This window comes from Nannobrachium achirus (assembly GCF_963921795.1).
Source record: "Nannobrachium achirus genome assembly, chromosome: 15".
NCBI lineage: Eukaryota > Metazoa > Chordata > Actinopteri > Myctophiformes > Myctophidae > Nannobrachium > Nannobrachium achirus.
Window position 1 is genome coordinate 18,955,985 of NC_137822.1, and position 134,204 is coordinate 19,090,188.

Sequence of the window (134,204 nt, forward strand, 5' to 3'; positions counted from 1 at the left end):
ACGCATGTATTTTGCTCTGCTTTGTCTTTTATCTTTGTGTTGCAACAATATTTGTGATATACCCTGATCCTTGTGTAATTATCTCAAGTGCATATCGTCCTTGTCGGGTGAAAACCTTGTATGTCCAGAACCGTTGGTTTTGCATTTATCATTTAAAAAATGATTTGAACTAGTGAAAACAGCCGATCTACAAGCACACAACGCCTCGCACCGCGAGGCGTTGTGTGCTTGTAGATCTGCTGTTTTCACTACTTTTGTGTGACGGTCTTGTATGATGAAGCAGGGCTTTACTTTGTGAAAGAACGTATACATTTGAAACTTGGAGATACGAGGTTTACACCCGACAACGACGATATGTAATGAGCAGAGAGAATGGTGAGTGTGTGCAGTGAATGAGCATGCTCTTCAGACCAGAGAGGAGGCAAAGGGAAAGGGGGGGGCTGGGGGATGTCTTAGTAGGGGGGGCGGGGGGGCTGGGGGATGTCCTAGAAGGGCACGTAGTGCTGCATGGGTATATAAAGGCCAGGCCGCTCTCAGATGTAGCAACAGATTTCAGAGTGCTGACAGGACAACTTCTCCTCGGACTATTTCTATCACAAATATTTGTGTCTTCATTTCATTGGACATTGTTGCTGGCCCGGATTCATTTGAAAACTACAGAGACAAAATCCTATCAGATTTCAAATACAAGAACGGATCGTCTTGCGAGGAACAAAAGGAGATGGAGGGGCCAAATGAAAGTCTCTATGATGAGTACTATGACTATGAAGAGAACGAGAATTCCACCAACTGTGACTACTCCGAGTGGGAGCCTTCATACTCTGTCATCCCAGTGCTCTACATGCTGATCTTCATCCTCGGCCTGTCTGGAAACGGAGTGGTCATCTTCACCGTGTGGAGAGCACAGGGCAAGCGGCGGGCTGCTGATGTTTACATAGGCAACCTGGCTTTAGCCGACCTTACCTTTGTGGTCACTCTGCCTCTCTGGGCAGTGTACACTGCCATGGGCTACCACTGGCCCTTTGGAGTGGCCCTCTGCAAGATCAGCAGCTACGTGGTCCTGCTAAACATGTATGCCAGCGTTTTCTGCCTCACCTGCATGAGCTTTGATCGCTACCTGGCCATCGTCCACTCCTTGTCCAGCTCACAGCTCCGCACCCGGGGCCACATGAGGGTTTCCCTGACAGTCATTTGGCTTCTGTCTGGTCTACTGGCTGCCCCCACTCTAATCTTCCGCACCACCAAACACGACGACACATTCAACCGGACCTCCTGCGCCATGGACTTCAGCCTGGTGGTCACAGATAAGACAGACAAGGGCAAGGAAATAGTGGACCTGTGGATCGCTGGTCTTAGCCTCTCCTCTTCGGCCCTGGGATTTCTTCTACCTTTCCTGGCCATGATGGTGTGCTACTGCTTCATCGGATGCACCGTCACCCGCCACTTCAACAGCCTGCGCAAGGAAGACCAGCGCAAGCGGAGACTCCTGAAGATCATCACCACACTGGTGGTGGTTTTTGCTGCCTGCTGGACACCCTTCCACGTGGTGAAGAGCGCCGATGCCCTCTCCTACCTGAACCTGGCTCCGGACACATGCGCCTTCCTACGCTTCCTCCTGCTGGCTCACCCGTATGCCACCTGCCTGGCATACGTCAACAGCTGCCTCAACCCCTTCCTTTATGCCTTCTTTGACCTGCGCTTTCGCTCCCAGTGCCTGTGCCTGCTCAACCTAAAGAAGGCATTGCATGCCAGCCCTGCCATCTCGCTATCCTCCCAAAAGACTGAGGCTCAGTCCTTGGCCACTAAGGTGTGACATCACCTCAAGAAACAGGTGACTGATGACTATGTCCTGCCTCCACTTAAACAATGCAGGTGAATCAAAGTGTTTCAGCTGACCATGATTTGGTCAGTTGTCAGGGTGACATCTTTCAGAGTGACAAAACGTCCCTATGGTTTTGTGGACCGGGAGCTAAACAGAGCTAAACGTCTGACTGGATAAAGAAGTGAGGAACGTGGTGTATTAGCTCTGACCACAGACATTTTCCTCACTGACTTTCAGTGGAAGGGGTGTTTGATGCAAAACCAAACCTCTTAAAACAAGGGAACGAGATGCAGGACAATGCAAACATTTTGGACACGGTGGAATTTGTTTCAAATGGACCAATGGACCCGACCTGTGTTTCTTTTGGTTGATGCAAAGTGTAGAACCGTGGAACTCTGATGTCTTCTAGCTCTTGTGAATTGTATTATTTGTGATTTTGACCACATGCTGTTGTTGTTTTCATTTGTAAGCACTTGAGGCGCCATTCCCTCCCTCTTACGTGATCTTTATACACCAGCCGACAGTATTTTGTGTGTATGTGTGAATGGGTTTGCCAGTCAGCAAGAGGTGACTGAGAGTCTGATAAGTGTTGTAAGGAGAGACAAGGGCATGGTGGGTGGGGTGGGGTGGGGGTGGGGGGGAGTCCCAGACAGACAGACAGACAGATGGCAGCTGACAAATGTTTGGAGGAGGGTGGGGGGCCCAATTAAAAGTTGACTGGCTGATCTGACAGACAAATGTGTGTGTGTGTGTGTGTGTGTGTGTGTGTGTGTGTGTGTGTGTGTGTGTGTGTGTGTGTGTGTGTGTGTGTGTGTGTGTGTGTGTGTGTGTGCGTGCGTGCGTGCGTGCGTGTGTGTGTGTGTGCGTGTGTGTGCGTGTGTGAGAGAGATTTGTCTTGTTACTGTAATTGAATGTACGTGTGACAGTGAACTCTTTGGAATGATACAGAAACATTGACCGTTGATGAGTACATTATGTGAATATACTTTGTGAATATGCATTATATTGACTTAATCTTTATGATTTGTAATAATAAAAAAAGGTGGATTAACCAAAAATAATTCTCCCTGGTCTGTCTGTTACTTGTTATTACTTGTTAAGACTGGTTGGAATGAATTAAGTCATTTTCAATGAATGTGCCTCTTCCTGTTAGTGCATTGCTAAGGGGAGACATTCTCCCTCCCATTGTGTTCTGTGAGGCTAAAATCAAAGCAAGTGACTACAGGAAATGCACATTGGAGTTCTGTTTCCTTCTTCCAGCATGCTTGCTTCATGGCTCCTCGCAGTTCTCTCACATGGTCAGCATTATGTCCAATGCATTTGTTTTATTTATATGTTTATTTGACAGGGACAATACAAAAAACTGTGTATCAAGTTATAAAAACGTCAAACCGTTGCATTGTATATGGGGTTTATAGCCACGGCTAATTTGCGACCCCAGTCATTTTCAATACAAATATCTACAGAGTAAAATAAATTATCAATTACAAATAGGACATACATGAAGCTCTAATCTAAACAAGAGCAACAAAAGCAATAACATTCCAAAAGTACATGAAAATTAGTGACGTTAACGATTGGCATGAGTTTCTGGTGACACGTTTGCTTTGTCGCTCTCATTCGTCTGCCATAAAGACAATGAGCTGCTTTGCCTCAAATTAGCATGTCAGCAGTTTTAAGATGGCCTCTAATTATATTTAGTTAGAGGAAGCAAAAATTCCAACCAATTGAACAATCTAAAACATTTCTCTCTTTTTATTTTCATTCTCATATAGTATATTCTTTTCTTCATTATCTATGCTCCCACTAAACCACACGGGACAGTTTACTTTACTTTTTTTTCAAATAGCCAAAGTATAAAATAGGGCTTAAGTGGATAAGTTGACATCAGTGACTTTAGTGTAATGAGCTTTTTGAGGACATAGCCTAATGACCGTCAGCAAGAGGACAGAAGATTGGCTCCTAATCCTTTTAGTGGTGAACAATTGTCCCCGTTAGCACCAAGTAATGAACAAACACTGGGATGGGACCCATTTGTGGGTCAAATGTCCAATTTCTCTTTTGGGTCACAAGCTAAAAGGTTTGGGAACCAATGATGTAATGAACAGCTGAGGAAGTCTAAATCCATCCCATAGCACTGAGTTCAGCCTGTGTTGCTCCTGTATTCAGAGAATGCTAACAAAATGAAACACATCATCTCTGTTTTCTTAGTGAATATAGTCTTTTTACTATACTCAAGCTTGATTTGCACTTGGTGTCGCGTGCCAAAAATAGACAAGCTCACAATGGGTCGCATCGCGTAGATCCCCTTTCTCTTCACATTAAGCCATCGGCATATCTACCATAATCAAAGAATAGAATAGACCTTTATTGAGCCTGCAAGGGAAATTTAGGAGCCAGAGCCAGCACAGCATGAAGTTGCAGATACAGAGAGATGTGCTGTGAGGTAGTGTAATTAACAAAAAGGCAAAGTGTGTTCAATTAAAACATACAAAACAATACGTCATGATAATTATGAAAAATTGGAAATATTGTGCTACTTCTTATTGGTTCAACAATACATGTTGTGCAAGTTGCCATGGTGTGAACCATAGTGAGACCTGCAATATGTATACTAGACAACATGGAAGTATGTGGTGGTATCCCTTAAGTAGCTATTAATTAGATCATCAATGGAAACAGCTCTCAAATATGCCCTCAGATTTCAAGTATAAGAAAGCGTTCTCTGAATTTGAGCTCAATATAGAATATATCAGTTTATGTATTGATTGAATTTCAACCTATTATTTCATGGTTTTGATTAAAGAGGTATTTCACTTTAAAACACTTCTGTGGTAATTTTCACTTCTTACACATCTTATGTGTGCACTTTATTAATTGCTTGTTTCAATATTTCATATTAATTTGATCAGAAAGTTTCATCAGCAAAGTTTGTGGTACACCTACTATTGTAGTACAAAGGAAAAAAGTAAACCAGCCAATCTCACAAAGATGAATTTTACACTAACTTTCACATTATCCCCCACCTGCTGTCGGCATCAAAGTCAAAGACTGCTGTGAAACATAACCTGAATAGATTAGATTCATGGGTTTTCAAGTTTTATGGAGGTAAAGTGATCATGTTACAAAGATTTCATGGTATGATCATTGCTCCCGAGTCCCGCCACAACAGATTTCTCATTTAGCTAGAAAGTGTTTGTGCCATGCAGAAGAATATGAAATATATATATTTTTCCATTTATCAATGTCTATGTTTCTGAGGAGGCACAGAAGGAATCCAATACAAGTAAGATGACAGTTCAGTAATTATTACACAATGTTTTCGGATCAACATTCCTCTCTAATAACAGTGTCAAGTGTGTCTAACTGTCTATACACAGGAGCACTGCAGCAGTCTTGCCATGGGGAATCCCGAGGGCTATAGCTCTCCGCACTGAGAAAATGACAAACAACAAAACCACTATCCAGACAGATAACCGACTGGTGTAATGTAACATTTAATGAAGCGTTTTGTGCAGCCAGACTGTAAAATAAAACTGTAAATGTTTGCTAGTTGAACAAGAGGTGCATGTTTTCACTGTTACGGTTGATCTTTAAAGAGGACAACTTCAAATTTCAGTATATTTGTTTCAGATATAGATACATACAAATAGACTTGAGTTTTATTATTATTATTATTATTTTAATAAAACAACGCATGAAAGAAATAACCTCACACATGCCATCACCTGAGAAACCTGTCTCATGCCAGTTAAGAAACAGAAACTTGACAGAATCTGGACAGAAACTGATACCACACCCTAAAACGTCTGTGGCTAAGAGTCACCAAATGGATTGCTCACGAGATCAAAAGGGATCATAGTTGTGGGTGAAAAAGGTTTGTGTGGAACACACCTTGACTCAATTGGCATATCAATGGGTGTCAAGCTGTTGCAGTTGCCCTGTTTTAAGAGACAGACATGTGGCCAGCCCTGTGCCAGCAGAAGCACATCTCCAGCTGTCATAAATCAGAGCCAAATAAACCGGGTCATGCAGAAAATAGACACGAAGGAAGTGCGCGCACGTTTTCTCCTCAGTCTGAACAATGGGACAGGGTCGTTCAGCCAGCCACCGGACCTCAAGCCTGCCTGACCATAATGTGGCGGGCTGGAGAGATGACCCCTGGAACGTCTTGGTGGACCCTTGGCTTCCTGCTGCCGGCCCTCCAACACGCCACCCCCTCCCAGGGGTGTCGCACCAAATTCTGGGCCCTGAGTACAAGGATTCACTAGCTGCGGGCCCCCCATGAATGTTCTTCATAGGAGGGGGTTTAACCCATTTAGACTGGGAACGTGTTATGTTGTGCTTTAACTATTGAAAAATAGCAGATATACAAGCTCACAAAAGTAGCAGATCTACAAGCTTGTGCTTGAAGATCTGCTATTTTTGAAAATCGTGAAAGTCTTTGAATATTTCATTTCCTTCTAAGTAAAAAAAAAAAAACTATGTTTCTATGTCAGTGGTGCTCAAACTGTTTCATGTGAAGGACCCCCAAAATTATATGTATTTGGCCACGGACCCCCATCTCAAAATATTTTGTTCCAGGGACCCCCCCCCCCCCCCCCCCCCCAGAAGCTACATTTGAGTTGAAAATGTTCGCTTAAAAAATACACATAGGCCTATTCAATGATTTGCACACATTTTCATTACTTTTCAAAAGTAGCAGATCTACAAGCTCGCTGCTATTTTTCAATAGCTAAAGTATAAAATAATGAAGGCCCCTCCACCTTGGGCCCTAGTAATTCAGTCCCACTACCCCAATTGTGACGCCCCTGCCCCCACCTCCAAGAGAGGGACGAAAGGGACATCATGGACAGGATAGAGTCAGCAGGCCAGGCAGGAAAGTCAGGAGGCGGGTGGGCAAGTTACGGGTTCCTGTCCGGGGATATCCTGTCTTTCAGCAGCATCTCTCTGCTTGGTCCCCGGTGCAAGAAAGATGCATGCCCCACCTGACCCCAAGGGAGCCCGGGGTACTTACTTCAGTAGCAAAGCCAACACAGAGCACACTCTAGACAGGTCTGATGAATGCCAAATTATTGTAGTAGGATATAAGGAAAGCCCCGTCAATTTGAAAAAAGAAAAAAGGAGAGCAAAAAAAGGGGGAGTCCCACTGATACAACAAAGGTTTAATGCAGATACAACATTTCGGTTGCTTGGACCTTCATCAGCCATGCCTTCATCAGCCATGCCTGATGAAGGTCTGAGTGACCAAAACGTATAGCTGTATTAAACATTTTTTGTTGTTGTAAGTGAATACAGCATGCAGGACTTTTTGCTCTTCTTATTACTTAGTTCATTAGACAAACGCACCTGTCCACTTCAGTAGGTGTGCAAAAAGGACTTTTTCTAAAAATTAAAAAGAAATACAGATAAAACAATTTCTTAAGGACTGCCAAACAGCACTGCAGTGTTACCATTGGGCATGTGACACCTGAGGTGACGAAATAGGCCTCTCTCTTTTGAAATGCCAGACATTTAAAAGACATTCACACAAGAGCACCATCGTTAGTGAAGACACGTCGTTTCCGACAGCAAAGGGGGTGGAAGTGGCCATGCTTTGGGATGCTCCGGATCTTAAGGTTATGTGGAACTGAGTCTCCGAGCGGATCATCCTCTTCACAGGGTACAAAGTGCCCCTTCATTCCCTCCTCTATCCTCTCCTTTGTGAGGAAGGCTGCAGTCTCCAAAGGGCCCCACTCCCTCCCTCAGACTCATCACAGGCCTTAAATGGACCCCCTGTCTTAAGCCCTAGGTCCAAGCCAGCTCAGAAGCTCAGCTGCACTTACTTAAACATCACAGGTACAAATAGACATACAAGCAAGTCCCAGATCTAGTGGTAAATTAGATGTCGCATCAGTGACACTGAAGAACAGGATTGAATTATCCTACGGTGGGTGATAGGGGTTTAGTAAACGTATACATTTTTAATGTGACAGACAATTTTTTTTCCAAGTGTGCATTTATTGGCACTATTTATTGAATCACAGCTAAGTCTGCTGTCACACACACACACACACACACACACACACACACACACACACACACACACACACACACACACACACACACACACACACTCTCTCTCTCTCTTCGATCTTTCTCTCTCTCTCTCTCTCTCTCTCTCTCTCTCTCTCTCTCTCTCTCTCTCTCTCCCTTCGATCTCTCTTTTCAAATGAATTTAATTCAAAGGCATGAGAAAACATACCAATTTATGCCAAAGCAAAAGTGGAACTAAACAGGGTGCATAATATTAATATAAATGGGAATAAATAAATGTGTAAACAGAGCTGTTACACTGCAACTATCTTACGAATATAGGCTATACAAATTGTGCATTCTCTCTCTCGCATCCATGCCCCATGGTCTGGAGACTCTGGACACACACACACACACACACACACACACACACACACACACACACACACACACACACACACACATACACACACACACACACACACACACACACACACACACACACACACACACACACACACACACACACACAGACTGTTCTGCATAGCCCTTTCCTGGCAGGTGCAGTATTTTGAAAAGCCCATCATGACAAAGAACAGACTGACAATTCTATGATTGAAAATAAAAAGAGCGCAGAAAGTGCGGAACAAATTAACACCACTACTTTAATTGCAAAATAGTTTAGGCCCTATTGTTCCAAATCTGGCAACACTTGTTGTAGTCTATTGTCTATTGCTTGCAATGTGGGATTTTTCCTGACATTATTTCAGCAGTAAAAAATGTAATACAAAATATTTATTCATCTCTCCCAGACTCATTTTGAGCCTGTGTTTGCCCTGTTTAACCCTTTCAGTGGTGGAAAAGTACTCACATTTATTACTTAATTTAAGTAAAAGTATCAATACTGCAGTATAGAAATACTCTGTAGTAAAAGTCCGGAATTCAAAATGTACTTGAGTAAAAGTATGAACGTGTTGGCATCAAAATGTAATTTAAAGTACCAAAAGTAAAAGTAGCCTACAAAATGTCTGAAAATAGCAGATCTACAAGTTTGTCACAACGTGTTGCGAACTTGCGATGCGACACCTTGTGAGCTTGTAGATTGTCTATTTTCAAATAGCTTAGTATAAAATAGGGTTAAAGTGGCTAATGTATGTTTTCGAATAGAATAATTTATATCTGCAATGTTCTAATAACGAAGGTTTTCAAATAAATGTAGTGGAGTAAAAGTACAATAGGCCTATTTGGATCCAAGATGTAGTGGAGACTCCACTGTGGAGTAGAAGTAAAAGTATTGGAAATTGGAAACACTGGAGTAAAGTACAAATACCTCAAACTTTTACTTTAGTAAATTTACTTACTTTACTCTTCCACTGCCTGTTTTGTATCATTGAAACGATTTTACCGAGGCATGTTTGAGCTGGGAAACACTGCCCCCTAGTGACACTGCTGGCAACAACGTCTTGTGCGGAACCTTCATTGTTCGTTAGGCTTTTCTGGCGGACTTCTAAATGAGCAGGACCGTCACCGGACGGATGTTCCGATGTTAATGTTTTGTTGTTGTTTTTTTTGTATTTTGTTCTCCTTTATTTGCCAGTAGGTTGTCGTGTGGTTCTATTAGCTAAACACTGGACTGCACTTAACGTTGGCTATAATTCAGTTGGGTTATATTTTGTGCTAGTGGTGGTTATTATTGTGTCAAGGAAGGTCGCTGCCCATTAAACAGTTGTTCGGTCGTCAGCCTGGTTTGCTTCTAGTAGTTGCGTTTAACGATGGCTTCTCGAAAACAGAAGCGAGTTTTGAGGTACGTGGAGGAGGGTAGTCTGTTGAAGTTGAAGTCGTACCTGCGTAAACATTCAGAGTTGGACGTCAACTTCTCCCTAAGCAAAAAGCAGAGAAGCCCATTGCACCAGGCCTGTAAACTGGGCGACGACGCGATCCTTCGACTTTTATTGAAACACGGAGCTGACGTTCTTCAGAAGGACCGTCATGGAGATACACCTTTACACCTCGCAGCCAACAGAGCACTTAAACATGGGAAAAGAGGTGAACGGACTACTACACTTACACATTGTAAAGGCCAGAGTGTTAAAGCTGCAATCTGGAACTTATTGAATGAATACAACGTTATTTTAACCAAACTATAATGGTGGGTAGTCTACCCACCTATAATGGTGGGTAGAGTTTGTTAATTTCTTTCAATGTTATATGAGATACTTAAAGTGTGGGAAATAAGCCTCGGCTTTCTAGGATTTCCTTTTAGTTGACCTTCTACCAGAGATTTGAAACTGTACTTTTTTCTATTACAAACTTCTAATAAATTCTTCAATCAATCAATCAATCAATCAATCAATCAATCAATAAAGCATATCTAGCTATCTGCGGTGTGGTGATCCTTTTTAGACCATTGTGTCGGATAGGACTCTGTGACAATTAATACTGCTGCCTGAAGCTCAACTATTGGAATATCTCCCCTGACCAAGGGGAAAAAGCAGTAGCAGTAATGTGGTCTCTTATGACCAAAGTTGTTGATTGCAGATTCAACTCTGGGGGTTAAAAAAAATGACAAATGAACATGTTAACTGACTCTTAACTACCTCATAACATTCCATTGCCGCGTATAATTCTTAATCTGATTTTGTTTTGCTTTTACTTTCTTAAGCGTATGATGAGCTGGTTGTTCCTTTACGAAATAGCTGCCCAGAAGCCATGGATATGTGTAATAATGCTGGAATAACCCCAAAAGACCTCTTACTGTGGATGAGAGATGAAAAGGTAACCCTGTTTCGAATTCATTTGGATTAAGGAAAATAATTAAACTGATAGGACTAGTCTCTGCCTGGACTTAACGCGGTTGACAGACAAAAATATACAGCTTTTAAATAATTGCGACCGTAAGGTCGCAGTTTAGTATGAAAACCTCCAAACCTCCAAACCTCCAAACCTAGCAACCCAAGGGTTGCTAGGTTTGACATCACAAACTCTATGGGCCATCTGACCTAGAAATCTATATTTGGGCATAGATGACTCATCGTGACCTCATCACACGTCGACCGCACGTGTGACGTGCGGTCGACCGCACGTGTGACCGACGGACGGCCGGTGGAGGTTTTCATACTAAACTGCGACCTTACGGTCGCAATAAACAAACCTGATGTCAGACCTGAAGTATCCTTTTATACCCATATATGGAGATACAGAGATCTCCATATATGGGCATATTAGAAAGCCCATATATGGGCATATACGGATGACATCAGGGATATCCATATATGGGCATAAAAGGGACAAGGGCTTACAGTTAAGAGATCTCCATATATGGGCATATCAGAAAGCCCATATATGTTCATATACTGATGACATCAGGAATATCCATATATGGGCATAAAAGGGACAAGGACTAAAGCCCTTTGCACACAGGCGCGTTTAACCGCACGGATAAAACGGACAATATAATTTTTTGAAAAGAAAACAATGATTCTCTATGACCTCATGCACACCGGCTCCGAATTAGCCGTGCGACGAGTGGCTGCCGCCGTGCGTTTTTTTCTCGATCGAAACCAGTTCGATTCGTGCGTCTTGTCGCATGCGGTAAAAAACTCATCACTCCTTTTATGACTCCTTTTTGGATCCGCAGCGCCGATTCCGCACAGCCTTGCACACCAAATCCAATGCGTTTTATTCATGCCGCAAACGAAAAAAACGCAACTGTCCTGTGTGCAAAGGGCTTTACAGTTAAGAGATCTCCATATATGGGCATAAAGGGACAAGGACTGTTACAGTAGATATAGAGATGTCCATATATGGGCATAAATGAACAAGGACTGACAAACACTGAGATCTCCATATAACCTATGGGAATATAAGGGACGAGGACTGTCAGCTTGTAGACCTATTTTCTAAATATTGTTGTACATTAAAAACTTGAAATGGGTCGTTCTGCATAGTACTTGGGATTTGTTGATGTAAATGTTCACATAGAGTGTAATAATTGGTAAAACAAACTTTTGGCCTATTTGTGGAGATAAGCGACCAACGGTCGCTTATCTCCCGATTAGGGAGTCTTACTGGTTATCTATTGTTCATGTAGGGCTGTCACAATTATTACATAATCGTCTAATCGCAATTATTTGACATAATCGCGATTATTTTTCATAATCGTCAATCGTTTCCATGTTGAAAAATGTAAAAAAAAATTCAAGTAAAAAAAAATAGTGGAAATAGCAGATCGCGTTGTGAGCTTGTAGATCGGCTATTTCCACTATCAATGTTATTTTTTTAAGTATAAAGTTGTCAAATATGTCAATAAATTCTTTGTATATTTAGGTTATGTGTCATATCTGCCATTATGCAACTTCAAAGCCTACAAGCCAAACAGAAATGTAATTGTCAACGACAAAAACACAATTAAATCGTTAATCGCAATTATTTGAGAGAAAATCAATCGTCATGTAAAATGTCATAATCGTGACAGCCCTATGTATTGTTCATGTAATTCTAGCCTGCTGCAACTAGTATGAATGGTGCACGATCTGCCTCAGACCCTGAGAAGGAATGGAGGGAGAAGCTGTTTGGGGAGTGTGAAGATGAGTTCTTTGAAACCTTTGGGGTGTATGATGGTAAGTTTTACAAATGATATACATAAATACTATTTTTCTAATCAGTGATGTTTCGATCCAGATCCTGAATTATGTTTTAATGTTGCCGTCTTTGTTTTGCAGCTGATGATTTCCTTCCAGTTGATGAAGATGAGGAGGACTTCGGGGACTGGGCTGATAAAATCAGAAGAGAGTATTTTGCTGAAAAGCATGCTGAAGCTCAAAGACTGGCAGCATCATCTTCAGGGTGGAAAAGGTCTAAAAGTAGGAAGGATGAAGAGGAGGAGGAGAGAAGCCGGAAGGAGTTTACAGAGAAGCTGCAGAGGGAGCATGAAGAGTACCTGGCTCGCGCAGCACATAAAGAGGAAGAGACACGACGGGGAAAGAAGCAACGTTATGAAGAGAGATGCGCCGCTACCTTCCAAAACAGTGCTTCGGCAGCAAACACAAAACTGAGCTATAGTGACATCCCATGGCCAGCCCCACGAGGCACAGTGCAAGAAATGGTGGATGTGATGTTGCACGGTGCCAACCGGAAGGATGTGCCCGTATTCCGGAAACTGCTCAAGCGGCAACAGACGCTGTGGCACCCAGATAAGTTTGCCCAGCGCTGTGGAGCCAGACTGGCGGAGAAGGACAAGCAGAAGATTCTAGACACAGTCACCGCTCTTTCACAGGAGCTGAACAGGCTGTCTCAGAGTCTGAAGTAAAACCAGACCGATATCTGGCTTCATCCATTATTTGGCTTTTTGGACGGCATCCTTATATGCAGTTATTTCCGCTGATGTGTGGTTAATGTTCAGATTTAACTGTAAAGATATTTATATACAGTATATTAAATCCTTGTTATCTTGATATAATTATCACTGGTTTGTGCTTTGTGGGGGGAGGGGGAGGCGTTATATTTGTTTGAAGTTGCAAATGATATAGGCTTGGTGGTGGGTTGATTGCTTGAATACTTTATTAGAAGTTTGCATAGGAAAAGGTACAGGACAGTACAATTCACTGATACAAGGTCAGCTGCAACTGGAAGGATGAAGACTGCAAGAAAGCTTTTGGGCTTGTTTAAATTGGGGCCCCTTTTTACAACTCGTACTCATCCAACATTAAATGACAGACAAATAAAACACAGTACTACACAATTTTCTGAAATCGTATTCTTTGCTTAAATGGTATTATAAAGCCCAGGTTCTTTACAAAAATCCTTCACCTTTGTTCCAATGGCTGTAATGGCACTAAGTGAAGATAACTCTGAGCATCAATTTAAAGTCACCAATCAATGCGTGAGGCTTGTCAAATTAATATTTGAAAGTTAAAACTGCTATAGTATATCAAATGCATACCATTTTAAAATCACGACAGATTGACTCTTTCACACAAAGGAAAGGCAGATGGTCGGCCTGGTTTCAGCGATGGAACGGAATATATAAGTGGATGGAGCGGTTGCCATGTTTGATATTACCACCCTATCTAGATTCTTTTTTAATAATTATATAAATTCAGAACTCTATTGAAAACGTATAACATGATGTTCAACTGAATGGTAGGTAGGATACTCCATATTATAAATCTTGTGTGATGGATGTCAATATTTTGCAGGTTGGTGATCTGATTAAATATTATAGGCTAGTTATTAGATCTAGAGTAGACATTGCATTCGTTTATATGTCCCAGAGGGTTATATAAGAACATAGTCACTCATAGGAATATTTGAGTAGCCAATCTAGTTCTTATTTGTACAAGTTTGAATACGTTGACACCAAGACATGGGTGGGTGTAAATAATAGGTTATGTATGCAGGTGTAGCCTAATAATAAATAGAGCTTATATGGGCTTCAGAGAACCTAGTCATCCTGCTAGTGTGATTTCCCCGCTGATGAATATAGTCTATATATTATTTGAAGATCTGGGTCAGGGGGTTCTTCATTGCTACACATTTAAAGGAAAACTGGAACATTTCTCCTACTGCAAAAGGTCTACGAGTCGGGCGCACTCATTTGCGTATAGAGCAATATCTGGCAACCCAAAGACGCAATCTGTGTCAATTGCCGGGGCGACGTACTGTAGCAGCCCAGTGCGAATCTAGGGCCGTAGCCTATTTCTGATTATCGCCTTTAAACGTGCTTTAGATGAATTTGCCGTATCGCCTAAACCACTCAGCAATTATATAACATTTAGCCGTTTCTTTTGTAGTTTTGACCGACCAGTAGTATCGCGTTATTACAGTCTTTTTGCAACACGGTGACAGGTGTTCAAGGTAGCCTGCAGCAAGGATGACGGCGTTCGCGGAGCCCTGTCGATGGAATAGGTGCAATAAGGAGGTTTTGGCCTTTGTTTCCACGTTATTTATGCCGTAGAGATTAAACGTCTTCTTGGAAGGAACGCGAGCTAAGCATAAGCTTACAGTGCGATGTCTCTAGACTGACAATGTCACTATACTGATCCCTTGAAAAATATATCTTTATTTACCGACATTAGTCCATCATCGGGGTCGTTAATTGGTTAAGAGGTTGGTGTGATGCGATGGCATATTCTTATTAGTGTTAAATCGCTCGATGTCTAACGGATAGTTGACAAATTAAGGCCGGGAGGTGGATTGCCTACAGATAAAAGATGGTGTTCCGAAGTGAGGAGATGTGCTTGGCGCAATTGTTCCTGCAGTCCGGCTCGGAATATGACTGCATAAGTGAGCTTGGAGAAATGGGACTGGTCGAGTTTCGAGATGTAAGTATAGGTTTACTAATGAACCGAAGTGCTCATTTAACTCTGATAGTGTGACGTACAAGTGGACGCTTGTGGGACGTGGGTCCATTTGGTTACACTTGGGAGACAATGGGAGTTTACTGATGGATAAATGAACACTGGGGATTTTTGTTTTACTGTCTAGCCTAATAAACTGTCTGTATGAAAAATCTGTTTATTTTTAAAGCTGCAAAATAAATGGTCAGTCTTTGTTTCTGTGTGCGTGCATGCAGGCAATTTATAGAGCCGCCATAAATATGCCTGAATGTCCCAATATAGGCCGCCTACTCCATTTAGATATCACTAGGGTAAAAGTAGAACACTACCAAAACTGTAGCTATTTGCACATGCCAACCATGATGATCCCTAATGTTAACCCTATCCCTAACTCAGTTCGAACCCTGACATGGGATTGTTTGATTGAAGACTTTATTAGAAGGTTGCGTAGGAAAAGGTACAGTTTGCATAGGAAAGGGTACATTTTCATGACAGTACTGTTCACTGGTACAAGGTCAACTAAAAGGAGATCCTATACGCTTTATACAGCTTATTTACACAGCCCCCTCCCCCCTTTATGTATCTCATATAACACTGAACGTCAGGGAACATAGGACCATAGAACATAAGACCCTGGGAATATAGGGATGACCCTGTGGTAATAATAATCATCAGCATCATTATTATAACAGGTATTCTGTTAGTGTGACATCACAGTGAAGCCAGAGCGTGATGTCAGAGCGGCAAACCCATTCTGTTAAAGAGTGGTTCTCCTGACATCACACTGACATCAGAGCATGATGTCAGAGGGCAAACCCATAGACCGTAAAAATGTGTACACGTCCAGACAGACGAACACGGACAAGTTGTGATGTTTCTCATAGTAATCTACGTAGGTAAAATCTCATTGAGGTCTGAGGTCTCATTCTAAAGACAGAGCTGCAGCCATGCGATGCACAAGCGATTTGATCAATAAAGAACTCAATAAACATTAAGGAATGAAGTATGTCAGCGGCATTAACTTTCCAACAGTTGACTTAGTGCCTGCTGTCAAAAGTGCTAAAGAATGCAGCCACCTTTCATAACCTCGGTCAGGTATTATTGGCAAATGCTCTTATTTGCACATTGACTATAATGCTTCTCTGGTTGCAGCTCAACCCAAGTGTCAGCTCATTCCAGCGCCGCTTTGTCAGCGAGATCAAAAGGTGCGAGGAGATGGAGAGAATTCTGGGTAAGACAGCAATTTGACTGGACCACTGTATATCTGAATGAAAGGTCATCTGGACGCTGAACGGTCTAGTTTTGCTTGTGCCAACAGACTGACCAGACTGACATCTTTATGATGTAGTGAAACTAACCTTTTCGCCTAATAGTTCTAACTTGTTCTGATATTATATTGAGCTTTCTTAATGAGATGATCTTTTGATTATTTCTTTCTATGACCAAGGCTACCTCTTCAGAGAGATACGCAAGGCTAATATAGCTTTTCCAGAAGATGATGAAAGTCCTGTTGCTCCACCACCCAAACAAGTCCTTGAGATCATGGTAAATTGCCTTTGTTTACCTTTGTTTGATTACATATGACATATATAATATGGTTTAAATGTGGCCAAACCAACCATAACCAACAACATGCAGTGTTGAATTATTGTCTAAAGCTGCAATCCATAACTTTCATGTCCGACCAAGGATTCAATCTCAGTTACCCTGTGAAACCTTTAATGTTGAGCTATAATAGAGCACATTTGGGAAGGTGATTCATGCAATACATTTGTCAACCAGTAGTAGTCATACCCTAGCACATGATCTCTAGACTAGGGTATGTCTCAATAAGAGCAGAAAGACCACCTCTCCTACCACAGCAGTTTTGTTAGTTATATTGTAGTAAATAAATAAGTAGCCTTGAGAACCAATAGTTCCTGAGCCATGTGGCCCATAGGGCAGAAGCCTATTTCCTGTTTTTGTAGTGTTGTACAAGTATTCATGATGCCAGTAATTTGCTGTGGTTTTCAGGAGCAGCTTCAGAGGCTTGAGATGGAGCTTAGTGAGGTGACTAGGAACAAGGAGAAGCTGCAGAGGAACCTGTTGGAGCTCACAGAGTACACGCACATGTTGAAGATCACACGGACCTTCGTACACAGCCGCTCAAGGGTGAGTCTGTTTATACAGCTACAGTTTAGGATCGTTCGTCTAATTGACACCGACCGTCTGTCACGCGCAATCCATACTCCGGTCTCTGATTGATCTGTTTTCATGTCAGGTGAGACTCAGCAACATCTTTCTCTTGTGAGATGATATTTCTTTTACTAGACGAGGTTGTACTGGAAAGCATCCTATATTATCCTATATTAATAGCACAGTCACAGTGTAGGACAGGTATTACGCCTAATTTATGCTATTACATTCGTATAGGACACTCAAAAAAAGACAGATAGCCATATGCTATCTAGTCTAGAGAAGCTAAAGCCAATATACAGTTTTAGGCTTGGGTATGTTAGATTCTTGTCATAAAGACGTGATGGAAATCTGATTATTCAAATGTGTTTCGTTGTATATATGTAGCATGAGGCTCTTGGTCCACAGTATGAAGAATTTCCCACAATGGAGACAGACTCTGTGACTGGATGCACCGGCATGCAAAGACTAGGAGCCAAGCTGGGGTGAGTTACAGTATGCTTGATTTATATTTGTTACGGCGTCGTGTCGCACAGCGAAAATGGGCAATCTACAGACTCAGACTCAGACTCAAGCGCCACGGTGAGATGTGTTTTGAGCTTGTAGAGCGAGCGTGAGTGTGTGACAGTGCAGCGCAACTAAGTATAAATTTGTCTTTATAGTATCAGAATTCCACCATATAAGATGACTGATTTAACTGAAATAACCAGGGGCGTCACAAGGGGGGGAAAGTAGGACTGAGTTACTAGGGCCCAATGTGGAGGGGCCTTAATTATTTCATACTTTAGCTATTGAAAAACAGCAGAAATACAAGCTCACAGCGAGGCACCGAGTGCCACACTGTGAGCTTGTATATCTGCTATTTTTCAATTTGTTAAAGCACAAAATAACACGTTATAATGCGTTCCCAGTCTAAATGGGTTAAACCCCCTCCCCCTATGAAGAACATTCCTCGGTGGCTCGCAGTGAATCCTTGTACCCAGGGCCCAGAATTTAGTGCGACACCCCTGGACATAACCATGATATGAATCTGGACTCACGTTGAACTCTCTTGACCACAGATTTGTGTCAGGACTTATCCTGAGAGTAAAGATGGAGGCCTTTGAGCGCATGCTGTGGAGAGTCTGTAAAGGCTACACCATCCTCAGCTACGCCGAAATGGACGAGAACCTCACTGATTTGGACACTGTGAGTTGAATAACACAACTGTTTTGGATGCGACGAGGGACATGCTATATACACAGAAATGTTATATATATATTTAAATATCAGTAATAACATATCTATTATTACAGGGTGAGATCAACAAAAGCGTTGTGTTTCTCATCTCATTCTGGGGTGATCAGATTGGCCAAAAGGTTCAAAAAATCTGTGACTGGTAAGTTTGTTAGTTATTGTTAGCATACACTAACTTAATCTGAGAATACATTATTGTTATCAGATGCCTCATCTACTTCACTAGGGATGGGACGATGTGATTTGCGATATTATCACGATAATCAAAATATCCCCCAACCTCCATTGCCAAAAAATAGCAGATCTAGATCATCAATTTTTTGGAAAGAGATTTGGTAGAGTGAAACAAAAAAGACTGAATCAAGTTAGTTCCAGTTTCGTTTTACCAATTATAGAGCGTTTAAGTGGTACCAGATATGCAGCTTAGCAAATAAAAGGTGAATTGATCCCAGTGCATGACGGAGGATAATCTCCACAATACGATTATTGTGAGTGTTTTTTTATCACAATAAACGACAACGATTATCGTCCCTTCCCTATACTTCACCCTTCTCGAAAACCATAGTTTCATAATATGTCACATCATTGTGTGCTTGGTTATCCCTCAGTTACCACTGTCATCTTTACCCTCACCCCGAGAATGACGAGGAGAGAGCGGATGTGATGGATAGCCTAAGAACACGCATGCAAGACCTTAACAATGTAGGACTTTGCTAAACCTTCTGCCACGGCTAAAACCGCCATACTAAAAGTGTATTACAGAAAACTCTTAACATGCAATCAATACGTCGTCCATACAGACATGTATAAACATGGTTGTATAATGAATGCTCCCTTCCTCCAGGTGCTGCACCGTACAGAGGACTACTTGAAGCAGGTGCTGCAGAAGGCTTCTGAGTCAGCCTTTACATGGGTTGTGCAGGTGAAAAAGATGAAGGCCATTTATCACATCCTCAACCTCTGCAGTTTCGACGTCACCAACAAGTGTCTAATAGCAGAAGTATGGTGTCCTGTTAATGACCTGGCGAACCTGCGCGGGGCACTAGAGGAGGGTTCGGTGAGTGTGTCGCCAAAACATTCATTAACCACTGCAAGAGGTTAAATGGTCTATAGGGGCTGTGTGCGTGCTTGCGTGTACACGCCTGTCTGTCTTTCTGTCTGTCTGTCTGCTTGTATGTGTGTCCCGAGCTAATCTAAACTGCCTTGAGGTTTGTGCAGGCGGGTTTAGTACATTGTTTCAGTATGTGAAAAATGGAGATAACATGCCAGTGCAGGAATTTCATGGCCACTGTGCCCCCGCAGTTTGACGTATTTATTTGTGTGAAATAAACAGCTCTTTGTATGTATGATGTACAGTATGTACTGTATGTGTATACTCAAAGACTTATTACAACTTTTGAGATTTTGTATCTGTATTCTGTAACATAATATGAATTATTGATAAAATGATATGATGTATTCATCCTTATCGTTTTCGTTCCTACTTTTCCAGAGAAAAGGTGAGGCAACTGTACCATCCTTTGTGAACCGGATCCCAAGCAATGACACTCCGCCCACCTTGTTGAGAACCAACAAATTCACATCTGGCTTCCAGAGCATTGTGGAGGCATATGGGGTTGGAGACTACAGGGAGGCCAGTCCAGGTAAGAACTGATGCATGTCCCTGCATGTACAATGTGATGGTCTTACTGTATGTACCTGTAGTCCCCACCACAGTTAGTACAGCCATGAACCAGCCCACAACAGCCCTGCCAATTGGGCTCAGCCCTATTGTCCCGACGGTTTGTGCGTTGGTCTGGCTAGTGGGAGCCCCGGGTTCAATCCCTGCTTCTGCGCATCACTACATACCCAGTGGGTCCTATTTTGAAAAACATTTTTAAATAGTTCAAATAGCTGATCTACAAGCTCACAACGTGTCAATGTAGATAGGCTATTTGAAGTATTTTAAAAGGTTTTTCAAAATAGTAAAAAAAAAGTCAAAGAAGTTTAGGGGTTTATGGTTTAGCATGGTTGAAAATAGGGCCCTAGTCTTCTCAAGGGGCCCTGATGTGTTTTTTATTTTACTGCAGGTTTGCGATAGCTTAGAGTAGGGATGGGACAATATGAAAATGTCGTGTCACGATTATTGTGACCAAAAAGATTGCGATTCACGATATTATCAAAATATCCCAACATCCAATATCCTGGGGCAGAACATTTGCCAAAAAATTGCAGATCTTCAAGCTCACAATGCGTCGTGTTGGTAGAGAGCGAAAAAAAGACTGTATCGAGTACCTTATTTCCAGGTCTGTTTTTCCAATTATAGAGGCTTTAAATGGTATCGCATATGCAGCTCGGCAAATAAAAGGTGAATTGATCCCAGTGCATGACAGAGGACGATAAATTAAATCTCCACGATAAACGATAATAACGATTATCGTCCCATCCCTAGCTTAGCTACAAGTGTAATTTAATCCTTTTTCTTTTATTGGCAGCTCCCTACACCATCATCACATTCCCTTTCCTGTTTGCTGTTATGTTTGGGGATCTGGGGCATGGGCTTGTCATGGCTCTCTTTGGCCTGTGGATGGTGCTGACAGAGAAGGGACACAGAAGAAAAAGATCCAGTAATGAGGTAGAAAATATTCCTTGGGTCATTTGTATGATTTTGTTTTTTTATTTATTATTCCCTGGAATGACAACATTCTACTTTATCTGGGTTAAGATTTGGATCATGTTCTTCGAGGGACGTTATATCATCCTGATGATGGGGCTCTTCTCTGTGTACACCGGGCTGATCTACAACGACTGTTTTTCAAAGTCCTTCAACATATTTGGCTCTAGTTGGAGTGTCAGAGCTATGTTCATAAACCAGCAATGGACGTGAGTCATCAATAGAAACATGCTCATACATGTAAAGCAATTATGCATGTTATAGGACAGTAATAGCTTATCCCATTGAGTCACAGTATGCTTTATATTTCTGCTGACCATTTTCCAAAGCATACTGTAGTTTTTGTTATTGTTGTAAATTTTGATTCACTTTACAATTCTCAGTTCCTCTGGCTGATATTTATATCCATGTGAATGTCATGAACGTTTGCATTTTGTTTGTAAAACAATCTTTTCTTGAGAAATCTGCACTTTAAGCTGCATTAAATGTTGACAAAACATTGACATTTGATCAAATAAAGGCAACCAAAATGAATGTTGTTGGATTACCCGTCTCAAGCGAGTACTATGCAAAGTTTATTTTAATTTCATACTGAAATTTATTGAACCATTGGCTTCCTCAAAATCTCCAGCTAAGATAGGCCTTGAAAATGTAATGTAATGTGTATACCATGAGTCACAGTTAATACTTTGCTTGAAGTTGTCAGGTCCTATAAGTTGCATCCTGTATTAATATGTGTTATAATCTTTGGCTAAGTAAAGTAATACTTTCATGTTATATTGCAGAAATGAAACCCTCCAAACAAATGCATTGCTCACTCTTGACCCCAATGTCAGTGGCGTGTTCAATGGACCCTACCCATTTGGCATTGATCCCGTGAGTATACCCAGATATTAACAATAGAATTAGTGCCTGGTGCAGTAGTTTGTGAATTGTTATTTTTATGTTTCCAATTCTCTGACAGATATGGAACATGGCAGTGAATCGCTTGTCCTTCCTCAACTCTTACAAGATGAAGATGTCTGTCATAATTGGTGTCATACACATGAGCTTCGGAGTGGTGCTAAGTGTCTTCAATCATCTGTGAGTTAATTAACTAATTATAAGGCATACCAGTGTATGTGGTTTACGGGTGCCACTAAAAAAAATCATTAATTCATTTTACCTATAGAGATTGGAAAAAAAATATTTATTTCAATTTGTTTAAGTCTAAAATAAAGCCATCCAGGATCCTGGTGAATCGTGACTATAAAACCTTTGATTGAGAAAACATGTAAAACCGCTAAACAAAGGGTATTTATTAAATCTAAATGTTATGTATCATATAATTATAATTTTTTCCCCCACAGAATCAAAGGTTTTATGGTCATGATTAAGGCTGCACAATTAATCGTTTTTAAACAGAAATCGCGATTTGGAACCACGCAATTAGCAAATCGCAAAGGTGATTTCTGTGCGACGGTGGCTCCCCTCCTCCGTCCCCTGCACACGTGAAAATAGTCTTAGGGTGCATTGTTTTGCCTTGATGAAAGCAAGGGAATCTTTTGAAAATACAACCGAACTGAATCAAACCATTTGAATGATTGCCAATTTGCCTAGTTATTAATCAATTTCTTTTTAAATGTATTACACAATAAATATTCAACTGAAGCTTTGGAAGCTTGACTTAAGGTAGTGAAGTGATTTTATTTGGTTAAAATAATTTATTATGTCAACCTTTTAACAAAAAAAATTAAAATGTTTTAACCAAAAAAACGATCACTTATCCTACCTTAAAATAAATATATAAATATCGCAAATAAAATCGCAATTGCAATATTAGTCAGAAAAAGTTGTAGTAAACCCGTCTACGGATGTCAAGTCCAGTAGACAGGTTACTACATGTGTTTTCTCTCTCTCTCCCTCCAGGCATTTCCGGCAGAAGTTTAACGTCTACCTGCTGTTTCTTCCTGAGCTGCTTTTCCTGCTGTGTCTCTTTGGCTACCTGGTCTGCATGATTCTCTACAAGTGGCTAGCATTTGGCGCACGTGACTCGCGGCTGGCCCCCAGCATCCTCATCCACTTCATCAACATGTTCCTCATGCAGGGAGCAGATGTCACTCCAATCTATCCAGGACAGGTCTGTGTTGTGTTGACTGTTGAGCATACATACCGTGTCAAATATGAAAGGTCATACTGATAAAATTTGTGTGTCTGTCTTGACTCCCCAGACTGGACTCCAGGTCTTTCTAGTGGTGGTAGCCATGCTCTCTGTTCCTGTGCTGCTGTTAGGAAAGCCTCTGTATCTCTACTGGTTGTACCGTGGAGGCAAAGGCCTGCGCAGACGCAGAGTGAGTTCGGTAACACATGGGCTGTGTTCAGATTGTCCATTTCCTCCTCTATCGAGGCTGGCATCAGATTGGTTTGATCAAGTCTGAACAGCAAAAAACACATGGAAACAGATTTGAACCACATTCTTAGCAGGGTTCCCACGGTCATGAAATTCCTGGAAATATTTAGAAATTAGAAAAATATTTTTCCAGTACAGGAAAAGTTTTGGAATTGATCAAGGGTCCTGGAAGGTATAGCTATGCGTTGTCTTTGGTTATTGATTTTGTTAATACCTCTGAAATGACAAATTAAACATGGGCCAAATTGTCAAATATTAGAGGCAGAAATTGTGAAAATAGCAGATCTACATGCTCACAACGCCTCGCGTTGCGAGGCGTTGTGAGCATGTAGATCGGTTATTTTCACAATAAAACCGTGTTATACAAAATTCCTCTACTCTTATGCCATGGCTACACAGAGCTGGATATTTCATATATCCCGGTTTTTCAGATATCCACATAGAAAAATATCTAGGTCCACATGGAGCTGGATATTTCATGTATCCCGGTTTTTCAGATATCCACATAGAAAAATATCTAGGTCCACACGACAAAGATATCTAGGTCTAACAAGCACACACACAGTAAAGTCTTCAGAGATATCCGGGTTCCCTGTCTACACGGATCCAGTGAATCGGATATTTTTCAATCTCTCCACTTATTTATCCGGTTTAAAAAATATCCAGTTTCACAGCCAAAATATCCAGCTTCGTGTGGCTGCAAGCCCCAACAGCACAAAAATATTTCTAGCTTCAGAAATATCCAGCTCTGTGTAGCCATGGCCTTAGTGCTCGTCAGGGTGCCGGGTCCCCAGTTAAAAAAATATTATTTCGGGGGTCACCGCCTGAAAAGGTTGAGAACCACTGGCATACACTACCTGTCTTTGGGCATTGCGCATAGGAGTAAGCTACCTGTTATTGAGCTGAATTATTGTTATATAGTCCTGGAAATTGGGTTAAATATTCTGGAAAGGTTTTGGAAAAGTTTTGGAAATTAATTGGTAAAAATGTGTGGGAACCCTGCAGGCTGGAATCAGATTGGTTTTATCAAGTCTGAACAGCAAAAAACACATGGAAACAGATTTGAACCACATTCTTAGGTTGTTGGAAATGCAATTTTCTGATTTATACTTTGATGTATGTTGGTGTCACTCACCACAAACACAATGCATCACATTGCAATGCATGTGAGCTTGTAGATCTGCAATTTTCGTTGAGTGATACCATCATAGGACGATGATAGTATATATACTGTATGTGACACGCCTGTGGTATGTTTTGAGTTCCTCAACGTATCACGTGATTATTTAAAGCTATTGTCTTAACCCAGGGTTATGAGAGGGTAAGACGTGTAAGTGAAGATGATTCTACTGTACCATCCTATGAAGAAGATGAAGAAGAGGGACTTGATGAGGTGGACGGTAGAGGGACCATGCCCAAAGAGGTTAGGCATTTTTCCCTCTATCTGTGTCAAATATTTTATCTAAGTTAAATTACACCTTAGGCCTTAATCCTGAATTAGCCCAAAGGAAATTTCATTTCTTTTCATTTCATCTTTATTTATTTAATTTATGTTTTTAACATGATTACATTAATTGACTTTTATGTTGATGTTTATAATAATTATTATTATTTACAGCTCTACTGTATGACTCACATTATCAAACACATTGCATTATGTTTTAAATATGGACCCAATACAGACTGTAGCTCCCTTCACAACAAACACAGGTCGGCGTCGGTTCTTTATGAAAACGGGCAGTTTATTCTCCTCCTCTCTTCTCCTCCAAACATGCCGTGAGAACTAGGTTCACACACATAATAAACAATAATCAATAACTTGTACAGTACTCAAACAGTGAAGCATACATGAAATGAAAATACAATAAACATGAAATGCGCGATGCGCAGTTAAGTGTCCATCAAACAGAGCGTCCACATGAAAGACAAATCTAAACATAGAATACCTCGGTGGCCGCTATTGTGAACGGAGGTTCTTCTTCTTGAGTTGCTCAGTCCTTTAGTCTTTCTTTTCACCGTCTTTCTTTGACTTTAGACGTATTTTAAACTTATAATAAAACTTAAGAGGTGCATCACATTAAGAGCAGTAGGACGCAGAGCTCAGCTTGTGCTCTAGGCAGAGCAGGTCTGTTTGTTACACCTGTGAGCAATGACATGTAATCAAGCCTACATCAAAGAGGTCGGTGTGCAGCTAATAGACAGTCAGTGAATCTTTGTTCCATCCCATAATGTTTTTAACCACATCTTAATATTATACATTTTTAACCTTACATGAAATCACTTATGAACCCAAATATGTATTTATACCATGAACTTATAAGATTATTTATGCTTTATGAACTTATGACCATTAATTATTATATTTTAGCAATTTTAGTATTTTTATAGTTTTTAGCTTGTAACAGCACTTACACTCCCACCAAATCAATCACATTCAAAATGTGGGATTTTCTTAAACCAAAAACCATGAAAAGAACAAATCAAAGTTTGACCTTGAGTGTGTACTTTGCGTGAGTATGCCTTATTCTAAGTGTGGTGTCTGACCAGTGGCTTCATCCTTTGCACCATCTGCCCCAAGGGCATTCACTTTTCCATCTAGGCCAGAATTCACTGGCTAGGAAGTGCACTCTTCTCCACCTCTTCTTCTGATGGAGGTCTTCTTTGTGGAACTGTCCAGGTGTGGGATGTTTCACGTGGTGTAAGTTTGATCGGGATAGCTGCCCTCCCACCCTGAGGCTATTCTTCTTGTCCAGGGTGCTTTCTGTTAGAAGTTTGGCTTTCTTAATGATTTCAGTGAAGTCTTCTCGCTTCCGTTTCCTTCCTCTGGACTTGTTAGAAGGCTTTGTAAAGTGGTTCCTCACTGAATTCACTTCCTTTGCCTTGACTTCGTTAACATGAACCTTGCACGGCTCAGTGGTCATTTCTCGTTCTCCCACCATTTTCTCTCCATGTGGGAGATTCTGATTCACAGGACAGTCAGGTCTCTCCTTTGACTGAACTGTGTGTTGCTTATTGTCATTTGGCTTGATGTCTTTAACTTGAGCTTTGCACACTTTGTGCACTTCTGTGTGCACTTCTGTTTTGATTTCAACTGATGGCTGAACAGCAGGTGTCACCCTTTGCATGACGATTCTGTGACTGGTTCCCACTACATCAGCACTGCAGTTGTCCACCGGATGTGAGCAGCCAACGATGCTCCAGCCAAGATCGGTCCTCTGTGCATATGGTTGACCATCATCACCTGACAGGATCTCTCTCGGTAGGAGGGCTTGTTGACAGTTGAAGCCGATCATTAGGCCAATCTTACAGTCCAACAGAGGTGGAATCTTATCCGCCAATTGTTCCAGATGAGGCCACCTTAGAGCCGTCTCCGAAGTTGGAACGTGTGACTTGTCTTTTGGAATTAACTCCTGTGTGAAAACTGTTGTTAACAGGATTCTTTTCTCCAAGTTGTATCCTCTTACTTGTAGGTTTGTCAATTTCTGACATGGTACGACAGTTGACCTTGTAGACATTGTTGATAGTCGCACTTTGACTTTCTCTTTGTCCGTCTTTAAGTCTTGGGCCACTTCATCAAGAATGAACGTCTTGTTGCTCTGTGTGTCTAAGAGCGCATAGACAAGAACTTCTTGATCTGGCTGTTTTATGGATGAGACCCAGACTGGTACGATTGAGGACGTGTGTGTGTTTACACCTTCCTTTACGACTCTGGTGGCAGTTGTGAATGCTGTTGCATTCACCTCTGTAGTATCTGCCTCTGTAGCGCTTGCCTCAGTATTTGAGTTGTCTTCTCTTTTAGGTCTTGACCTTTGTTGTTCGTTGAACTTCTCATCATGCAAACATGTCGGATGTCTCCTCTGACATTGTTCACATGTGCTCTTGTCCTCACACTCCTTTGAGCGATGACCAGTCTTTAGACATCCAAAGCAAAGCTTCTCTGTTTGCACAAACTTAACACGATCTTCAAGTGTCCTTTCTTGGAACTTTCTGCACTTGGTAAGGTCATGTCCTGTTCTTTCGCAGAGGACACATGAGAGAGTCTTACTCTGTGTCATGTTTGTGGCCAATGTCTTTGCTTGAAAGGGTTGGCTTCGTGGTTGTCTTGGTTTCTCTCCTTCAGAGCTCCTTATTGCTTGTACTGAGGATATGGGATCACAAGCAATCTTTGCTTCTACTGACAGGAAGTCTACAAACTCTTTGAAAGAAGGATACTCAATCCCCTCTTGCCTGTCTCTATTTACTTTGCGGTTCCAACTGGACACCAACCAATCTGGTAACTTCAGCAGTATCTTTTGATTTTCGCTGCAGTCGTTGAGAATATTCAATGACGTAATGTGAGTCATTGCAGCTTCGCAGCCCCAGAGGAAATCTGCAAAATCTCTTAGCTCATAGCCGTCCTTAGTGCTTATCTTTGGCCATGCATGCAGCTTGTCTATGAAAGACCTTCCAATTAGGAATAGGTTTCCAAACCGTTCTTCTAACAGCTGCCAGGCTGTGTCGTATGCTTCTTCTGTGCCTAGTAGGAAGAAACCTTCAATGGCTTTCTTTGCAGCGCCCCCTAGGTACTTTCTCAGATAGTACAGTTTCTCTTCCTTTGAAATGTTTTTCTTGTCTATTAATGTTCTGAAAGACAGTTGCCAGCCTCTGAATTGCAAAGGGTCTCCAGTAAATACTGTGGGCTCTGGTGTTGGAAGACGATTTCCACTTATAGCTTCTGCTAGCTTATTGACAAAATTAGTGCTGTCCTGTCCTTGTGGCAGATACATTGAATTTGATGTAGCTTGCTGTAGACTTTGGGAACTTGGGGATTGACTTGTGACTCGTTGCGGTATGAATGAGGGGTTTGAGTCGTGGAGGACTTGTGTTACAACCGTCTGAGATTGGGGAATGAATGGGTTGCTTGAGACTTGTGGAACTTGTACCGTAACTGGTAGGGATCGAGGAATAAATGGGGAACTTGAAATGTTGAGATTTTGTGTTGGGACTGTCAGGGTCCGAGGGACGGAAGGGGAGTTTTCTGCTAGGTCATACACCCTTACTCGAGCTTGTGCAGCATTCAGCTTCTTCACTTCCTCTAGGCGTTCTATCTTACGTTGCCTTTCTTTTATTGCTAGCTCTCTGGCCATCGTTTCAGCCTCCATCGCTTGTTGTCTGGACAACGTTTCAGCCTCCATCGCTTGTTTCTCAGTTTCGAACTGTGCCTGTCGTTCCTTTTCTTCCACTTGTAGCCTCAGAAGCTCTCTTGTTTCCCTCTCTTGTTCATCCAACACTGCCAGAACTTCTTGAGATGCAGCGGCTTCAGCTGCAGCCTCGTTTCTTTTGACTGTGTTGTTGCTTGAATGGGTATCACATTTCGACTGAGACGGTGGCTCTAACAAGGAACTTGTTGAATCTAAGATAGATCCAAAGTCAGGCCATAGTTCGTCATCTTCTGATACATGCCTTTGGAGTCTCCTTGTTGCCTTCTGAATAATAAGGTGTGAAAGAGACACGCAGGTGTCTATCTTACGTCGCAAGTCTGGTTCAGGGGTTTCCAGTCGACGTAACTCTTCATAAATGGATGTTAACTCTGAGGTCATTCCCATGTTCTGAATTGCCTCTTGTAAGTCATCATCGGGAGCAGACACATCAGACAAAGTGTCTTTGCTTATTTTTACCGCACACTTCCACTTGCAGAAAACAGTTCTGTACCGACGTTTTACACTCTTTAGCCTTTCTTCGTGAAGTTCTCTTCCCTTTTCTGTCAGGGTTCGACTTCTTTCACTTCTTCGTAGTGTTTCCACCTCTTCCGATTCGGTGGCTGTAGCCTCGGATAGAGATGCATTGATATTTTCATCTTCTGTAACTTGGGATTGGGAAGATGGATTCACTGTATTGGCATCTTCATAGCCGGTCTTGGTGCTTGGGTCAGACATTTTGAATGAATGTATGGCATGGAACGTGTGAATGAAGAGTTTGAAGTGTGTCTAATAGTGTGTTAACTGTGTGTAAAATCCTAAATAACTGTAGTGTACTGTGGGTGTGAAGGTAACTTCAATTTCAAAACAAAAAGAAACAACCTTGGCGAAATGCAAAATTCAACCTTAAATGCAGAGAAAATACCTTAGAAATACCTTAAATCACTTATTCTTTAAATAAGGAAATATTTTTACAACAGCGGAGTTGCCCTTTAACCTTAGTTACTCTTCAGCAAAAGCCAAAAATAAAAACAAAACTTAGGTAGTTCTCCTTTAAACTTCTTAGTTTAGGAGTAAAACCAAATGAGTAGTCCTTTAAACCTTTACTTTATATCAAAATAAAATGAGATTGTTGTCCTTTAACTTCTTAAACCTTGTTCAAAGTACAGAATGAATTTATCCTTTTAACTTATTTATCATGAAATGCAAAACGACTTTAAACCCTTTAGTTTAGAAACACAATATCACATTAATATCAACTTGAATGTCTCTTCTTTTTATAACTCTGATAACTTGCTTATGATCTTCTTCTTAAACCTTGTGCAATGTGACAACTACCAGCACATTAGAATTGTCCCAAACGTGAAGGCTAAACTAAGCAGGGAAAATAGATCTGAGTCCTTGTTGCACTTTCCAAGTTTAACCACTTCTCACACCACCTTAACTTGAGGATTGTGGCAGAGAACTTCTTGGCTTTAGCTTGAAACGTTGCGCTTTTAACACAGTCTATCACCGTTGCTTGTCGTTATGCCGACACCTACTTTGTGGGCTTTGCTTAGTTGAAAGCTGGATCTTCGTTGCGTTGTCACCCGCGGTGGTTTCGTTGTCTCTCCTACCCGTGATGAGCAGTCGAGTTCTCACTGTAGCTCCCTTCACAACAAACACAGGTCGGCGTCGGTTCTTTATGAAAACGGGCAGTTTATTCTCCTCCTCTCTTCTCCTCCAAACATGCCGTGAGAACTAGGTTCACACACATAATAAACAATAATCAATAACTTGTACAGTACTCAAACAGTGAAGCATACATGAAATGAAAATACAATAAACATGAAATGCGCGATGCGCAGTTAAGTGTCCATCAAACAGAGCGTCCACATGAAAGACAAATCTAAACATAGAATACCTCGGTGGCCGCTATTGTGAACGGAGGTTCTTCTTCTTGAGTTGCTCAGTCCTTTAGTCTTTCTTTTCACCGTCTTTCTTTGACTTTAGACGTATTTTAAACTTATAATAAAACTTAAGAGGTGCATCACATTAAGAGCAGTAGGACGCAGAGCTCAGCTTGTGCTCTAGGCAGAGCAGGTCTGTTTGTTACACCTGTGAGCAATGACATGTAATCAAGCCTACATCAAAGAGGTCCCGTGTGCAGCTAATAGACAGTCAGTGAATCTTTGTTCCATCCCATAATGTTTTTAACCACATCTTAATATTATACATTTTTAACCTTACATGAAATCACTTATGAACCCAAATATGTATTTATACCATGAACTTATAAGATTATTTATGCTTTATGAACTTATGACCATTAATTATTATATTTTAGCAATTTTAGTATTTTTATAGTTTTTAGCTTGTAACAGCACTTACACAGACTGTTTCACCGTTACATCATCACCATTTAACATTTGAGTACATTCCGATGGAATATAGCCTGGCTGCAGCCCCCGAATCACTGAAACGAAATGAAAATTCAGGCTGAGTGTCTGTGTTGCAGTTTGACTTTGCAGATGTTCTCCTGCACCAGTCCATCCATACCATTGAATACTGCTTGGGCTGTATCTCCAACACGGCGTCCTATCTGCGTCTGTGGGCGCTCAGCTTGGCCCATGCCCGTAAGTGCATTGTCAGCAGTTCTGTAAGGGATAATGAATGGCTCCGTGGTGAATGACGATATATAACATGCCGAAGGGATGTTATATATCGTCATTCACCAAGGAGCCATTCATTATCCCGCTTATTACCCGGCTACTAAATAAAATGAATAATTTGACTCAAAACTAAAAACAAAACAAAGTATTTCCTTGTTTAAAGACGTCTGGAAGTGTTCCACAAGTGTTGCGCTGGGCGTCCCCCTAGTGCGACACGGTCGCCTTGGAAAACAAGGAAGTGGTGATTAGATAGAATCCATTTTCTGACACTACGTTGTCTATTTCTCGCTTAAAATATTTTTAAAAACATTCTTGAGAGCAACGTTTAGTTCTAAATGTCGCTGTGTGTTTGTTTACATGGCTGACATATTGGATACAGCACAAGATTCACGCAGTGCAGCTTGACTGCAGCAGGTGCTCTGAGTCTTTGATTAGGCAGCGGTCTGTTATAGAGCGGAGCGGTCTGTTATCCAGAAATAACAGACCGCTGATTTCAGCAACTGACCAATCAGAATCAAGCATTCAAACAAGCCGGGTAATAAATGAAGATATTTCCACACCCTACTCTGCGACGGTATTTATCTGTTGTTGTTGCTGTTTTGTTCCTTAGAGCTGTCTGAGGTTTTGTGGGCCATGGTGATGCGCCTGGGTCTGAGGATCACTACCAGAATAGGAGTGTTATTTTTGGTGCCTGTATTTGGCCTTTTTGCTACACTCACCGTGTCCATCCTTCTAGTCATGGAGGGCCTTTCAGCCTTCCTCCATGCTCTCCGCCTCCACTGGTGAGTACCGCCTCACAAGGGCGTCACAAGGTGGGGAAAAGTGGGACTGAGTTACTAGGGCCCAAGGTGGAGGGGCCTTAATTATTTTATACTTTAGCTATTGAAAAATAGCAGATACACAAGCTCACAGCACGGCACTCGTAAGCTTGTAGATCTGCTATTTTTGAAGAGTCGTGAAAATGTGTGCAAATCTTTGAATATATTTATTTTTCAAGCGCACATTTGTAACTCAAATTTTGCTTCTGGGGGTCCTTGGAACTAAATATTTTGCGATGGGTGTCCGTGGCCAAATACATATGGGGGTCCATCACATGAAAAGGTTTGAGCACCACTGACATAGAAACATAGGTTTTTCAAAAAACCTTAGAGGATTTGAAATATTGAAAGACTCACACATGTTCACGATTTTTCAAAAATAGCAGATCTACAAGCTTGTATATCTGCTATTTTTCAATAGTTAAAGCACAAAATCATGCATAATAATGCGTTCCTAGTCTAAATGGGTTAAACCTCCTCCTCCACCTATGAAGATCATTCATGGGGGGCCCGCAGTGAATCCTTGTACCCAGGGCCCAGGGAATTTGGTGTGACACCCCTGCCGCCTTATGTCATTGATAGTTTCACCTCTACAATGTAGTGTTGGTTAAGGTTTATTAACAACTTTCAACCTGGTGTCCCTATTATGGGCACATCATTATGGGCTAAATGTTTTTTAAAGTGATAAACCTTTTTGGTCTGTGTTTTATTTTTTTCTCTATGAAAGAAAAACAATAGCATTGTATTAATTTACTCCTAATGACCAAATAAAACTACTATTACCGCTTCTAACAACCCTCGACGAAAGGTGTCAGGAGGAAGTTTATTCTGACGTCACTACAGTAGGGGTCTTCAACGTTTTCAGGCCAAGGACCCCTTAAGGGCCATTTATAGTTACGTATGGTTGATTTTGTGTACGTTTGGGGGTGATACAGTACGTACGGTAATTGCGTTGACATTCATAGTACCGTACGGTCTCTGTGTTACAGGGTTCAATAAAGCCTATATGTACATACTATATCCACTAGATGGCACCCAAATGCATCTTCCCAATGAGCAAATGCTACATGCTACATACATAGCGCCTACATTGTTGACAGAGAGGTTTATAGACACCCTTGGAGGATACACTCGGATTGAACGACACTAACCATCGGCGCTAGTCACTGTGCTGTCTGGGTATAATATAAAAAGGACTGGAGAATGGATGAGCGTGGACACATGCCGTTGCGACCGCCTAGAGCGCAATCTCAAGGGGGGCGCCGCCGACAGTTAATGAGCCACGGTAGCCACCCAAACCGACCCAAAACCGACTAAAAACACCCCAATACCCGCAAAAATCGTGTGCACGGGAGTGGAGAGAGACGCATTCGAGAGAGCCCAGTTGGTACTAGGTAGAGAGCGCTGATTAGGCTGACATGCGGGTCTGCGTCCTGGCCTGTTCACTGTTCAGCGTGTACTTGTGTTTTTTTTTTGTTTGTTTTTTTTACTTCCTCCTACGAAATGGATACAAGAAAAAAAGACGAAACATTTCTCCCTCTACTGCCCCCACGGTTGACACAAGTTCGCCACGGGTAGTTCATGTGTACGTACGTTTTTATCGGTTTTAGTCCGTCAGGTTGAGTGTTGTCCGTAAGGTTACTGAGAGAGACAATTACGTCCGGAGCTACGGAGAGACCGGATTAAATTACTCTCCCCCTCCGTTTCTTGTGTATTCCTGCGGTCCTTAAGTACTACTATGCATGGTACTTTAGTTGAGAGAGAGATTAAACAGGGACCCACAACCTTTTCATATATTCCATATATTTTCATCGTTTGACAGCACAATCAACAGTGTATTTTGGATTCATTTCAATTTGTGTTTTCAGATATTTAACCACTTGAGCCTTCATTACCTATAATAAACTTGACCTTTCACTCTGTACTTAGTCTGCTCTTTTAACCCTCTACACCAAACCTCTTTGCCGAAGATAGATGATCTACAAGCTTCACAATGCCTCGCAGCGTGTGGCGTTGTGAGCTTGTAGATCTGCTATTTTTGGCTACAGTTCTCAGAATATGGACACTAGGGTTCAAGTGGTTAATATAAAAAAGGAAAAAGACCCTATCACTCAAAGATATGGAGGATCCCCTGTTGAAGACCCATGCACTACAGTGTATTTACTAAAAAGGATTTTTTTTTTTTTAATTTCAGGGTGGAGTTCCAGAACAAATTCTACCACGGGACAGGTGTTAAGTTTGTCCCTTTCGACTTCTCCCTGCTGCCCTCGGTATGTGAGCAAGATGGCTTACTGTAACAAAGGGACAAAGGGCCGCACTGGACGTGTGTGGGGAAATGGATGACTTTTATAATTAAGAAGGAAGCTGAAGGTTTGAGCAATGCACACTGTGATACTGACAACAGATAGAAACTCATTGTCATAGCGATGTTTTTTCCACCATGGCAATGTTTAAACTATATGTTATTGGCTGCACTGACTGCCTTACATGGTTGCCACCGTATCCAGCAAACCTCTGAAAACCTTGGGGTTTAAAGTTCTTAATCTAAGAATTATCTCATTTTGTAGGTACAGTATATATGCTATACACTATTGGTTGGTCCATAATTGGGCAAATTCTAACATTTGATTTGCTTTGTGCTGTGTAAAATATTTTTTTGTAATATTTATTACTTGATATGTCCAATTAACATATGTTCGGGGCAATACAAATATGTTACAACAGTATACTTCATATCACGCATCCTGATTTTTGAGTGCCATATAGATTAGCTCCCGATGATGAAAAGTGAACAGCTGAGGGGTTGTGAAGTTATTCAATGCTGCTTATTCATGTGATGAAGATACTTGTTGGCAAAGATCATCAAAGTTCCGCTGATAAATGTTGTTACTAATATTAAGGAAAGAAGAAAAAGACATCACAACCTTTTAGTGAAAGATACTGTCACAACGCACTTTTCAAAGAACAATGTAGAAATGATTGTACAAGGAAAATATCTGAATTTCCACCATTGACTGTGATGATGCCAAATGAAAATAATCTTCAACTGTTAGCTATTTACTTTAATTTAATGCTTATTTAAAGATAACCTCCCCTGCAATAAATAGGGAAATGTTCCTGAAGAAGTCAAGGCGCCTTAGTTCTTTCTTCAGATGATACTGCTTATAGCATCTTTTGGTGATGATTGGTTAAATTATAATTATTTAGGCCTAAATTGTTGTCAGTATAAGGCTCTAATCCTATTTTACAATTTTTGTGTTGGATAAGGTTTGCAAGAAATGCCAGCAAATAAAATGTTTATGCTCAAAGATATATCTTATTTCCTGTTTCCCTCTAAATCTAATTCAATCGTCAGACTCTACAGTATGTTTTCATGTTTACTGACTGAGACACTTTCTTGTCAGCTCCAATAAAACTAGGCTACACAGGGGGGAAAAGAATTATGGAAAGATTCCTAATGGCTGGACTTGTTTGACAAAATGTGATGTAAAAACACAAACAAACGTAAGGTGTTGTAAGAAGTTAGAACACATAGCAGTCTATCTGTGATGTCACTTAACTCTTTATACTGTTGGTACAGAACACATTGCAGTAGGTGTGGACCGACTAGTACTTCTGCAATGAAGATGAGCAGTTCCAGGGGATATAGGTATGTTGGTGTGTTTACTAATGATAAGAGACTGAAATATAAACAGTAAATCTCAGTAATTACGTATGAGAACATCTTTACTAACCACATTTAAACTTTGCAACAGAAATAATGCTAACATTGCCATCCAAAAATAAATCCCAGGTATAAATCACAAAGGGCACCATCTTCTGAACAGTTGTCACTATTGACCACATAGCTGCGTGGTTAGTGAGCTTGCCTGGGGAACCAGAGCCCCTGGTTGTCGCAGGTATGATTCCAGGCCAGGCCAGCTATGTGTCACAGTTTCCCTGAGCAGCAAGACACCCAACCTCTAATTGCTCCCCCCTCCACGCTCCTCTGTGGGCAACTGAAGTTCCCCCTTGGGATAAAATAACCCATAAAACCATATTTAACCGACATGTATAGAGTATTCAAATACAGTATTAATTTGGATTGGAGGTGGTCAACCTATTCTACCATTAAGAAATGTAGACCTTGATATCGGGTAGGACTCGTTTTACAAAGTCAATTAAATAATTTGAAGAAGATGGCACAGGGCTAGACTAACGTGCATGTCATTAATGGCAATTTTGAAACAGTTGATAACCTAGTCTGTCCATCGTGGTTTGTCTACATGGACGGAGTGCTTCTTACTCAACACCAACTCACTTGTGTAGAGTGACTCGCTTAGGGGCACCTAATGAAGCAATAAGCCACAAGAGGCGAGTGGTTACCTGGTATTTTACACCGGCTGAGAGGCGTAGCCGAGTGTCTCCAACACACTCAGCCGGTGTAAAATACAGGTAACCACAAGCCTCACGTGGCTTATTGCTTTTCTAAAACAGTTACAATATGGCACCATGAAAAATCATAGACATGTACCAATTAAAACTGTTCTATTTCACTAATAATTCACTATAAGGTCTGCTCTGCAAGAAAGTAGTCCCCAGCTACAAGAAAGTAGTTCCCAGCCTTTTTGTACTCGGGACTCGTGTATGCTTTTTGGAACGTTTGGCTAAAAGTACAAAAGTATTGGTATCAAAATGTACTTCAAGAACAGTAAATCATTATGTAAGTAAAAGTACTGCAGAATGTCCTATTTAAATTTTCAAATGTGTACAAATATTTTGAAAATAACAGATCTACAACCTTGCAGATTGGCTATTTTCTCATGGCCGAAATGTACATAGGGCTGACATTTTTTAATGTAAGTTTTGTAATAATAATCAAATTCTACAAAGTAACCGCAGTAGTAACTAAACCTTCCAAATAATTGTAGATGATTAAAAGTGTAATATTTGGATCTGAGATGTGGAGGAGTAGAATTAAAAGTATTGGAAATGGGGAAATACTCAGGTAAAGTACAATTTAAATACCTAAAAATTGTACTTATTACAGTACTACAGTAAATGTTGGCTACTTAGTTACTTTACACCACTGGTTGTTGCTCACCTAGCACAGTGGTTCTCAACCTTTTCAGGCTGTGGCACACAAAATAAGCATGGTACCCCCATCCTGAAGAGCACTAAGAGACGAGGAATATTATTTTTTGTGGATATTTTTCTGCCTTTATTGATAGTGAACAGTAGACTGACAGGAAATGGAGTTGTATCCACAACACGCTGTCGGTCTGGATTAAAAGCCTATATGTGCCTGGACTGCTACACTAGCCTGCAGGCCCAATGTTATCTTTTACACAGGTTACAGATGATTTTCCAAGGTCTCAAAACAGAACACAACACACAGTGTTGTTATTGGTTTTATTTCAGATTTTCATTGAAATCAAGAGGTTTGTCACTCATACAGGTACAGGCAGAGAAATGTTGGTGTGCTGTTGCTGTTCAGGTTGATGGAGTTATCCCTTAAAGATCACTAAGTTAAGGTAAGGATATGCCTTACTGTGTAGAACCTTTTTTTCCCCCCCAAGGTGATTGGTGTAATTCCCCTAATAGACCACAGGAAGGAGGTAGTGTTCCACAAATCTTTATACACTGGGTCAAATGGGTTCTGTGTGTAGAGTTGTTTTATTAAAAATGTAGCCTATATTACACCCACTTGTTTCTGATATAGCCTTAATAGTTTATTTGTTTTTATTTATTAGATATGACAGTATATGCCTTCCTTTTTATTCTTCTACAATTCAGGCTTGTCAGATGCCCCGCTTCTCTTTCCAATTCCCTCGCTATTATGATCTAACTCGGCTATCCCCTGTCTATTAATTGAGTTTCTTTGATATCACAAGGACTCATTCACGTTCACCATATTTTTGATAGTTCAATATCTTTCTGAGTTATCAGACTTGATATTGCGTAAAGCATCTTGGTGATGATTGGTTAAATCATTTTATTTAGGCCTAAATAGTTGTCAGTATGAGGCTCTATTTCTATTTTACAAATTTTTTGTTGGATAAAGATGGCAAGAAATGCCAGAAAATTCAATGCTTGTTCTCAAAGATATATCTTATTTTCTCTCTAAATCTAATTCAATCAGTATGTTTTCATGTGTATTGACTGAATCTATCTCTTATTAGACTCGCTATAATGTTCTATCCAGCTAATTTTACTGAAATATCCTAGTGAGTGATCTTCTATCTTGTCTGTTTTGGATTCTCTGATGCAATGTGTCTTCTGAGTGGATATAGCACTTACTGTAGATCATATACTGTACATAAATTATAACATAATTATGCAGAACATTTTGTCCTTTTCCTTTATATACCCAGGGACTTATATCGGTCATGCATCTTATGAACATCCTTACTTCAAGGCAAGCTCTCTCCCGCCCTACACTGTTTTTCTGTCTCCCTCCCTCTTTCCCCCAGAATGACGACAGTCAGAGCTGAATGAAATGACCTTCCTTTAGACTCCTCCTCCTATTCTGTAAAAAGGAGGGAGAGAGAGAGAGAGGCAAGGTGAATGAAAAAGAGGAAGTGTAGCTATAGAGCTACATCTATCTCCATCCACATTGTAAAGACAATAGGGAGCAATGAGGGCATTCTTCTTAACTAGTTTCCCGTGGTAAGTAACCTCTTTATTACCTGCAGTTATACCGTGAACAAGATCAAAAGTGGGCTTCAGATGCTGGAATTTGTAGCTGTTAGGGTGTGTACCTTCATGAGGTTAAAAGACTTGGAAGTGGCTTCACAGAGCAGTCAGTGTAAAAATAGGTGTTAAGCTAAATATGATGGTTACACGGCTCTCTATTCAAAAAGTAGATTATTTCAGAACCTCAAAACACAAATGGGTCTGCATGTGACACTCTTTGAGAATTGGCCCAGTTATTACATTGTCTATTTCTAAAAGGGGTGTGTCTCTTGAGTGCTCAGTGCTCCTAATACTCTCAGTTAGAATTTAGGCATTCATCTGAAGTGTGCAAACAACGCTTTCTCTTATTCTTACTGCAGCTGCTTATCTCTATAGGCAACGACTAGATCATAAAAGGTGACATGTAAACCATCAGTATTTGTTTGTTTTGTTTCTTTGGATGGCTTTGATCATTGGGATTTTGGATTCAAGTTAACATTTACCACTTAAATAGCTGATCACGTTGCATGGTGATGTGTTGTGTGAGCTTGTAGATCTGCAATTTTTTATAAAAGTTAAAGTAGTTAAGACACTATAATCAGGATTTTAACACATGAGCTCATCCCATTTGGAAGGTTTGAATGTTGGAATGTATCTTAACATGTATTTTCGAAAACAATTTAGCTTTATTGTTTTTTTTTTGTGTGTGTGCGTTAAATTGCTGCAGCCATCGCAGATCCAGTTGCAACAAAAATAATACATTTGGAGATTTGAACACAAAACGGTGTCAAACAACTGTCGCTCTCACTGCGTGTGGGTTTAAAATCTGAATTCTATTTAGATAAGAAAATAACTCCCCTAAAGGAGGAATCAGTGCAGCTGTTGTTGTGGAGCAGACTTGCATTAACTATTTAAACCCTCTACATTAGTTGTACATCACATAGCGAAAATGATCTACAAGCTCACAACAGTATGGTGCTGTTTCATTGTTTTTGCAGAATGTTTCCCTATGACATGTCCAGAATAGTGATGCTAGGGTTCATGTGGTTAGGAAAGTGAATCTTTGATCATTTCCACATTCCCTCTCTTCCTCCCTATTGGTGATCACTTTATCTTCAGTCATTCAGTGATGAGTCATATGTCTCATACTGAAGGCAAGGAATAAGCACAGCACATGTATATATGCTTTTCTCATTATGATTTGTCACCCACTTGCTTTCTTGTTTTCACTCATATTCATTAGTAGCTCTGGTCCATAGCGTTAGTGGAGTTCTCCCTAACGCTATGTGCCTCTACCTCCGTATTCCTTGGCAAAACCGGAACACCCCGCCGTCTGGTCCAAAAATAACAAAAACTGTTTCGCCCCTCATCAAACCAAAGGTATCAGTGGACAGTTGAAAGCTTACTCTACTTAGTGGACGAGGTCTGAGCCCCCCACCACACGATTAAAATACATTTCTAGGGCAAAATGAAAAATATTCTACCAGATGGAGACGCTCTTCCAGGTTTTTACGAAACAGCGCTTCTAACGTCGCAGAGTTGAATAACACCCAGTGAGACTAATGCTCATTGTAATTCGGTCCTCTGACCTGCGCGGCAGTAGTGAGTTGGCACCTTGATGGCGACGACAAATAGTGAAAAACGAGAAGAAATGGAGTCTCCATCCGGTAGAATATTTTTCATTTTGCCCTAGAAATGTATTTTAATCGTGTGGTGGGGGGCTCAGCCCGCGTCCACTAAGTAGAGTAAGCTATCAACTGTCCACTGATACCTTTGGTTTGATGAGGGGTGAAACAGTTTTTGTTATTTTCGGACCAGACGGTGGGGTTTTGCGGTTTTGCCAAGGAATACGGAGGTAGAGGAACATAGCGTTAGGGAGAACTCCACTAACGCTATGGACCAGAGCTAATTCATTAGTATGAGTTTCCCATTTATTTATTCCATAGATTGAATTATCAATGTCTGTTGATATACTGTAGATGTGTGATATAGAGTGATATCATGTGTATTTGTCTTACCATAACTGCATATGGGTCGTGAAATCATTACAAATTCCAGAATGAGTTTTAATTCTCTCCTTTAAATCTTCTCAGCTCCTGACTGTTTACACTAATCCACTTTAGCTTGACTGCATGTATTTAATTTCATGGGCCTACATTTAATTCAGGCAATGTGTCTGGACGATTGCACCTTGCACACAGACAAACAGAAAAAAGCAGTGGAATATTCCTGTAACTGTTATACCCATAGAGCTATAATAATAGGGTTATACCAGACATAATAGGATGTCAGCAGTTTTCAGCATCAGGCAAGGTGACTGGAAAAGGGGAAGGGTTGCTTTTTAAATGGCAGCCAGGCCACAGTATGTTTTAATATCTCTGGAATAAAGTTAATACGACGTATTATGCCAGAGATATTAAAACAAACTGAATACAATCACATTTGTAAACGTATTAGATTTACAAATGTGATTGCAAGTGGCTTGTATTCAAGTGGCAGTCTATTGAACTGTTCTCTTGCGAGGTGAGATGTAATAATCTCCAGTAATAATCTGACGCCCCTCTTGGTAAATGGCAATAAGCCAGTCTCTCGGTCCTGTATCTCAAGAGCTGAGACTGATGCTTTACCTCATGCCGGAGAGTAATGCGTCATCTCTTGTTGTTTTTTTCTCGCCTCAGCTGCTATAAATAGCTCAACCTCCCAATGACACAGTCCTGTGTTTCCAGGACAACCACGTTCATTCATAGCTTTCTGGCATCGTAGAGGAAAGGAACATGTGGAGGAGAGTGCGTAAAGCCTCTCTCTTTACTCCTGAAGCCTATTTTATACTTATACTTTGTCATAAAACACAATGTTTGCTTCGTACTATCTCCTTGTCTATCTGATATCAAGGAACATCTATACAGCCTATTGTAGTGACGCTGTTACGTAATGGAAAAATAACATGGGGACAGTATGACCTTCAGTAATACCCGAGTGTCATACGGTCATTTTTAATTTATGTAATTATTGCTCAGTTCAGTTGCTTGTATGCTTTATGAATATAGGTTTATGAATGTGATTGAAATATGAATGACCTTCCTTTCTCCTCCACCTTTGGTGGAAGATGACTCAGGAGATGAGCTTCTTGCACCACAAGAGGACAGCGCACTGACTTAGCGGGCACTCAGGACTTTGGCCATAAAGCTTGATTTCCTGCAAGAGTTCACGGTCACTCACAGTGCCGCCCTCGCCTCTACTAGTGTAGGCTATTGGTGAAAGTGCAGGGATCAACTGATGGCACAGACAAACTGAATACTACTCTCTCTTCCACATCTTACAATGTGAGTTTGTCTAATTTGAGTAGCTCTGGTCCATAGCATTAGAAGGAATTCTCCTTCTAACACTATGGACCAGAGCTACAATTTGAGGTGCATTCTTTATTGTCTCCGCCAGGCCAAAGGCGTTGAAGAGACAATGTTTTGCAAAAGTCCCATAGAGATTTACAAAAATATTTATATCAATTATTTTAAGCCTAGAATCAAGCCATCCAGGATTGTGGTGAATCATGACAATAAAACCCTTGATTAATTTAATTATATGATATACTACATTTAATAAATACCCTTTGTTTATTATTATTCTAGGCTTAAGATAATTGATATAAATATTTTGTAAATCTCTATGAGAAAAGTGAATGGTTGATTTTTTTGTGGCACCAGTAAATCACGCCCACTGTTATGCCCTGGCCAATAGCATGTCTACTCTGATGCATCACCGGCTGCTACTACACTGTCACCTGAGAGTGAAGATGCAGTTGCTTATAGGAGTCTAGTCACTAGTGTCACTAATCTAGTGCAGTGACAGAGAATGCCTTCTCTACCTGGCTTCCCACCCACGAACATGGCTATTTGGGTTCATTGGAACGCCCGGCACGGTGTAGGATTCAAACCCCAGTCTCTTCGATACTGTGCTGCACCCTCTGATGAACAGTAATCATTGTAATGGGAACGCCAGCAGGTGTCATTCCATTTTACTAGTGAATGGTGCTTATGAGGTCTACATTGATGGGATCTAGATATTGTGTGTTTACACCTCAGGCTCCTCTGGACCTTTCGGAAATAGCAGAAACTCACATGGCCGGAGGTGGCAAAAGGCCCTGCATGCAGCATGAGAGAGAACATCTCCACCATATGGAGGAGACCATTGGACAGCTAGCCAGCACAACAGCCTAGAAAGAGCCTGGAGCAAGAATCCCAGTTCCAAACAGGTTAAAAGCATATATCCTCTCTCTCTGGCTCTTTCTATCTCTATCTCTTCATCTCTCTCTCTCTCTCACCACCTTCATCCTCGTCCTCAACAAATGACTTTGGTTTCACTTTGGTTTATGGCTGATATTTTTTGTACTGTAATACAAGGACTGCGCCACAAACAGTGACCTCAATCACCTCACTGTTTTCGCAGCAGCTGATGTGGAGGCAACTCCAAGAAGGAGAGGTGTGGAGACAACAAGGAGAATGAGTTAATTGGTGCCATGGAGGAATCTCCTGCATTCATATCTGTGAATGCCAATGACCACACAAAGCACAAGTAAGATTTCAGCTCTTTAAGAGGAGTTATATACAGTAGGATCATCTATTCTAAACACAGCTCCTCTGATGTACCAGTAAGTTAATTATGACATCACTACCTCAATCCTGGATCATCTTACCTTTAAAAAAGAAAATAGGGGCTTTTATGCCTTTTTTGATAGGACAGTAGACTGACAGGAAATGGGGGGAGAGATGGGGAGTGACACACTGCAAATCGGGAATCGAGCCGGCGCCGCCGCCAGGCATCCATGCCTATGTGGCAATTCCTAAGTGGTATGCGCCTGGACCAGTAGGCCAGCGGGTGCCCTGGATCATCTTATGTGATGTCATAATTAACATACATTAAAATGGAGAAAAGTACTTAGGTAAATTAAGCAACGTTGTAAAGAAATATTGTGGATACAATTTCTCTCAGGCACTCAGGGAGTAATCAGAGTATGATGAGTGGAGGAATTCCCGATGACTGGAGCCACAATGACAACGTAAGTCCCCAGCAGGCATTCGACATTACAGCTGTAGCACTATGCTGCTTACATTAAAACGCATTCGACATTACAGCTGTATGTCTATGCTTACATTAAGAGTACCTCAACTATTGTTGTTTTCTTCTTTTTAACCAGGACTCGACCAGCTCAAACCACACACAGCTACAAAGAACCAGACGCAACCGTATCCCTGACAAACCCAATTATTCCCTCAGCCTATGGGGCATCATGAAGAACTGCATCGGCAGAGAGCTGTCCAAGATACCCATGCCTGTAAAGACGTTTGACTTATCAACTGGTTATGATGTAGTCTTTGTCTTCTTTGTATTGTTTAACACTTTACCTCCAGATTGTATGACAAACAGTGAAAATAACAGATCCACTGTGTGCTTGTGCTGTTTTCACTATTTCAGATTGTTACAATATTTTTACATTTCTGGTTTCTTTTTCATTTTTTGAGAATAATTGAAATTCTTGGAAAAATGTCACCCATACACGCCCAAGGAATGCCAGGGTTGAATATTGTGTTCCTCTCTAGTGTGTCTTTAGAAGTGTTGCAGGTTAGGGATGGGACGATATGGAAGTTTCACAATTTCACGTTTTTTGTGACTAAAGAAATTGCGATTTAGTAGAGATTGAACAAAGGACTACATCAAGTATGTTATTTCCAGGTCTGTTTTACCAATTAGATGGTTTAAATGGTACCGAATATGCAGCTCGACTGAGGATAATCTCCACGATACGATTATTGTGAGTGTTTTTTATCATGATAAACGATAATAACGATTATCGTCCCACCCCTACTGCAGGTAAACTTCAACGAGCCCTTGTCGATGCTGCAGCGTCTGACCGAGGACCTGGAGTACAGTGAGCTTCTGGACCGGGCCGCGCACTGTGACTCCTCCTTGGAGCAGATGTGCTTGGTGGCAGCCTTCTCGGTCAGCTCCTACTCCACAACGGCCCACCGCACAGCAAAGCCCTTCAATCCTCTCCTCGGGGAGACATATGAGCTGGACCGCTTAGACGAGTATGGATATCGCTCCATCTCTGAACAGGTGAGGCACACAGTGGTGGGGAAACGTTCTCACATTTTTTTACTTGAGTAAAAATATCAAAACTGCAATGTATGTAGAAAAACTGTTACACAATTCAAAATTGACTTTCAAAAGTACAAAAGTAACGGTATCAAAAAGTTGGACGCAGCTTCTCACTCAATGTGTGTGAGAAACCTTTGGACTGGTAGTGTATGTTTTGTAATATTAATCAAAATCTACAAAGTAACTAAGTAACTCAAGTTTTCATATAATTGTAGTGGAATAAAAGTACAATATTTTCCTCTGAGGTGTAGTGGAAGTAAAAGTATAGACATTTGGAAATACTCCAGTAAAGTAAAAAATACCTCAACCACCACTGCACAGAGATACACATGCACTGATTGTTGGGTGGTGGAATACTTGACCATTACTTTTCAAGAAATGGTAAAGAGTAGTGCTCTTTGTGCTCAAATGGAGCTGTCGTGGCAGGAATTAATCAGACATATGTTCCCTCTAGTTTACACACAACAAGAGAACCCAAATAGATGGAGGCTTGGTTAGTGGACAGAGCCATACATGGCTCTTTTTATATGACGTGCTAGATTTACAAATAGTTACTCTGACAGCCTGCCAACAGGTGAGAACAGGTTTGCTTATGACTAAACTGTGTGTTGTAAATTGACCTGCATGGTGACCAGATGACCTCCTAGTAAAGGAATATACTGTAGGAGGCATAACTATAATCAAATAGTCAATCAAAACAGTGTAGTATCACATTATTACAGATCCACTCTAGTTATTTAGTCACCAGCTCTTTATTTATACTACACAAATATTTATAAAACACACGTTCCACCTGGTAGATACAAGAATTCACATTGATCATTGATAACAACAAAAACACACTCACTTGCAATGTGGAAATACTCTGTTACAAATAAAGTCAGTCAGGAATTCCAGATGTACTTGAGTAAAAGTACAAAGGTATTGGCATCAAAATGTACTTAAAGTACCAAAAGTACAAGTACTCATTATGCAAAATGTCCCATTTCAAGTTTTCAAATATATAAAAGTCTTTTGAAAATAGCCGATTTACTTGTAGATCGGCTATTTTCATTTGCCCAAAGTGTATAGATTGAAGTGGTTAATGTATGTTCTGTGATAATAATCAATGTACAAAGTAACTAGTAAATAAAGTTTTCATATAAATGTAGTGGAGTAAAAGTAAAATATTTGGATCTGAGATATCGTGGAGTAGAAGTAAAAGTATTGGAAACCGGAAGTCCTCAAGTAAAGTACAAATACCACAAAATTGTATTTAAAATTGTACTTAAGTAGCCTACACCAGTGTTTCTCAACCTTTTTTCTGCATGGGCACACTTCTCATGTCTCAAGAATCCATGGGCACACCAACATAATACAGGGGTGTAAATATCGTCACTGTCGGGAAGAAACCTTGTATCTCCAAGTTTCAAATTTGTAAGTTTCTTCGCAAAGTAAAGCCCTGCTTCATCATACAAGGCTGTCGCACAACAGTAGTGAAAACAGCAGATCTACAAGCACGCTTGTAGATCGGCTGTTTTCACTAGTTTAAATCATTTTTATAATGATAAATACAATACTGGCTTTCAAGCAGTTTCAAGGGGCACACTTGACCCTTCTCAGGGGCACACCAAATGTCCCCAGGCACAGTGGTTGAGAAACACTGGCCTACAGCACTGGATGCCATTCTTTCCCTCTCAGGTCAGTCATCATCCCCCAGCCGCTGCACACCATGTGTCGTCACAACGAGGCTGGACCCTGAGGCAGGACATTACCATCGACAGCAAGTTCCGTGGGAAATATATCTCTGTCATGCCTTTAGGTGAGAGCAAGGATGAATAATTATGGTGCTGACAATTCTGACGAAATCACAGAAATACTGTAGATTAAAACTGCAATCTGTAAACTTCTATGCCCTATGGTATTCGAACCCTGGACCCCTGTGTGAGTGCCAACATGTCAAAAGATGTTTTTGAGCTATAATGGAAAGTCCATCTGGGCAGAGGATAAATTACTATTTGACCCTAATGCAATACCTCTTGTCAACCAGTAGTGGTCCTATCTAACCACAGGATCTAGCATGTACAGTACAGCAACTACACCCACCGCAGTTGTGTTAGTTATATTGTAATAACATACTCTACCATACCGATTGGTCAACATAACATTTTATTCAATTAAAAAAGTGATGGATTGCAGCTTTAAAGTGAAAACAGATGAAAATAAATTCATATTTTTGTTACTATTGTGCACTTTTGGTCATCTTCTTTTTTTCTCTGTAGGCTGTATTCACCTCGAATTCCACTCAAGTGGGAATCATTATGTCTGGAGCAAAGTCACCTCCACTGTGCACAACATCATTGTAGGAAAGTTGTGGATTGATCAGGTGTGTTATGTTAAATAAATGTGAAGATATTTGATCCTAGTTTGTTAGTCATGGTATATATTTCTTTCCCTTTCAATTCTTCCTCTCTTTCTCAAACCCTGTCTTCCTCTGTGATTATTTCCTCCTCCTCTTTTACTGTTTGTAGTCTGGTGACATTGAAATAATTAATAGCACTACCAAGGACACCTGCCACCTCAAGTTCACCCCCTATAGCTACTTCTCCAGAGAGGTCCCACACAAAGTAAGTCTATTATCCCTTCAGTCATTGCTTCTTTTAAGATTCACTTGGTAATAATGACCATATTTATTGGTGTCTATTTTCTTCTTACATAATACTCCACAAAAGCACAGCTTACAATATGACTAGACTTGAATAAAATAATACATGACTAGTCAGGAGAAGTAATCAAAAATAAACAAGACATAAACAATTTACCCCATCTTTGTCATTGTCTCAAGGTAACAGGGGTGGTAGAGGACAGTGAAGGAACAGCACATTATATTTTGTCTGGAACCTGGGACGACAAGATGGAGAGTGCCAAGATAGTGGACAGCAGCGAAGGAATTGGAGGGTCTGAAGGCAAACAAAAGATGGTTTATCAGACTCTTCCACCAAAACTGCTGTGGAAGAAATACCCACTACCGTATGTTCATTTTCAGTCCACCCCATTATTTCCAACGCATCTTATAAGAAAACCTGTACCACTTAAGCTAAATTTGCAGGTGTCGCACGCCAATGTCATGTGCTGAAAATAGCAGATCTACAGGCTCACAGTGTGACGCGATTCGACACATTGTGAGTTTGTAGATCTGCCATTTACAAGCTTTAAAATCCTTTCCCATTACTATCTTTTTCGCCTACCCCATATTTCATTCCTTTTGTGTCACCTGTCGCCCAATGCACAGGGATAATGCGGAAAACATGCACTTCTTCTCTACCCTGGCTCTGACTCTGAATGAGCCAGAAGAAGGTGTGGCCCCCACTGACAGCCGCATGCGTCCTGATCAGCGCCTCATGGAGGCGGGTCTGTGGGATGAAGCTAATGTCCACAAACTGCGTCTAGAGGAACAACAAAGACACGAAAGAAGGAGGATGGAGGCACAAGCAAACGAAGCCCTGGAACAAGGTACAGTATGCAGACAGAGAGAAGCAGGGGACAGGGAGGATTTTCTGGTCCCCGGGAGAGGGGAAATAGCTTTTTACGGCTTCAGCCAGCTGTTGGCTACTCAGATGGTTTTGATCAGGGGCGTCACAAGGGGGGAAAAAGTGGGACTGAGTTACTAGGGCCCAAGGTGGAGGGGCCTTAATTATTTTATACTTTAGTTATTGAAAAATAGTAGATCTACAAGCTCACAGCTGCGAGCGTGTAGATCTGCTATTTTTGAAAAGTTGTGAAAATCTGTGCAAATCTTTGAATACAGTAATTTCCGGACTATAAGGCGCACCGGACTATAAGGCGCACTGTCAATGAATGGTCTATTTTAACTGTTTTCATATATAAGGCGCACCGGACTATAAGGCGCACATAATAGACGCTACCATTGTGTTATGCATCCAACAGATGGAGCTGTGCTAAAGGGAATGTCAATGTCAATGAATGATCCATATATAAGGCGCACTGGACTATAAGGCGCACTGTAGTTTTTTGAGAAAATTAAAGGCTTTTAAGTGCGCCTTATAGTCCGGAAAATACGGGTATATGTATTCTTTAAGCGAACATTTGTAACTCAAATATTTAGATGGGGATCCGTGGCCAAATACATATCAGTTCTGGGGTCCTTTAAATGAAAGAATTGAGCACCACTGGCATAGAAACATAGGTTTTTCAAAAAACCTTAGAAGGATATGAAATATTCAGACTCCGCACAAATGTTAAAAAATAACAGATCTATAAGCTCGCAGCACGGCACTCGGTGCCGCGCTGTGAGCTTGTATATCTGCTATTTTTCAATAGTTAAAGTACCCAGGGCCCAGAATTTGGTGCGACATCCCTGGTTTTGATCAGCGGAGAATATTGAGCGGTGTGAAGTAACAACATCATAGTTGACTAACTTGCCGTACCCTTCAGGCCAAGACTTCGAGGGTCACCAGCCACTGTGGTTTGAGAGGAGGACAGACGATGCAACAGGGGAGTGCACCTACGTCTACAAGGGTGGCTACTGGGAGGCTAAAGAACAACGAGACTGGAGGCAATGTCCTGCCATCTTCTAAGATTGTTTCCTCTGCCTCTGTTTTTGCTTGTATGAGCGTGCGTGCATACAATGCCAATTTATATAACAGACTTTTCACTTACGTACTTCAAATCACACCTGCCCTTCTATAACATCTGCAACTTTACAAAGGCAAGCATTTGGTTGGTGTGTTTGTTCTCCAAAATACTTGGCAGAGAGAACTGTTTTAAATGATTTGTGTCTACTCTACGGTATGTAGTTACGGGTAAGAAAATGTGAACTGCAGAGAAATGATTGCCATATTGAAGCAATATTTCATCATAAGTGATGGTATCTCTTGGGAGAGCGTAGAAAAGGGACAATACTTTCTGTCTGCACTCATTGGATGACCTTTTCTCAAAGCTGGGTTGAACAAAGTATTCCTCCAGCTTCAGTCTGACTTTGACAACAGATTGTGAACGGACTGCAGCAATACATTCCACAGTGGAAATATGCATTACTCCCATTCAGTTTGTGAGAACTTTTTATATTTTTGTTAGAATCACACAAATTGTGTCTTTAGAGATGTATATTCACCATTCTGACATTGCTTGTTAGAGATATTAAGGTCATTACTGTATATACCAAGCCAGATGGAGGTCCCCATGTATGCATAATTGAACCACATTATATTATATTATATATTTTTGTGCCTGGTTGCATAGAATATCTTGAGTTAACCCCCAGCTTTCACCCAGAAAAAGGTTAATAAGATAGGTACGTGCAACTCAATGCAGGATAAGGTAAGGAAAGTTTCAAGGATATGACTTACTAAAGAGTTTTATGTAACATAACTTGACATAAAGATGTATGGTGCTGGTACTATATGTACATTCCTGTATTAACAAGCTGTGTGTCCCTAAAAACATTTATTATGCACTTCTGCATTCTGTGTGAATCACAGATGATTGTAATATAATGTAAAAAGCCTGTTTGATTTTGGCCTGTGTATAACAAAAGTAATATAGAATTACCTCATATACTGTTTTATTACTGGAAGAGAATATTGATTGTTCTCAGCTGTCTTGAACATTTACAGTATATTCTGTCAGAACAAATTTGTGTAAGCATAATCTTAAATGGATTAAAAAATAATTCAAAAGATAATTAGATTCATATCCAAGTTATGTAATTGTATAAGGTGCAACTGAGATCAATAACAATAATAATGCACATACTGTATTTACATTTGCCTCGTGGCAATTAAACATGCAACTAAGTTGTTTTGAAGACATAGCTACGGTATGCATGATTTTAGAGTTACTTAACACTACACTAGTAAAAGCCCTCATCACTAGCAGATTGTATTTAGATTCTCACTGAACATGATGTGAACTCACCTTTTGTGCCCTATGACCTGGAAAAAATTAAACTTTGAGCAAAAAAAAAAAAAAAAAAACTGTGCTTCTTCACAACCACTGTCAACAGAGAGCCCTGTGGCAGGGCCCTGGGAACTAAATGTCGGTTGGTCTGTGAGTCCACCAACACTTAAAATTGCATATAGGTCTCAAACAAGGTACCTCAAAAGTTACTGGCAGGATAACTAAGACATTTGCTGACCCCATGACCTTTCCCCTAGTGCAGGGGTCTTCAACGTTTTCAGGCCAAGGACCCCTTAGTTGAGAGAGAGATGAAGCAGGGACCCCCACAACCTGTTCATATATTCCATATAGTTTCATTGTTTGACAGCACAATCATCAGTGTATTTTGAATTCATGTCAATTTGTGTTTTCAGATATCTAACCACTTGAACCGTCTCACTCTGTACTCTTTTTGCCCTCTACACCAGAGCTCTTTGCCAAAAATAGCTGATGTACAAGCTCACAACGCCCGTTGTGAGATTGTAGATACAGCTATTTTGGCAAAGGTTCTCAGAATATGGACGCTTGGGTTCAAGTGGTTAATATAAAAAGGGAGGAAAAGAAGTTTCTATCACACAAAGATTTGGAGGACCCCCTGTAGTAACTCTGAGGACCCCCTAGGGGTCCCGGACCCCCTGTTGAATACCCCTGCCCTAGTGCCACCTGTGTGCCAAAATGTGCCAAAACAACTGATAATCGAATAGACTGTGCCTTACTGATTTGAGTGAAAACCATGACCATTCCTAGCGCCATCTTTAGGCCAAAATGTCAAATTCCCCACAAAATACTCTTAAAGTTCCCAAACAAAATATCTTGGAAGCTGCTACATGGGGTTTTAAGAGCAGTGTGACCTCAAGTGCCTGCTAGTGGGGTTTTAAGACTTTTTGTCTTGATAATACACAAGTGACATGTGGGAGGAATCCAAATAAAAGCTCATGATGACCCACCATCTCTATATCTCTAACCTAGTACAGATTCTCTAGGGCGGTGGTTTTCAAAATGGGGTTTGGGGACCCCCAGGGGTCCTTGAGGTGGTTCCCTTATAAAAGACAATGAAGAGCCACCTCTTTAATACAATAGGAATTCACCTAGGTTGCTAAGAAAGCCTGGTTATAAATGTTGTCTCCACATTTCACTTAATGGTTTAAACTGTACGTTTCCCTTGTTAATGGTTTTTAAAATGAGTTTTTGTAATGAAGTAATTTAATTTTCAGAACTAATTAGAGCAGACGTTGAGAAGCTTATGACAGGGTTGGAATAGAAAGCTGCGTGAAAGGACAGGGTCAGGGTGTTCTCTGGCTGGATCATTTGTGTGCATTTTACAACGTTCTCATTCACCGCCCTGAGAACAGCATGTTCCACACTGACAGCCTGATATGCATCCCAGCTGAGCTTCTACAGCAGTTTTCTCAGGCAACTTCATGTGGGGTACAGTGTGTGTGTGTGTGTGTGTGTGTGTGTGTGTGTGTGTGTGTGTGTGTGTGTGTGTGTGTGTGTGTGTGTGTGTGTGTGTGTGTGTGTGTGTGTGTGTGTGTGTGTGTGCGTGCGTGCGTGCGTGCGTGCGTGCGTGCGTGCGTGCGTGCGTGCGTGTCATTATAGCCTACATTTTGAGGTTTGAACAATGTTTTCCAACAGAGTTACTTGGTTAGGTATGCTTCACCTAAATTGGGTATTGGAGGTCTTTTAGAAAAACTTCATAGAATGCATGTATGGTATGTTATATCTTATATCACCTTTATTTAACCAGAAAGTCACAGGTACAAACCTCTTTTAAAAGTGAGACCTGGCCAACAACAGAATTGTGGAACAATTACTCAAAGCAAAGATAAAAATAAAATACAACTACAAATGTAAAGATTAAGAGTACAGTACAGCATTAGTACTACAGGGTTTCAAAACACGAGCAAGACAGGACATACAGTACAGTAGACAGTGAATCCATTATCCACCTTTTAAAATCTGATAATGAGATATTGTGTTCAAGTTTGAGATTTGCTTGCAAATATATCCAAGGACATTGATAAAACAAGCTTATCTTGCCTGCCCCAGTTCGAACAGCAGAAACTGTACAATGCAATCACATTGAGAACACAATGTGAACATGAAAACTTTGCCGAGGATATAATACAAATCCTAAGCACTGCAAAGGATGTCCAGTCAACTAAGTTGTACTACAGAATACAATGATCGGTCCTATATTTATATGTTGTACCATAGTCAGGCTGAGACCAAAAAGTCCAGCAAATAATATTTTCTTAAATTGCGTTCACACACAAAACAGCTAGAGAAAAATAAAGCAAGCTTAAATTAATCAAAATGTAAAAAGCTGGTTTGCATAGAGAATACATTGAATTGCAAAGCTGATTGTTTAGCTTTTCTCTGTGTGAATCGGGCTTTTGCATCCAAAAACAACTCAATGTAAATTGTAGATTATTTTTTGCAAGACATTAATATGCTGTTTAATGTAATGTTTTGTCCAACCAAATTCCAAAGTATTTGTAAATGTCAACGAATTAAAGGGTAATGACAACAGACCTGATGGGAAGATCATGGCCTTTATAAGATCATGGCCTTTATTTTTACGTAATTTGATGTTTGCAGGGAGTTAAACTATAATTGTAGGTTAGTGAAGGCCAACTCAGCTGAAGGAGCTCACCAATAGTCAATAGAGGACTGTAATGGTAATTACAATGTTCAAACTGGTCACACATATTATTTAAATGAGAAAATTAACACATGCCTTATATGGTTATGATATAATATGATATTATATCATGGTTAAGATCAGCTGACACAGGGAGGCTGACTGAACCCTCGCTTAAAAAAAACAAGACAACGATCCACGCTCCTGGCCCCAAAACTGTGGAATAAACTCCCTGTTGCCCTTAGAACGGGGTCTGCCCCATGGTTCGAAGAGTCACTTCTTCAGACTCCAACCCTAACCCATACATAATGTAGCACTTGCCTACCCTCAATGACCATACATGTATTTTAGATAGCAATTTTTATTATAATGTTTTTATTGAAAAAGCGCTTGGTAGCCTACCTATGTTCTTCTTAGATTACTATTGCTGTGCGTTTGATGAATTGATGTATTACCTTGCTTATTTTAAATTGCTCTGGAAAATGCATAAAAATAATTGTAAATGGGTCAGTGACGTGACGCCCCAAAAAACATGTTTTTTAAAAAACTTTAAATAGCAGGCATAAAAATTATTTACTTTTGTTCTACTCACTCTCAACTTTATGGAAACACATTTTGTTTTTAGATATTTTATTGGAATCAGACTTTATTGAGCAGTTTGTTGTACTTGTGCCTAAAACCGTCATCTGGTGTGACATGACAATAATTGTTCATAAAATGAAAATGGAGTACACCTTTCTTAAGTTACTCACTTTATCAAAGTCCTTTATCATAACTAACCTGTGATCCACTATAGTTTTGTGAAAATTAATTGAATCTGTATATTTTTTTCATAATCAACACTCTGTGTGAGGCCCATGTTGTCGATCTTTCAACATATTTTAATTTTATTCTGACAAAAACTTTCTTTAAAATTACACAAATATTTGTGACTCTTCCTGATACTATTTTCTATGTAAACATACACATTTTTTCGGTTTCATCATTAATAAAGGTATGATTTCTCACTATTTGGAATGTCACACCAGATGACTTAGTGTCACACCAGATGACCATATCTTCATGTGTCAAAGCAAACTGTGTTTTAACCTACCTATTAGTGAGTACTGAACTTTACTGATTGATTAAACAATTACCCAGGAAAAACAGCAACAGTAAAATTGCTTTAACATTAAATAACATGGCCTTAATATTTCTGAACAGGATAGTATTGTTGGGCCTTAACATAGGATAACAAAGAATTGTAGTAGTAGATGGATGATGAGGATGTGCACAGGAATGCTACGCACACCTAAGTCTTCTGCCGGCCCACGGCAGAAGGATCTTAAAGAGACAATAAGGTGCATAGCCACACTGGGAGCCAAGGCAACATTTTATTAACACCAATTATTGGAAACAACTCAGCATTCAGGTGTATTACTTTTTTCCGAAGTCTCCTGAACTTGAACACAGCATTTTGAGTTGAACAAATTTATTTACGAATCATGTCGTTACACCACATCTCCACTAGCTAAAGAGTGCTGGGTTGTGCAACTCCGAAAATAGCTGATCTACAAGCTCTCGCAGCACAATGCGTTGAGAGCTTGTAGATCAGCTATTTTCGCTATGTTTGTCTCGGGTCCTACCTTACCTCATTGTCCAGTCCAGTGAGTGAAAGTACAAAAGTATTAGATTAGATTAGAATAGACATTTAGACTGCATTGTACATCAGCCAGTCACATTTGGTGAGGGTATCTAGACATTTAGACTGTATTGTACATCAGCCAGTCACATTTGGTGAGGGTAGCAAACCGTTTGCCCTGTTGCGGTTCTGCTATGCCACAGACAACTTCCTGCTCTTTGTAGAAAATGCAGTCTCGCCCCTTTGGCCAGACAAAACCATTTTTCATTTTTCCAAGTTGATTCATGCAGTTTATCTCTAGCCCCTCCTTATTAATGGTAACAATCTGCTCCACATATGGCTTTCCCTCATATTTGATTATGACAAACTGTCCTTGTGTGTATTCATCTGAGGAGGTGTCTGAATCCTCAGCTTGGGCCTCTCCAATAGATGCACTTGTGTCCAGCACCTGAGAAGACCTTCAGGAGGAGACATTTAAATGTAATTTATTTGTCAGGTAGATTGTTTTTAGTAGTAAAATGTAATTACTAGCAAGTCCTCAAGTTTGCCAAGTATGTTATACTCACTGAGCTCCGGAAGCTGTTTTGGGCCTGCAGCTGACCTGGGAAGGGGGCAGTTCCGCAGATGGGCCACCACTTAGTTAAGGAAGAAAAGGAATGAATGGATGACATAAGTTACTTTATTGTCATTAAACAGGTACAATTACAGGTATCATAAAATTGGCAAAGAGAATGATTTAGTTATACTTACTCATCACTTGTCTTGTCACCTGGCACCTCAGCCCTGGAGACTTGGTCGAACTGTAATTTCCGTGGGTTGTGACAGGTGCAGATCTGAGGAAACTGGCAGAAACAACTCAGGTCTCTGTAAACTATCTTTCCCGGGAAGATAGAAAGAACCTGGTGCGTAGTGCTGATGCCAGTCACTGGACGCACTGATGGAGGGACCATTTCATCCATGTTGGATATCTTCTCTTCTTCGATCCACATGACAGTGACTTTTTCAGAGGACTTCTGTAAATACTCACACAGATCCCTCGGTGTTTGTAGGTCACTGCCTCCGAGGACATACATGTCTGCCTTACGCTTCAGCACCCCTCCCACACCATCAGGTGTGCCCTTTCCATGGGAACGCTCTGAAAAGTTCCAGGTGACCCTCTTGAATCCCCATGTATAAGGAATGCTGCTCATGAGGAAGCAGTTTGTGCGATTCCGGTACTGGGTTGCTGGCCCATCACTGAGGACATGCAGGGTGTCAATTGCATTGTCTTGTTTTCCTCGGAAATCATCAATAACTGGCTTGATGTGTGCCCACACAGCACGCTCATCATGGCGTAAGGACTGTGAAATGGTGGCATAGCACTGGGAGCCACTGACTGAGTAGGCAACTCCGGTATGCACTGTTGCCTGCTGCCTATTGCCACCAAAATGAAACGCCTGAATCTCTGTGTTTAGTTTACATGCATAGTTCTCAGAAAAGTCTATATGCAAGACCATTTCATTGGGTTGGATGCTCTCCTTGATGTGTCTGAACTGCTTCACCTGATGAAGCCAGTTGAGCTGATGACTTGCAATCGCACTGAGCCTCTGGTTGAACACATCAGTGAGTCCAAATTAATCAATTTATTTGAATTGTGCCAAATCTATAACTAGTAGTCCTACTTTTTTTCCTTCTTTTTTTTTGTTTTGCTGTATCCAAGTAAGGATAAGAACAGCTATGGTTTTGTTTAAATGCCCTTCCTCCATATCCATTCATTCATCACTATACAGTATGTTTGTGTATTTTGGAAATAATAAAATCACATTTTCTGTACCACCCATTTTCTGTTGTCAAGTGTCTTATATTAACTGCTTATAACGGATAGTTATTATAAAGTGTTACCACAATATAAGGTTTAGGTTTCTGTGAAGGGGTTTCTGCTCTGTCTGATGAATTTGCTGTATCACCGAATGAAGCTAAATTAAATTATGTAAAAATGTTTAAAACGTTGTTTTAAACATGTTAAAATGTTTTAAATGGACAAAAGAAACATGGGACTTGTTATTTATTGTTATGTCTGTAGGAAAATACAGTATATATCATCTGGTGTGACAATCAAGTCATCTGGCGTGACAAGCAGATATGTCACACCAGATGACGAAGTGTCACACCAGATGACGTTTTCTGCATTTAGGACTACCTTGAGGCTACCAGGTACACATTAGCATGCTAACAACATGCTAGCTATAACAAAACAACCTAGATTTACATGTAATTATGACCAAAGTTTCAAATAACTTTTGCTTTATTAATGAAAAAGGTGTCACACCAGATGACATCCAGAAGTGCCACACTTGTCAAAGTTTCAACAAGATGGCATTTCATGAAAATGTTAAAATCATAACTCACCTCAGACACCTGTCTTGCAGTTGTGCTGGGAGTGCTGAATAGCCTTACAGAAGAAGGACCTCTCTAGCCCAGTAGGTGTCCAAATTATTGCCTGTTTAATTTTTCCAAACTAGTGTCACACCAGATGATTTTGGTTTGGGGGACAAAATCTTTTTGATCAGAAATGACTGAAAACATTATGCTTGGACTTTGAAAAGATATAGGCTCACAAATAGACATTTTTTTTTTGCCTAAATTCATTTTTAAATGAATTTTAGCAATTCTTTTTCTTAGTTTTATTCAAGTTCCCACTTTGAGAAACAAGGTCGGGACAGTCACACCAGATGACATTTACCATGTTTGGTTGAAGATTCTGAAGAAATGAGGAATGAAATGTTTTAATCTTGAGTAAGTTCACATAAAGCTTAATGTCCTGCACAATATTCAGAAGGTTTTTGACAAATATATTTTTTATTTATACATGTTTGACACCGAGGACAGCGAAAACGCTACGTCACGTCACCCACCCACATGTAAATTGTTATGACAGTGTTGTGTCCTTAGGTTATCATTGGAGTCCAGGTCAAGGCCTACAGATCCTGAATGTGTAAACAGAGATATCCTATACATTTGTCAGCGGTTTTGGCATGATCATTTTCTATCTAATGACAGAGGACAATTGTTTAGAGATACTGTGTACCGCTTTGCGTGATTTTAGCCCTAACCCAAAAATGTGTTTTGCATGAATCGGCCTCATGGTGGCGCTAGAAGAGGGCCATGTGAGGAATGAGGTGTGGAGTTTGTGGTTTGGCAGCCAAGGAGTGTGTGTGCAAACAAGTTTGGCATGGATAGGGGCAATGGTGGCAAAGATATGAGTAGGGCAAAAGGGTGACGGACAGACAGACAGACAGACAGACTGACTGACTGACTGACGGTGGAAGCCTGATTTCAGACTCAGCAGAGAAACAGTCCACTCTGAGTGTGGACGGGTCTATGGGCTGGCCTGGAACCAGGCTAAGCCGATAGAGGTTTTGACAGTAACTGCGACCTGACGGTCGCAACTATCGGAGCACTGAGCAGCAAACAGAAAGCAGGCAGGCTTTCCACAGGTACTGCAGCAGAAAGGATAGTGTGGTGGTGCACTGGCAGATTGTGGTGGCGCGAGGTTAGTACTGAGTGAGTCTGTCGGGTCCGACGAGGCAACTGGGATGCTGTCAAAGCAAAGATACTCCGAGAACAAGGTAAACAAAGTGATGTCGTGTCGTGTGAGTGGGGGGAATTGATGTGTAGACGCCTCGGGCTGGTGTCACATTGTTTACTCGCTTCACAATAATCAGCTGTAGTGTATTTACTAGTAGTCTCTTGGCCAGCTGACGTTTGTAGTCGCAGTAGAAGCCTCGCTAGCGCCGCGGGGCTAAAGTGATTTTTAGCATAACAACACAAGCTGAGGCCAGGGGACGTGCGACGTGCAGCTGTCCCGACCCCGGGTGTCAAATGACACCTCATTTCTAAACGAAGGTTATTGTCATCTAACCTTGCTTGTGCCTTTCCCCCCGTGGGCTAAACAGCCTGATTTATAAGTATACCGGTCCGCCATATGGTGTTTCAGTAAATCGAGCATTATTTGACACGATCCATTGGCGTCGTTAACCAACATGACTGGATGGATTAGATGAATAAAGAACAGTCCAGTGATGGTGGCCGGCCGTGCTGCATAACACGCATATTAATTTGGTATGTTAACATTTGTGATTAATGATGTCAGTCAGAGTTGGATGGAGTTCAGCTGTTCAGGAGACTGGAGTTGTCAGTTTACAGTTTAGCGACACACACACACACACACGACATGATGACGATAGTTAATTTTGGGTATCACACGATACAGGCGCGATGAAGTAAGTTGCTATTTAAAACTACAACATCCGATGTCACCCGTCACCGCGAGGCGTGGCTTATGTTTTACGAAGGACGACGGTTTCTTTAAATGAACTGTAAAAGAAAACAAACTGTAAACACACGCAATTAAGAGTGGGCCCCTTTAAAAGAGACCTATTATAGCGACGTTATATTGAGCCAAGTCGTCATCGCCATCTTGCGATTTGCATGTTAAGATCTAACCAATCACGCCAGTCCCCGTTGTGAAGGAGTAGGCCTATCCACTTCTGTACACAGGGAGGGCCACTCTTACACAACCAGCTGCCAATGCAAAATAGAAGCACGTGTCTTCCAGTGGGGACTGAAAGCGCAAGTTAGTTCACTGAACGCCTCAGATCAGGTGTTACCGGGACGGCATATAGAAGAACAAGGCTTTATTTTTCAAACGACGTTAGGTTCTGAGTCTGACCGCCGGATTATTATGTAATGTTAACAGTCGTGAGTTCGCCACAGGCGGCCGCTCTTTTGGTGCCGTGTTCCTCCCACCCTTGTGAGATGCGAGTTGTTGTTGCGTTGCGTTCACGAAGCCAAGCCAAGCTATGTGTTTACCTTGCAGAGACGAGGATGATACGAACATGATCAACACCGATGGCTTCTCAAAATGCGAGGAGACTCGGCGGCGAGAGACGACGCGGAGGAGGCCCCCCGCGGAGATGCTTCATCTTCTGTCCGCCGTCGTTGTATGGCTCGTGACTGGAACTACCATCTCCAGTCTCAACAAATGGATCTTTGCTGTCTATAACTTTAGGTACCCTTTACTGTTGTCAGCACTGCACATGCTGACAGCCATTGTTGTGGACTATGGGCTGATCAAGCTAAGAGTGATCAAGCACAAAGGGGCCGGGGAGCAGGAATTGACACCCACTGCTAAATGCAAGGTGTTTCTACTAAGCTTGACATTTTGTGCCAGCATCGCTTTTGGAAACATGGGTCTGAACTATGTCCAGCTGTCATTTGCACAGATGATTTACACCACCACCCCACTCTTCACCCTGGCCATCTCCACACTGATCCTAGGCAAACAGCACCATATCCTCAAATACACAGCCATGATGCCAATATGCCTGGGAGCCTCTTTCAGCATCATGGGTGAGGTCCAGTTTGATCAGACCGGCTGCTTCTTTGTGTTTGCAGCCACTATGTTGAGAGGAGTCAAGAGCATTCAACAGAGTAAGTCCTGTCATTATTATGCACCACTGGTGTTTGTTTGAAGTATTTATTATAAGTTTGATAGGGAAAGGTACAGTTTCATGACAGTACAGTTCACTGGTACACAACAGTCAACTAAAAGGAAACTCAGGTAAGACTAGGCTTATTTCCATTGAGATCCTTCTCTTTAACTCATATAACATTGAATGACAGACAGAACACAATACTATGCAGTAGATATCATCAGAAAAACAGATGTAAATAAAAACAAAAAAACAAAGCAAAATAAAGTACCGTATATGAAGGGAGGGTAAGGTTATGCTAGGTTTATTGTTACCAGTTTGTCAGACAGTTGTCATTTAATGAAAACTTTAATGAATTAAAATGTTTAACAACTGCAACTATTTGATATACTAATGTAAACTTTATCATGGAATCTTTTCAAGTGAAAGCGGTCAAATGCTGTTGACCTCAGAGTGTATTTTTGGTGTTTTCCTTGTCTACACCACTGACTGCGGTCTGAGCTTGTGGAACCTTTTTGCTCTCTGATTCATTCCTCAGTGTAACACACCCATGTGTTTTACGCCCAAGCTTGTTTCCCTGCTTTCTGTTCACCATGGAAACCATTCAGGGTAGCCAATGAAGCCACACATGTCATGGTTAACCTGGGACTGTGGGCACAAATGGAACAAATGCAAGGGAATACAAATAGCAGGCAAACGTTTTATGTTTCTGGATTATGATTCAACAGGTCATTCCGCTCTCATTTCAAGAACATTAACGTAGGCAAAACAGATCAAGTTTTGACAGTGCAGCCAACAGTAGCAAGGGCTGTACAGTCACACAGCACTGCTATACAGACAGTTACTCAAATTAATTGAATTGATTAATTTTGCTTTAAATACCTCCTTGTTGACCTCATATCACTTTATTAAAGAAAAACAATTAAGTTTGTGCCGTATTTAGAAGCTCTGAGCTGACGGTCACCACTCGCCATTATGGTGTTTTACTTGTCATTTGTTAATGCAGCAGTGATGCAATTGTGTAAACTGACATTAAGCATGTCTTCTTTAATCAAAGGTGTGCTGCAGTTTCCTCAAAAGAGTGGACACCCTCTCATGAGGAGGTTGTCTTGTGTTCTAGCCGTCTCACTGTATTTGTTTACTTTTCAAATTGATATCAGCTGGGATATGTTATGTTAAGTGGTACCCTCACTAGAATCATTTAGCTAATGTACTGTGCTCAGAGGGAATCGGGCTGGACTGGTAGTTTCTGGAGAGAAAAAAAGATATCCACTAGTACTGTGGTCAAGTGATGTATTTTGTGCAGTGGATTAGGGTTACTAATGTCATTAGTTCACATAATGTGATAGCTGTCTGGGAGAAAGAAACCACAATGTACAGTTTCTAAAATAAATGTATTCTGAGAGACTTAATGCAGCAATATATACTTGTACATAGAGGAGTGTTTGTAGCCTTATGAACAGAGAAGTAGACTTGTTTTCAGTTTGAGTCGTCCTACTGCTGCATTCACGCTAGCAGGACCGGCAACAAAAGCTACAAAACAACCAAGCATTTCCACTGCCAAGTCGCAGTTGAAGTGTTGCTCCTCAAGTCTCTCTGCGTGAATGAAAAGGGTAGGTTAAAATAGCACAGGGAACTGATCAATAGAAAGTTTTTATGGAATGGAGCAGGAATTGTGAAACAAAAATATACGATTGATTGATTGATGCTTCACTGCGTCATTGGAGTGCTGAAAAAAAGTTGCAGTCAGCTTTTTCATGCAGCATCAGTTTGTAGCTTTGTGATGTCTTCCATTGAAAATGACACAGCATTAGCCTGCCACATAAAATATTAGTGGGTTGAAGTAAAGAAGTAAGATTCCCTGTCATCTATCTCATTCTCAATGTTAAAAAGCTTATCCTACATACTATACTGCACATACTGTACTGACCATGAGCAAGATACTGGGGTTTACACAATGTTCTAGTGCTGCTCAGTGGCAAGCAGTTCAACCTAGTTATACTGGATATATCCAAGGCATCGCTTTTGTCAGTTGTCACTGCACTCTATCTGACTATTATTGTGGTGAAGTGTATAGTCAGACAGATCAGTAGCTGGTAAAAGACATATTCAGCAGTAAAGGTTCTACTCTAATGTGGACCAATATTTGGAGACAACGAATTGTTTAAACAGATGAACATAGCAAATTTCTGTTTATTTTTCATTCATGGCTTACGGGTTGAATTCATCCTGAAATGCCAGAGTAATCATAGCGGGACCGTGTTGTCAGGTTTCAGTAAGCCATTTTAATACAGTGTCTCTTGCACTTGTAAAGGTCCCCATTAAAAATAAAATAAAAAATATTATTAAGTGTCACACTCTGTAGCAGTACAATGTATGCTCCTCACCAGGGTCTATCATTCCATTCTATGTTCTATAGGTTGTTGATAGAGAGAGGTAGCCTTGCATAGCCAGCCTAAAAAGCTATCATAAAAGATATGAAAACATCAAATCAATTGAGCCAGCCGAAAGCCAGACCAATCAGCAGACTATGGGGAGTGGTTTAGATGATGACAACAAGCAGCTCCATATTTTAAATGACAACAATGGCTGAATCTTGTGAGTTTACTTCTTCCTGCAATAGAATCGATTAAAAAAGGCATTTCTCAGGGGAGTGCTTTCGCTCTTTTCCTGACTTGAAGTTGTTCACTGTCATTTCTGAATGGTTAATGTTGCAAGGTTTCTTGCATTGTTGATGCCCACAACCCAAATGAACCTTGCCAGATACATTTGCGTGAAGTTAAAATTGTGGTCTGGCTTAGGGTTAGGGTGAAGAGACTGAATTTGTGTTTGCTTTATCATCTTCATAACAAATTCTTTGTTATTTCTCAGGCATCCTTCTTCAGGAGGAGAAGATCAACTCTGTTTTCCTGCTCTACATGATGTCAATTCCCAGTTTCTGTATCCTGACGGTGGCGGCTTTGGCCTTGGAAAACTGGGCCGTGCTCGAGTCTCCACTCCACTATGACTGCCACCTGTGGGTCTTCATACTGCTCAGTTGCCTAGGTTCTGTCATGTACAACCTTGCCAGCTGCTGTGTCATTACGCTCACGTCCGCGGTCACACTGCACATTCTGGGCAACCTGAGTGTGGTGGGCAACCTGCTGCTCTCCCAGTTGCTGTTTGGCAGCGAATTGTCTGCCCTCAGTTGTGCTGGGGTGGTGCTCACACTGTCTGGCATGCTTATCTATCAGAACTCAGAGTTTATTGGCAGCTATCTGGATTCACGGAGAGCCAAAGTTAAGGTTATAGGAGAGGTAGAGTTACCTACTGGGAATGAAGAGGGCGTGGACAATACAAATACATCTGAATGTACCGCGCCAGATCATCAGGAGAGAATACATGGTAAACGGGAAGACAAGCTGGACTGAACTCGTAAGAGTAGGAGAATGCAGCGAATAATAAACGTGAATGATGGAAACCTTTGCTGTAGATGGGTCTAAATCAGACTGTACTGTGGTGGGGAGTAGCGGGTGGACTGACCTAATGAGGCCATTGTCAATAATGACACAGCTGAACATGTTAAGTTCAGTGTATTTTATTTTGTACTTCATTCACTGTGCCAATTTATTTATTTCTCTTATGGGCTCATGGAACTGGGGACGGACATAGACAAAGGTTGCCTTTTAAACAGTGACAATTGGAATTTTCTTCTTTGTACATGCACTCATACATAGTCTCTAGTGGTATATGCATGCATGAGCACACTAAAATACTGTACTGTATGTGATACCTCATTAGGTATCCACACTGTCACTCATACACACTGTGAAAATGTTCTCCTTTACAGAGGGATTTATACTTTTTTGCGTGCTGGTCTTGCATTGAAAAGAACCGATCTACAAGTAGATTGTAGTAGGCTGTAATCGGTGCGCGACACCATGCAACAAAGTATATGTATATCAAGCCCTTAATGGTTTGGGGGGCAGGTGTGGATATTGTACACTACAGATAACCTAACATTATGGTGTTACGGTCAGAACTGTTACAGATATGAATATTGAACACTACAGATAATCTAATATTAATGTGTTACGGTCATATCTGGTAGAAAGCAGGGATATTGTAAACTACAGTTAGCCTAATGTTATGGCTTTAGGTTGGAACTGGTAGAAAGCAGTAAGCACTACAGATAACCCACCGTTATGACTAAAGTCGGAACTGGTAAGGCGCACTCCACCTCCCGAGTTTGATGGGCACAATTTATTGAAAAAGCACTTGTATTGTTACCCAACAATGACCTGGTCCTGCCTGTCAGGAGACTGGGTTTTTATGGCAGCTTTTTGTGTGTGTCCGTGTGTGTGAGAGGACAAAAGGAAGCGTGTCAGGGGTACTGCATTTGTTGTAGAGCAATAGCTTTTGTCTGCATAAAGTTTACAAGGATGGACACATGCAGTTTTGCAAACCAACATTTTCATGTAATGTAATGGCATAGCACTTCTCCGGTCTCTTGTTGCATTCACATTATCAGCGACAAAAGCTACAAAGTGACCAAGGTTGGCCAGCTGCATTGCTGCTGTACGCAGCATGACTTGAGCAACACTGCGTACAGCAGTAAATGAAAAGGGTAGGAAAAATTAAAAATAACTTTTTTCCCCTCCATTTACAGAATGGAGCAGGAATTGTGTAGAGAGAAGAGGAGTGAAAATGGTCAAACAAAAACATGATTGATTGACGCTTCACTGCGTCATTGGAATGCCAGATAAAAGCCAGCTCAACTACCTGTATATCTTTTTTGTAGTGTGTCATGCTGTCACAAGTGTCTAACATCTGTGTATAGTAAGTTTCATGACGCTGGCTTCATAGAAAATTACTTGTAGCTTGCTTTGTCGCTGCTAGTGAACACAGCATTGGTCTGCTACTAAAGCACAATACCTGGCTGAGTCCTTTCTTTAGACTAGTGCTATGACCCTCAGTGCAACCTCCCACTTTAGATCTAGATACTTTTGGAGAAAAATGTTCTCTTTAGAATTAATCAAATTACGGTATTAAGCGTTTTACAATGATGTATTCACTGCGACATACTTGCGTATATTATTAGGTTCTGAAATTCTCTAAGGAGTCTCACACAACTTTAGCTGTCTTTTCCCCATGGAAGTGTAGAGAGAGAGAGAGAGAGAAAGCCTTCCTTTCTGGTTGCCTCTAAAAAAAGGAAAATACATTTTCATTGAGCGACAGTGTCATTCCATGAAAATGTACTGAGTTTGTCTTGTCTTGTCTTGTCTTGTCTTGTCATGTAATTGTAAGTATAAATTAGCTGTATGCCAAAACAATGTTAATCCCTTGGTTGGTCTCCGTTGCAGTATGTCCATTCTTCAGGTGCCTCTGTTTGATTATTGGTTTAGTTGACCAGCAAAACTAGAAAACTGGCTTCTTACTACTGGGCAATGTTGTATGTTTTCTTTTAAGTATTTATGGTACGTTTTTAATTATTTTCTTTTTTTTTTGCAAAGTGGATTTTACACATTAACGACGTGACTACAGCATGTAATTGTTTTAGTATGGGTCAACATAGTCAAAGGCTTTGTCTTGCCATAATTGTATCCAAGAAATACAGTAACTTAGAAAGAGCAGCTTATAAAACTATCTTGTCACACCTTTGAAATCTCATCCATGTGTCAATGTAGCTACTGATACCTTTGCTCACAACTAAGTATAAATAAAGCCTTATTCTTCCTCTGCTCAAGCCAAGAGCTCAGATGAGCCAAACATGTATTTAATCCTCCCCCCCTGTATCAAAGGTGGCATACCTTTGCTTCAGATCTGATCTGCACGCAGTTGGGCTATGTTTGGTTATGATATTTCTAAGCCTGGGTTTCCGAGGCTATGATATTTCCAACTGACCATTCCAGACACATTCATGATCACAATAAATTGCATGCTGTCAAGCTAAGCACAAGAAACAGATGCTATTTTAATACTAAAAGCAACATTCTTAAATGTTTTGCCGTAAGCATTACAGTTGACAGGATGGCATTTAAAGAGTTTGAACTGTTAAGAATATTGACCATCAGTCAGAGCCTTCAAACCACAAACATGATGTGAGAACTCCTAATGAGTAAAATAACTGCTGGGGATTCCATGTTCTATTACAATACTAAGAAGAGCTGTAGCATTATTCACAATCCAGAATTCTATGCCCTCTCAATTCAAGGCATATCTACTGCTCACGTATGGTAAATAATACCCTGCTGACTGCAAACATAATGACCACCTATTATTTTATTTTTTGATGTCATATTGTGCTGTCGGCCCATGAACATTAATGTCTACTCCCATTCCAGATAATTTAGTTTTGATTGTTCAACACAATTTCTAATACTTTGATTGGTATGGCTGCTTGTTTTCATTGGTGTTGTTTTGGGGAGATTATGAAAGCGCATATTGCACTGACAAGTTAGATGCCACCTTCAAAGCGTTTGGCTTCTGTGTATATACCGTTTTGATTGTAAAGATTGTTGGATGTAAATAGTTATTTTATTATATTTATGTATTTTCCAGTCATGAATGGGTGGCTCAAATATACTGACTCAAGAACGACACATTGTCTCCTGTCTTCTTTTAGCAAAAAGTATGCTTTTGTTGTTAATTCAAGGCTTATTTTTGCATTTGTTACTGTCTTATCTCAGTTATGATTAGTTAAACACTTTTAGTCTCCAAATTAAATCCCCAAAATATGTTAAAATCACACCCGTGTGAACTGAGCGGTGGTCCCCCCCCCCCCCCCCCTTCCCCCCTGTGTGTGTGTGTGTGTGTGTGCGTGTGTGCGTGCGTGCGTGCGTGCCTGCCTGGTCTGGCCTGGCCTGAACAACAGCGCCCCTCCCTTAACATGTGTGGTCAGAAAAGGTTACTGCAGGCTACAGACAGACAGACAGACACGCAGACAGACAGACAGACCCACACACACGGCCACGTATAGGAGCGTTGTGACCACCGCTCAAAAATGTACATGGTCAAATTTTATTCCATTAATAAATAAGACTGAAGGGCCATAATAATGCTATTATATGAAATGTCACATGGGATTGTAGTGAATGTGCTTGGACTGACCACTTGATGGTGCTGTTTGTGTAAATTATATAATAGTTTTGTATGAGCCAACAGGTTCTATTTCAGATTAAAAAAAGGAATGAAACATTTGGCTTACTCTGTCTACTGCCAAATTAGTGTGTCAATGTACATTAATGCATACAGGGAAGTGTATGTCCTGTCCTTCAATATGGAGAGGTCTATGCCCTGTAAACTGGGTGGCCCTGAGTATCCATGAACCTTTTGCCTGAATAAGGCAGTGCTATTCGCTTGCTCTTTCTTTTGTTTTTTCTTCGTCTACTAGAGTTTAACCCCTTGCTCTCCTGCCATTGTGTGTGGTAAATTGTACATGGTCTCCAAAATAGTACAGCATTTAATGACAAATCGTCGTAATCGATGAAAATGATACGATTCTCAAATTCACCTAATGGTACTGTATATGGTATATTGAGCACTGGTAAAAGTATTGAGGAATGGAGCTGCATATACAGTAGTTGCAAATCCAATGTGTTCACTCCCCCCCCTTCCTACAATGTCTTGGGAAGCTCATGTAAGCGACCTCCACTTACTCTCCAAACATGCATCCTTATGAAGTGCTATGGTAGGGGGTGTGATGACAGGGCTGGGTGCAAACACTTCAAGTTTTAAAGAAAGGGAGAGCAGGGGAAGGGAGACATTTAACCCTGCTAAGAAGGAGAGAACACACAACAACGGAATATATTTGGGAGAAAAACATCCTAACTGACAACAGCTACATCATTGCTTCACAGCAAACAAGGGACTGCATCCAGAAAACAGGTAGGTAACCTAGTACTGCCATACTGCCACATCCCAACACAATCCTTTACAAATCCCACAAATCAATTGATTTATGGTTGTTATTAATAGTTGTTGATGTGTAAGCGTAACTTAAACTCTTCATACAGTAGCTTGTCTAAGAACATTTTAGTACTATAATTAGATAGTTAATCAGGAGTTCAACTACATTACTATATTTGTACATGTATTGGGAATTTCTTTGGCTGCTCCTGAGCCAGTTGCTGAGTACTTCACAAAAGACAAACACATAGCACAGCTGCTTGGTTTATGTCAGTTAATGTTCACACAGAATGTTTACATTCAGATTGCTTAACATAACAGACTGAAAATAGAATAGATACATTCTTTCCCTCACATTCATTAATGTCTGCTCAACAATCATCTTAATGTCCACCTTGTCTGTTCTGGCTGATATTATGTTAAAGATTGAGTTTTTATAACTGATAATGCATACCGTTATTCTTTATACAAACTAATGTACATCCTACAAGCACATGCTGTCATGCATGTAACTAACTACTTCTTCATTTGACCTCTTCAATGACTGAAATAATTTAATACAATAGCCTACATTTGCTGGTTGTCATTGTGTGACAGCCATACAAAACACATCCAATATCTGTGACACAGCAATATCCTCTGAGTTAATTTAATTCTGTGTAAAAGTGGACCTATAAGAGTCGATTTGTACCCTACCCTCCAAATGAAGCTCATAGTATGTATGATGGTGTGTATCTCTGTACTACAGTAGTCTCACACGCTGAACATGGACATAAAGGCAGATGGGGGACCAGCAGTTCCTGACCATGTATCAAGCTCCACGACCAGCCAGGAGTTGGCAGCTATTGAGGATGAGGAGGTCCTTAATCAGATGGTGAGTAGGCTGTTTAGCTTCAATGCTCTGAAGAATGTCTGAGTGAAAGCTCTGCATTAAAAAGTGATTCTGCAAAGGAGAAATTGTGTTGAAGCCTACTGTTTTTGTAGTGGCTATTTTGATGGTCGTCTTATGGTTGATGGTCAAATGCTCTAAATTGTTTATTTGGATAATGCTTCAAATATACAATGGGTTTTATGTGACCTTTCTTAGATTTGTTGTTTTGTTTTCGCCACTGTGTACCTCTAATAGTTGGATAAAGCTGTGGATTTTGAAGAGAGACGTATGATTCGATCTGCACTGAGGGAACTGCTCAAGAAAAAGAGAGGTGAATACTAAAGACAAAATTTGCTGGAAATAATTAGTTCAGCCGTGACGAGCCACACCTCCTCTGGACCACTGTTGCAAAAAACAATCTCTATAATTCTGTGATTATGGTTTTATTTTCAAGCCGCCATTGTCTCTGTTCAGATAAGCGGGAGAAGGAGAGAGGGTCTAGGCAGCAGGATTTGAGACAGCATGGCTTAAGCAAAGCTGGGACAGTAGGGTCCCTAAGTGCAGGCAGAGGGCCCATGAATCAACAGCCATTTTCAAACCGTGAGTATCCTATTGATCAAACAGACATAAACGGACTGTCACACACTGATTCACATAGTTGAGTAATATTGTATCCAAATCTGTAATTCTGTATATCATTTTATGTATTTATGAAATCATGTTTTTCCTCTTCAGAGCCACAAACTCAGTTCTCACAATCACCTTCCAAACCATTTAACAAGCCAACAGGCAGGTACGTTACCTAATGGAATAGCTTGTGTGTGAATGTAAATGTTTTTGAGCGGTGGTCACAACGCTCCTATACGTGGCGGTGTGTGTGGGTCTGTCTGTCTCCGTCCGTGTCTGTATGTAGCCTACAGTACCTTTTATGACCACACATGTTAAGGGAGGGGCGCTGTTGTTCAGGATAGGCCAGGCACACTCACACACATACGTTCAGGCCAGGCCAGGCACACACACACACACACACACACACACACACACACACACACACACACACACACACACACACACACACACACACACACACACTCTATTGGTGAGCAAGTGTGGCTCTCTCACTCATTCACTCACTCACTCAATTCAATTCAAAAATTCAATTCAATTGAATTCAATTAAATTATTGCGCAGCCTCCACGACCACCGCTCAGTTCACACGTGTGTGATTTTTTATTTTATTGTGGCAAAATGGGACATTTCTATAACACCTTTATCCAAAATGCTTTACAAAAATATGCACTACATTAATCCATTCACACACTGATGGCAGAGGCAACCATGCAAAGCTCCAACCTGCACGTTGAGAGCAATTAGAGTATAGTGTCTTGCTCTAGGACAAGACTCAAAGCCAGTGGGTCAAATTGGGGATCGAACGAGGGACCTTTCAGTTCCTAGACAGCCACTCTACTTCATGAGCCACTGCCACCCCGCCAGTTTGGCATTTTAGCTAGATGTCACAGTACACAAGGCAGGTCTCCTGTCTGTTTATAAAACTTGTCAAATAAAATAAAACTTGTATGTGCATGCTTTTATTTGTACATTTTCCTCAGCAATGCAAATCTCCCTGTTGCTTCAACTCAAGCATGCCCTGCCACTACAGGACCCAACACTAAAAATGTCAAACAGATGCTACTGGATTGGTGCAGGGCCAAAACAGAGCCATATGAGGTAATAAATACTGTACAAACTGTCTGCTCTCTCCCCATATAGCCTAGCCTACTGCCCTATAGAGCTAATAATAGTAAGATCATGATTTACTGTGTATTTTACTAGAACGCTTGGTTTTTTCATATAGTTTCTTTTAAATACTAGTATTCTCTCTTTGGTTGCATATAAGGGGGTGGAGATCCGTAACTTCTCCTCCAGTTGGAGTGATGGCATAGCGTTTTGTGCCTTGGTGCACCGCTTTTTCCCTGATGCCTTTGAGTATTCCATCCTTAACCCAAACAAGCGCCGGGACAACTTCCAGTTGGCCTTCAACACCGCAGAGTGAGTGTCCCTCCCTAATATGAGCATGTAGATTTACAGATTTACAGTGCTTTGGACAAAACACTTTCTCTCTTGTTCTGCATCTAAAGTTAGTAGACATCTTGTACTGTACAGTATATGTGTTTCTTCCTCTTTCTCGTACATACAGATTGGTTGATACACATGTTGATTCTCAGTGCATACTGTACCTACTGCTGTACATGCACATAATACTGGTGGTTACTGGTTATAGATTGTACATTTGCCTGTGCCCAAATATAACTAGATAGCTTTATCTACACTGTGCGTCTGTGCCTGTATTTATATAACTACTTTATCTACATGCCGTACGTATGCCCATTTGACTGAGATAGAATTCACATTATATTTATTTATGTCCAAGTGCAGGCGGCCTGGTCAGTCCCTAGGACCTAGGTCTTTAAGTCTATTTGTATTCAGATTTGTTATTAGTGATTGAATGCATACAATACCTACACCTCTATTTATTGAATTCTACCTCCTATATACATACATCTCACCAGCAACGGCACGGCACACAGGGCCAGGTTGGCCACAAATAAGCCCATTCCCAAGATGCACCACAATAATGGGCAGATGTGACTTATGGGTGCTAGTAGTGTAAATAGTAATAAAGAAATCACCAGCCTATTATGTCTAAAAATACATATTTAGTCACTTGCATGCATGCCCCCAACCACTGAAATCAAAGTAATTAAAATCGCTAAAACTATAGAAAGAAGTAAATGAAAACATTTTAACACTCATCTTCTCTTTTCTCTAATTACAATCTAAAATAGGAACCCTTATTGTAAAAAAGTTCCTATTTTCTTTACAAATGACACTACTTATTCTGTAAGTGTTCTCTACCCTTACCTGCATCTTTCATCCTTACTGTGGTGCTGATATCGACGACTGAATTTACCTCAGCATCAATGAAGATCTCCCTCTCTCTCTCTCTCTCTATCTACTCTCCTTGCAGGAGACTGGCAGATTGCCCCCCTCTGCTGGATGTTGATGACTTGCTGCGGATGGAGGAGCCTGACTGGAAGTGTGTGTACACATACATCCAGGAGTTCTACCGATGCCTGGTGGAGAAAGGCCTTGTCAAAACTAAAAAGCGACTCTAAACGTTGAGATGTCTGACACGGTCTGTCATGATGACATGACTGTCTATGATATAGGGCTACATTTAACAAATGATTCACAAATGTCCACTAGTTGTGTTCAAGTACCTACTAGCACAAGCACTTTGCATATAGCCTGAGTGTTTACTTTTTGTCTTTTTAATAGTTTGATTATAGTTTTACAGAACTGAGTAGGCCTATATTTGTATTTGTGCTTATCTGTGTCTATGTGTTTTGAGTAGACAGCTGGCCCTAGGATCAGTAGGCTACATTCCATTGAGATTACACACATCTGTATTAATCTCTGTCAAAGCCATAGCAAATCTGGGAATAGCTTTTTATGGTACTGCTACGTGGGGTAGGCCGTGTTATAGCAGTGCCTGTGTGTGTGTGTGTGTGTGTGTGTGTGTGTGTGTGTGTGTGTGTGTGTGTGTGTGTGTGTGTGTGTGTGTGCATGCACGTACATGTGTCTCCCTGTAATCAAAAGATTTAGGCTAGATAATGAGATCTACGTAATTGTTTGCCCCAACCCATTTCTCCACTGCCAGCTATGTTGTATGTTTTTGTATTAGCTAAGTTATCTACACTTGATCAATAATCATATTTTTTATAACAATCATAAAAATAAAAGGTAAACTAAATATACGTGTAATATGTATATTCATGCATCACATTCACATTTACTGTTTAACTTTTTTTCTTCTTCTTTTAATTTTTAAATTTTTTACACATAATGTCTATTACCCATAGCATCAATCATAGAATATCATTGTGTTATGAGGCTGTCATTTGGACATCTTAAGCCATCTAGCATAGGCCTGCCCTGCCCTAGGCTATTTATTGCTAAGTTCTCATTTAACTGAGTGCTCCATTTACCAGCCTGATGTTTTAATTCTCAACATGTCAGATTCTAGAATAGCCTGTCATTGATAGGACAGATGTTATTTATGGATGGTAGACGTAGACCTTGAGCTACAGAAACAGTTGCACTTTCACACAAAAATAAATAAATAATATATATATATATATATATATATATATATATATATATATATATTATGATGATTGTCCTATGGCATGAAACTCTGAGTTGCAAAACCATGTGAAGCTGTTGTGGTCCTTCAATACACTTCTATATATATATATATATATATATATATATATATATATATATATATATAATTTAATATATCATTGAACTCAAGTCTCCTTTCTCTTTTTTTTAGACATATTTTCATGTCCCACTGTTGGCTATAGCCTATTGCCACAATTCATGTAGTCTACTGTATTCATATCTAGGCTGCCTGCATGAAAACCTATTCCTTTGATAGCTGCCTGGAGCAGGTAACCTAGGCTAGCAGAAAGTGCACAGCTGTCCTGTCCAGTGTAAGTGCGCAGCACAGTAGATTTAGTCAGAATCAGATTATAACGTTACTAATAAAGTAAGGAATGGTGTTATAGACGAAACCATCGTGCAGCTCAGCCTCTGAAGATACAGAGACATCAAGTGTCACCAGTTCCTCTCGTGACCGCTCAGCCTATCTCAAGCGTGACAGTCGGTCGCTCGCTCGCTCGCTCGCTGTCCCAAACGTTGCTTTTTGCAACATTCAGACTGGTCGCGTCGATCGAATCGATATCGCGCTCAAATTGATGTGATAGACAGGCTACCTTATGGCGTCCCATGCTTTGATCACAGTCTGGAGAACAACACAACCGATGCCTTGTCTCGTCTGATTCTGCGAGGTCGCTTGGCGATTCACCTTGGAAAACGCATGAAAGGTAAGAGATGTTGCGTTTAGGCAATATCAGCACAACAGATCTTTCATCTTTGCATTTATATTGCATCGTGCATTGTAAAATCATTACCAAGCCTTTTTTGCATGCAGCCTATATGGTTGGACTTGCAACTTGGACTATTTAATGTAGGCTATAATAGTGTCGGGTATTATTGACTTGCAGGCTTACATAATCGACATAATAAGGTGCATTTGCCCCTTCACTTTGGAGCGTGGATTTGGAACACAGAATATTTGAGGTTAGGCCACATGGGATTTCCAGTTACCTGGAGATCCTGAATGTCATCATGAATAAGTAAAGGGGTGTATTCCTATTTCCTATGGTAGGTATAATGGGAAACAATGGAAACTGCCTGCTTGTCTGATGTTGACCTAGACAGAGTGAGATAAATATGTGCAATTAAATAGCCTACGATGTGACATATACTGTTTGAGGTGTTGTTGTGACTTTGTGTCCCATATGCAGATGTGAAGTGTTTTATCTCAGGCACTGGTGTCTGGTCTGTTAACCACTTGAACCCTGGCTCTCTATTTTGTGTGTGTCAACTCTTTATATACATGAAGATATTTTGATATCCCCCTCCCCGGTTAATACTTTGTAAATAGGAGATCTGTCAGCTATTTAAAGACAAAGAATAAAGGAAGAAAATAGGGCTTAAGTGGTTAACATGTTGGGAAGGAGAGGGTGAGCAAGTAGGAGAGACAGACAGATAGAGAGAAAGCGAGAGGTAGAAGGGGGAGGGAGATGAAGAGCAGAGGCCTAGTTCTCCTTGCCATTAGTGATGCTCAGTGGTAAGGCAGGCTTTGATCCATACAGTAAATTACAGAACATTCTCTGCCCCACTACCAGCACATCCATCAACCCTTGGAAGAGGATCATAGACTATAAAACGTAGGGCTGTAGCGAGACCAAGTCAAGACCAAGACCGAGGCCAAGATATGTTTAATCCTAATTGAGGCAACTATGAAATAATTCTGTTTTTCAAAAATATTTTAAGTAAAATATATCTTGATATAACGGAATGCAATCTTTTGATCTGAAACACTGAAATTGTATCTTAATCTGTGTGTCTTTGGAAAACCCCAGAATTGGGTATAAAACAGAAGAGTGCATGCCACCTTACTGATCATGAGAATCCTTGGCCCATAATAAACCAGTCTGTATTGCTACTGCATGTAGTAGACCTCTGAGTATTACAGCCCTAAAAACATTGCCAGTCAACAGCTGTGTCGTCCAGAACGGAGACAAAAGTTGATCCCTCAGTCCAAATGTCTACCAATGACATCTCTGGAACAGGAGATGAACAGGTACCAATTGCTATTGTTTGCTATTCTTTCTGACACCTTCCATTGACGGAAAGAAAATATCTCACAAAAGATCACCTATTACCTTCCATTAAAGGAGTAGTTCACCCCCCAAATTACTTTGTTTCTATTGATTACTCACACCATGGAGACTTGAGTTCAATTGTATATTATTTATTAAATGTAATATATATATATATTATTTTTAGGGCTGGGATGCGATTAAAATTTTTAATCTAATTAATTACAGGCTCTGTGATTAATTAATCGCAATTAATCGCATTTTAATCGCACATGGATATTTGACCTTTCAAGTAAAACACATTTTGTTGTACGAATGAATCAACTAGTGAGTTTTTTAAATCTAAATTTCGCATCCACTGGGCCAACCAAAGCGCTCTGATCGGCTACTTCTCCCTTTTGCGTTTGTTGTCTCTTCTTGGTTGGTGCATCGCTATGATCGGTATGCCCGAAACTGAAGGTTCTGTGGTGCAAAAACTAAGTGCGATTAAAATGCGTTAGTTTTTTTAATCGCGTTAATTTTCTGTAATTAATTAATCGCAATTAATTAGCCCTAATTATTTTATTACAATAAATGTACCCCCATTGATTCCAGATGGGGACCCAAATGCATTTGGTGATCCTGGCGGGGGTGGGATGCAATCCAAACAAAACTAAGTCACTTGTGTCATTGTGTTCTGTCTTCATTCATGCAACATCCTAGTTTTTATTTTTATTATCCTGCAGCTCTATTTTCTTTTAAACTCGTATTTTTCCTTCTTGCAACTCTCCTTGTACTGCATGTTGCAGGTTGATGGATCAGATGCAGCAGAAGCAAAGCAGCACTGACCCAGCCAGGCCCAAAGGTCAACTTGGATGTGATGCTTTGCCACCAGCTGGCCCAGGGCAACCTCCCTGGCCAACAGCCCAAGAAGGCCCTATCATTAGTCCCTCAGGAAGACTCCAAAAGAATGCTGGGCAGGGTCTGGCACAGGCAGCTGGTGCATCTTCTAAAGTGACAGACCCAATGCAGCCAGGGCAAACAACATGTGGAGTAAGTCCAGCACCACTAGCCAGTATAAGCCGACCCAGACCAACTGCTCTGGGAACCAAACCTGCTATAAAGCCCACAAGAGTTTCAGAAGACCTCTCCAAGGATATGGACCACATTTGCATCCCACGACCTCAGAGTGCCAACAACACCCATTCACAGTCCCCCACAGAGTCATCTTTCTCTCTCCAAAGCCCTCCAAGTACTCATAGACCTCAGCCTTACACCATTCAGCCTTGCCCGAACTTCCCGCCCTGTCCAAATTCAGCTTCCAGCCACAGCCCCAAACTCAGCCCCAAACTCAGCCCCATTCCTCATTCTCAGGGGGTCATTTCACCTTTGAAAACAACAGAGAACATTCAACAGTCAGTGGAAACTGATGAATTCAGGTGAGACTGATAGTGTGTTTGAATACCATGTCTCTGGTTTCTTTGTCTCCTTGGAAGCTGTTATACCCTTCTTTATTTGGCATGTTAAACAATATTGACAGAAGGTAGCTTCTATGACAGCAGTCATTGGCTGTACAAAAGTGTGCCAGACTGTGTCTGATTAATCAAAAGTTGCATGTCTGAGCTTTGTAAAACTGACAGAATAGCACAAGCATGTTATATTGGCCAAGGTCCCAGAAACCTTTTCTCTTGTAAGTTTCTCTAATAAACAACAAATAATCTAACAATAAACGCAGTACAAATATCTTAAACTGCTTTGTATATAAAATAAATTGAAGAAAGTGGAAACACCTGTATTGGTGAGGTGCTGTCTATGAGGAACAAAAGCGGGGTCTGTAATGGGGAATCCACACACTTGTACCTCCCATGCAATACTTGTATACAACATTCTGTCAGACAAACTAGCTGCTTTCATCCTGAGGAAGACAGCTTGTCTGCCAAAATATTGTGTATAGTGAAGTATTGCATGGGTGTGTGTGTGTGTGTGTGTGTGTGTGTGTGTGTGTGTGTGTGTGTGTGTGTGTGTGTGTGTGTGTGTGTGTGTGTGTGTGTGTGTGTGTGTGTGTGTGTGTGTGTGTGTGTGTGTGTGTGTGTGTGTGTGTGTAACGCGAGGTACTGTACTTGTACAATTATTTGTACTTTACTATACTTTACAAATACTTTTACTTCTACTCCACTTCAGTCTTTTACTTTACCTACAATTTCTAATTATATGTACGATTGCATCTATTACCATCCCTTACTAGGGTGTATGTGGTCACATGGAATGTTGGATCAGCTGTTCCTCCAGACGACATCATCTCTCTGTTTGGGCCAAATGTTTCTGATGGGAGCATAGACATGTTTATCGTGGGGTAAGGAAGCATTTTGCCATTATCAGCCATGCCAGAGAAACTGCCACTATTGTCCACATACTCTATACCAGTGTGCTCATTTGTAAATTGTTAAACCAAATTACACCAATACCCTGATTAGCACAACTGTTATTGAATAGAAAGCAATGTTTATGTACCATTGTGCTGTTTTATTTTGAACATGATGCCATGGGAACTGGACCTTTAATGTACATTTTTCTAATCAAAATGCTGTAGTCAGGGGAAGGGGGTACTGAGAACCACTGCTCTATACTGTATATCCTGTGGCAGCCCGTTAGTCTGACGGCCCATTATTCCAATGTGCCAGTTGTATTTGTATTTTTTTAAACAATATGTTTATTTAGTTTTTTTTCCTCGTTTTTTTAAAGACATACAAGACAACATATACAATACAACAAAAGACTACACTCAAAGCTCAGACAAAACAAAAAAGTATACAATATACAAAAAAAAAAACACAAAAAACAAAACCTGACACTAACACGACACATAAGAATATAAAATAATTATGGTACAAAGAGCACATATAACATTAACAACCAGATTCCTATGCCACACGGCCAAACAAACGACTGCAGAGAGAAAGTTGCTACCCCACTCCCGGTTCCTCCATCAAATAGGAGAGATCATTGCCCTTTATATACTGAATAAAGTTCCCCCATATTTTCTCAAACAGCTCTTGTTTGTTTTTGAGAGTGATGTGCCAGTTGTATGACAAATGTAAGGTTAATGTGAGGTTAGGGTTAGGCATAGTCATAAAGGGTACCGTTAGACCAATGGTGCTTTGGAACAATGGACCGTTGGCACAAATGGCATTGCACTACATATCCGTGATCTGTTCCATCCTTCAGTAAACATACAACAGCTTTTGTTTTTTGTTAGTAATAATATTTGGGTTGTTTGCTGCCTCCTTCTAGTTTTCAGGAAATGAACTCCACGATAAACAAACGGCTGAAAGATGCTCTGTTCACGGATCAGTGGAGTGTTTTGTGCATGGACGCACTTAGTCCTTTTGGATATGTGTTGGTGAGTGTTACCAAGGTGTTCATTCTCTTGGTCTTTATTGCGATCAAAGGTCGCAGTTTACCATGAGAAACGCCACAGCTTGTTCGCGTCCGTGTAGACGTGTATACGTGTACACGCGTACACAGCGGCAAACCCATAGATCAGGGGAACCACTCTACCAGAATGGGTTTGCCGCTCTGACATCACGCTCTGGCTTCACTGTGATGTGACACTAACATAATCCCTTTTATGCCCATATATGGAGTTCCCTGATGTCAACAACCCTGATGTCCACATCCCTGATGTCCACATCACTGTGGCGTGACCTCGCCCTTTAGGGCCCTTTAGGGCGAGGTCACTTGGCCCTGAGGCGTCTTTATTATGATTAGTACTCATAATACACTGTGTGTGTGTGTGTGTGTGTGTGTGTGTGTGTGTGTGTGTGTGTGTGTGTGTGTGTGTGTGTGTGTGTGTGTGTGTGTTTTAAAGTTCAAGGTTATACTTTATTGTTACATCTTGTGTACAGGAACATAATTGTAAAACATATTTTAGTTTGGCTATAACGTCTGTCATCAGGCAGGCAGAAACCATGGTGGAGCGCATGTGCTCCTCAAAAATGATTACTCTCTGCCAAAATGCGTTATAATTTGTTTAGCTTGGTTTTTTAGTTTGGTTAAGGTGTTGGCTATAATGTGTTGGCTTGTGTTTGACATAACAGTGAGACACTTATGTAGTGCTGACTGTTATGGACACATTTTTGGTTAACGTCACCTTTTTTGTTTAGCTGTTTGACTGCATTGATAAGTAGTACTATCAGTATTACTATTTGCGTTATGACATGATACTTGACTGCTCTGTTTTTTTTACCTAGGTTTAGTACTGCTCTGTTTTGTTGATTCTTCTTTTTTTCTCCGTTTTCTTTTTCGATTTTCTTTTCAAACTTCCCTGTAACTTTGTAACATTAACTGCTGTGCCGCCTCTGGGCGACCATGATAATCGTTTGGTATATACATCTTTTATTCAAACTTGTAGCGTGACTAGCGAGACTAAATTAATTTATTCAGCATTATGTGGGGGAACAAAAATAATGTGGCGCCAACCGGTAAACATAACTGGAAGCCAAAAACGTTTTCGAATTATAGAGTAGCCGTGGCCTAGACCAGATCACACTGGTCAGTTTGGAATGAAAAGTAGACTTTCCTCCCTGGTGACGTGAGGTTTGTGTGTGGGTGCGCGCGTGTGCTTTTGCGTGTGCATGTGCATGTGCATGATACTTCGTAACTGCTTCTTTTTATCTCATTACCCCCATAGGTAGCATCGCAACGAATGCAGGGAGTGCTATTGCTTGTGTTCTCAAAATTCGTCCACCTTCCCTTTCTGAGAGGAGTGCAAACAGTGACCACACGCACAGGCCTTGGGGGCTATTGGGTATGTGCTTTGAATTCCACATCACTCAGTCAGCTGACTATATATCACACAGACGTACATACAGGCTAAATGTCAATTGTAACACTGGTGTACTTCACCCTGCGTACTGTATAAAGTGTACGAGGGGGGTTGCACTCATGACAGTGGGTGCATGTTTCTGTGGATTTGTGACCTTCCTGTGCATGTTGATGTCAGCATCACCTCTGACTGGTGCAGTCTCCTTTCTGAGGTCAGTGCATCTGCTGCAGAGGAACAACTGTATGCCTGGGTTAGCTGGTTCTCTAATTCAGTAGCAGAATCCCCTACAAATCAAATCCAGAGCACAGCTATGACAGACGCATAACGATACTGATTTATACGTCATGCATCAATGATGCGTAGCTCTTTCATTTCACAGTGTCTCTCTCTCTCTCTCTCTCTCTCTCTGTCTCTCTCTCTCTCTCCCTCTCTCTCTCTCTCTCTCTCTCTCTCTCTCTCTCTCTCCCTCTCTCTCTCTCTCTCCCTGTCCCAACTCAAGGGTAATAAAGGAGGTGTCAGTGCAAGGATGACAATGTTCGGCCACCCAGTTTGTTTTCTGAACTGTCACCTGCCAGCACACATGAGGAATCTAGAGCAGCGCATGGAAGATTTTGAGAGCATTCTGCAGCAGCAGCAGTTTGAGGGAGGGACCGCCACCGGTGTGCTAGACCATGAGTGCGTGACATGAATTTTGCACATGACTAGGTGCCATTATTATACAGATTTGTGCTGAGTTGTTTAGTCCTTTTTTTTATTGTCTTGGCGCTGTTGAAATGGCTGTCTTTTCTCTTTCCTCAGTGTGGTGTTTTGGTTTGGGGATCTAAATTTCCGCATTGAAGACTATGACATTCATGTGGTGAAATGTGCCATTGATAGCAACAAGTTGCCTCTTCTTTGGGAGAGAGACCAGGTGAGGCAACTGTAGAGCAGACATCATGTCTTGATAGCTACTTGTCAAATGATCCAGAATTGTGTCAACAGGGGGCACTGTTTCACAACAAAACATGATGACAAATGATCTTCATCTAATATTTCTCTTCGACAGCTCAACATGGCTAAAAACACTGAGTCCATTTTGGAGGGCTTCATGGAGGGCACTCTTAATTTCCCGCCTACTTACAAGTTTGATGTGGGCACACATACATACGACACCAGGTATGCCCTGCACTCTTTACTGTTGCACACAGGTTTTCAAAGTGGGGACCCCCTGGAGGCTAAATAGAAAGGAAATGATAATTTCGGGCGTCCATGTCATTATTGTCTTTTTTCAGAAATAGTGAAAATAGCAGATCTAGCACATTGCCACACGTTGTGTATCAGCTTTTTGGTTTAGTTCTTTAACTAATTTAATGCCACGACCTGGGTTTCCAGAGATATTCCCGTTGGTCCCGAATTTAGATAACCGGTAATCAGATTTAATTTAAAACAATCCAAAATCAGATGGCCGATCCAAGGTGCCTAAGTGCCTCAAAAATAGTGCTTCCGGTTTGGACCGGAAACAGGAACAGGATCTCAATTTCTCGGCTGGAACAACAAATTTCTCTGTTTCCTCTTCCTGCCTCCGTCTTTTGTTATCGCGAACGGACCACAGCGTGCACACGGATCGTGCACACGAAAATCGTGGCAGGCAACCCAGAAAGCAGTCAATGAGTGAAGAGACTATTCTATTTGGGGGTCCTTGGAATGGAAAGGTTTGGGGGCCCCTGCTTTAGGAGAGATGTTCTTACTTCATGGCTTCAGTGCTGTTGAACATTTGCGTATCTCTTTGTTAGTGCTAAGAAGAGGAAGCCTGCCTGGACAGATCGCATACTATGGCGCCTTCGTCGTACTGGCTCCCCTGTCCCTAACCACAATTCAGCGCTGCAGCTTGGTCTGACATCATGGATGGGAGGGGCAACAAAAGTGACACAGCATGCATATCGTAGTCACATGGGCTACACCATCAGTGACCATAAGCCTGTTTCTGCCCTGTTTTCATTGGATGTGAGTTTGAATGCTTTGATATGAACTTTGACCGTTACACTAACATAACATTTAAAACAGTGGTTCCCAAACTTTATAGCCTGTGACCCAAAAGAGAAATGAGTGAAAACAGCAAATCTACAAGCTCACAACGAGTTGCTTCGCACCACGTTGAGAGCTTGTAGATCGGCTATTTTCACTACTTCTTAAACATTTGTTTTCTAATTTATGAAACTTCTTAGATTTTTCCTTTATTTATTAATGAAATTGTCTGAGCCAGTGCTTGGGAACCAGTGATTTAATACATGTCCTTTATTATCTTCGCCAGGCCTAATACCGGGGGGTGATCGTTTCCCCCTATGTCTGTGTTTCTGTGCATCTGGGTTTCTGTCCACGGCTATCTTGCAAACCACTGCACTGATGAGCGTCAAATGTATTATGCACTCTGCCACCAGTCAGGCCAAACAGTTCATCCTTAATATTTTTCACACTGTTCACCATTAACTATGTTCTTTTTGTGGGCCATACTTGGAGGCCATAATAGGGCATCGCAGTGAGGAGCCGGAAGTAAACTGCCCATTCATTTTCACCATAGGGGATGTTATTATCAGCCATAAAGTCGTAACAATTCAAGTACACTTACCACTAGGATTCTGGTTGTAAGATGGTTCTATATGCTCCTGTAGAAACCCCAAGTATGTATGCAATCACTCTAGTTTTAATAAAAACATCTTTTAATAATGATCGCACAGAGAAGAACTGCATTACCCTACTGCTAAAAATGTACATCCAGTGAAATCGACGTCTGTGATTGCTTGCGGTTACCTCGGAAATAGCTACTGCCCTCTGTCAGTCCGGCCGATTATTGCACTTCAGGGAGAACTCCGTGAGCGAGTCTTATTTTTACAAATATGATGCACTATTTTAAAGATGACAATAAGAGCGTCCACAGAGATGAAAATCACTACATGGCAGGCCATATCCTGGCCTGGATAACTAAACTGAGCGTGATTTATGGGATATATTTCAGGGAATAAATGTCATCCGCAATGCTTTGTGGGAGTGTAGTTTCTGTAGCCTCGTAAACCAGACTCTCCTCAGAAGGCAGGAGGAGTCAGTTTACTAGGCTATAGTTTCTGCAGTTTTTACTAAAATGATGTACACAGTGTTGTTGTACTCTGCCCTTTTTTCAGCTTTCTAATTAATCGTTGCTTGCAAAAACACGTGTTTATTGTCATGATTAGTCAGAACCTGGGTTGGCTTTGTCAGAGTCTTAAAAGACGTTTAAATAAATACTTTATGAAATGTCTATGGATGAAATGAATTGGGAAAACGCTTCCAGCTCCATAGTCAGGACGGCTGGGCTTAAACTGCAATGCCCTATGTGACATCAGAGAATCTTTAGTGGTCACCTGTTCTGGAGGAGATGTGCTTCAACCACTTTTTAGTTGTACTGCTAACGTTGTATGTCAGGGTTCCCCAATAGGCGGCCCGCGGGCCATTTGCGGCCCGCGGGGGGCTACTGTCAGGCCCCCACCAACCCCAGTAATAATGGTGGTATAAGAGCAGCAACAACACTAGTATATCGTCGTTGTTGTCGGGTGAAAATCGTATCTCCAAATTTGTATGTTCTTTCAGAAATCATACAAGGTCGTCGCACAAAAGTAGTGAAAACAGCAGATCTACAAGCACACAACGCCTTGCACCGCGAGGCGTTGTGTGCTTGTAGATCGGCTGTTTTCACTAGTTTATATCATTTTTAAAATGATAAATTCAAAACGAACGGTTTTGGACATACAAGATTTTCACCCAACAACGACGAAAACTGTCGCTGGAGTATTGGGAACGCCACTGTCGCCCCCTGCAATGTTGTGGCCCTCGGCTTGGTACCCTAGACATAATTCGGCCCTTGGGGAAAACTAATTGGGGAACCCTGTTGTATGTGATCATTTTTGTGTTTTTTTGTCTCTTACTCTCATAGTTCCCATTTAAGGTGGACAGTCCGCTGGTATCACTACAGGTAAACAAGGAGTGGTGTAAAGTCTCTGACGCTACAGTCAGAATCACTGTGGCATCAAATTATCAACGCAGCTCATGGGACTGGGTAGCCATATACAAGGTAATCTTAAATGTGTTTGTACAGAAATTCATTCATTCATTTGGCTTAGGTTATCTCAAGGTAAAATGCAATATTGCTTAGTATCGATATCAACTTTTGTGGCTATCGGGGGTTTGTCTCCATAGGTTGGATTTAAACACCACAAGGATTATGTTGCATATGTGTGGGCCAAGGGAGAATATCTGACGCAGGTAGGAGAAGTATTATTTATTTATTTCCTTCTTCTTTTTTTGGGACAAATGTTATCTTGATTTCATGCCAAACTTCACTGTTCATATCTTAGTTCTGTATTTTTATCTATTCTCTCAGGTAACATTTACTGAGGAGGACTTACCAAGGGATGATGGGGAATACATCCTGGCGTACTACAGTCAAAATATGAACAGTATTGTTGGAGTGACATTGCCCATCAAGGTAATAACAAGTGGCAAATGGACAAAGAACTGGAATATAGATGAACACAGTGTTTGTCTACTTTCTTCTCTGCACTCTCTGATGCATTTATGTCACATCTCAAATTCCTCATCCTCCATAGATCCAGATTCCAGTCCACAGTCCCACAGTGTGTCGCTCTGACAGCTCTGACATCAGCTCAGAAGATGATAGCACACTGGTTCTGCTGGCTCCAAACTCCCACAGTGCTAGTCCTAAAACAGGAAAACACCACCAACATCATCATCGCCGTAGCCACAGTCCTGCTGTGTCAGCTCTTTCTTCTAACCCCCTTCCTTCCTTGCAGGGACTCAGCTTCTATCCTGGTCCTGAAGACAATCCGGCACGTAACCGCTCACCTTGCTCTGGTGCCAAGAAGGAGCGGCTTGTTTCTCTTGATTCTCTAACGTCACCCTCCTCCATCAGCCCCCTCAGCCCCCACAGTCCCCGCAGCCCACGCAGCCCGGCATCTCCAGGCAATGGAGTTTCTGCCCCAGAGGCCCTTATTGCTGCCATCCTTGGCGAGCACAGACCAGCACATGATAACTCCACGGGGGGCAGGCAAGGGAGGACAGGAGAAACAAGTTTATGAGAGTTCTACAGCAGGGGTCTTCAATGTTTTCCAAGGACCCCTTAGTTGAGAGAGAGATGAAGCAGGGACCCCCACAACCTATTCATAGATTCCATATACACGTAGTTCCATTGTTTGACAGCACAATCATCATTGTATTTTGGATTCATGTCAATTTGTGTTTTCAGATTCGTATTTAACCACTTGAACCTGCTGCGAGGCGTTGTGAGCTTGTAGATCGGCTATTTCCGGCAAAGGCATTTGGTTCTCAGAATATGGACTCTAGGGTTCAAGTGGTTAATATAAAAAAGGAGAAAAAAAAGTTTTTATCACTCAAAGATTTGGAGGACCCCCTGTAGTAACTCTGAGGACGCCCTAGGGGTCCCGGACCCCCTGTTGAAGACCCCTGTTCTACAGGCAATGATGTCAAAATTCAGAAAGAAACCTTAAAATGGGAAGGGAAAGGTGAATGGCAGGTATCAGAGCTGGTAATATCCATGCATTCAGATTCTGTCCAGACCCCACACTGTCGCTGTGCTCATAGAAGCAGCACGTCGTATGAATTGTAATCTAGTTTGCAACATTCCGCATTGTAGCCAGCAAGTACTCTATTACTGAATCTACCATTAGTGACTCCATTGCATACACAATGTATACTTTGGAGTCAGACTGAGGCTCGTCCAGACTGCAAGCATTCAAGTCTATACCTTGCCCCAACAAGTGCTTTTATAGACTGATAATCAATGTCATAAACAAACATGTTGAATGTGAAACCAGTCAGAGCAATGGAGTGGACCATTGTTATTGAGAGAAAATGATCCATTATCTTATATCAGAATCAGGACCCTGAACTATGATGTTATGTAAGACTTCACAAAGTAGTGATGGTATCATAGTTCACACACGTTTTGTGTGTGTGTGTGTGTGTGTGTGTGTGTGTGTGTGTGTGGTGTGTGTGCGTGCGTGTTTGTGTGTGTGTGCGTTTGTGTGTGTGTGTGTGTGTGTGTGTGTGTGTGTGTGTGTGCGCGCGCGTTTGTGTGTGTGTGTGTGTGTGTGTGCGCTTGCGTGCGTGCGTGCGCACGTGCGTGCGTGTGTGTGTGTGTGTGTGTGCATGTGTGCACGTGTGTGTGCGCGTGCGTGTGTGATGTATTCCCCATCATCCCTTGGCAATAATATGTGAGTGACACTGGTTTGGAAAAGAACATGTTTTGACCCAGATTAATTATATAAATTCTCAATATCCATAAAATATATAAGAATAGTGATAGTGATCTTGGTACATTTTGCCATTTTAGTCATCCTGGTGTTATATCTCCATGTGACCCAACCAATGATCCAAGATCAGTGCTCTTTATTCTTAGGTTTGTGAATAAGGCCCCTGATCTATACAGATGAGTTATAGAGAGTTTATGTTTAGACTGTTGTGGATGTTTGGGACTTTGCATAGGCCTGGCAGTAAACACTGTTATTTTAGATGTGTGTGAGTGGAAGAAGAAAATAAAAATATACTACATGCAAACGTTTTCCTTCGTGCTGGATAAACAACAATACTGTAACAAGGGGAAAACATCTATACATAGTGTGTTGCCTAATGCTGTACTGCTGGGATGATAGTGTTGGGACAAAGTAAAGTCTTTATGAGCCAGAGATTTGAGAGAGGATGGAGACTGTAAGAAAGCAGCTTATCATGTGGGGAAATCATGTGGGTTGATATTCTGTGGCTACTGAATGGCATACAATTTATTTCCCACAGCCTTTTGGCTAAATATAAAATGTGTCAGCTGTCATTGCATATTTCCATGGCATTCATATAATGTTGCGCAGGATGTTGCACTATTATGTTTTGTATTGGCAAATGCTGAGATTTCAATCCTGCCAGATAGATGCTCACAGCTTATAGAGGACCCCCTATTGTTAGCACTCAGGTTAATTACTCTGTGGATTAGCTCAGATGTGAAACCTAAGCGTTATACTCAAACAACAAGGGGATATTTGACTTTCTGTCAAATATAAGAAACTCCACCCGATTTGAGCAAAGCATGTCTGTTTATATTGTAGCTTGAGACTATACTTAAGCAAAACAGCCTGTCCTTAAAGCAATATTTAACTTGTAGAAATGTTTTGCACACTGAAGACACTTTCACTGTTAACTTTTCTGGGGATATTGACTGTGTCAATACAGTAATGATATTTTGCATGTATCTTGCTTGTAATGATAATTAAAAAGACGAAAGAAGAAACCCATATACACAGAATAAAATAATAGGGCAAAAATTGATTGTTAGAATTTTGAAATTGGGAAAGCAAAATCACTGCAGATCAACTTTCCTTGTTGGCTTTTCAAGAACTCCAATTGCATTCAATTAAATGTCATATAGCCCATATGCTATTTTAAATGTATGGGCTCTTATGCCTTATTGATATGACAATAGACTGACAGGAAATGGGGAGAGAGATGAGGAGTGACACGCAGTAAAGGTTGTTGGGAACGGGATTCAAACCCGCAACATGTTCTCAGGCTGGTGTTGAAACCTGTGCCAGCCCAGGACCACTACGTCGGCGCTCCCGGCCACATATACCCTATTTTAAGGCTACTGTGTAGTCTTGACAAAACAACTGGAAAGCCATCTGGCCAAATCAGTTGAGTGACTGTCCAATTTAATGCCAAATTAATTTTCTCATTAATTTCAATTTAATTAATTAACATTGATCTTGAAATTGAAACTATTTGAATGACTAATATTTTCCGTGACTAATGTCATGGAAAACTTGATCACTGAAATGTGTAGCTTTTCAATTATTCATTGTTTAAATTTAAATCTAAATTTAAACAATAAATGTAAACAAAGTTCTTAATAACATAGTTGTTAAAATATGTTATTTACATATTTAACCTCCTGGACCCCTGATCTAATGTAAATAACGTATATGATTAGTTAGACCAGGGGTCTCCAGTCCCCTATAGAACGAGAGAACGTCTAGAACGCCTGGCGTCACTTTCCACACTACCAGTAGAAAGCCTGGTTTCTATTCCGCATTAACTAGAGTGATCCGCGCTAGAGCCCGCCTACTGTATCCGGTAACCACAACCTCACATACAATGCAAGCGCGAGTTCCGTACCAGCTCTACATCTAGACCGGATCAGCAACCTGAAATGCGAATCGACCACAGTCAATTCTAACGCGAGCCCTCCCCTTTGCATCACATGGTCTTCATTCATTGGCTAAAACGATAAAGACACGGATTTGGGACCACTCGGCCAAAACACAGGTTCTTGTATCGTCTCTTATTTAAGCTGTGTGAGTGAACCGTCAACCCTCTATTTATAAGAAACGCAATCTTTCTATCGCGTTTATGGTTTATTATCGGTAAGAGACAACCGGTTTTTGATAACTCGACAAATACATTGGAAAAGAACCACCACCGAGACTGCATTATTATCATTCTAAAAGCTAGTTTGCTATCTCGATTCTCGAGTGTTTTCAGGTCTTTTAAAATGAACGGCCAGCTGCTGAACGGTTTCCATAACTCTCTTATTGATGAAGGCTGTTTTCTCTTCACTTCTGAGTCGGTCGGAGAGGGACATCCAGGTGAGTTGATCTGGTGGTCATCATGTCAGTTCTTTCCTGGAGAGGAGAACGAGCATGTTGGGCTTTTCTCAGCAGCAGCAGCAAGGTCATGTGTGGCATCATGTTGTTTAGCCTGCCCCTGCAGCGCATGCCTTCAGTCAGTCCTATTCAACGATCTTAAAAATAGCAGTAGGCTATAATACACAAAAGCATTGTACATCTCCTTTTGTAGTTGTTGAAAGATTATGTACGTTTTCGCCTGTAATGACGACATGCCCAAAATTGGTTGACAGTGGTGTAAAAAGTAACCGACTCAAACCGAGTACATTTACTCAAGTAATTACTACAAGTAATTATTTGGGTACAATTTCGAGGTGTTAGAACTTTACTTGAGTATTTCCAATTTCCAATAATTGTACTTTTGCTCCACTACATCTCGGATCCAAATGTGTACTTTTACACTACATGTATTTGAAAACTTTTACTAGTTACCTTGCAGAATATTTCTTATCTAATTGTATGTTAACATTACAAAACGACAGTATTGATTGATTGATTGAAGACTTTATTAGAAGTTTGCATAGGAAAAGGTACAGTTTCATGACGGTACAGTTCACTGGTACAAGGTCTACTAAAAGGAGATCCATGAAAAGACTAAGCTTATTTCCACTGGAAACCATTGAAGTATCTCATATAACATTGAATGACAGACAAATAGAACACATTCTTTGACTGTTATGTAATGATATCCACAGCCTACTCACAACAATAGTACCAGGCTGTGATATCATTGATTCGTACAAATCATGCTATATTGCATCATTCAAAAAAACGTCTTCATTCGGGGGGTTGCTAATAATCAAGGCTAACCAACGCCACCACGTTCCTTCAGGCTCGGCCACGCGTGGAGCTTGTCAACGTAAAGAACGACGTCTTGCGCCGAAAACAGCTGATCTACAAGCCCACAACGCGTCGCGGGCGCAACTCGTTGTGAGCTTGATGATCTGCTACTTTTCGGCGCGCGGCACCGTTGTTATGGTAGCAATGGCTGCATTTCTGAACTGGAACATAGATAGACTAATCTTATATTTAAATAATTGGCTATGTTAAATGACCGCATAATGTGGTGGTCTAATGTAATGGAAGCGTGCAGGAGCCGGCTTGACAATATTATTTTTGTCCAGTCCAGACTTGTTAATGTTATCCTGGTGTTAGCCAGGTACAGTTACAGTAGTAGCAAACGGTTGCCACCGGTGTTGCATCATTTATTTCCCAAAGACTGATTCATGAAGAAATCAAGAATAATCTTAAGAAATTCTATAAATCTTCATGCAACCAGACTTTCGGTTGCCTCTTCAAGAATAAAATGTTGAATAACTTTCTAATAGAAATTAAACATGTATTTCAACAGACAGATATCTTGCAGTTTATGTCATTGTATCAATGCATTTAACAACACAAGACTGTAGCAGTGTTTCCCATCTACTGTCTCAACAAAATGAAATGCTCTGCTGACTGGTCCTTCACTGCTGCAACCACATCACTGTGTTTTATGGTAATCTGTATATCTGGAAGCTTACATTGGCCAAGGATTTGTTACGAAACTCGCAAGCAAAACATTCCTTTAGTCATGGAAAACTTGCAAAGATCATGAAGTTTGATAATTCTGTGTTACATTCCTTAAAGATGGATAGTTTAACAATAGTTTTGTAAATGAATCATTTGTAGCTTTTCAATATTCATTATTTAAATTTAGGCATGGCTGCAGGACGGTGTAGTCTGAAACAATAAACAAGTGACAAGTCTCAAAGTTCTTAATTACATAGTTGTTAATAGCCCGTGGCAAGTAAATAAACATTTGGGAAAGTGGAAGTTTGCGTTCAGGTTGCCCGAGGGTCAAGACAATTCCATCTTCACTTCATTAAATATCATTGGCTAGCTGCTGTTATGTTTTTCCAAGTGACTGTCGCCACTCAGCAGTTATCGATTGGATTTGCATTCATTAGGTAGCCTACATAAGCGCAGATTTTACCTATAATTTTATAATGGCCAATTCACTTTCCAGACCTTTGGGCAAGTAGAACATGACCTGTACTTGCCTGACAGGCAAGTGCCTTTGAGACCTTAGTGTCAACTGTCAACCCCTAGTAATGTATTAGTAGTCCATTTAAGAGTCCACTTGTGTTGCTCTCTCTGAATCTGTGATGTGGAAAGAGGTGCATTGAACCTTCTTTTCCTTTCCTTCACAGATAAGATTTGTGACCAAATAAGTGATGCTGTGCTTGATGCCCACCTCAAACAGGACCCTGATGCCAAAGTGGCTTGTGGTAAGGATGTGGATGTATAAGCTGAGAACGTGTTACTTCCATATGACTTTTGTGATCAGTTTTATTGCATTTGAATGAGCTAGAGTTTACTTTTTTTTTGCCTCAAGGTTTTTCTGTCAAAACCCCCCGAGGAGACTATCCTTTCGAAAGTTGGTTTCTGACAAATAAATAAAAGAATGTGCATTGTGGCTTCGAGCTGTGTGGCCTCCTCCTTCTTTATCAACTTTCTTAGTTTTTGGGCAACATTATGCACCATAAAATACACCATTTTCTGTCAAAAATCCCTGAGCAGACTATCCTTTGGAAAGTTAGTTTCTGACAAATAGAATAATTTGCATCTTGGCCTCAAGCTGTGTGGCCTGCTCCTCCTTTATCAACTTTCATAATAACCACAACTCAAATTTAGGGCTTTCTCACAGTTTTGGGCAACATTGTGTGCCATAAAAAATACATAAAATCATATTATTGTACCGTAATAATAAAACAGCAGCTTTTGTGGAAATGTGACTGATATTAATGAGAGGAGGAGCTGCTTTTAGATTGCACCTAGTTAGGCTAAAGGGGAAGGAATAAGACATTAGAACTAGCCTCCATTAGAACAGGAATAGGATGAAATATAAACAAGAGTTGATTTTGTTCCACTAATGCTAGGGAAGCCTGAAATGTATTCAAAGGTATGAGTTAGGAGGGGGGAAACTGTCCCACTGTATTTTGCTAATGTGAATAAAAAAAGTGCTTTAATGATGATGATAGCTTTGATATCTTCACTAACACCACTGATCACTAATACCAATTGTACTGACACAGGCATATGTAGCAGCCAGCCTAGCTAGAATTAAACCTAGTAAAGCACCTGCACCTAATGGATTAAGGGATAGGGTGTTTAAATCGTGTAGGTTGCAGCTTACAGAACAGCCTTTACCAAATTGTTCCAGCTTTTATTTAATGAATGAACATTCTGTATCCAAAACCTGGAAACCCTCCAATCACATTCCTGTACCGAAGGCCCTGAGTTCAAGGATTTGGGAGCCCGGAAGGGACATGTTTTGAACCTTGCAGATCAAATTTGGTTGGACAAAGATTTTTTTTTTTTTTTTCTAAAGAGAGATTTAGAAAAAACAGAGGAGATTAAAACCGAGGAGTATCATTTTAGTGTCAAAATTAAACTTATGTGTAACCACTATACTGTATATGTTTGTGTCTCCTCAGAGACTGTAGCTAAGACGGGGATGATCCTGCTGGCAGGAGAGGTCACTTCCCGGGCCAACGTCGACTACCAGAAGATTGTTAGAGAAACGATCAAGCACATTGGCTACGACGACTCTTCCAAAGGTACTATATGGACGCTTGCTTGGCAATGGCTGATGCAAAGGTGCATTCATGCAATGGCATTGTTTGACGTTTTGGGAAACATTTAGCTGAGATTTGATCTCTCTCATCCTACAGGCTTTGATTATAAGACCTGTAATGTACTGGTGGCTTTAGAGCAGCAGTCCCCTGATATTGCTCAGGGCGTCCACCTGGACCGCAAGGAGGAGGACGTGGGGGCTGGTGACCAGGTTTGAGGGCCTTAGTCTTCAACATGTGCATGTTTTTGTCTTGCATTGAGTAATAAAAGGATCTGTAATTTAATTGTGTTGGACCATTGGGGGCCAGCCTATTATAGTCAACATTCCCATTACCCATCCTTAAATTCAGCAGTCTAGGTAATTCCACAGACAAAGAACCAGGAAAATCTTTCATTAGTTCATGGGTGGCATTGATAACAGAAAAGCATCACATTGAAATGTAACATATAGATTTATGTTTTAAGAGTCCTGCTGCCATAAGGGAACAGCGATAAAGATCCTAAATGAGAAGGAAGTCGGTCAGTTCGTAATTAAACCAGACTGGTTGACGATGCAACAATAATATTCAGCATGGCAGGAAAGTATAATATTCAGCATGGCAGGAAAGTATAGTCACAGCTAATACGTTACCCTTAGTTTAAATTAAGCCAAAAATAGCAGATCTACAATCTTGTATCTTGGGTAACAACACCATTGTACAGCACTATGAATCAGCCTTCATAGTCCTTCCTATGGCTCATTAGCTGATTGGGCTGTGTGTCTTGCACAGTTGCTCAGCTCTGCGAAGAGAGACACACACACACAGTCTGCATGCTCACAACACCCATGTACTGTACATATAATCGGGGATGAAAACAACTCTTCGGTGAATGATTTGTAAATCGCCAAGACCCAAAGAGCCCATTTGTGCAGCTGCTATTTACACACCACTCTCTCCCTGTACACACTTTTTTTTTGAACAGTGTCCACTCTGCGTGGACACACAATGACCCAAGGACGTTCCCTTTTTTTGGTTGGTTGACCAACATTAATATGTTTTGACTTGAAATGACAAGCTGGCCCTGTAGAAAAGGTTATAACATTGAGGATTGAGTTTTATGTTGGCTAGCTACATACTGTACTAAGCAGCAAAAGTAGTCTCATTAGTGCTGGCATTGAGAAATGCTGATCTGTCTCAGTCAGCCAGATAGGCCTTTTTCGTGCTGACCATTTCCAGTTGCACAATATTTTACAGTTCCAAAAGAGAGGCATATTGTTGTTAATGGCCCACAAATAATGTTGAAATTCACAACATTTAACAAAACAATACACACGTCACATAGCTGGCTAGAAAGGAGGTAGTAGACTGAAGTAATGTTACTGTAAATGAGAATATGTTTTAGCTTGTAGATGTTCTATTTTCAAAGGTTTAGGGTTAGTTAAAAACCTTCTGATATGAACAAAATGGTGATGCTTGGGCTAACATGGTTAAAAATCAAATCTCAGTTCATTGTTATAGTATCTAGGGTCTGGCTTAATTTATCTTAATTGTTTGTGACTGGTCATATTGCATGTCTGTAAAAGGGTCTGATGTTTGGCTATGCCACTGATGAGACTGAGGAGTGCATGCCTCTTACCATCGTCCTGGCTCACAAGCTCAATGCCAAGATGGCGGAGCTACGGCGTAATGGAACGCTGCCATGGCTCCGACCAGACTCCAAAACTCAGGTAAGGCAAATGCATCCCTTCCTACGAATCAGTTTTTTAAAGGATCGATACCCGTCTAAACAGATGCAATTGTTTACTCTAGTCTAAACAGTCGCTTCTGCTATATATTGTACATAATCATAGGTCATTTTGCCAATAAATGTTGTTTGCCATCTGCCCAACTGAACTACTATTATTCGGTGAAATGTAATGTATTTAGTTCATGAACCCAGATCAATTGCTCTGTTGTCTCTCAGGTGACCGTTCAGTACAAACAGGACCGTGGTGCCATGCTACCAATGCGGGTGCACACCATTGTGGTGTCTGTGCAGCATGATGAGGTCATATGCCTGAATGAAATGCGCACCTCCCTGAAGGAACAAGTGGTGAAGGCTGTGGTTCCCAGCGTGTACCTCGACGATGACACCATTTACCACCTGCAGCCCAGTGGCCGTTTTGTTATTGGAGGCCCACAGGTGAGAACTGTGCCAGTTACGTATATGTCGACTACATAAGATCAATGGTTTCCTCTCACTCTTCATTGTCCTGTGTCACAATTCACCATGAAAATATATCTCCCCTTGACTGGGGACAGTGGGGAAATATTAGGCTTGTGGTCTTCTGGCAGAGGCGTTGAGCCACTCTCTTACATGAATACATAAGACTGATCTTATGACAGTAATTTAAGTACAATTGGCTGCCAAAGTGCCAGGATGCCACAAGTCTCCATAGACTTCCACGTAATTCATAGTGCACGGATCATGCACGCCCATGCATAGATCATGCACCACGTGTGTGCACGCCATTCACAGCTTTCAAACAAAAAATCTGCTTGGAAATCTGTTCAGGCATTCATGAGACTAGCCCTTACCCGTTCAAAGATATGAGCTCCAAAATGATGTGCAGTGTGTGGGTTATGGGATGTGCACTGTGCACATAGTATATGAGGGATGGAAAGTAACTTTAACTGGTGCTTGCATGATGTAGGAGCATCAATGTAAGAAACCCGTTTCGTTTAATGGCTACAGAGATACTGTTCCCCCAGCCCGCCCGCCCACCCGCCTGCACACACACCCGCCTGCCTGCACACACACACACACACACACACACACACACACACACACACACACACACACACACACACACACACACACACACACACACACACACACAGAGCTGGTTAAACATTTTGCCTCAAGCTAGATGCAGAATAGATGTGCCTCATGCTAGATGCAGAATAGATAGTAGATACACCATAAAAATGCTAATATACAGCATACGATTTGTGAAAGTGACAAACGGGCTTCACAGTTATGTCAGGTGTGTTCATATGCTAATGGTGATGCGATTTCAGATCAATTGCTCCAGCCACTGAGGAGAAACGCTGTTTCAGACAGACAGACACTCACTCACTCAGACAGACATTCGCAAAATTATAGTATAGATAGCAGCCATTATGTTTTCTTCAAATCTAAACAAACATGGCTGCCATGTTTGAAAGATGGGGTTGGTATGGGAATCAAACATGCAATTCCGCCCGAAACCCAGGCGGGCGGGGTCAGAGTACAGGAATAACTGGGGAAACTCGTGAGGGGGCAGCAAATGAGTTAAGTCTCATTGCCCAAAGCCATCATTTATATCAGTGTTTTGAGTTCTTGCCCTGAAGTATATTTCAGTGTGACACGGCCTGCATGCATATTACAATCCTTAGCCTAAGTCATAGCCTGTATATTCCAAAAACATACAGCAAAGACAATTTTTCTTAATTTCTGTTTTTTCCCCACAGGGTGATGCTGGTCTGACGGGTCGTAAGATCATTGTGGATACCTATGGGGGGTGGGGGGCCCATGGGGGAGGGGCTTTCTCTGGCAAGGACTATACTAAGGTGGACCGCTCTGCTGCCTATGCTGCCCGCTGGGTGGCCAAGTCTCTGGTGAAGGCTGGGCTCTGTAGGCGTGTTCTGGTCCAGGTGAGGAGGACCTTGGAGTAAGCCTATGTTTCCACCCGATATTTTGACTTTGTGATTCCTTCAGCACATGCATTTTCTTGTGTTCGCTTTGGCTAAATGTATCCTGTTTTGTGGATGGACTCTCCTTTAGGTAGCCTATGCCATTGGTGTTGCCCATCCACTCTCCATCTCTATCTTCCACTACGGGACCTCGCAGATGAGCGAGAGGGAGCTGCTGGACATTGTGAAGAAGAACTTTGACCTCCGTCCTGGGGTTATTGTCAGGTAACATTATGGGGTTATGAGGTTGGTGCTGTAAGTGATTTGTTTTGGTTAAAACAAAAAGTTTATTGTGTAAGCGTTCATTCCCACCGGGCATAATAAAGATAACTATAATCATCATTAACGATTATTATGTTGGTGTTCACATCAATTATGTTGGTTTTATCCTTGTGGTGTGGACACTACCTTGAGTTGAGAACGATTTCTAAAAAGATATATCTTTATAGTCATCGTGCCCAGTGGGTATGACCCTTTAAACGTTGTTCAGATGACAATCATTGCTATAGTCATCGTGCCCGGTGGGAATGACCCTTTAAACGTTCAGATGACAATCATTGCTACTAGATGTTTGTTCAGTGACATGGGTGTCCCTGTCTCTCAAACTTTTTAGTAAATAATTTCAGGAGAAAGGTCAGCTTGTCCAATTGGTATTCCATTCAGAAAATGTACCTTCTGTTTACCGTCTGTGTCTCCATTATTATTCATTGCTCCGGTTTACTTTTTTCCTCCCAATTACAAGACAGCCATGTGATTATTTTAAGACCATTTATTTAACTGGTCACATGGTGCATTCCAGCTGCCAGCAAAAAAAATAAATAAATTAACATTGAAAACCTCATGGCAGTGGACAGATAAGTTAACTAATTAATACCGTGGCAGTGAATGTCACTTGCAGCAGATTTTGAGTCCAGGCCATCCTATGCTTTTAGAAGCTGCTTTATACATGGGTTTTATGATTTGTATTTAACGTCACACACATTTGCGTTAATTCCATTCTGTGTGTCCTAGGGAGCTTGATCTGAAGAAGCCCATCTACCAGCGCACGGCAGCGTATGGTCACTTTGGCCGAGAGGCCTTTCCCTGGGAGATGCCCAAGAAGCTCAAATACTGAACCCCATTTCCAGGTGTCTCTGTAGGTGCACTGCAGAGAAACCGGCATGCCTAGTAGGAGAGTATGTTCCTCCATTTCCCCGTGCCTCTCATATAGAGATATGTCCACCCCTACCCCTCCCCCACCAGTACTGCCCTCATCCTTTAACAGAAAGCAACAGAATTTTCAGGTGCCAAAAATGGGGAATATGCCATCATCAACACATCTTTCTTTGGGCATTCGGTTTTTTTTAACCATTCTGTGTATTTTTTTCTTTTCTCGGTACGATTTACCTTTATTTCCCTTGCCCTCTATACCTAATAGTCGGGGTGGTTAAATTCAGAGGATGAATTGTATATGCAAATGTACTTTGCATATACTGTACAACAACTAAAGGGCACATGATTAGTATTAACCTTAAGTTATGGAAAATTGTATACAAAGTAGACTATAAACTTCCTAACATTAACAAGTCATATGGTAAACAGTATTTTGAAAAGCCTGACGAGACATTCCGTTGCTTTCTTTTAATGGTTTGCACTCTCCTGTAAATGCGCTCCGCTGTCTTGTTTCGCTCATTGACTTTCTTGTTTCAAAGATGCCTTGCCATCAAAGAAATGTCAGCACTGTCCCCACAACCCCCGACCCCATCTTCACCCATGTGGAGACCTTTGTGGCACAAATAGGGTTGAAGTTTGCTTTACAGTAGGTCACTGCTCATACCTAGCCCGTTTGAATATTTTGGATTTGTCTGAAAGCATGGTCTAACCCAGTTAATTTAACCGCTTTCAACCTGGCGTCCTTATTTTGGACGTGATTAATGATTATAGGCAAAATGTTTCAAAATAGTTTAAATGGCAGATATTCAAACTCACGAATGTGCAGATCGTCTATTTTCACTATTCGTCAGAGTGTATCGGGCTGAAGTGTTTCAGCAAACTCTTTACAAGGAAAATATAACGTCAAAGTCATTTTGAGATTGTGCCGTCCCTCCAGACCCAAGTTTTCTGACGTGTTACAGAGAAGTCAGAAGCTGCTAATGATCTTGTGTTTCTGCTGGGTTGCACAATCAAATCATTCTGACCTTCTAGTGCTTATTTATTTTGTTGGTTAAGATTCAGAGTGAATGTGAACCGGATGTACTTTAACCCAATGTTTCTCAAACTTTCACATTTATGGCATTTGTGTACTGTCAGAGTTACAGACTTGTATGGGTCAATTTAGAACCACAGAGTTCCTGGAATCCACTTTGAGAACCACTGCTTTAACCCATTAAGCTGAGGCTGATTCTACAAATGCCTTCTAAATCAGTTGTTCTAACGCTTGCTCAAAAATAGCAGACGTACCAGCTCGCAACGCGGTGCGAAGTGACGAGCTGTGAGCTTATATATCTGCTGCTTTTGAATAGCCAACGCAAGAAATTGAACCGATGCTTTCCCGGTTTTAATGTGTTCGTTTTCGTCCACTTCTGACCAAGGCACTCCCCCTCCTGCAGTGACAATGGCTCTGATAATACCAACGGAGAAACTCAAGCCTAATGTATGAAATTAACTGATTTCCAAGCTAGCAATAGTTGTGCAACAAAGTATACATCTGTATACTTCAGTCTCAGTCGCTCCTGGGCAGCTGCCTTTACCCTTTGACAATTTCACTTAAACACAATATAAAGGTTTTTGGCACCCTTTTGGGCCCTTATACTTACTAAAGGGTGAGGAAAGACATCTTTGAGAACCTCTGAGTTGGTCAGTTTCTTCAAGTTAAGACCATTGTATTTATCACAACAAATGTTAAGAGCTGGTCAAGACCACACCCAACAATTTCCCCATGATCAAGCACTTGGTGGCGGCAGCAAGGGAAATCTCAATATTAATAATATTAACAATAAATAATAATAATAATGACTACCATAAAAGCTTTAATGGAAAGAACCCTCGAACAGAACCTGACATCTGCCTTGACCAGTTGAGTTGGAGAGACTCAGTTGGAGCGTCTTCTGCTCTGTCCTCCCTTCACTCTGATGGCAAAATTAGAAGGGCTTTCTGATCTTTCACAAACTGCTCGCCAAGACTAGAAAACAGTATGTGAAGCGTGTACAGTCTCTTCACATTCTTTTCTTTTTTCTTTCTTTAAAAAGAAAAATCTGAACATATCTGAAATAATTTAGAGCCGTAAGGACAAAATCTTTTACCTTATTTCCATGTTTGTGCAAAGGCTGGCATTCCCTATGGTGTAAGCTTTCACAGCCTGGTGTCCGTTTTTGAGAAACATTTTTCAAATGTAGTGAAAATAGCTGATCTGCATGATCACACCACATTGGCAGGCGGCAAGTTAATTCATTTGTTGTACGACAAAGTATTTGTGGTTAAGCTGAATAATGTAAGCAGCAATGGACAGCTGTAGCCAAAAATATGCGTACAATTATATTGTTTACTGTAATTCTATGGAATTAGGATGCCATGGAAATTGTTATATTGAATTAATATAATGGGTGAATTCTGTATTTCAAACTGCACATTCACATCAAATAATTTTAGTTAGTTATTGCACAATGTTTTTCATGTACGTAGGTCTTGTGCTTTCTAAAAAATGAATGTCACATATCGAGGTTGGATCATTTGCCCATTCATGTGGAATACATAATGGGCTGGAGAATTGGTGTGTGTGCTATGCAGAGGTGGAAAAAACTAGTCCTATTTCAGGGGTTCTCAAAGTGGAGCAAGGGGCCCTCAGGGTTCCTTGAGGGGGGTCCAAAAGGACCCCTAAAGCTCTCTAACACAAGAAATGTCCTTGAAATTAAAAACGTGTGAGAACCACTGGTCTAATAACAGCATTGCTTCCACATGTCTCTAGCCGGAATTCATAAAATGAAGAAGATATTAGATATAGATTTGACACCAATCAGTGTAGTGGTTCGCAAGATTAGCCTTGGCCGGACAGACAAAAGGAAGCCAAGCTTTGGGGAACAAACACTTTTGTAGACGGCTGAGCACCTCGGTGCCACCCCCATTAAAATGTCTACTGAGAAACCTTTTATATGATTTGCCCCTAGGCATCACCTTGTGGTTCCTGGAGTGTTGTACAGAAAAACTTCAGGTCACTGCCACAGGGTGGCGCTGAAAGCATGCCCCCAGACTGAAGATGTAATGACAATCTGATGACTAGACCTCCCAAAGTGTGTGCACACCCCCCACCACCCAATATATTTGAATCCTCCCACTTGCTCACAGATGAAAGCAAATATTTGTCTGGTGTTGTACAGAGAAACCAGCCTGTTTACATGCTCTCATGTGGGCCTTTGAGGAGAAGATGGTTTTGTTTTTCCATTTTTGGAAGTGCTTTTCTGTCAGGATAGTGAAGTAAAAGTGCCTTTTCTAATGTGCTGCCCTTGCCTTCACTCTCCCATTTTGTTGCTCTCGGGCTGAAACCTTGAATCTCCATATTATTATTATTTTCTTTTGTAAATTAATGCCCCACTTCGTCGTACTACAGTATCACACACAAGTAGCAAAAATGGCAGATCTATGGCTATTTCCCTTGAAGGGAAGTCAAAGTGAAAGCAGTTCAGTCTGACTGTGCTTGACTGTTCTGGGGTTTATAAATATTGAACCAACAACCATTAACATCGTGTGACTAAACTACAGCTTGTGACTAAGTAACTCCATTGGAACACATTTTCTTTGGGTTCCAAGGTTTTTGGACATTAAAGGTTTCCACCCAACCGTGACAATTTCCACATTTCTGCACCTGTTGTAATGTCTACAGTAGCTGTGACCCTGTGTTACCTCTGAGCACCATGTCCACATCTCAAAATGTTTTTAACTTGAATTGCTGCCCTGCCTGGCCAGTATTTGAATAAATATGATAACCCTAAGGTGCAATGTCTCTTCAAATCTCATCTCATCCTCTGTGGCATCACATATTCTGTATGGCATCCACCAAGATACTTCCTCCAACCACTGCAGTTGTGTAATAATAATAATAAACAAAGTTTAACTTACAACAGGCATTCATTTATACAGCAATACAGTAGCTTTTTGGGGTGTTTTTATATATTTAAAGGTAGGGTAAGGTAAGTGATATATTTTAAATGAGTGTAAAATAGCTCTATATTCTGATGGTACTCATTGCTATAGACTAGAGTTTTTATTCAGTAACGGGAGTCTCCTTGTCTTGTTGGTAAACAAATCTGATTTTCACGTCGGGATACCAATTTCATAAAACATAAGGATACAGGATAAACAAGTGAAATTGGAAGTGATGCCACAAATAAATTAGAAGATACAATTTTAGTATCAGAATATAATGCTTTCACTAAATATATAATATCACTTACACTACCTTTAATTAGTTACTACATGTTAATTAGTGCCTACATGTTACTGGCTTAAAAGCAACCCTGTACAACCATTAGGTCTGTTCACCTCCACCACTCAATGTTGAGGAGCCAATTCTTTTTTTTACTTTTTTGTTGGCGACAAAAGTAACACATTTCAAACTGCCCTCAACAGGAAATGCTGTTCTTCATTCTTAGCAAATAACACTTATGTTTCTACTGTTGCAAGTGAATATAATTTAGATGTTAAAAAGTGTGAATATCTTGGGGTTTCTCCATTATGCAAAGGTTCTAGAAGGCAATCTAGGCATAATGCACTGTAGGTGTTTGTGGTCTAGTACAGTGGTTCTCAACCTTTTCAGGCCGCGACCCCCAAAATAATCATATTTTAACAGGGACCCCCCCGCTGTAGATTAGCTATTTTCACAATTTCTGCCTCTAATATTTGACAATTTGGCCAATGTTTAATTTGTCATTTTAGAGGTATTCAAAAGTTCTTAAATTGTCACTTCAGAAATGTGCAGATACCCTCTATACAACTTTATGTTGGTTTGTTTACAGGCGAGAGAGAAAACAATGTTGCACATTTAGTTAATCATCTGGGGACACAATATTTTGGGGACCCCCTGGTTGAGAACCACTGGTCTAGTAGAAAAGGACTTAAAATTCCTGGAAAAAAGATTTAGAGAAACCTGAATTTGCAACTGCTGCCTCTCTTGTCCTCCATTTTGTGTCTACAAACTACCTGAATTAAATGGTCCCATCCGTCTGTATTTTGATCCTGATTTGATGCATGTTTTCAATAGAGTTGCCACAAACTCTGTTCTGTTGCATAGTTATTGACCTTCACCAGGGTTTCCTTAACCTTAATGAAGGCACTATTGAAAAAAGGGCCGCGCTGTGAGCTTGTAGATCTGCTATTTTTGAAAAATCGTGAAAATTAGAATTTTGACCCGATTCTATAAGTGTCTTTTGAATCCTTCTAAGGTTTTTGGAAAAAACTATGTTTCTATGTCAGCAATCTGGCTAGCCATCGTCAAAGAAAAGGTCCTTTTCACTTAAATGGAGCTCAGTTAGTCTGTTCTTGAGAGACTACTACGTCAGTGGTTCTCAAACCTTTTCATGTGAAGGACCCCCAAAATAATATTTATTTGGCCACGGACCCCCATCTCAAAATATTTAGTTCCAGGGACCACCCAGAAGCAAAATTTCAGTTACAAACGTTCGCTTTGAAAATACACATATTCAAAGATTTGCACACATTTTCACGACTTTAAAAAAATAGCAGATCTACAAGCTCGCAGCGCGGCACTCGGTGCCGCGCTGTGAGCTTGTGTATCTGCTATTTTTCACTAGTTAAAGCATTCAATAATTCTAGGCCTAAGGCATAAATTAGGTATTACTTGTCACCATCTGACCCTTCATAACCAGCTATGAGACGTTGATGGGGAAATAAGAGTGACTCTTGGTGGTTGTGCCTGATGAAACAGAATAACAGCACATGGGGTTGCCTCAAAGCTGATGAAATCCCCAAACTATGTCCACAGTATAGGAACCAGTTTTGTACCAATCAAAGTTTATTATTATTAGTATGCAATGAGAAAATATTAAACACAAAAATACCACTCATATAATCAAAATAAGGGTTGATTGAAGTTACACATTGCAGTATTTATATGAGAACATGCTCTGCAACCCATTTTTATCTTGCCATTAAAGTGGAGCTTTTACGTTTTTTTTTGTGCATAGTTTGATTCTAGATTTCTATTATATTTTGTTTTTACAAGCAAAGTCAAGTCTCTTTGAGTCTCTTCTACAGACCATGTAGACCTATACAAAATCACAATAGATGGAATGGTAGAATGATATGAAATCAGTGCTAACACAAGCCTGAATGAAGTGCAGATAAAGACATTGACAATGACCAGCTTGAGTAATATTTGCAGCTAGATTTTGAAAGACCTGCAGGGTCATCTGTGGTGGCAAAGACTGGTTGATTCATATTCCCAACATTTGTCACAATCTTGTCATGGTGATTGTGCCCATAGTACCGTAGCTTCAGAAGACATTACTTGGGACAGCCTTCCAGGCAAACTTCTGGCAGAAGGACACGGTCTGCACAAGACAGTTAAAAGCAAGAACTCAGTAGCTACAGTAATCAACCTTTATCAAAATTAAACCTATATTCGTGTTGTTGCTTAAACAGTTTAACCCAGACATCACATACGCTGCTTTTGAAATTGTTTTGAAAATAACATCTACAAGCTCACAACTCAATGTGATCAACTTTTGTTTATGTCCATTTTTTTTAAAATAGGGCTTAAGTGGTTAACCTACCCCACATTTAAGGGCTGTCTTAAAATCTTTGCACATGCGACTTCTCATAATACAGGGGTCCTGAAAAGGTCTCTCTGATAGAAAGACAGAGAGACAGACAGACACCATAAATAGTGGTTGGACAAACAGACAGAGGAGAGAGGCCACCTTGTTTTACAGTATCTACTGTATGCATGCTTTCCATTTATGATAGCGCTGTCTGTTATGGATTCAAAAGAGAACATGTATTAAAGAAAATGAGATAAGCAGTCATGCTAACTCACCGATGGAAGAAGGCTCCTCCTGGTCCACACATAATTGGAAAAGTTCACAAATGGCCTGTGGGGTGGCATAGCTCAGAAGTCTCTCCACCAGTATCTTACCAAACTTGGCAACCAGGGCATGGCACTGGCCCTGGTAGGAGATGGGCAAAATGGTGCAAAACTGGTCCATCACCTCAATCACAGCACACTGTAAAGAGCAGAACATACAGTACAGTAGGGCGAGATGGACGGCCACATTTGGTGTTTGTGTCTGCACGTACAGTATATGCATCAATATTGTGTGCCATAACCAGTTATGTCCTACTTTTTTTTTTCAAAAAGTTCACCTACGCCCAAAATAGGCATTCCAGGGTTAAAGTGGTATATGTTTGATTGGTTTTGACTCACCACAGTTTCTTCTTTGGGAAGCAAGCTCTCCAAAGTCTGGAAAAGAAGTATGCAGTAGTTGCATTGTGTGGTGGGCGGCCCCTGGTAAACAGGCAAAGAAAAACAACAACAGAAAAAAGCACAGACTATTTGACATTATGGCTTGTGGGAAGTTAAACCAGAAGGTTTTAAGCATGAAACCAAAAGGTTTAAGCCTAATTTATTGTGAAGTGTTGTAAGCTTGTTGATCTGCTATTTTAGCACACAACATATGACATAGGCTATTTAAGCAATACCCACGAGAGGGTGTGCGTTATCATGATTATCGGCACGCCAGCCTGCAGGAACGAGCCAAAAGACGAGTTCTGTAGGCAGGACTGAAGTCCCCATAATCACGATGAAGCACGACCCACGAGTGTAATAGGTGCTCTGAGCCTTTGATTAGGCAGCGGTGCATTATAGAGCGGAGCAGTCATTATTCACCTATAATTCACAGCTGATTTCAGCGCTTGACCAATCAGAATCAAGCATTCAAACAAGCCGTGCAATAATGCTCATTATCATCACGGGTAGATAGCTATTTCAGCCAATCAGATTCGGAACTACCTGTTGTATAATATAAATTAAGAATGAGAAACTGCAACTGCAAATTGGATTCCTTGGGTTTGCGGCTCAGACAGACAATGTTTGTGAAGTAGCCACTAGCCATCATTAGGGCAGAAAATGAGTTTGAGTTTATTATACCCAAACATGTAGGCTATATAAAGGTTTATGGAAATTAAAAGTACATCATAGATCTTGATGTTAGATACAGTAAGCACTTCTAATGTTTAACCGCAATGTCCAGTGAAAGCCTTGAATGATTAAAATGTGCATTTGTATCTTGCCTTTTTGCTGAAAACAAGATGACCAAGGAATACACAAGTACGTATATCTGCCTGGCAGATGTTTGTGTGCGTGTGCCGTGTGGGTATACTTCACTGACCTTGTCCAGTGACAGTGTAGCCTTCAGTCCTTCCTGGATATAGCTGAACAACAATCTCTCCTGCTTATCATGTGACTGGGAGCCACAAAGCCCCAGGAGACTGCAGGCCTGATGTGGTTTCTGTAGAAGAGATAATAACAATACATGTTTTTATCTTTATGATAAAGTTGAATTTTTCAAACACTAAACACAGGCAGGAGCAAGGAACACAGATGCCTATGTTTTGGGAAGGTCACTGTGGAGAAAAGCCCGCAACTTACGACAGCACTCGTGATGAAGGTCAAGGCCAGTGGTAGCATCAGGTCCACCCTCTCATGGCAGATTTTGACAGCACCACTTGGCCCAGGTAGGCGGTCACACAAATGTAGATGTAGGCCATCCGTCATCTTTTTCTGGAACAGGGATGTGAATTAGGTTGTCAAAACGTTTTCGTTCTTGATTATGAGTTATTCAACATTTGAAATGTGCCTCACCCCAAAAACTATTTTCATTAAACTTCTTGTCTAATTAGAAACAATCCCACAATTTACTTTGGTTCACAGTTCTAGAAACAGTGGTTTAAATGCAGTGTTTGCATGCTGTCTTTCCTCCATTGCAGAGACTAACTGAGGCAAATGTGAAACATTACAACACCAAGTGTAGGAACAGAGGATAGTGGAACTTAGTGGTCAGACGTGCAACAGGTAATTGTAACTCATTTTTGAGTGGCGTCAACCACCTCCAATGTCTGACCAACGACCGAGTGTGTATGACTGTCTCTATGTCTATTTGTCGATATGTCTCTGTATGTTTGTGGTACGGCAATACCGCTGGGTGACTATCTTCAAGTGGCGCTGTTGATCAGCCTTGAAGTGAAGTGATACTGTACACAAACATCAAACATGGCGTTGATAGTGTGGAGTAGAGGACTTCTTAAAAAGTTTTAGATGAAGACAATTCACTTGCATCTCTATGCGGCCGTGCATGATTCTGCATCGATGCTGTGCCGTGACATAATCAATTATGTCTTTGAATTCAACTGTCTGATGATGCATCACACTTCAACTTGAGGTCACACTGGGGCACCACATAGGGTTAATCTGGGCCTGCTACACACAGTACACCTGTGACTGTTCCTCTGCACCTGTATCTAAACATATCTTAATCAACTAATAAAAGTGGATGTGCAAGTTTGATATTTTCAAGAAATGAAAGTCAACTGGCAATGTGACATTCAAAGCCTTCTCATATGTAACATTTTTGCATTTCTGATAATCAACCTCAGATTGATGTGAGACATGAATAACAGAATTCTATTGAAAAGTTTGGCTATCACTTATTCATAGTATTTACCTGTAGGTCTGTGTTGGAGAGCATGTCAACCACAAGTCCAAATATTTGGGTACAATCCTGGCAAACATCCCCGGTCTGAATAGAACAGAAATTTAGATATTTTTTAAATACTTAAAGTACAGTGATACGATGCATTGTGAGTTTGTAGATCAGGTATTTTATAGTACAACAAAGTACAGTATACTGTATTGCTTACAGTAAGTGATTAAGCCACAATATAAGGTAGACATGCCATTCTAATACTTGTTACAGATGCATAATATACAGTGCATATTGGTTGGTGATCATTGATTGTGCAGAAAATTATTTCATGTTGCATTATACAAATGCAACATGCTAATGATGGTAATGAGCCAAGACAAAGACAAAACATCAGCCAAACAGTTTCGATAATTAGTTCTCAGGCCATCAGGATTAGAGAAGTGGTAGATGTAAATAGTTCAGTTTCCTCTTTCTCAATTGTAAATTACAATACAAATATATATTGTATTGCAATGTTCTGCTTTTTCCTCAATGTGTTAATATTACATAATTAATTGACATGGAAGGACACAATAAAGATAAAACATTTGGCAGTATGATGATGTGTTTCATCATGATGATGTATCTTTATCTATGGTTTTATCTATGAGATCTTGATGGAGGTCATTTGTACACCAAAAGTGTATTAATTAGTTTGTTTTTGTTTTGGAGGAGAAAAAAAAAGAAACATAACTTACAGCTCTCAGGTTATCTGCAACCTTGGGTGATCCCTCCAGATTAAACACCATTGTCAGGGCTGTGGAGTAGAATAAAAGCAGACTAATTTTCTCATTACTTTACGTCACGATACACAGTGGCTGCATGGGAACCGTCTCAGTTCGATCCTGGGTTAGTAGTGTCAAAGTGTCAATGAGCAAGACACTGTACCCCAATTGCTCCCAATGAGCAGGTGTGGGTGTGTGTGTGTGTGTGTGTGTGTGTGTGTGTGTGTGTGTGTGTGTGTGTGTGTGTGTGTGTGTGTGAATGGCTGAATGTAATGCACAATCTCTGTAAAGCACCTTGGATGAAGGTGCTATATAAATGCACCATTTACCAATATAAGAGGACACATTTTCTCATTACTTTACAACTTCACGATACACTTGAAAAATATGGGTAGTAAACACAATATTCATGCTTCCATTACAGTGCAGTGAATGACAGCAGGACTAAAGGTGCACTGTAAAAAAGTAATTCAGAAAGTTTTACATACTGTATGGAACCAAATCCATTTGGAGCACAAAAAAAAGGTTTACTGTCTGTGACATCAACATGTATCAAACAATTGATAAAGTATTACCTGAGTCCTGGAGGACTATAAGGAGAAGCAGTGCTAACTTGAGAGAGAGCATCTTCCATACACCAATGAGAGCTTTTACTTGAAGACCCTTTCTTTTACAAACTGGGATATATACAAAGCGTCTCTTTGAGGGACCACCTGCTTTCGATAGTTCACACACCAATCAGAATTTAGGAGAAACCCACATGCCAGTGTGATAAGGTATTTGTATTCTGCTAAATTTTTTCCTCTCTCTCTCAGATGGAGTGCCAATTTTAGTGACTTATTAAGTTTCATACTTGGTTCCTCATACCAAAGTAATCTAAAAACATACATTCCGCGTTGCATTTGATAGAAATCGCATGTGTGCTATTATGAGCTTTGTTTGACATGTTATTTAACCACATGATTTTACCAGTGAAGAGATTTCCTGTAGAGGGAAAAAAGATTCGGACCAAGCCCTTGGGTACCTTGTCAGCTAAATATATACTTGGGTTTAACTGCATGGTCAAATTGAACTATAGCCTAATTATGTTCTGCAGGTGTCATATCATATTCTTCTCCATGCTGGCTTAGATTATGGAACTGTTTTAAGCTTTGGTTTGGACAAACATTGAAAAAGTTAGAAGGCGAGGACAAGCTATGAGATCTTTTCACATAAACTCTACAAGGTATTAGCTATATATTTGAATACAGAGTGATATTTTGATTATTTGAAAAATGTTCCTAGGTGGGTCTTTACCATAACATTTAAGATAAACAGCCCATTGAAGGGGCAGCATAGCTCAGGGGTAGAGAAACCGTCATTAGATCACAAAGGGTTCCCGAAGGGTTCCCAGTTCGAATCCGGGCTCCCCCAGGGTTAGTGTCAAAGAGTCTTTGAGCAAGACTCTGAACCCCTAGTTCAGCAGATTGGTACCTTGCATGGTTTCCTCCACCATCGGTATATGAATGGGTGAATGTAATGCACAATCTATGTAAAGCGCCTTGAATAAAAGCACTATATATAAATGCACCATTTACCCATTTATTTTGCATAACATCATCCTCTTCACTTGAAAATCTGGGTGTGATTTTGAGCTACCTCTGGTGTTGTGATTGTGGAAGTCTTTGACATTTTGGAAGTACAATGGCTTGACAGGTACATGGGTGTCTTAGTAGTCTAGTGTATTTTGTAGACCAGGCCCATTGCAAGTTGCTTTACTCTGTCCCATATAGCTCTATCCTAATCTCCCAAGAACAGATTATGTGACAAAACAGAGAGGGCACTGTTTTATCCTTTTTTTGACGATGGGTTCCCAGATTGCTCTGTCCTCTGACTCTGAGTCAATCCAACCTATCAAAATGAGCAGGGGTTAAACATGTTTTAGGTGTGAGACCAAGCAGTAGCCTCACCAGTTTGTTTTGGGATGTTTGGAGCCTTTTTTTAAAGCCTTTGTGGTGCAATGCATAGATTACGTGTTGTGTTAATTGAAATCAGTGTGACTGTGTATGACATCCTTCTTCTACACTACAGCCATGAATAAGCATTGTAATTATACCAATACATTTAAAGGAAATGCTCTACGTAGCTAACAGTATGGTAAACTGACTGAGAAGTTGTTTTGACAGAGTAATATCACCCTCAGTATAGCTGTATCGGTAAGGAAGGCAGAAGCCGAATGTTGTTCAAACTATGTATAAATAAATATCACATGTCCAAATTGGAAAGAGTGGCACAGTTTTGCAGTCAAGACGGTGGGTGAGGCCAGGTTGCGTGATGTCCAGGGACGTGGTGGGCCCCTGATTCAGCCCGGGAAAAAGAGTTGGAGAGGCCCTCATTGCTGCTACTCAAAGATTTGCCATTTCAGATCATGACAAGTGACAACAAGCTAGTGGCCCACTGGCTTGTTACATTACATGAGTTATATTTCGGGAGGAAACCTTGTATGTCCAAAACCGTTTGTTTTGTATTTATCATTTTAAAAATGATTTAAACTAGTGAAAACAGCCGATCTACAAGCACACAACGCCTCGCACGCGAGGCGTTGTGTGCTTGTAGATCTGCTGTTTTCACTATTTTTGTGCGACGGCCTTGTATTATGAAGCAGTGCTTTGCTTTGCGAAAAAAAAGTACAAATTTGAAACTTGGAGATACGAGGTTTCTGCCCGACAGTGACGATTTACTTTGTTGGCCGCCCAGCCCCCAAAATGGAACGAAGGCAGACATTTAATTTTTAATTTTTTCCTAATCGCCAGCCTGGACCGGCCGGGAATGAACCGGCCGTTCGGGAGTTGTCCCGCTTTTCCCAATGGCCAGCACGTCCCTGGTGATGTCTGCATAAAAAGCCAGTCCACATCAATGATTTGTAATGCAGAACCACCTGGCACAGTTTGGGGATTCTGTTGCAAGTAGTTGAAAGTGGTTGCAACAGGTGTTGAGAGCTGCAGCCTCTGTGGACATCTTTAAGAGCAACCTCAAAATGCTACTATTTGAACAAGCATTTGGCCTTTTCTGTTCTAACAACTTTAATACCTTGTTATGTGGTTGCTATAGAGGCAGTACAAATAAGAATCACACCCAGTGTGAAATGAGCGGTGCTATTTATGCGTTAATCTAATCAAATGTCCCGCATGCACATTACAAAGATGCATACTTAGGACATCAAGGAACAGCATCAAGGAACTGCATATCGGATAAGGGAAGGGCAACAAGGGTTCCCATCAACCCTGCCCAAAGCAGCAAACAATATTATACTTCCCTCTACAAGAATTCAATGGTTTTTGTTTGATTATGAATTACTGCATTTCCTTATTATGTGAGTGGGAAAGATTGGGTTGAAATTAAACTGCCATGTTTAGTGATTTATAGCCTATTGTCAACTGGCCTAGATTAGTTAAATGCTTTTCTGAATGAAAAACACTTACATTTACAGTACTGACCCGAATACCTTATGTGTGTCAGTAGGCCTATGTAGATATTGTTGGTGTGTCCAGTATCCTGGGTGATCAATTTTCATTCATGAAACATTTGTGCTTGCACATATGCAAATTATTTGATTGCTTATAGCAGCTTTACCAAAAAGCATACAGAAGTTAGTCTGTACTGATCCCACCTCTGACCTGCACCAATCTGGTGAAATCCCATGTTTGTGCTGTGTCACATAAGTTAGCTAATTGTGGTTTGCAAACTATAACCAATTTCTGCATTTTGAGCTGTTGTTTGGCCAACATTCAGTTACAATTAGTTTCCTGTGTATGTTGCAAATAACAACACTGACATTTCATGCTACTGGAAATGTGACACCAAGGATTCAGCCTGAAATGTCACATTGATCTCAATTAGACGCTTTCGATGCTATGTGTGTGTAAAATGCACAATACATTACAATACAATAATACATGCAGTGGAATAATTGTAAGCCACCTCACGTGTTGACAAAAATGTAAAAGAAAATTAGATAGAACTAGTCATAATAAAGCAAAGATATTATGATAGTAAGGAATAATAAGGAAGAATGTTACATTAAATAAATAAATTAACACATACACACGCGCATGCATGCACACACACACACACACGCACGCACGCACGCACGCACGCACACACACACACACACACACACACACACACACACACACACACACACACACACACACACACACACACACACACAATTGCAAGTGCACATACACACACAGTCACTCACACACACACACACACACACACACACACACACACACACACACACACACACACACACACACACACACACACAAATGTGGCTAATAAGGGAAATGGAAAATATTTTAGTAATTGCGTGCACCATGGGTTTTCAGAACAGATTACAAATATTCTTAAACATGATAAACACCATTACATCTTAATCAATTTCATTGAGACAACATCTAACCACAAGAAAATGCCAACATTTAGAATATGAAACTTATTGATAGATATTATGAATCAAAACCATACGTGTCAAACATATGTGAAAGCTGCTTTTTTGTAATTCGAAAACAGAATGGGTTAAAAATGTTAGCCTAAATAAAAGAGATGACACTAGCCTATAGGCTACAGGAAAAAAGTTTTAATGATAAAATAATCTCTTGTAATCAGCAGACAACAAAGAATTACAAATTTAGATAAGACAACGTTACTTGTGATTGCGTTAGGTCAACAGAAAATATCTATCCCATGCAGCCCCAGTATCCTGGATTGATTGATTGATTGAAGAATTTATTAGAAGTTTGCAATAGAAAAAAGTACAGTTTCATGACAGTACAAATCACTGGTACAAGGTCAACTAAAAGGAGATCCTAGAAAGCCGAGGCTTATTTCCACAGGAACCACACTTTAAGTATCTCATATAACATTGAAAGACAGACGGATAGAACATAGTACTTTATCTAGGATAATATCAGTTTCAAAAGCATAACATCAAATACAAAGGCAGAAAAAAGAATAATAAAAGGGGGGGGGGGGGGGGGCATGGGGGCTTAGTCTATTTACAAGTCACGGGTAGCAGCTGTCTGAAGGTGACTTTTCATACCAATTTTGAAGGAGGCTAGGGATTTGCTCTCCTTTAGGGCTTGAGGAAGGGCGTTCCACATGTTGATGGTGTAGCAGGAGAACGAGTTAGAGCCTTGTTTAGTGTTAAATCTGCGTTGATGATGATTAGTGGAGCTGCCTCTGGTGTTGTGGTCGTGAACATCCTTGACCTTTAAGAAGTAGTTTGTCAGGTACATGGGAATCTTGGAGGTGTAGTGTATCTTGTACACCAGGCCCATTGCAAGATGCTGTACTCTGTCAGCTACTTTGAGCCATCCCACGCTTTCGTGGTGATGATCGGTAAGGTGGGTCAGAGGAGGGAGACCAAGCACAACCCTAATTAGTTTGTTTTGGGCTGTTTGAAGCTTTAACTTTAAGGCGGCTGGGGCGTCGCGATACCAGACAAGGACTCCGTAATCAATGAGGGGCCCAATAAGAGCTCCTCCTAGTGTCTTTCGGGATTTAGTATTGATCAGCGGGGCAACCCTTTGCAAGAAGCGAATTCGTTGGTTGACTTTATTGATTACCTTGGTGGTCATTTTTTCACTGGATAGGTTAGCCTCCAGGATGCAACCCAGGTAGCAGATGTAGTTTTTTCTTTCTATCACAGTGTCACCTACTTTAATTGTGAAGTTCTCAACTAGGCTAAGTTTCTGACTAGATCCAAAGAGGATACGTTCAGTTTTGCCTAGGTGAATTGAGAGTCTGTTGTCATTGAGCCAGGTGCAGATCTTGTTAAGTTCACAGTTAAGGGCCTTTTCAACCTGCAATAAGTCTCTGCCGGAGACTAGGAGAGCCGAGTCATCCGCGAACAGAAACAGATTGCAGTCACAAGCAGATGACATGTCGTTTACGTATATTAAGAACAACAGTGGTCCTAGTATACTCCCTTGAGGTACTCCACAGTTTACTGGGAGGGGGGGGACAGGGTTCCGTTGACTTCCACCATCTGTTCCCTCCCCACCAAGTAAGAGTGCATCCATCTCACTGCTGTGCTATCAAGACCAATAGCTTTGAGTTTTTCAATCAGAATAGAATGATCGACGGTGTCAAATGCCTTCTGGAGGTCCAGCATGACCATGCCGCAATATTTGCCATCGTGAATTTCACGTTTGATGTAATCATTCAAATAGATGAGGCATGTATCTGTGGAATGGGACTCTCTGAAGCCAGACTGGAACTCGTAGATCAGTTTATTCTCTTCAAGATATTTAGCCACCTGTTCATAGACAATTTTTTCCATTACCTTAGAGATGGAACTAAGGATTGAGATTGGCCTGTAGTTGCCAGGGTCAAGTTTACTGCCTTTTTTGTGCAGGGGGGTTACCTTAGCTAATTTGAAGTCCTGGGGGACATAACCCTGCTTGATAGATAGATTAATAATATGGGTAATGATTGGGGCAATGGTGGAAACCAAGGGAATCTGCCCAATGAAACATGAGACTTATCTGAAGTCACAAAGCTCCAACATTCTGGGCCCTCAGGCCTCTGGCCCTGCTCTAACTGTCTCCCTGTTATCCAGTTTTGCCCCCAATGTGTCCTTGTGCCCAGTGTGTTCTTGCCCTGGTTCTGCTCACTCACGCCCTCCACTCTCTGTGTGGCCCTGATTGAGAGACTGGTACCACCTGGGGTAACCAGGGGTAACTGTTTGAGTTAATTGAGACTGTGGGTATTTAATGGGTCTGTGAGTGGTAGTTTGAGTTGCCTGTTCATTGTCGATGTTTCTCTGGAGTTCTTGTTAGTTACAGTTTGATTCCTCTGTGAAGGTGTAATTTCGTTTTTTTGTTCAACTGCAACACTTGATTTTTTTTGTGTGTTCCTGCATTATGGGTCCTTACCTGTCCCTGAGCCTTATCGTGACACCTAATTTTACACATTGTGTGTGTCCTTGTCTTCTTTAGGCCCAAAACAAAAAAGGCCATATAGTCGGAGGCCTAAGGGAGATGACATGGTAATCTCGCACTAATTAGTAATTAGTCTAAAAGCGCGAAATTTTGCACAGATGTAGCCCAGGGTATGCTCTAATGATTTAGCTAGGGCGCCCGAGTCGGCGACCTTCGGGGTCGCCACAGCGGCCAAATCAAGTTGGGCTCCCATCGACTTTCTATACAGGAGGAAAATACCCAGAAAAACACCTTTTTTCTGGGTATTTCAGTTGGATTTGAGGGGTCTAACTAGGGGTTTGTAATGATGCTGAATCCATTGCAAGCATTTGTTTTGCACAAAAAACATTCCTTGGGCTACAAATGGCCCAAGAAAACAATGGTTTAGTGATGAAAAGTGATGAGTCATCACTTTTCAGAGTTTTTTGGGTGTTTTCTGGAGCTGTGGCGACCCCGAAAGTCGCCGACTCAGGCGCCCTAGCTAAATCATTAGAGCATGCCTTGGGCTACATCTGTGCAAAATTTGGCGCTTTTAGACTGATTAACACGAGAAAAAAAAAACCTAAGGCCTCCGACTAACATGAATGCTCACCCATACATGCATCGTTTTCTAGCCCAAGGAATGTTTTTTGTGCAAAACAAATGCTTGCAATGGATTCAGCATGATGACAAACCCCTAGTTAGACCCCTCAGATCCTACTTAAATACCCAGAAAAAAAAAGTTTTTCTGGGTATTTTCCTCCTGTATAGAAAGTCAATGGGAGCCCAACTTGATTTGGCCGCTGTGGCGACCCAAAGGTCGCCGACTCGGGCGCCCTAGCTAAATCATTAGAGCATGCCCTGAGCTACATCTGTGCAAAATGTCGCGCTTTTAGACTGATTAGCGCGAGATATCCTTAAGTCCCCCGACTAACAAGTCCATAGCTTAAAAAGTTAGATTTTCAAGCCCAGGAAAAACAAAGTGACAGTGTCAAAGTCAAATGTCAGCTGAATGTCTTCATGCATCTTCTGCTTCCTGTAGAAGGTAAGGTCATTGAATTTACCAGGACTGAATTGTTCCACTATGGAGCCCTGGATAGAGACACCCATAGAAACAAAACTGAACACCAACCAGATGCTACTGTATTTAGCTTGATATGCATTAGGCCCTGGTCTTTGTAGCCTACTGATTAGTACCTGGTGTGCCAGTCCTTTCTCTCTGGAACGGTGCACAAACCTTACATGAGTTACAAGGTGTTGAAAACAATATCTCCAGGAATAAAGTTGTGCTATAGGCGCCGTACAGACATTTGCGTGAAACATCTTCTCCGTATCGTCTGAGAATGGCCACTGGGGGCGCCGTACTAATGCATTGTCAATGGAAGGTTGTTTGGTGTTTTGTCGTTGCCGTGTCTCTTGGCCAAAAGACAGGCTGCGGTTGAGCTTGAGACACGGCAACGACAAAACAACCTTCCATTGACAATGCATAATACGGCGTTCCCAGTGGCCATTCTCAGACGATACGGAGAAGATGTTTCACGCATATGTGTGAGTCCAGCCTGACACTTGACCACTTCTGGCGTTCCAGGCTGTAATCCATTGTTTACAAAACAATCTAATATCTACAATAGGTCTTGTTTCTGTCTGCGTCAAGCATACATCCTCCTCGATCCTTAAACCATCCTGGTGGAAAATCTGGCTTGGTCTTAAAGCAGCAAAAAAATATTTGGGGTCAGTTTATGCTTTGGTAATGGCCAAGCAGATATCTTCTGCTTCGCAAAGTATGTGAAGGCCCTCTTCATCAAGATTCTGCTCCTTCAGGGTGGAATTCAGGACGTTTTTCACAGATCTTGTCAACCTTTCCCAGACTCTTCCATGATGATTTGAGTCTGATTCCAACTTTGCATCACTTCACTTATAATTAATGCTCAGCTCCTACAAAGTTTGTTCCATTATTATTCTAACACTTGTCTATGTCTTGTAATAAATCCTTGAAACGCATTAAATAAATCTGTATGCAACTATGATGGTATTTTTCAATGTGGATGGCTCTTATTGATAGACATGAAGAAACTACATAAGTAGAGCACAGGATGGTTGCACATCTGTTCACTTCTGAGCCACATCCTCAACTGGTTGTGCAAGTTTTGCTCTTTGAAAGTGTGCAGAGGATAACGAGGAGCCCACAAAAGTTGTCACAATCCGTCTCTCCACTTTGTCTGTTTCTGTCTCTCTGCCTGCTTTCTGTTTTTTACTCCAGCCACTCCTACTGTACATTGCATTCCACCTCACTTAAATTAACCAGTAAGACTCCCTAATCGGGAGATAAGCGACCGTAGGTGGCTTATCTCCACAAATAGGGCAAAAATGTGTTTTTCCAAAATCTTCCTGATCCATGTTGATGACATGAGTGTAGACATGCTGTGTAGTGATATTCGTGATTTTAGGGCAAAAGCTGTAGGAGCAGTGTCCAAAAATGTGTTTTAAAAATCGGCCTGAAGGTGGCGCTAGAATAGGGCCATGTGAGAAATGAGGGGTAGGGTCTCCGCATTGCCTTGGCGGACGAATAGGTACCGGCCCCGGCTCTCCCGGACGCTCCTAGCCCGAGTTACGGCATTTTATGTGCGCTGCAGTGGCAGGGGGTCCTCCACTGGGGGCGCCACCACTTTTGCATCCGTTCTGGAGCACCAGGAGTCGGTAGTCCCCGGGAATTCCCCGTGAGCAGCCCCGTTGGGGTGGTCATTTGGTCATTTTTGCACATTTGGTCATTTTTTACATCTGGGGGTCCCCCAGGGACTGGGGCTCCGGGGGTCCTTGGAGGTTGTAGTTTGGCAGGCAAGGAGTGTGTGTGTAAAATCTGGCATGGATCGGGTCAACGGGTGCGGAGATATAAGCAGGGAAAAAGTGTGACGTGTGACGTGTGAGCACATTTGGTCATTTTTTACATCTGGGGGTCCCCCAGGGACCTGGGGGTCCCTGGGGCTCCGGGGGTCCTTGGAGGTTGTAGTTTGGCAGTCAAGGAGTGTGTGTGCAAAATGTGGCATGGATCGGGGCAACGGGTGCGGAGATATAAGCAGGGAAAAAGTGTGACGTGTGACGTGTGACTCACTCACTCACAGACAAGCCTGTGGAGGTTTTGGTAGTAAATGCGACGGTAGTAAATGCGACCTACGGTCGCAATCAATATTACAGGAGAGGGTGTGTGTGATTATTTGCATGACAGTGTTGTGGCCAGGAACAAGGTGGAGACGACTTCCGCAAGCATCTCTGAAGTGCGATTATCACCAGGTCACAGCTCTGTTGAACATGCCCAATGCCAGGGCAGTGCCCACTATGCAACAAATGTGAACCATGGTCATTATTATACATTGTAAAAAACACAAACTCAAAACTATATTGAACAATATGTTATGGTGAAATGTGATATACTTTATAATATAATGTATTATTACTACTACTACTTATTATTAATAGTTATTTTAATTTATAATTATTTTAAATCCAAGTGAAGCCATTTGCAGATCTTAATCAGTGAACGATGAAGTCAGTTACTTAAGAATGAGAAGAAGGAACTGATCTGATCTGACTGAACTTGAGCTACAACACAGGGGGCGAGGCTTTTTGCTGACTATAAGTAAGAAGTGGTGTAAATGCTTGAACAACTTCATATTTTGAAGTTCTCTGAGAAACATCAAAGGTCTAGGTAAGGTTATTATTTGTTTCTTTCTGCCATCTTTTGCAAAGATTTAAAAATGATTTACTCTCCACATATCTGGAACAAACTTCCCCAAAATCTACAGCTCTGCTACAAATCTCTGTTATTTTAAATCACAGCTAAAAACCTCTCTGTTTGCCACCCCCTTTTATTGCAATTTATTACATTTTTCTTCTGCACCGTAATTATACCATCGTACTGTATCTTTATGAACTTTTATATTGTTTTCTCTCTCGTGTCCTGTCTCCTGAATAGTTGTTTCATATTAAGTTGATTATTATTGCTAATTTTTTGTCCTTTTGTAATGTGTTTTATAATGTGTTTCTTTTGCTTAATCATTTATGTACAGCACATTTAATCGTCCAGTTGTTGAAATGTGATTTACAAATAATCTTTGTATAACATATACCTTGCCTTCCTTTGACTCTGAGACTGATTAATATTTATTCCCTCATCACACATTTCAGATATGAATCCCTGTCTCTTCATCTTTTTGACACTGGGCCTGTGCTTCATGCACGGCCACTCTACTCCATCAGGTATAATATTAAAATATCAAAATCATTTACAATTAAAAAGATTCCTACATCCTTTATATGCCAAATGATGTGCCATTCAATATGCAGTATAGCTGTGACAACTGATCATTGCTAGCATGGATGTTTGTCACACATGGCAATTTCCTAATCACTAAATAATCATCTTGCTGATTGTTTGAAGGGCAACATTTGGGCAGCCCATACCTTCAACGTGCTTTTGAGAAGGCAAAGAAAATTGTGGATGAAGCCTACAAGTACTCCAGAGAAGAGTGAGTTACTAAATTCACCTAGGCTACTACCTATTAAATCACATCAAATCACTGCAACCTACAGTACTACCTTTTAAAATGACAGCTAAAAGCCTTCCTGTTTGCCCACTGAGTTTTATTGAGTTTTTCAATTGTGCGTCTGCACTGTAACTAATTATCCTTCCATATTGTGTTTTTTTGCTCTGTGTCCTGAGTAGTTTCCTTTTTTTAAATTCAAATATCCTATTTCCCATTTACTTAATGTTTTATGTAAGCCTAAGGCTGTTGAAATGTGCAAACAAATACATTTGCCTTGCCCTGATCCATCCAGTTGACTAAACAGAATAGCACATACAATCTGATTGATTGATTGAATGCTTTATTAGCCAGATTGAAAACAGTACACCAGTAGCCTACAGTAAAAAAAAAAAAGAGAGAGAGCTTTGCTTAAAGGATAACACAAAAAGCCACGGAGGGCTTACATTTTTTCCATTATAATCTGTTTTACTCAGTAACAATCAGCAACAAGACCTGTTTTAAAAAACTTGAATAACAAATGAGTGGATGAAGATATTTTAGATGGGGACATGATTCTTCCATTAATTTATGGCTACTACTGTACCAATTTTCTACTGTACCTATATTCAAAAGGAGCCTGCGAAGGGTGCGTACGGAGAACTTTAGCCCCTCTGACGTTCTTCGGCTCATGAAGCAACCACGTGGAGATACCCGCCAAGCAGTGCGATCTGCAGACTACATGGCCCAAACCATCAGACTGTTGCACGACAAGGTCCACCATGTGCACAAACGCTCACTGAATGCAACAGGTCAGCAGAGATTTCAACACAAATACACATTCCACATAATTTCTATTTTAAATCAGATTAATTTGCAGTTGACAAGTAGCCTATTTATTGTGTGTATTCTCATTAGTCTGACTAAAGTGCTACAGCATACACATAATTTAAAGTGTATTATTATTGCTATTCATATTGATATGTTGTTGTATATTCTTTTTAGATCTTCTTTCTCGTGAGGACCTGATGAGACTTGCTAATATAACAGGATGTTTCGCTCGAGTGCGTAACCCACAATGCAATGCCATCCCAAACCTGGACACGTTCCGCACAGCCACAAGCGTCTGCAACAACTTGTAAGAGCTGCCATGCATTTCCTACATGACACCGCTTTCTTTTAATCTCATCAGATGATCCTGTACGGGATCCTGTTACACTATTCATTTTATTAGGTTTTAGAAATCTGTGGTATAACCCTAGACACCTGTAAGCGTTTGTTTGCAACAGCTCGCTCTGAAATCTAACTACATCCTTCTCGCCATTCCATCCTAATTCAACAATGGAAACTTCTGCCAATGACCCAGTGCAGTGCTCCCCCTATGTCACCTGAGATTAACTTTAGCTCGCTGCTTGAAGTACGTATCAATGTTCCAAATTTAGTCTAAATTATCTTATATATTCTTTACACTATGATAATAATAAAAAAAGCAGAACACATCCTTTTCACCCTTTCAAAGTCAGAGATGCACAAAACGGGTGACCGTTTCACTTCCATACTTTCTTTTACAGAATTACAATGGTTTATTCCGAGGGCGTTCTCTATCAGATTATTGCAAGATGCGATGGGGACTCGAGTTAAAGACTCGCGACTCGAGTCAACTCGAGTCGCGTTTTTGGAGACTCGTCACTCGACTCGGACTCGCCCCTCAAAGACTCGAGACTCGACTCGGACTCGCCCCTCAAAGACTCGAGACTCGACTCGGACTCGCCCCTCAAAGACTCGAGACTCGACTCGACTCGACTCGAGCTCATAAGACTCGTGAACAATCTTTATTTTAAGCACTATAATGCATGACAAGCCCGACAAATATTGGCCTTTACTTCTCCTTTCTTCTTTCCTCTCTGGTGCCACAGACACAGCCGTCTGCATGGACCTTTCATCGTAAGATTTAAATATTAAAACGGCGAAATAAAACACACATGTTTAGCTCATCATCAGCTATTTTACTTCAGCTAACTTGGTATTTATGTGACTCGTGAGTCGTGACTCGACTCGTGACTCATGATGAAAGACTCGTGACTCGACTCGGGCTGACCCACTAAAGACTCGACTCGACTCGTGACTCGAGATCAAAGACTCGTGACTCGGACTTGACTCGAGATCAAAGACTCTTTTACATCTAGATGCCTTTTGCCGTGTGACCTCCCGCTGGGGTAGAAAGGGGACGGTATATATACCTTTGTCAGACTATTGCGTTATTGGGTGGATTCCTGTTCTCCATCACTGCGGTCTGCTGAGTGACCAGTGTACTTCTGCGTTTGTTGTTTGTCGTACCTTTTGGCCCGACTCCTTGTCCAAATGACCCTTCACCCTTCATTAATGCATCCCTAGTCTTTAAAAAAAAAAAAACCAAATAATACATATGCCATTTCATCACAGATATTGTAAACATATCATTCAGTCCATTGCATACTTCAGCATGATCAATACTGTTGATTAAATTACATTATTAAAATAATTATAATTTTCATCATGTCAAGCATTATATCTGCAACTCTGTGCATCATTACAGTCAAGGTGAGGCGTTTTCACGTGCCTCACCTTGATCTAGGCCCTAGATCAAGGTGAGGCCTCCATTTGAGCCTATCAGGCCTACAAAACCGGTGTCAAAGAAGAGAAGAATTAGCCCGAACCGTTGGCCTAGCGATCTGGGCACCTAGGCTCCAAAATCACCGGGGTGGTCAAGAAAGAGGAACCTGACTGTAACGAGCCCTCTCTTTTGACAAGCTGAGCTTAATATTTTGCTGTAGTAGCAATTATGACTTTTAACTTTTGACTACTTTTATTATATAAAACATGATTGGTTAATTTGTTATACTGTCCAACACACCTGCATCTGAGCTCAAACAGTGGATGAGCTAAATATGTCCTTTGCAAAGAATCCTATTTTAAAAAATCAAACCTCGGTTCGAAGTGAAGCAAAGCCACTCCTTGGAAGCGGCTTTCACCGCTTCAAAAAAGAGCATGCATTTTCCAGCATGCATTGTTGTATTATTACATGCAAATTTATTCGGAAAACAGTTGTAATTGGTGTGGTTGCAATAGGCCAGCAAAGTGAACCTGTGTTTTGTAAACTTTTTGATTAATGTACAGAAAAGTGAAGCTTTTGGTCATGCTTCACACACTGTTGTCACTGTTGTCATGCTTCACATAATCACAATACTTAATATAAATGCTAAGACGGAATTGATTTTCCAGTAGATTCCTCGCGACTGCACCGAATTTCCCAGAACTGCATCTTTGTAGTGTTATATATTTCCTTTGGATGAGTGAATCTATCAAATGCACGACTTTCATGTATGTTTTATTTTATTTTTTTAGGAGGAACCCTCGTCTTGGGGCCTCCAACACCCCATTCGCCCGCGCGCTCCCTGCTGAATACGATGATGGAATCTTCCTAACAAGAGGCTCCACAAGGGAGATCAACAATGTCATGCTCCCACTGGTATGATATACTGTAATGTACTGTATGTAGGGTACTGTGTGTATGATGCGAGATATCAGAATAACATCTTAAATTAATTACTTTGCGAACATAACCAATTCTACTCCTCTCTAAGGTGAGAGAGGTCTCCAACCAGATTCTGCGCACAATGGATGCAAACGTGGAGAATGACAGAGAGAACACCCTCATGACCACCTTTTTTGGCCAATGGAACGATCATGATCTTACCTTCGGCCCTTTCTCCCCCAGCATTCGTTCCTTCAGCCATGGTGTTAACTGTGAAGATAGCTGTGAAGAAGTTGAGCCCTGCATCCCCATTAAGGTTGGTATTCTTGCTCATAGGCTGGAATGAAACGTATTCTATTATGACGATAATTTCTATGATACAACTTTTCCCAGTGATCTTTCTTGCCATAAACTTTAAGCACTAGACTGGTGTCAGTATTTTGGGCATGTCATTCACTTAATAGATGTACTATTTTCGCCATCCGTTGTACAGCAAAGTATATAGAGCGTAAGTGTTTGATCTATACTTTCGATGAACAGGTCCCCCGCAATGACCCTCGTCGCCCCCGCCCCCCAGAAGGTTGCCTGCCTTCCTTCAGATCGGCTCCTGCTTGTGGAACGGGAACTTCAGCCTTCAATTTTGGCGGTGAACCAAACAAGAGGGAGCAGATCAATGCTCTGACAGCCTTCCTTGACCTGGGCCAAGTATATGGGTCTGAGGAAAAGCTGTCACTTTTCCTCCGTAATTTAACAGATGACGGGGGCCTGATGCGTGTCAACGAGAAGTTCAGGGACAATGGACGTGAACTGCTTCCCTTCAGCCCTATGAATCCAAAGATGTGTGCCACACGCAGAAATGTCACCAATGACCCAAATGCAAGAGAGGTGCCCTGTTTCATTGCAGGTGAGTGTGTGTAAGTTATGTTTCGTAACAGTCAGTTGGTAAATACAATGCCAGATATACCTGTCAAACTACTTCAAAAAACGCCAATGACGTCCACAATCACCACACCAGAGGGAGCGCCGCAAATTACATTCAACCCAGAATTGGCTCAAACAAGGTGTTACATTTGTTCTCCTGCTAAGCCACACACAGAGGAATGTGAATCCCTACTCTCCTTCAAAACCGCTCTAAAAGAGCACTACAGGTGGCTGCAATTCCAAACTGCCCCCCCCCCCCCAACTGTTTAATGTACATATTTCTCTTTTTGATTTGTAACCGTTTATATGATGTATTTGCATTAGTATTGTATATTTGTCTGTCATTAAATATTTTGATGAAGTGAGTACAAAGGAACCAATGGAAACAAGCCATAGGCTTTCATGCATTTAAAATCCTCTTAGCAGACCTGCAGACTGCTAATAAAGTATTCAATCTATCAAAGATAAGGTGGTGCCATCTGGTATTGTCTCTTCTGAGATCTGAGAATAAAATCTTTTAATCTGATGGAGAAAGAAGTACCATATACTCTTTTAAAACCCTCCTAGGCAACCACTCACTGCAAACACCCAAAGATGTTCGTATTTGACACACTGACAGTGACAAGATATGCTGGAAGTGATTGATGTTTGGTCATTGTCTGTTTTCTTATTTTCCAGGTGATGTCCGTGTGGATGAAAACATAATGCTGACATCAATTCACACTCTGTTTATGCGTGAACACAACCGTTTGGCCCGTGAACTGAAGAGAATTAATCCACAATGGGACAGTGAGAGGCTCTACCAAGAGGCTCGCAAGATTAATGGTGCCTACACACAGGTAACATGACCAGATATCTGTGTAGCCTGTCATATTAATGCAAACACTGTAAATCTCTTTAAGATAAGATAACCTTATGGAAATGTAGGTTTCAACAATGGCAGTAAGAATTAAACACAGAAGAGGTACAGAGTGAATGAGTCAGGAACCAAACCAAAATAAATAAAACGTAAGCTTAGATTCTAATCATAATAATAATAGTTAATCATAATAATAATACTTGCCTACTTACTCCCGAGGGGGAAATTCAGTATTTTCAGCCCAACCCAGCTGATTCGCTGCCCACAAGGAGCACGTGAGCAATTAGGGGTTAAGAGTCTTGCTCAGGGACACACAACAACATTGCTACCCTGGCCTGTAATCGAATCAGGGACAACCATGCAGGGCTCTGGTTCCCCAGGCAGGCTCCCTAACCATTCAGCTATGCTGCCCCTGTAGTGCTATCAGTACCGGGACTCTGACTGAATTAATGCACAACATGTACAGTCCATCAATAATACAGTGATGTTACTAGGTTTTCAATGTAATGGGTCCCAGGACCCACAGGTGGTCATTCAAATGGGTCCCAGAAAAGTTTTATGAGTCCTCAATACAATGTTTTCGAGCGCTGTGAGCTTGTAGATCGACTATTTTCAAAATGTTTGCCTATTTCTTATATTTATTTTACAATTTGGCTAATGTTTGAACTTAGAACTACTAAAATTACTAAAACATGTGCCCCAAATGAATTTGGGCGCGCAAAATGGCGTCGGACGTTGGTGGAATCAAAACATTGACGTTTCTATCGCCTGTTTAAGACTTTCTACGTGGATTTTATTTGTGTTAACGTAGGGTAAGGATGCTTTCACCCATGAACAATGGTGGTGTCTGTGGAATTTTAAAATGTTTTTCTTTTACCGCAACGCGGTAAATTATTTTAACATGGACTCCAATGGAGGCGCATCCCGGGACCCCAGGACCATGACATGAATGAGTCTCTGGGCGACTTGAATGAGTTTTTGATGCGGGATGTGCACGTAATGACATCACTGATAATTGCGACCGTAGGTCGCAGTTTAGTATCAAAACCTCCACCGGCCGTCCGTCGGTCGGTCGGTCACACGTCACACGTCACACCTTTGCCCTGCTCATATCTCCGCATCAGTATGACATCACGCCACATGTGTACACAAACCTTTGTGTACGTTGCTGTGGCAACAGTCTGTTGTTGCTGGTATATATGTACAGTCTATCAATACATGTGGAGGTCGTTTTGAGGTGTGATGAGGAGGGATGAGCCTGTGGCTGAACATGCTCCTCATTCTCTATACAGTAGCTGAATTATAGATGCGATACAAGTGTGTGGACTAGCCAACACCAACTCAGGACTCATGAATCGCTGCCCTCCGGAGTCCCGAGCTGGTCTTGGCTCTAGTCCGCACCCTCTGATTATAGAGGGCTCTTGCTCCAGGATAGCATTCAGATTCCTCCACATCCCCTCCCCTCTATGACCACCTCCAGACAGAACGTAGAAACAGGAGAACTACAGGATGAGAGAGACTGATGAGACATTCACCCAGACACTCACTGTACCGACAGTTTCTGCACATGACATCTGACTGACACCAAAATATTTCATATCTTCTAGGTGTTCGTGTTCCGGGACTACCTGCTGCATATTCTTGGTCCTGACATAATCCAACAGCTTGGCCGTTACCCTGGCTACAACGATAATGTAGACCCCAGCATTGCTAACGTCTTTGCTACAGCAGCATACCGCTTTGCACACAATACCATCCAGCCTATCTTGCCCCGTCTGGATGCGAACTACAGAGAGGCTAATGTCCGCAGTGTTCCCTTGTTCCAGGCCTTCTTTTCTCCCTGGAGAATTGTTTTTGAAGGTACGTCATTCAGTGACCATATGTATAGATCATACTATATAGACCAAAATATATCTGATTCCCCTGTATAAATAATATGATATTAGAATATATCTGTGAGAGTCCAAAATATGTTTTCAAAGACAGATTTTGGCCAGTTTTACAACTTGAAAATATTTCTTCAGCGGGTATTGTACCATTTGTTTTCTCAGGTGGCATTGACCCGCTGCTCCGTGGTTTGGTTGGAAGGCCAGCTAAGCTCAACACACAGGATAACATGATGGTGGACGCTCTGAGGGACCGGCTCTTCCAGTTTGTCTTTGAAGTAGCTTTGGACCTCGGCTCCCTCAACATGGCCAGAGGACGTGACCATGGCCTTCCTGGTACATGTTTCAACCACTTTCAACCTGTTCTAAAATAGCAGATCTACAAGACAAATTCAGTTTCTATCGATGCTACGTGACAAGGTTACGTTTACTTTATACGTTGCGTCGCTCAGCAAAACATTTCACTTGAAAATCAGCTAGTAAATCACTTATTCCTACGTGACACCATGGCAACAGAACTAGCCTCTACTTGGCATTGTATTAGTGCTTCACAAAATCCTGCTGGATTCATCATCATTGTTGTGACGTTCACAAGAATGTGTAATACACCATCTATTGAAGATACAGATATAGTCAGTCAGTCAGCCAGCAAGCACTCTTGATAAAGCCGATTGAACCTCGTTGTTTGCCTGCATGGTGTAAACACGCAACAGAAACATTACGATTGTTTAATCAAGAACATTTCTTTTTTTTACTCATTACAGGTTACAACGCTTGGCGCAGGCACTGTGAGCTCTCTCAGCCTAGAAATCAGGCTCAGCTCGCTCAGGTTTTGCAAAATCCTAACCTGGCTCGCAGGCTGCTTCAGCTCTATGGCACACCTGATAACATTGATATCTGGATCGGCGGTGTAGCTGAGCCTTTTATCAACGGTGCCCGCGTTGGTCCTCTGTTTGCCTGTCTCATTAGAAACCAGTTCCGGGATGTCCGTCAAGGAGACAGGTGAGGAATACAGTATACAGTAGAAATGTACATGCATGCGCACGCAGGCATGTACGCATGCACACACTATATGTAACGGTGTCGCAAACTCTCCTCCGCCTGTAGACCAAAACACTCATATCATCCCTGTGTTTGGCTTTGTTGTCCCTTCCCACATCGAATCCCTTGCGTTATACATACAGTATACTGTATAATAAGTGTGTGTGTGTGTGTGTGTGTGTGTGTGTGTGTGTGTGTGTGTGTGTGTGTGTGTGTGTGTGTGTGTGTGTGTGTGTGTGTGTGTGTGTGCGTGAGTGTGTGCGTGCGTGCGTGCGTGCTATGCCCAGGTTGTGGTATGAGAAACCTGGAGTATTCACAGCTGCACAGAGAAATGAACTGCAGCGTACCACCCTGGCCAGGATCATCTGTGACAACACTGGAATCACCACTCTCCCTCGAGATGTCTTCTCTGTGGAATCAAACAGCAACAGGCGTGTCAACTGCAATGCAATACCAAGGCTGAATCTGGCAAATTGGAGAGAGAGGAGGCCGTGTTCAGGTGAAAGAGCATTTTAATTCCTGTAATTCCTGTTTTTCTTATAATGTTCAGCAAGCAGTGGACCATTTTCAGGGGAACTGACTTTTGTTATACATATTCTGTTATGGTTTTTCATGAAAATCCTAAGTCATGTGTTGATTTTGGTGTTGCAGCTCAAGGTGCGAATTGCGATGAAGTCCAAGGAAATGAGGTGAGACTCTTATTTGGTGCACTTGATCAAGGTTATGATTAAAATTAACACTTTTCCTCAGTTCCTGTTGCCTTGGTCAAGTCTCTTTGTTCAAAAACAGACCTGACCCATTAACTCATTTGTAGCCGATCCCGCGAATACTCGTGAAAAAGGTATCTAGAGTGCCGATCCCGCGTATACGCAGGCTATTTACTGTATATACAGTAAAGCTGGCAATGGCTACGTACCGTCCGTTGAAAAGTGCTGGCACGGGTGGAATCGCCGATTCATCATCATCGCGCATCCACGTGCACACAATAGTGATCCCTTAACATGGAAGCCAACGGTCTTTCTCATCTTTAATGTCCATTTTCGCCAAAAAACACTTGGATTCTCGCTAAAATAGCAAAAGTATAAAGGGATCCATCTTCCACCCCTGTTTACATTTCGACCACAAGTATACTTCCGGGTGAATCTCCGTCAAGTAGGAATTCGTTTAGTTAGCTCGATCTACTTCCGGCCTTCAAAATAAGAGACTGGCCGCGGACGGAGCAGGCGGCCGGCAGCTTGGACATTTAACCCTTTCATGTCTGGAGCAGCAAATGCCTCTATTTGATCAACACCAGTCTCAAAAACAAGACATTCTCAAATGTGAGACAAAATGAATATATATTTCTTTTCTTTTTGATATTCTGATTGTAAACTCACACCAGGTTGAGACGGATGCGTTGGATCAAGACAAAGGAGCCAACCAGGTGGACCCAATGGACCAAGAGAACCGGCTTGTTGGACTGGATGACCTGGAGCTTCAGGACAATGAAGTAATCAATTAATATAATATACATCTTGGCTAATAATAAGTCTGGATTATACCTCATTTCTTCCCCTGTCATACCACGCATGACACAAATAAGCTGATGCTTACAAAGCATTGCATCACGTGTCGTGAGTTCATAACTTTTTTTGAGAGTGCAGTGTTGTTTTTGACAGCAAAATTTGATTTAGTTTTAGTCATAGTTTAGTCTCCTGAAAAGTTTTAGTTTTAGTCAAATTTTAATATCATGAGATTTTAGTTAACTAAATCTACAGTTGATTTAGTCAACTAAAATGTATTTTAGCAGGCCTTGATGGCATGGTAATGACTGATTTTACACTTGGTTGCATGCTGAAAATAGTGATCTTGTAGATCTGCTATTTTCAGCAAGCAATACCTGAGAGCAACCAAACATAAAATTACTTTCTCCTCCACTAGTCCCTCCCTAACGTTTTAGTCTAGTTTTTATTTTGTTGACGAAATTGTCAATATCTTTAGTCTTAGTTTTAGTCATCACAGCTTAGTTTTTATTTTGTTTTTATTTTGTTTTCGTCAGTGAAAAAAAAAGCAGTCTGCACACATTTTTCGTCATAGTTTTAGTCGACGAAATCAACACTGTAAGAGTGACCTTTCATCTGTGCTTCTCCCTATAGATTCCACAGGTGTAAGGGAACCCTTGTCCTTCCAGAAGCCAGCCATTCAATACAGCTTCATACCCCCTTTCCTCTTCCCACCGGGAAAACAAAACTCTGTGTCAAATAAATCCATTCTATGGACCATTACTCTGTACTGTATAGTAGTCTGTAGGCAACATTGCAAATGTCTTACTCAAAATATTTTACCAGGAACAGAAACCCTGTTTAAGTTATTCCATGTCATGAAAATGACACCACCCAACTAATAGCTTGAGATCAGAAGCCCCAAGTATGAAGCTGTTTGGGTAATTTTGTTTTGATTGTTCCAAGCTCCTCTGTGTTGTTGTATTGCTCTGTTGTGTGTACGACAGAGTTTAAATCGTAGTCGTACGTAGTCTAAAGCAGTGGTTCTCAACCTTTTCAAGCCGTGACCCCCAAAATACCCCTAAAATAACCCTCCACCCTGACGAGCACTAAGAGTTAAAGAAAAAAATAAAATTTTGTTTAACACGGTTCTATTGTGAAAATAACCAATCTACATGCTCACATTTTCACAATTTCTTCCTCTAATATTTGACAATTTGGCCAAGGTTTAATTTGTCACTTTAGAAATGTGCAGATAAGTCATACAGACATGTTAACATATTGTATGTTGGTCTGCTTACTGTTGAGTGAGAAAGGATTGTTAACATTAAGCTAAACATATGTGGACCCCCCAAAATAATTTGGGGACCCCTCTGGGGGTCCCGACCCCTAGGTTGAGAACCACTGGTTCAGCTACAGCATTTCCTATTATGTGAGTGAGTTGAAAGGGTGGTGAGTTGGGCTTCTGTCAACTCACATATTCTTATTTCTCAGAATGAACATACTCTGATTAATGATTGCTTCCTCAACAAGCTCAGGTGAATAACATAACAATACCTCATTTATTAATACAACTTTTGTGCTTGCAAGTCTGCAATCAAACTATGTGTTTGCTTACAACAAAAGCTTTACCCAAATGAAAATGCATACAGAAGTGTGTTCTGACACCACCTCTGACCATCAATCTGGTGAAATCCCACTTTCACGCTGTGTCACATACAGTAATTGTGGTTTGTGAAATACTACCGGTGTTGGCATTTTGAGCTGCTGTTTTGGCAACTCTATGTTACAATTAGTTTCCTGTGTGTTTTGCAAATAACAACACTGACATTTTCTGCATGGGAAATTGACACAAAGACTTGACGGACACAGCCTGAAATTTCACATTCACAGATTATGCTTTCAATGTTAGATCTTTGTGTAAAGGGTACAATACATTTAATGTACAGTATATTTCCATCAATAAAATCCTTGTTTTGTCATCCAAGTGCACCTCATTTGCCCAAAACCTAGATTTATTATTATTATAGCCTACTTATATTCTAGAAAATGTCATGCCTATATGCCAATGGGTTTGTTTTATTGTCTCTGCCAGGCTGGAGACAATGTGGACCCTGTGTAGCCATTCCGGCCTAGACTTGTACTGCAAAGCTGTGCTAACACAATGGTGTAATGTTATATTAAAGCAAAATAATTATAATAAAGATACATAATGACAATTATACTGTTTGTAATGACGAGTGAAACTGCAAATGTGCTGGTACGTATAATGTGCAGCGATATTTAATTTATATGCAGCCGTGTACAATTTTCCAGATTCAGCCTTGGTATTGCATTGCAGTTGACATGCCTATTGCTGTTTGATTCCACAGAGAAGACATCTCGAGGGAGAGTGGTGATGTTGACCTTTTTACAACTTTCTTTCTTTTTTTTAATAGTATTTTGATACTTACATTGGTAATGTAGCATAGGTTTTCTCATCTATGTAGCATAGGCCTATCTATTCTGCATCTAATTCAGAGTTAACATTTTTAACTAAAATCTTTGCTTCTGGGGGTCCCTGGAGCAAAATTATGGGGGTCCTTGACATGACATACGTTTTTTTCAGAAAGGTGTTATGATTTAGAAGACATTCGTAGAATCTGCCTATATTAGTGGTTCTCAAACTTTGTCATGTCAAGGACCCCCAAAATGATATGTATTTGCGGGTGCTTTTTGCAGGATCACATGTTGTTGGAAGCCTCTTATGGTCAACTTATGGACATGTAGTTAGATTGCTTATGACCTTGCTCTGTGATAGTTTCTAGGAGTGTCTGGTATTTCATGTTTAGTGATAAAAGCTTCTTCTTAGCTAGTGTCGAAGGTACACTTTAAACTACTTTGGTGTATTAGCAGAAAGATGTGCAAAGGTTTCTGGAATATATATCAGCACAGAGATGAGCGTTTCCGGACAACCGTATCTGACCGCGTTAATATTCTTTCCTTCAAGAGGATGAGAAAGAAAATGTTGACCAGAGTTTTCAGGTGCCCACTGTTCCATGTACCCCCAGCCGACGATCTGTTTCTTTCTGGAGAGGGTGGGAGGGATTAACCTGGATGGCCACTAGCTTCTTCATTGTTCTCACCTCCACCACCCCTTCACACCTTCCTGTTTAGCATCAATGACATCATAGCAGAGCCTGCTTTCTTCACAAGTTTGTAACACTCCTATGAGTCAATCACATAAATAGATGCTAATAAGACTGATAAAAACTTCTGCAGCATCCTGTCGCACACGCAAGAGTGCAATGAACCCAGACAAGACAGAGCTTCTGTTTGTCCCAGTTAAGTCTTGCCACATGCAAGATCTCACTATTTCCATAGACAATGACTTCGGTTCCAACTACTAAAACCCTTGGTGTGGTCATGCATTCAAGGGACACATTGCATCAGTTACTCTGTCCTGTAAGTTCACACTCTATAACATCCATAGAATCAGACCCCTCCTCACCCAGGAGTCAGTCCAGCTCCTCTTCAGTCATATCAAAAGTTGACTTTATCTTTTGTGTATCATCGTCCTTGATGATTGGTTGACTACTGTAACTCTCTCCTCCCTGGCGTCCCGGTGATCCAAAGTGCCGCGGCACGATTGGTCAACCAGCCAAGATTCTCACGTCTCCCCCATTCTCCGCTCCCTCCACTGGCTCCAAGTTGCGGCCCCCACAGAATACAAAACACTGGTGCTGGCCTTCAAAGCAGCCAAAGGTATGGCACCGCCATACCTCCAAAGCCTGATCAACCCCACACGTTCACTCAGATCAGCTAACACAGGGATGCTGCCCAAAACCTCGCTAAAAAACCCTGGAAAAAATCCACTCGTCCAATACAATACAAGACCTATAATAGGCCCCCAAACTGTTTAATAAACTCCCTGTCACTGTCACTGTCACTGTCACTGTCACTGTCACACTCACACAGAACAACAGACTCACTCCACAGCTTCCGTCGTGGCCTGAAGACTCACCTCTTCAGACTCCACCTAAGCCCATAGCACTTACCGTAGCACTCACATACCTTAAAGGACCATACATGAAAGCTAGATAGCATTTTTGGGTGCTTCGTCTACCTATGTTATTTTTTTTCTAGATTGATATTTTTATGCATTTGATGTATTGATGTTAATTGCGACCATAGGTCACAGTTTACTATCAGAACCGTCACATCTTGTCCTTTCCCGACATTTATGCCCATATATGGAGATTCCTGATTTCATCAATATTAAGCCCATATCTGTGAATGCCAATAATCACTGTGATGTCAGGGGAACCAAATCTCTTTTATTGCCATATATGGAGATCCTTGTGATGCCAGGGGAACCGAATCCCATTTGTTAGCCAAGACATCGCTTTTCGCCTCTTACTGGTGTATTGACATATTACCTTGCTTATTGTATTGATTGAGGGCGTCTGCAAAATGTAAAATGTAAATTGTAATTGTAATGGTGCAACATGCAGCACCCAGGAGGACGTAAGCCTCATCAGGAAGAATAGAAGAGCAGAACTGTATTTATAAAGTACGTTTAACACAACCTGTTTGACCAAAACAAGATAGTAAATAATAATAAAACATAGAAAAACTAAGACAACAAAAAAATGATTGATTGATTGATTGATTGATTGATTGATTGATTGATTGATTGATTCAAGAATGTATTAGAAGTTTGCAAAGAAAAAGGTACAGTTTCATGACAGTACAGTTCACTGGTACAAGGTCAACTAAAAGGATAAGCTCAAGTAAGCCTGGAAATTGAGATATATTTTTTCAACTCATATAACATTGAATGACAGACAAGATAAAACACATTATTATGCAGATAAAATAAGAAGAAAGATAAAAAACAGTGTTAAGAAAGCAATGCAAAAATAAATGGTATACAAATAGAAAGGTCAGGGGGAGGTAAGGTTAG

The 134,204-nt window shown here is 41.0% G+C and overlaps 9 protein-coding genes across 12 annotated transcripts; all 9 read left to right on the top strand.

Moving 5' to 3' along the window:
* The first annotated feature begins 572 nt into the window (after window positions 1–572).
* Window positions 573–2,366, top strand: LOC308298849 (apelin receptor B-like). Its single transcript, XM_080742537.1, has one exon. It carries the CDS (start codon window positions 722–724, stop codon window positions 1,811–1,813), a length of 1,092 nt encoding a protein of 363 aa, XP_080598663.1. The 5' UTR covers window positions 573–721; the 3' UTR covers window positions 1,814–2,366.
* A 7,012-nt stretch (window positions 2,367–9,378) lies between these two features.
* Window positions 9,379–13,268, top strand: nfkbil1 (nuclear factor of kappa light polypeptide gene enhancer in B-cells inhibitor-like 1). The gene is made up of 4 exons (XM_080742536.1): window positions 9,379–9,883; window positions 10,500–10,612; window positions 12,339–12,456; window positions 12,559–13,268. The coding sequence occupies exons 1-4, from the start codon at window positions 9,610–9,612 to the stop codon at window positions 13,143–13,145; spliced, it is 1,092 nt and encodes a 363-aa protein (XP_080598662.1). The 5' UTR covers window positions 9,379–9,609; the 3' UTR covers window positions 13,146–13,268.
* A 1,780-nt stretch (window positions 13,269–15,048) lies between these two features.
* Window positions 15,049–34,570, top strand: atp6v0a2a (ATPase H+ transporting V0 subunit a2a; the record flags this gene model as incomplete). The annotated part of the gene is made up of 20 exons (XM_080742522.1): window positions 15,049–15,159; window positions 16,327–16,405; window positions 16,622–16,719; window positions 17,188–17,325; window positions 17,737–17,834; window positions 18,411–18,537; window positions 18,645–18,727; window positions 19,194–19,287; window positions 19,430–19,642; window positions 20,078–20,228; window positions 21,060–21,199; window positions 21,290–21,447; window positions 22,024–22,114; window positions 22,203–22,321; window positions 23,147–23,357; window positions 23,449–23,568; window positions 24,937–25,050; window positions 31,302–31,419; window positions 32,066–32,237; window positions 34,468–34,570. 20 exons carry the CDS (start codon window positions 15,049–15,051, stop codon window positions 34,568–34,570), a joined length of 2,538 nt encoding a protein of 845 aa, XP_080598648.1.
* Window positions 34,571–41,497: 6,927 nt separating this feature from the next.
* osbp2a (oxysterol binding protein 2a) lies at window positions 41,498–49,657 on the top strand (the record flags this gene model as incomplete). Its single annotated transcript, XM_080743461.1, is given in 14 exon segments — window positions 41,498–41,567; window positions 43,007–43,068; window positions 43,070–43,121; window positions 43,124–43,176; window positions 43,399–43,496; window positions 43,914–43,980; window positions 44,119–44,256; window positions 44,793–45,038; window positions 46,761–46,881; window positions 47,342–47,445; window positions 47,591–47,686; window positions 47,905–48,089; window positions 48,352–48,572; window positions 49,515–49,657. Coding segments are annotated over 14 exon segments (1,656 nt in total).
* A 9,106-nt stretch (window positions 49,658–58,763) lies between these two features.
* On the top strand, window positions 58,764–67,327 carry slc35e4 (solute carrier family 35 member E4). 2 transcript variants are annotated; one of them, XM_080742535.1, is made up of 3 exons: window positions 58,764–58,890; window positions 60,141–60,754; window positions 63,628–67,327. In XM_080742535.1, the coding sequence occupies exons 2-3, from the start codon at window positions 60,160–60,162 to the stop codon at window positions 64,164–64,166; spliced, it is 1,134 nt and encodes a 377-aa protein (XP_080598661.1). In that variant the 5' UTR covers window positions 58,764–58,890; window positions 60,141–60,159; the 3' UTR covers window positions 64,167–67,327. The 2 variants fall into 2 exon arrangements, with proteins under 2 accessions (XP_080598661.1, XP_080598660.1); XM_080742534.1 differs by lacking the exon at window positions 58,764–58,890 and having other exon boundaries at window positions 60,047–60,754.
* A 2,082-nt stretch (window positions 67,328–69,409) lies between these two features.
* smtna (smoothelin a) lies at window positions 69,410–72,690 on the top strand (the record flags this gene model as incomplete). The annotated part of the gene is made up of 5 exons (XM_080743462.1): window positions 69,410–69,517; window positions 69,770–69,845; window positions 71,175–71,242; window positions 71,412–71,563; window positions 72,543–72,690. 5 exons carry the CDS (start codon window positions 69,410–69,412, stop codon window positions 72,688–72,690), a joined length of 552 nt encoding a protein of 183 aa, XP_080599588.1.
* A 3,912-nt stretch (window positions 72,691–76,602) lies between these two features.
* Window positions 76,603–85,719, top strand: inpp5ja (inositol polyphosphate-5-phosphatase Ja; the record flags this gene model as incomplete). The annotated part of the gene is made up of 12 exons (XM_080743463.1): window positions 76,603–77,228; window positions 78,035–78,142; window positions 79,081–79,189; window positions 80,480–80,596; window positions 81,114–81,289; window positions 81,413–81,524; window positions 81,660–81,769; window positions 82,387–82,597; window positions 84,558–84,695; window positions 84,821–84,886; window positions 85,005–85,109; window positions 85,231–85,719. The coding sequence occupies 12 exons, from the start codon at window positions 76,603–76,605 to the stop codon at window positions 85,717–85,719; spliced, it is 2,367 nt and encodes a 788-aa protein (XP_080599589.1).
* A 3,291-nt stretch (window positions 85,720–89,010) lies between these two features.
* mat2aa (methionine adenosyltransferase 2Aa) lies at window positions 89,011–101,592 on the top strand. Of its 3 annotated transcripts, XM_080742530.1 has the most exons (9): window positions 89,011–89,289; window positions 91,518–91,595; window positions 92,805–92,927; window positions 93,042–93,154; window positions 94,508–94,651; window positions 94,888–95,106; window positions 96,417–96,599; window positions 96,730–96,863; window positions 97,650–101,592. In XM_080742530.1, the coding sequence occupies exons 1-9, from the start codon at window positions 89,196–89,198 to the stop codon at window positions 97,750–97,752; spliced, it is 1,191 nt and encodes a 396-aa protein (XP_080598656.1). In that variant the 5' UTR covers window positions 89,011–89,195; the 3' UTR covers window positions 97,753–101,592. The 3 variants fall into 3 exon arrangements, with proteins under 3 accessions (XP_080598656.1, XP_080598657.1, XP_080598658.1); XM_080742531.1 differs by lacking the exon at window positions 97,650–101,592 and having other exon boundaries at window positions 96,730–97,439; XM_080742532.1 differs by lacking the exon at window positions 97,650–101,592 and having other exon boundaries at window positions 96,417–96,616; window positions 96,730–96,857.
* Window positions 101,593–118,731: 17,139 nt separating this feature from the next.
* On the top strand, window positions 118,732–131,415 carry LOC308298836 (eosinophil peroxidase-like). Its single transcript, XM_080742520.1, has 16 exons — window positions 118,732–118,743; window positions 119,223–119,294; window positions 119,476–119,563; window positions 120,194–120,369; window positions 120,563–120,695; window positions 122,942–123,065; window positions 123,181–123,387; window positions 123,612–123,975; window positions 124,671–124,831; window positions 126,459–126,711; window positions 126,903–127,073; window positions 127,502–127,739; window positions 128,066–128,277; window positions 128,430–128,467; window positions 129,160–129,267; window positions 129,914–131,415. Exons 2-16 carry the CDS (start codon window positions 119,225–119,227, stop codon window positions 129,926–129,928), a joined length of 2,358 nt encoding a protein of 785 aa, XP_080598646.1. The 5' UTR covers window positions 118,732–118,743; window positions 119,223–119,224; the 3' UTR covers window positions 129,929–131,415.
* The last annotated feature ends 2,789 nt before the right edge of the window (window positions 131,416–134,204 follow it).

What these genes read in the sequence shown, in the direction of transcription:
- LOC308298849 (XM_080742537.1), top strand. Translation starts at nt 722, where the DNA reads ATGGAGGGGCCAAATGAAAGTCTCTATGATGAGTACTATGACTATGAA.
- nfkbil1 (XM_080742536.1), top strand. Translation starts at nt 9,610, where the DNA reads ATGGCTTCTCGAAAACAGAAGCGAGTTTTGAGGTACGTGGAGGAGGGT. An exon ending in ACTTAAACATGGGAAAAGAG is followed by an intron (nt 9,884 to 10,499) that starts GTGAACGGACTA and finishes TACTTTCTTAAG; the next exon opens with CGTATGATGAGCTGGTTGTT. An exon ending in TGTGGATGAGAGATGAAAAG is followed by an intron (nt 10,613 to 12,338) that starts GTAACCCTGTTT and finishes ATGTAATTCTAG; the next exon opens with CCTGCTGCAACTAGTATGAA.
- slc35e4 (XM_080742534.1), top strand. Translation starts at nt 60,124, where the DNA reads ATGTGTTTACCTTGCAGAGACGAGGATGATACGAACATGATCAACACC. An exon ending in AGTCAAGAGCATTCAACAGA is followed by an intron (nt 60,755 to 63,627) that starts GTAAGTCCTGTC and finishes GTTATTTCTCAG; the next exon opens with GCATCCTTCTTCAGGAGGAG.
- mat2aa (XM_080742530.1), top strand. Translation starts at nt 89,196, where the DNA reads ATGAACGGCCAGCTGCTGAACGGTTTCCATAACTCTCTTATTGATGAA. An exon ending in TGATGCCAAAGTGGCTTGTG is followed by an intron (nt 91,596 to 92,804) that starts GTAAGGATGTGG and finishes GTGTCTCCTCAG; the next exon opens with AGACTGTAGCTAAGACGGGG. An exon ending in CTACGACGACTCTTCCAAAG is followed by an intron (nt 92,928 to 93,041) that starts GTACTATATGGA and finishes CTCATCCTACAG; the next exon opens with GCTTTGATTATAAGACCTGT.
- LOC308298836 (XM_080742520.1), top strand. Translation starts at nt 119,225, where the DNA reads ATGAATCCCTGTCTCTTCATCTTTTTGACACTGGGCCTGTGCTTCATG. An exon ending in TACAAGTACTCCAGAGAAGA is followed by an intron (nt 119,564 to 120,193) that starts GTGAGTTACTAA and finishes TATATTCAAAAG; the next exon opens with GAGCCTGCGAAGGGTGCGTA. An exon ending in GATGTCCGTCAAGGAGACAG is followed by an intron (nt 127,740 to 128,065) that starts GTGAGGAATACA and finishes TGCTATGCCCAG; the next exon opens with GTTGTGGTATGAGAAACCTG.